This window comes from Telopea speciosissima, chromosome 3, assembly GCF_018873765.1.
Source record: "Telopea speciosissima isolate NSW1024214 ecotype Mountain lineage chromosome 3, Tspe_v1, whole genome shotgun sequence".
In the NCBI taxonomy this organism is placed as follows: domain Eukaryota; kingdom Viridiplantae; phylum Streptophyta; class Magnoliopsida; order Proteales; family Proteaceae; genus Telopea; species Telopea speciosissima.
Window position 1 is genome coordinate 62,145,314 of NC_057918.1, and position 124,291 is coordinate 62,269,604.

General features: G+C 40.9%; 4 protein-coding genes and 1 pseudogene across 6 annotated transcripts; 3 read left to right on the forward strand and 2 right to left on the reverse strand.

Annotated features, from left to right (window-relative positions):
• Positions 1-7,582: 7,582 nt before the first annotated feature.
• Positions 7,583-8,197, reverse strand: LOC122655386. Its single transcript, XM_043849584.1, has one exon. It carries the CDS (start codon positions 8,195-8,197, stop codon positions 7,583-7,585), a length of 615 nt encoding a protein of 204 aa, XP_043705519.1.
• A 27,589-nt stretch (positions 8,198-35,786) lies between these two features.
• LOC122656765 lies at positions 35,787-71,993 on the forward strand. Of its 2 annotated transcripts, XM_043851410.1 has the most exons (10): positions 35,787-36,078; positions 36,196-36,258; positions 36,365-36,420; positions 46,624-46,717; positions 67,729-67,789; positions 68,193-68,274; positions 69,239-69,294; positions 71,296-71,359; positions 71,528-71,632; positions 71,747-71,993. In XM_043851410.1, the coding sequence occupies exons 1-9, from the start codon at positions 35,932-35,934 to the stop codon at positions 71,589-71,591; spliced, it is 687 nt and encodes a 228-aa protein (XP_043707345.1). In that variant the 5' UTR covers positions 35,787-35,931; the 3' UTR covers positions 71,592-71,632; positions 71,747-71,993. The 2 variants fall into 2 exon arrangements, with proteins under 2 accessions (XP_043707345.1, XP_043707344.1); XM_043851409.1 differs by having other exon boundaries at positions 35,788-36,078; positions 71,528-71,993.
• A 3,652-nt stretch (positions 71,994-75,645) lies between these two features.
• On the forward strand, positions 75,646-84,819 carry LOC122655387 (tRNA (guanine(26)-N(2))-dimethyltransferase; the record flags this gene model as incomplete). The annotated part of the gene is made up of 6 exons (XM_043849585.1): positions 75,646-76,250; positions 82,852-83,052; positions 83,135-83,234; positions 83,617-83,847; positions 83,988-84,050; positions 84,442-84,819. Coding segments are annotated over 6 exons (1,305 nt in total), but the record flags the coding sequence as incomplete, so codon positions are not given.
• Positions 84,820-92,264: 7,445 nt separating this feature from the next.
• Positions 92,265-93,832, forward strand: LOC122655388 (annotated as a pseudogene).
• Positions 93,833-93,935: 103 nt separating this feature from the next.
• On the reverse strand, positions 93,936-110,869 carry LOC122656510 (UDP-xylose transporter 3-like). Of its 2 annotated transcripts, XM_043851064.1 has the most exons (8): positions 110,754-110,869; positions 110,498-110,653; positions 109,001-109,185; positions 108,636-108,703; positions 102,505-102,637; positions 98,687-98,848; positions 98,322-98,594; positions 93,936-94,390 (listed from the first exon to the last, which is right to left on the reverse strand). In XM_043851064.1, exons 2-8 carry the CDS (start codon positions 110,616-110,618, stop codon positions 94,274-94,276), a joined length of 1,059 nt encoding a protein of 352 aa, XP_043706999.1. In that variant the 5' UTR covers positions 110,619-110,653; positions 110,754-110,869; the 3' UTR covers positions 93,936-94,273. The 2 variants fall into 2 exon arrangements, with proteins under 2 accessions (XP_043706999.1, XP_043706998.1); XM_043851063.1 differs by lacking the exon at positions 110,754-110,869 and having other exon boundaries at positions 110,498-110,725.
• Between the last annotated feature and the right edge of the window lie 13,422 nt (positions 110,870-124,291).

A 124,291-nucleotide genomic window follows, 5' to 3' on the forward strand; every position in this document is an offset into this window, starting at 1 on the left:
TGAAGAGAAAAGCAGACAACCACTTAACCTGTTCCCACCATTGATTGTACCAAATAAAGGTCAAACTGATGATATCAAAGTAATGAAGAGATAAAAAGACTGTCTCCTACATGTAGAGCTGCCAATATAAAGATTAGAATTCCCTACCCATTACTTGTAACAATCAGGGTTTTCAGTCAAGCACCAGAAAATTCCAATAGCTTCTTTGGATAATTCTGGGATGCCTGCAAAGCAGTTTCTTATCCTAATCCTCACATTCAGATGTATGATCTAACCTCGTTACCGTCTAAATAAGAGGGCCACAGAAGAATATGAAAGAAAAAGTTAATATAAAACAACAAAGTTTCATGTTCCCACTTACTTTCACCTGCTGCTTGGACTGCAAAGTTCAATCTTTGCTGTGAAACTTGCTTCATTGCTTTACTTCCAAAGGTACCAGAAAGTGCAAGTTCTTTCAGAGTGGGATATATTGCCTCAAACCTTTTGGTGGCCTACATAAAAAATTACATTGAAAAGCCTACCTAGGGCCCTGAATATATAATAGTGAGCATCATATTGGATATTTTAAGACATCTCCAAGGATACTGCCCTAATAATACCCACCTTGATTCGAGCTGATGGAACAGGGAAGTAATTCGCATCAACTCTTCAAGAGCTAAAGGTGGCACCAAACGCTCCCCCTTCTGGCAACACCATTCAGTAACAGAGGCCAAGCTTTTGGCGAAGAAAAAATTCTGCAGCCAAAACACACAATAAAATTACAAATCTAACAACAGAAAAATTACATATGGAAAGGATAGAAAGTTATTCAAACTTCCAACGTGTCCCAGCCTCTCCACTAACTGCAAATCAAGTCCCTAGACTGCGGATTACAACTTGATTTGCCAGTGAACATAGGCAAGAGGTTATGCACCCATGAATACATTCCTACAATCAGGTTTCCTTGGGAGGCCTTGCTTATTTGTAAGACATATCCAGATAGTTTAATAAGTGGTAAAACCCACTAATTGCAAATGCCCCTAATATTGAACCAAGACAACGCAAGCCATTATACATCACTGATTTCTAGGTATATTCTCAAACCCTCTGCAACTAGTAGCTATAAAAGGGGAAAGAAAATAGTGGTCAATTGCTTCACTATAACAACAAAAAATACAATATAAAAATAAACCCAAAACATAAGACAGATAAGAGATTATAATAAAAAAATATAGGAAGAAAACATTACATAGAGGTGATGAGTTCATCGAATTAAGTTGTCGAAGGAAAATTTTCCACACAAACACACAGAGATACAGAGGTGGTACCATCGGGAGAAAGGTTGCAGCGGCAGAGAGGACGGCCGAAAGCAATGAGAGAATAAATCGCAGCAGCAGAGAGGTGTGTCGAGAGCAGTGAAAAAGGAGATCGCAGCAGTAAAGAGCTCGCAGCTGTATTCTCAGTCCGGGAGTAGTGAGAGAGAAGATTGAAAGAGATTTGAGAGAAGAGACTTGAAAGAGGGATTTATACGCGCGGGCAAGGAGCGGGAAGTCAAATAGGGTTTGGAATTTTATCGTGCGAAACCTTAATATTTGCAGCGGCGTTTATTCATAATCGGCGTTGTATTGAGACCTATAATGACATTTCATAACAAATGCCGTCAATAGAAACATTATATCCATAAATATAATAAGACGCAAATAAATAAATGTCATTAAATAGTTATCTACAACAGCGCTTATAGGAAAAATGCCCCAAAATAGATATGTTTAATGGCCGGTCTTCATATATGACGGCGTTTGTAAACAAAACATCGTGGAAGCTTTACATATGACGGCGTTTCTATAAAAATGCCGTGAAATCTCCATACATGACGACGTTTCAAAATAGCATCGCGCTATCTCTACTTAAAGTGTCGTTGTTGCACCAATTTCTTGTAGTGAAATACCTATAAAAGAGTAGTGATACTTTTACCCTTTGAGTGATGGTGCTCAGTGATATGAATGAGAATGATGCACCTTGAGTCTCATAGATGATTCTCCTTGATGGTATGCGTTGGAGAGAGTGGAGAGTTAAGAGCTTGGTAAGATCTCTTTTAAGAAGCTTGAATTGAATCACTTAGCTCAATGACAAATTTTCACTTTTGTACTTTCACAAATGTACTGTGCACTTTTTCTAAAAAAGATGTATTTTATTTCTTGTTTGGATGTGTTTTATAAAGCCAAAAGTTGGAGTTTGTTTGTTCTCCAATGAATATAAAACAATCATATTTTTAGACTGTCGATCGACCTATAAAGGTTGTCGGTCGACCATAAAAAACTAGCCGTTGAAAAATTAGCCGTTAAGACCAAGTTTGGGGCTGTCGGTCGACCTATGGATCGACCTACAAGTGTCGGTCGACCTATAATTCTGTCGGTTGCAACCGACATGCTACTAAAAATAGGTGTGTGTTTTTTATATTCTGTAGGTCGACCGACAGACAGTTGTCCTATTTTTTGACTGTCTGTCAAGGGGATTTTTGGTCCAGCTTGCTTGGGACTTCATAGGTTCTTGTCCAACACTTTAATGGCCATGTTTCTTGAGTCTAGGGCATGGGAATGAGTTCCTCCTAGGGTCTCTAACATGTGAATGCAATGTGTGTGCAATGTGGTATGCACATGTAAAGAAATGTGTTCTAATGCACTTGAATCTTCTTGGAGAGTCTTTGTCTTGTGAATTCTTGGCTTCCTTTAAAAGATGTTCTTCAATCTTCAAATTTCTTCTTTTCCTTAACTCTTCTGTTGTGAGCTCCGTTGATCAAGTCTTTCCTGGGTGCTTGATGCTTCCAACGTCTGACTATGAAGCTTGCTTAAAGATTAGAGTATTAGTATTAATCTTAATGTTTGTTATCATCAAAATCAGTTTATGGAGGAATGTATTTTTCAACAAACCTAACATCCAAGCACGAATTTGGGAGTGCACACACCCCTCTACAACTATAAATACATCCTCTCTCATATTTAGGAGGGTCCCCTACTCAATTGGTCTTTGGTCCTTGCTTAGTCCTTAATCCCTTGCTCAATATCCTTTGCCTCTTAAGTTCACTATTCAGTCTTTAGACTTTAAGCTTCAGGTTCATAGCTTAGAGTCATCATACTTGGTGATTTCGGTGCTTGACAATGAAGTGATGTCTGAAGAGAGATAAGAAAAGCCATTACTATTGGCGATACTGTCTCTACGTACCAATTTCCTAAGTCACAAAAGGGAAGCCTCCACTACTTACTACTTCTTCTAGTTTGAACTATTCCCAACTAGGTAAATCTCATTTTCTCTGTTTATTTTTGCCAAATTTACTGCTTGCTTTCTTACATTTGCTTTACATCTCTTAGGGGCGTGTGATCCCATCTATTTAGTTGGTGATTACACACACTCTTGTTGTTTTTTATGATTGCATGTCCATTTTTATTCATAATCCCCACTCCCTAGAGTCTAAGACTCCCCCTGCTTATATACATTTAATGAATCCTTTGTGTTTGTATGTCTTACATCTTTCTTTTCTTCTCATGCACTCTCTTTTTTCAATTTAGGTCTTGCATACTTGACATCATAATGTTTTGATCAATTTCTCATACATGTTCATTCGTTTATGCTTGATACGTCATGATTATGTTTTTGAACTTCTCCATGCTCCTATGTATAGGTTTTCTTCATACAAACATGAAACCCAGGTTTTGGTCTTTCTATTGTATTCTCATCACCCCTTGTATTTTATCACGTATTTCCCATAGTTTCTCAACATCTAGCGTTTCCTTGTCATTGTCACCATTTGTATGCTTCACACGTCGTTGTTATTATTTTCTTTTTTTTCGTGTAAACTAATAGCAACCATGCAGTCAAGCTTCTAGATATGTTTCCTTACCTTTTCTTGTATTTTAGACTTCACCTTTTCTTGTACTTTATTTTTCACTCAAAAGCATGTTATAACACTGCCTGACCAAGTAATAAAAAGACCGGCAAGTCCAGGTGTGGGTACCGCGGTCTGACCCCCTGCATTAAGTACTAAGAAAGGAAACGCAAGCATGCTATTTTATGAGTTATAAAGTATTATGTACACTAAATGAAATAGTTTAATAGTCTATATTATGCCAAAATAAAGGGAAAAAGTAGAATGTATACATGAATGTAAAACCGAGGAAAATATGAGAAATGCAGGATATTGAATGTCCCTCGGCTTATGTGAAGACAAAGACTGACTTAGTATTCGTTTGACAGAGTAACGGCTGCAAAGGTTAGGTTGGATCCTCAGTCACTAGGTTCACCAAAAGTTGTATCTGGGCCTTCAGCTCTTCCATGTCTGTACGATTGTTCTCGATATCTCCCATTTATGATTCAGGGGAATTTGAAATGCAAACTAGCCACCTCTTGATCCTAGTCCAACTAGTTGAAGAATTGTTATCCTGTCGTCCCAGAGTAATGGCTCCTAGTTAAGATAGGGCCACAATTAGAGCAAAAGGGAATTTGGGAAGAACCTAAGCCTATGGCAAACCTCGTACCTCGTCACCCTAAAGGAAATGTGATATGCAACATGATGCACAAACAATTTCAAAACAAGCACGTCAATCTGAAACATGGGTTAGTAAGTGGGGGTGCTAAGTTGATCAAGTTCTAAATTGGCTCATACATCTAGGGTCGTATTTTTGCAAAGTGGGCCCAAGATGAGATTACGTATAATCAGGTCGGTTAAGAACAAGGTCAACAAAATGCCGGTTCGATTCTCAAATGAAATTACAGTCAGTATGTCATTTTATAAGCGTTGCGCTCTAAATCCCTACATGATGCATGTTGGTTTAAGGATAATAGGAGATAAAAAGGGTTCCCTTAGTAAGGTGCTCCTATATACCTCTCACCACTCCTACTTGTAAGATAATCAAACGGTACGACGGTGCAAGTGTCACACCCCAAAACCATCCCCTGGAGGATCCGATGGTTGACCCGAATACCCGAAGTATCCGAAGACCTCCAGGATCCAGATGCAGTATTTACACGTCACAAGCATAACACCATATGAAGATAGAGACTGTTTCATTATTTAGAGTGCGCAGAAATGAAATATTTACATGTTATACACACATTGTCTACCTTCCTATTTTTCCCCCAAACTGTCTGAATTTACAGTGATCAAACCATCAGGCCAGTAACTAACATCTAGAAATATGTACAGTGGGCTAAGTCCACCAAAACCTATATAAACATCAGAAAGAAATAAAAAGAGTAGTCTTCGTTATCAATCCCTAATCTCCAGGGGCACCCTGATCGTCTGGTTGATAGGGGTCACACCCCTCTCGGTCCAGACCAGCATACACACCATTATCATTATCCTCTGCCTCGAAATAATCCTCCCCGCCACCATCACATCCACCTGCAAGATCATCTAAAAGAAAATATTCCACAGAGGTGAGCTCAACTGAGCCCAGCAAGTAAAGGATAGACCACACACAAGCACATTCACACACAAAGCAAAATCCTACATGCATGGATTCAATTTTAATTTTTATTCCACCTAGCAAACAATGCCTAAGTCTCTAAGTCTGTGCTACACCAACAACTCAGGAAACATTCTCGGTTCCTTCACACTTTCCTGAGACGTAACCTCAATTGTTGCAAGGAGCCCACACAGGTCGTCAATATTAACATACCTCCCCACGGGTAGACTTCAATAATCATAGCCTGGGCCCCATCTTGACGTATCATCACACTCCTCAGTGATAGGGGCTATGATCACCCAACAACTGAACCCCTGCTGGTAAGGATTGTAACACAAAGGAATGACATTCCTAGTCATATGCAATCTAAATGGCATTGTACAAGGTATACAACGCTCCCGCATCCCATACTACGACACACCATACCTCTCGTTTCCAAGCCAACTACGGCATCTATTCTATCATAAATATTCACATTATAAATCATTCCACATCACATCATATAAAATTCATAAGTCATATTTAATAAATTTAATAAAATACCTCAAGCAAAAACAGAATTTAAATATGTGTAAGTTTCCTAGCAAATAAATCTAATAATGAGTTAAACATTCCTAAATGAAATCAAAGTCTACCCCCACTTACCTTGTTTTACTTGTGTTTACAAAGCCAGATTGGTTCTCGAGTTGGTTGCCGATAGGTTTGAAGACCGAGAAGCTATATCCTATGATTGATCAACCATACATATGTGTTAGGAGGTGTCCAAGAGATACTGGAATCCTAGGGTAGGTTAGGGTCCGATTAGAATAGGTTTAAAATCAAATTTAGGTTTAACAGTAGTTACAAAAATTTAAAGGAAAAATAGGGGGGTTTGTATGGAAATTTTGGATCATTTAGAGGCAGAATTGGGCAATGTTTTCTTATAATAAAATGGAGCCCTTTGAGTTTAGTTTCTAACAAAATTAGAATCAAAGTAAATGAATTTCGGATGATGGAGTTATACCATTTTTTCTAAACGGGGATCAATGTGTCAAAATAGAAACCAGAACATGTCCCCCGACTTAAAGTGAAATTTTAGCCCATTTAGAGACAGAGTTGGACGAATCATATTTCTATACAAATGAAAGACTTATGAGTTTATTTTTCAAATACCCTTGACATCTGTCATCCAACAACTTCCTTGCTTGGAGGGCCGAAATAGTTATCTTTCTAACTTTCTTTGGTTGCTCACTCTTATAAATAAACTCATCGCCGCTCTGAAGTTTGAATAAAATCTGCTTCTCTGCACACATGACATTGGCTCCATAAGCGGATAACCAATCCATACCTAGGATTACATCGAAATCCTTTATGTCGATTAATCAAATGAGCGATCAAGCTTCACCCACAGATTTCCACCAGACAGGGTTTGTAAACCTCTTTCAAGCTTACAACACTCCTAGTTAGAGTGCTAACTACCAATTTGTGTCCTAAGTTCTTCGGGGGGTACGCTCATCTTATTAGCAAAATTTTTAGATATGAAGGAATGTGACGCACCGGAATCAAACAATACATATGTAGTTGAAGATGCTATAGTTAAAGTACCTAGGGTTTCAAATAAAAGATAATGATGCAATCAAAGTTTACAAGTTATAATGTGTTTACTGTATTCTATTTGATAGATTTCGACTGTGTACCTGTCATCACATCGGGGTTTTCCTCAGCCTCCTCGTTGGTCAGGGCGTATACCTTCCCTTGAGTTTTATTGCCCTAGGGCAGAAAGTGTCGGTTAGTAGGCTGAATCTATGAAGGTGCACCTACTCTTTGGCGAGGACAATCCCTGGACACGTGTCCGATTTGATTGCATTCATAACATCGGATCGGACCATAGGGTCGCGGAATAGATGAGGAATTTATAGGCTGAGAGGATGCCTGGCTAGCTTGACTGGTAGTCGGACGACAAGGTTGTGCAGTTGTCATCGCATGAGTGGATTGACTGATCGTAGGTCGAGCAGCTTATGAAGTTTGTCCCGACTTAGGCTTACGGTATTGCATTGGAGTAGGGTTGTACACAGGTCCTTTGAATGACTTATTGGGCCAACCAAAATTTTGAAAAGTACTATGCCTCTTTCCCAATGTTTGTGACGTTGTCGTCTTTTTCTTCAACCGATCTTCCATAACTTCGCCTTTTGAACCATCTGAGCATAAGACTGTATATCTAGAATGGCCAACATGTCACTAATCTCGGGCTTAAGCCCCTTCTCAAACTTCTTTGATTTCCAAGCATCATTCCTCAAGTACTCAGGAGCAAAGTGAAATAAGTCCTTGAACTGTTGTTGATAGTCCAAGACTAATCTTGATCCTTGGGTGAGAGCTACATACTCCGCTTCCTTCTCATCCCTGAAGCTTTCTGGAAAGAAGTTTCTGAAGAAGGCTTCCTTAAACTGTTCCCAAGTGGGATTGGGATGAGTCACTTCCAGATTAGGCTTGGTTGATTTCCACCAAGCCGCGGCCTCGTCTTGTAGTTGAAAACCAGCACAGATCAGCTTTTGAGCATCCGTGCATTCCAATACCTCAAAAGTTCTTTCCATGGCGCATATCCATCGCTTGGGTTGTAGTGGGTTTGAGCTGATATTAGAGAACAAGGATGGTTGAAGCTTCTTGAATCTTTCCATCACTTTCGAGGTGGAGTTGTCTCGAGCATTTAGAGGCATAGGAGGAGGAAAATTTAGAACATAGTTGGGTTGCGGTGCTCCCCTTTGTTTCATAGCCGCCATTGATTATTCATGTTGGTCATCAGTTCATGTTGTTGTTATTGAATCTGTAATAGATGAGCCATGATGGTCATCGTGTCACCATTTGTCGCATCAAGAGGGGGTACGAAAGTAGGAGTAGGAGCAGGAACTGGAACTGGAATAGGAGGAACAATTTGAGGATTAGTCAGAGGAATAATTGGAGGATCCTTGGTTGCCAACGCTTGAGGGGCATCTGATACATTGGCAGGGGAGGCAGCAGTCCCATTGTTCCTCAGCTACGAATCCTTGGAGGATATTTCTGTTTCCTCTTGTTCCAGCCATGAGTGCCTTCAGATAGGATTGAGATATATATATAAATACTAGTACATCATGGATGTTCTATCTTTCAATCATGGTTTTCATCATATATGTTTGACCAATTTATCATGGGAATAATTATCATCAGATATAGAATCATTATTTGAAATATTACGTAAGGAGAAACTAACTCAACATATCAAAGAACTTCACTTATATAATATAAGATACCTGTTGTTTCTAAATGGCTAAACGTTGAAGTTCCGGTTCAAGATTGTCTGGCTATGTATATGGATGTGCATAAAGAAGGGACATCTCTCTCTCGACGGGGAAGAAGCTGCAATGGCACCTCACGAACTTCTTACTGGGGTAGCACCTATAGGCGCAAGTGTTTGGATGCAAGTGTTTTGTTCATATTCCTGCGCAGTTAAGAGAGAAATTATCCCCCAGGGCAACCACTTGTGTCTTTCTTGGAAATGCTCAGTTCGGGTATTTATGCTATGACGTGAAATCTAAGAGACTCGATGTATCCTTGAATGTTCTCTTTAATGAGATCGCCTCATATTTTCCTTAACCTAATTAATCAGCCCCGATGGAGAATGGTGATGGAGATGTATTGCGGCCTTCTCCTGTTCATCAACTCTAACCTCATTCTTCTGCAATTGATGTTACGGATCAGCCTCACTCTTCAGGCCAGCAGCTTTGCTCAACATCTTCTGCCGATTGTCTTATTCAGCTGACCTCAGAGGATTCCAGTCACCCGGCATGCTAGGCTGCCTTGCATCAATATGGATCAAATAATCCATTGGGTGTACATTCAGAGATGGATAAAATTGCTTCTTACCCTTATTTTTATGTAAAGGATCTATTAGGCCGGGTAGCTTTTGCTATCTTTTATTCCATTTGGATTTTTTATCCTCCTAATGTTTTGGGGCATCCCGACAATTATATACCTGCTAATCCGATGCCCACCCCGCCTCATATTGTGCCGGAATGGTATTTCCTACCGATCCATGCCATTCTTCGTAGTATACCTGACAAATCGGGAGGTGTAGCCGCAATAGCACCAATTTTTATATGTCTGTTGGCTTTACCTTTTTTTAAGAGTATATATGTGCGTAGTTCAAGTTTTTGCCCGATTCACCAAGGAATATTTTGGTTGCTTTTGGCGGATCGCTTATTACTAGGTTGGATCGGATGTCAACCTATGGAGGCACCTTTTGCTACTATTGGACAAATTCCTTCTTTCATTTTCTTCTTGTTCTTTGCCATAATGCCCATTCTCGGACAAGTTGGAAGAAGAATCCCTAATTCTTACACGGATGAGACTGAGCACACCTGATCAGTGAAAAATTCTGACACCAATCATTTACGAGTGAGTATTACAGCCAAAATTGACAAGCGGATGAGTTTTCTAGTTGGCTATGTTGATATTCGTACTTGACTTACAAGCTCGTGTAGTACTCGCCCCTATTTCTCCTAGGCTCGAGGAATTATTATTTGCCACTGTTCATTAATCATCTGAGAGTAACTGACTTGTTTTCTTGTTCTACTGACTTCATATAATTCTTCGTATTCTTCTAATGTTCTCCTTGCAACTTCAATAGTAATGTTAAGCCCAAATATCTCTCTCCTAAGCTGGCTTAGGTATCTCATGGAACTAAAAAGCCAGTTGTTTGAGTCTCTTCTTGGCAAAGTAAATTTCTTGATCAATATAATGTATGTCACTCCTCACTTCCTCGGCTTGAATAAGGTAGTATCCCCTGCCTACAACCCAACAAACATCAGCTCGTTCAATCCTTTCTAATTCCTCTTTAGCCTTAACTTTAATACCTTCAAGCCTTGCTATCCTTCTTCTCAATCTAGTAAACCAAATCATGTTGTTAGTAGATGTTTAAGCTCGGGTGGCATGTCCATTCCTGTTACAGGAGAGTCGGGTCTTAGTCAACTAAAGTAATTTCAAAGTAAGAATTTAAATCATGTAGTTCCAATCTGTTATTGCACATTTAATAATAAATTTTTTAATTATTTTTTTTTATTCCAAAAAAGAAATCTGACATAAAAGCTTATGCTTTGAATTTAATATATATATGTTATCGGCTTTTACACCAAACTAGTCTCCTATGGTGGTCTTCTATCCCCATTGTATTTATTTTATTTTAAATTCTTAATTTCTTGGCTGTAGACCTTATCCCTATTACTTCCATTGCTTGTGACTGTAGATAGAGCATCTAGCTTTGATACCAAGCTTTGTCACACCCCGAAACCATCCCCTAGGAGGATCTGATGGTTAACCCGAATACCCAAAGTATTCGAAGACCTCCAGGATCCAGATGCAGTATTTACACGTCACAAGCACAACACCATATCAAGATAGAGATTCTTTCATTGTTTAGAGTGCGCAGAAAGGAAATATTTAGAAGTTATACACCCATTGTCTACCTTCCTGTTTTTCCCCCAAACTACCTGAATTTACAGTGATCAAACCATCAGGCCAGTAACTAACATCTAGAAAGATGTACAGTGGATTAAGTCCACCAAAACCTATATAAACATCGGAAAGAAACAAAAAGTGTAGTCTTCATTATCAGTCCCTATTCTCTAGGGACACCCTGATCATATGGTTGATAGGGGTCACACCCCTCTCGGTCCAGACCAACAGACACACCATTAGTATCATTATCCTCCGCCTCGAAATATTCCTCCCCCGCCACCATCACTTCCACTTGCAAGATCATCTAAAAGAAATATTCCACAGGGGTGAGCTCCATTGAATCCAACAAGTAAAGGATAGACCACACACAAGCACATTCACACACAAAGCAAAATCCTACATGCATGGATTCAATTTTATTCTTTATTCCACCTAGCAAACAATGCTTAATTCTCTAAGTCTGTGCTACGCTAACAACTAGGAAAACATTCTCGGTTCCTTCACACGTCTCCGAGACATAACCTCAATTGTTGTAGGGAGCCCACACCAGTCATTAGTATTAACATACCTCCCCGTGGGTAGACTCCGATAATCATAGCCTGGGCCCCATCCTGGCGTACCGTCACACTCCTCAGTGACAGGGGCTATGATCACTCAATACTCGAACCCCTACTGGTAAGGGTTGTAGCACCAAGGAATGACATTGTTAGCCATATGCAATCTAAATGGCATAGTATGAGGTGTATAGTGCTTTCGCATCCTATACTACGACACACCATACCTCTCGTTTTCAAGCCAGCTATGACATCTATTCTATCATAAATATTCACATTATAAGTCATTCCACATCACATCATATAAAATTCACAAGTCATATTTAATAAATTCAATAAAATACTTCAAGCAAAAACAGAATTTACACATGTGTAAGTTTCCTAGCAAATAAATCTAATAATAAATTAAACATTCCTAAATGAAATGAAAGTCTACCCCCAATTACCTTGTTATGCTTGTATTTGCAAAGCCGGATTGGTTCTCGAGTCGGTTGCCGATAGGTTTGAAGACCGAGAAGTTATGTCCTATGATTAATCAACCATACATATGTGTTAGGAGGTGTCCAAGAGATACTGGAGTCCTAGGGTAGGTTAGGGTCCGGTTAGAATAGGTTTAGAATCAAATTTAGATTTAATAGTAGATACAGAAATTTAAAGGAAAAATGGGGGGGGGTTTGTATGGAAATTTTGGATCATTTAGAGGCAGAATTGGACAATGTTTTCTTCTCGTAAAATGGAGCTTTGTGAGTCTAGTTTCTAACAAAATTAGAATCAAAGTCAATGAAGTTCGGATGATGGAGTTATACCATTTTTTCTAAATAGGGATCAATCTGTCAAAATAGAAAACAAAACATGTCCCCCAACTTGAAGTGAAATTTTAGCCCATTTAGAGACAGAATTGGACGAATTATATTTATATACAAATGAAAGACTTATAAGTCTATTTTCAAACAAAATTGGAATCACTCAGTTTAGAATTGAAATGAGGGAGATATGGTCTCTGCCAGCTGCCCATAAATTCACGAAAAAATAAATTTTAAGATGAGATTTTGGGTTGTATGCCATGGCTTTTTGGTTCCAATCTCACATACACAGATATACAAAGTAGAACTGAGTTTTGGTTGTTCAAAATAAAGCATTCCAGATGGTAGTTAGTGAAATCCATCCCCAATTACGGTTAGGATTTGATCACAGAGATTAGATTGAACATACATGGTAAGGATTCGGTTTAATTAGGTTTTATATATGCAAGCATGATAGATGATCATCCATATAGTTTAAAATCAGAATTGAAGTTAATTCATAGCTTAGGAAGGATGCTTAAGAAGAATTTCACTAATTCTAAAGTTTACTTGGAGTTTGAAAGTAATAGGATGAGTTTTAGAATCTTGAATTTACTGGGCAATTGAAGGCAAGGGAGATATAGAATGGATTCAGTAAGGAATTGCTATGGAACTTGTGATTAAGGTAGAGGGTGAAGTAGAGATGAGGTTATTATCTCAAAACAGCAATTTGGAATTCCAAGAACTCTTCCCCTTCCCTTCTTCTTCTTCTTCTTACTTGGCTCTTGGTTAAGCTATTCAATAATATGGTAATGACTCAATCAATTGAGTCCAACCTAGTTAGGAGAAACCTGGTCAAATCCCATGAAAGGACAGCTCCTCCTTGCATGGGCAAAGTGGCTTTGTCCACCAAGCCACCTCCTCCTTCCATTGCCACCTCCTACTTCACTATCCACTTAACAAATAATGCAATATTACACATATGCTATATAAATCATATATATATTTATTATATTATATAACTTATATTAAAATTAAGATTATAATATATCTTAATTTATAGTAATATTAATATAATATAACCCGTTTGAATAACATATAATAATGTATTAAACAAAATCCTTAAAAATTCATGCCTGCCTTGCATTGGATGCAAGGCCGGAACCAAGCCTGGGTGTGAATCCGTGCTTGGTTCCGATGAACCCCACTGTTCAGCCCACATCGGACTCAAGGTCGGATGCAGACTCTGCTTGCATCCGATGCTGCATTCATGGTCTTTTTCCCATGCAATCCTAAGGGCTCCTCTTGGGGATCTTCCCTACCTTTTCCAACACACTTATAAAAGTATTAAATCAAAATATGGTTAGGTTTGGGTCGCTTACCGTCTTTGGTATACTTATTCGTGAATCTCGCAACTGCACAGGGGAGGTATCCGTCGTTTTGTTGGCATGTGACACATTGCTGTAAAGATTCCATCTTCATGATCAATTCGTTCAAACACTCAACTGACATTCCATAACGTACTCAACGCTACGACTTCGGGTTCCGGATCTACATTAGGATTCAGGTTAGGGTTCAGGTCGAAAATAAGCCAAACTATAACAACAAACCTCTTCAATATACCAAAAGGTATAGTGCTAAGAGTTGTGGTTTCACTAAAGGTAAACCGCGTGTCTACACATCATGCTTAGGGTTACACCACGAGGTGTAAGAAATGGGGTTAAACCATGCGTCGTTGACATGACCAATAGTGTGTGATAGTGTATACAATACATGACGCAAGTTAGTGTATAGAACCAAAAGCATAAAATAAAAAAAAATGTTAAAATAGTAAAACATATATGTCAAGCACATCAAAAGTCTGACCTATTTTATACAAGTAAAAGCCAATCCCCAGTGGAGTCGCCACTGTGAGAACAATGACATTGCGGGGGATCACCATGTGTCTTCCATCTCATCCCTCCTTGGGGGGGTGAAAAGGGACAAAGGTGAATTGATGTATGTAGGAATCGCCACTGGAGGGTCTAAGACCCCGAATTGTAAATGTATCATTCTCATGGATATGCCCTTCTAGGGACAAATGGTCTGTTAGTCTGAGTATAGGTCAAGTTACAGTCCGGGAAAGGTATTAGGCACCCTATCCGCCTAAACTTGCTGGTCTCTTGATTGCTTGGCAGGGTAGGGTTACAACATACTTTTGTGAAAAGAAATAAAGTATGAAAATAAAGAGTAATGTACGAATGAAGATGAGGTGACATACCTGGAGGTTTGGCTGCAAAACAAATATTAGTATACAGGGAAGTAAAATTAAAGCCCACGACATGTTAAGCATGCCAATAGCAACTATCGAGAGATGGAATCATATGTGAAAAGCACGAGACATACATGACAAAGGAAAGAAATGATGAAAACACTAAAGACTAAGTCTTAGATTTTATGCATATCATAAAGAAGGATTGAGATAGAAAACGTAAAGACTAAACATATTCAACATGATGACAATCGTATGATGATGAAAATAAGGATGCATGAGAGGAGTATGCAAAATATATGAAGACATATAATCTCATGATATGAGTTAAAATGAGGGGAGTCTTAAACTACATGGGATTGGGATCATACGTTAATGCATGAATGCAAATAGAATACAACATTGAAAAAAAAAGTGCGGTGTGATCTCCATCTAGAGACATGAGATCACACTCCACCGGAGATGCAAAATGGAATAAAGGGATACAAAGTTGATAGAACTCGATTAAAGACAAAAAAGAGAGATACCTACCTAGTTAGAAGAAGATCGAAGATTGAAGAAGTGGAGGTTTCCTTTTTGTGACTCAAGGGATTTGTATGTGGAGCAAGTATCACCGCTTATGATGGCTTCTCTTATCTCCGTGTAAGTAACACTTCATCATCAAACAACGAGATCGCCGGGTAAGTGACTCTTAGGTTATGATCTTGAAGTCTCAAGTGATGATTACTCAAGAGGCAATGGAGGCAAGGGACTAAGGACCAAGTGGAGGACTAAAGACTAAAGGCTCAAGACCAAGAGTAATCAAGTAGAAAGCTGAACTAGGCACCAATTCGGGAGCAAAAAATTCAAGGACCCTCCTCAACGTGAGAGGGGTTGTATTTATAGATGTAGAGGAGTGTGTGCACTCCCAAATTTGTGCTTGGATGAAAGATATGATCCGGATCGTCGAAAGCAGGTGTCTTTGCATCGACGGTGGGTATTTGGTCAAGGTTATGGCCAATGGGGTGTAGGCAAGTGTTTAGTTGTCGGAAAGTTTCTTGGGGCCTGAGGAAGCCAATATATGCATCCAAGTTGCCAAAATTTGGCTTGATCATGAAAGGATTCAAAATTGGAGCTAAATATGACAAGTTTGGGCTTCTCGGATTTGCACAGCATCGATAGTGAACTGGGGTTGAGTCGACATCGAGGAGGGGTAAGGTTGACATCGAGTGACTATTGCTGAACGATCTTCGACATTGAGGGGGTATTTTTAGGTATTAGTGCGAATGTTCTGAATGTCGAGGTTGTCACACCCCTATCCCGATGTAAGATATTTTACCACATAAGGGTATGACTGGGACAATCACACATCATCCCAACACCTACCAGGATCGTAGATACAGTGTCCCGAATCATAGTCCACCCTGTTATCACATTATGACGATAGAAAGAAACGTACCAGAAGGAATAAATCGTTCCAATCACAGAGTTAGCGGAAGCGAAATCAAATTCAAATATGTGAAATTATAGAGCATCGGTTCTCTAATGATAACACATAATACAATACAAATGTTCATAATCATTCAATCTCTCCTAATAAATAAACATATAGTTTATACATGATTGTGGGAAGGATACAAAAGTAAATAATAAATAATTGCCCCAAGGGCCTCACTCTTAGGTGTATATCTACATCCAAGTTGATGAGCACATTTATGTGTGAAATCTTAGGGCATAAAACATACATTTTACCACATTGGACAGAGTTACTTTGGTGCTTTCTTGTGTTTTTCAGGTTTTAGGCTATTATGGACTATCAGGAGCTGCATGTCCTAAGTTACATGTAAAGTTGTCATTTTTTCTTCCATGGCTGTAAAAGGACTAAATTTGGAGCAAGTTGGACGTGACGGAACGCAAGTACGCATTCGTCTAGCCTACCGTACAATTGATTATTCTTTTCAGCCCAAGAAAGGATAATGGGTCAGAAAGGAGTTGTAGTGCAAGCCCATAGTCAGTCTACCACTGCCCTAGGCTATTTTTGACATTATAGAAGATATTTCTAAGAAATGGTGGAGATCTACTACAAGTACAGGGCCGTTTTGGCAATTTTGCATTCTTAAAGAGAGAGAGGACTGCTACAAGCACATCCAGATTTTACTATCTAAACTCTCAATCTCATTCTCCATCTCCTCTATCTCTCTCTATGTTCTTCTTCTTCTCCCTTTATTTCTTTTATTTTAATTTTATATGGTTGTGGTTTGTGGATTCATTTTTATTCCCTTATTTCTTTTTATGTGGTTAGTATGTGTGGCTGCATTTTTATTCCTTTCAATTCGCTTTAGTTTGATAGGTTAGATGCTCATGTGTTAGGACGCCGATTTAATCCCTTAATTTTGTTAGATGCTTATGAGTTAGGATGGATTGATTTTCGTTAGTTTAATTAGTTTAATTTAACACTTTAATTTGGTTCACTTTGCATTATTTTTAAGTTAGTTAAATAGAGTGGCATATATCTCCTCGTGTTTGACCCGTAGCTACGATTAACCCGTAAGCTTGCGGTTTTAATTTAACTCAAACACAAGTCACAATCACCGGCTCCACTTGATTCGCATCCAACGGTGCTCGTCAAGAGGTTATTTGCATATAAACTAAAAAGTAGTTGTACAACGGGGTTAGCTACACTAGCTAGTAAGGGAGCAAAGGGGAATGCGCATACATCACACAATCAATTATCAAGCAGAATGATGCATGCTAATGTTAGATTCATTTTCCACCTAGCACACAATTCTATCGATCAAGTATATGCTACTGTGATAACTCAGGAGACACTGAGGGTCACGTATCCTATCGCCCCAGTGAAATCTCAATTATCACAAGGGGACCTACGCCAGTAGAAGCCATCATGATCACCCAATGGCAGACCCCGATAGCCATCACTACCCCTGTCCTGGCCTCTCCCACCTCCACAGACCATAGGTGCTCAGACCATCCAACACATGAACCCCTGTTGGCAAGGGTCGGAGCATAAGGGAGCAGGCATCCTAGCCGCAGATATACTATATGCAAGTCCTATCATCCCGAGAGGTATTCCGGGTGCATCAATGCCCCATTCCATCTAGTACTCGGGTACCAGCACAGCACGACACATACAGATCAGGATGACATATAGCAGTTTTCATGATTTAAATAAATTTGGGTTCCGGTACCGACACACCCAGCTCCGTAGCCCGATACAGTGGTGAGCATACTATCACATTCATAACAGTTCACATATGAGAAAATCAATACAATGCGTACCATACTTATAAATATATAATATCATACTTAATAGTGCTAATTATATAATAAGCAAGCCCAACAAAGTCACCCAGAACCCACTCAGCTAACATGGGTGTAGCCCGACGTGATTAGCATGAATCTCTCTGGGCATCGGGTGTCATTCGGCGTGGTTCACATGAATCTCACCGGTGCACCAGCCTAAACATACAAAAGAAATCATTAAAATAGGTATAGGAGGGTCCCATGCTAGGCCTCCAAAGTTAAAATCAAGTTTCAGCCAAAACAGCACGAGCGAACTCACAGACGGTTTCAGTAGAGGTGAATCCGTCCCTGACTCTGTTCATGCCAAAAGGTAAAGATAGAGTGAGCGGACCCACAAGTGGAACCTCTTATTTGGATCCGGTGGTGCATCCGTTTTGACACCTGGGGCACAACTAAAAGGGAGCGGATCAACGGGCAAATGTGCTTCTTGGGTTCGCCCCTGCATCCTTTCAATTTCTGAGACAAACTCGAGAGCAATAGGCCCCGGGCGGAGGCAAACAGAGTGAATCTGTGCCTTCGTCCGCTCAGGCCATCACACAAGGTTTACACTGGGCGGATTGACGGGCGGTACCACGATAGATGGATCCGGTCGTTCGTCCGCCAGTAGTCCAGTCTGAGATTTTAAAGGGCTTTTGCCCTAGCTTGAAGCTTGGAGCTCCTCAGCACCTCAGGGTCATAGGAGAGGTGTCTAAGCCTTCCTAGGGTTATTAGAACTTAAGCTTAACCTCATGGATCCAAGATCCTACAAGGTTGGGTCTCAATTTGGTCTAAGGGATGGGTTTCAAAGTCCAAAACCAAAGCTTTACAGCAATGACTGCAATAGCAGCTCATGGGGCTCAAATCAGATCTAGGTCAGCTCCTTTAGAGCTCCAACTAGGAACCGAACTCCACCTTGAGTCCTAAATGGAACTCTAGGTCAGCCCAAGCTCAAGAAATAAACCAAAATACAAAAAGAGAAATAGAGAGAGAGAGGTGTCAAGCTTGGAGTCTTACCTTGGTGAGGAGCTCCAATGGAGGAGCAAGATCCAAGGCTAGGTGAGCCCCTTGCTCTCCTCCCTTCCTTTCCATCTCTTCTCCTTCACCTTCTTCTTCTCCCTTCGTCCGGACAGTGAGAGGAGGAGATCTGGGGCAGCCAACCATTTTGGCATTGCTCCCATCTTCTTCCTTTCCCCTCTCATTCCTCTTCCACCTCTACTTCTTCCCTTTTCCTTTCTCCTCCTCCTTCTCTTGTCTCTTCTCCTCCACGATTTTTGGGAGGGAGAGAGATAAGAGAATAAAGGGGATTCTCTTATCTTTAAGGGGTTAGAAGGGTCCTTAGGGTGTGTTTGGTTAGGGGTCTTAGAATGTAGTTTGGTCCTTAGGCTTAAAATGGGTTTTGGGTTAGGCATTAGGTCATGTTTGGTCCAAGTCATGGCCCTTGGGTTCATTTACTTAATTGGGGCCTGTTTGGGGTGTAACTTAAGTCCATAGGACTCAATTGTCCACTAGAGTCTATTTGGTTTGGGTTAGGGTGTATAAAACTCATTATTTACTTGAGTTTGGCCTTGTGGGACCCACTTTCATGGCCCACCTAACCAACCAATGATGAGGGTAAAGGTCCATATGGTCCCAAGGTCTAATTAGGGTGTCCGGGACACTGGGATGTGGGTTCCTCAGGAAAATAATCCAAAAAGGCAGATGACCTGCACGGGCGGATCCTCAAGTGGATTCAGTAAGAGTGAGTTCGTTCATAACTCCGGTGCTACTATCAAGGCCCAAACTTCAAGGAAAGTGGCGGGGCTTTGATCCACACCTCCAAAACGTCGAGGGGGTTCTTATTATAGTATTTTTAGTTCAAGATTATCAGTGTTGACCATGGCCATAAGGCATTACCCACTGGGTAAGGTCTGGATTGCCCCGGGGTATAAGGGGATATTTGGGGTGCGGGTGTAGCAGAGGTAGGTTAGACAATAGGAATACTCTGATCGATAATGAGCAGGGATGGCTCGATGTCGACTCGAGGTCTTTGAGTGTTGACTTGGACTTTGGTGTCGACAGGGAGGATTTGGGCTACTTGGGCCAAGTTATGTGCTGGGCCAAGCTGGTTCTAAGGGGTCTGGGTCAGGGTTAGCCTTTCTAGGGGATCTTGGAGGGTTTTGAAGCTCTAATTTTGGTAGGGGTGTCAAAAAAATCCGATCGGCCCAAACCCGCCCTGAGCCCGGCCCGGACCTGACTCTGATTTTTCAGCTCGAAGGGCAGGTTTGGGTTTAGAAATAGCCTGACCCTGGCAGGGCTGGGTCGGGATCGATATCGGGTTTAGGCCTTGGGTTGACCCGACCCTGTATTGTTTATAAGTATATATATACTTCTATATATATAATATATATATATTTATATTATAATTTTTCTTTATCCTAACACTCATAAATGGAAAATAACAAAAAAAATACTCAAAACCCTAAACTCGATTCTCATTTCACTCACCCCCTCTCTCTTTACCTTTGTACGCCATTGTGCCGTTTGGCTTTGCTGTAAATCTTCTCCAAACCCCATCTCTTCCCCTTCATGGCTTCATGTGGCTTTTGCTGCAAATCTTCTCCAAACCCAAATGAAAATGAGAATAGAACCCTAAACTACCTAAACCATCTCTCTTTCACTTCTCTTTCCCTTCGGCCTTCTGCCTTCCCATTCAGCGATTTTTGCAAATTATCCTCACATTGAAAAACAATAGGAAAGAATCGTTGAACCTGAAGGAGTTTTGAGGTCTGAACTCATTGAACATCTGCAGCTTTGAAGGCGATTCTTGAAGGTAAGTTGTAACAAAATCCCTTGCGGTATCTGTCTCCTTTCCTATCTATTCTTATACCTGCTATGATCTGTTTAGCTGAAATTCATTTAATTTTTTAATCTCTTTAATGTGCTTTTTTTATTTTTGGTTCTTTTGATTTTGAGCTCAATGGATGAGCCTTTTCATTTGTCTCCTTCATTCTTGGATGAAATGATGGTGGAGGTGTTTTTGGTTTGTCAGAGTTTGAGGCAGATGTCGTAGATCCAGTGGTTTTGAGGTCTTAAATTCGCTTTCCTTCTAAATTTCTGTCTGTATTTATTATTTTCAGCTGGAAGTTGTATTTAAATAATTCTTTCGTATGATGAATTGTTGTTGATTTGGATTTTTAGGTTTGATAAATGAGTATTATTATGGGATTTAATGTAGATCTGGACTGATCCAAGGTTGTTGAGCTGGTTTATGGTATTGAATCTTTTGATTTTTTCTTAAAAACTTATGCTGTGATCCACAATGTATATGAACTATTTATTTTAGGGCAGGGTCAATCAGGGCCAACCTGACCTTGCCCGACCCTATCAAGGTCAATCAGGGCCGGGTCGGGTTAGGGAAAACCCTGGCAGGGTCGGGCCGAGTTGAGGGTTTCTTAGGCCCTGTCAGGGTTGGATTGGGTTAGGGTTTAGGTTAAGGCCCCTAGGGTTGGGTTAGGGTTTAGGGCAGGCTTGGCCCAACCCGACCCATTGACACCCCTAAATTTTGGGCTCCGACAAGGGGAATTGACGATCGGTAAACGGAATTGGGCAGTGCACACTGACGCTACATCCATAGATACAACAGTTCTACGCCTTGGAGGATGCTCATCATCATTACGGAAATCTTCGGGGGAAAAGACAAAATGAGGTTTTATACCAGTTCGACAACTAGTTGGACTAGGATCAGGAGAAGACTAGTCCGAATTTTGAGTCCACCTGAATCAGAGATGAGTGACGCGGAGAACAATCTCACATATATGGAGGATTTGAGAGATCAAATGCAGCTTTTGGTCAGTTTAGTGACTAAGTTAATACCAAATTCTACTGCGTTGGCTGCACCATAACTTATTAAAGATCAGAGTCGCCCATGTCTGCGTGGAGACTCATCATATGACCCTAATCTGTTCTTAGAGGAAGATATCATTACTTCCAGACCGCAACCATCTATTGAGTCAACTAGAACATGCCATGAAGAACGTCAAGGGGGTTGAGGACCAAATGATCGATTATGAGGGATTATGTTTTTACCCCGAAGCACGACTTTTGCTTCTGCGGATATTTTGAGATCCTTATAGCCCCTACAACTCCTTCAGGAGAACACTATCTACACAGACTTGCCACCTTCACCACTGATGAATTGAAATTTGATATATCCAATGACACTTACTCTGGCTGTAGTGCTATACTACCAAATACTGCTGACAACAACTGTAACAACGATAGCCCTATGATGGAGAATCTAACGTTAGGACGCAACTACCATACAAATGCATCGTCATTGATGAAGCTAGTCTATCTTACACTTGGGCTACACATCCTTCCCTCGTCGAGAATGGCAGATCTTAATTTGAACTAGAAGTCCTCCATAGATCCTCCGTCGCTCTCTCAAGATCTCCATATCACCTGATCAACACTTGTCATGGAGGCACAACGCTTACCAGGCCATGCCGAGCTATAATGCCAGCGATCTCAATTCCAATAGCTGAAGTATTATTAGCGTTGCCTAAGAATAAAATTTTTTATCTTATCTGTAAAGTGGGAAAATAATTTAAGAAAAATCACAATTGGAAGGAGGGAAGTGGTAGGGATGAAGTATCAATTCAGATTATATTAGATTACATCAGATCACATTAGATTAGGGGATTCCATGGTTGTACAGTGTTAGGAGGCTGCGACAAAGGACATGATGCTTCATGACTTCAAGTTGAAGGGAAGGTACGAGTTATTTTTTGGGGGAATCAGAGGTACAACTTTACTTCTGACGGGAGAGTTTGAGTAAGAATAGTATAACTTCAAGAGAGTGATAGAAATATTTTTTTGGGGGGAAATTATCAATGCCACCTCCTGAGCTATGCCATTATTTTAAAGCACCCACACTAAGTACACAAATATCAACTAGACCCCAAATTCTAACGACGTACCTCCTACCGTTAGCCAAAGGCTGTTAAGTAGTGGTGTTAGAAAGTTAATTTTTGAAAAAGATAATTTTGCCCTCTTCTCCTTCTTCTCCTTCTTCTCCATCTTCCTTCAATAGTGTCATCCTTAGACACAGGCTCTTCTCTACTGGGATTCAAAACCCCCTTTCCCTTGGAACCTTACCTGACTGGTCGCTTGAAACTGCACTTGCTCGTCTTGCTCTCTCTTTGCCTCACCAATTTCACTTTTACCCCCTGCTCCTCAATCTCAATAACTCAAAAACTAATGTCTAAGCTGCGGATTGCTTGTTACTGCCCGCAATTCGAGGTTATAGATGTCAAATTTGAGGAAATTAACAATTGCAACGATCAAGCTTGTCTTACCAGTCCCACGTGGACTGTACAAAAGGTACCATCTCTTCTAAGCTCTGCCTACTCTGCTATAGTAATCCCTTCTTTTCACAAACTTGATCAAATCGCCTTCGCCCTCCCTGCAACACCACTCTCTTCCTTCATTTCCAAGTTCCAATTTCAAGTGCCAAGCCTTTTGCATTCTATTATTCCATTTCATTTTCAGGGTTAAAGCGTTATCCGCTGGGGTGGATTAAGGGTTCAGGGAAAGCATCATATGCTGGATTTTGGCTTGATAATTATGAGGTATGGGTCTATCTCAAACTCTCGCTTTCTTTCTCTTTCTATGATTGTTGCGTCAAGAAATCATCGAGCGATCCTGCGAGTGCCGTCACCTGCAAGTGGACCAAGGGGTCAACAGAGAGAACCGGTGTGGTTTTGGCCTAGGGCTCTCCGATGCCAAAGTTAGATCTCCTGGCGCAAATAGATGAATAGTGATTATTCAATATGAGTTATGATCCCCTTGATGGGGTTGTGTACCTTGCCTTTTATAGTAGTGTATGGCGGTGTGGAGAGTCCCAGTTTGATGGCGATTGTGCCATTGAGTGGATAGAGGCCCTGGGTAACGGGACAACTAGTCTGTAGCGATACGATCGGGTCTTAGGTGAGTAGCCCCCACCTCACGTCTGTGCCCACGATCTTTGTGCCTGGGTGCAAAGCCGCGCTCGGGTGTGGCCACTCCTTGGTGAGGCCGTGCCTGGGTGCATGCCGAGCCTGGGTGTGGCCGTGTGGGTGGGGCCGTGCCTAGGTGAGGCCGCGTCCGAGTGGTGGCCGCGCCTGGGTGAGGCCGCGCCTAGGTGAGGTCGCGCCTGGGTGTGGTCGCGCCTGGGTGCTGGGACCCCGGTTTGTTCCCCTTGGTTCTGGAGCGGGTCACCTTGTGACACATGGCGGCCACTGATTGGCCCGGTGAATATTGGATGTATCATTTGCCCCCCACTCTCTTGGGTTAGGATGTCCAAGAGAGTAGATGCCTTTACATAGTGAGGGGTCCGCTGCGAATAGACTTTCCTTGCGGGGCTTGCCTGTAAATCTAGTAATGAGGTAGGAGAGGTTGGGGGTTCAAACCTTTCCTCTTGCACTTTTTCATCTTTTGTTTTTTGTAGACATATGTCCCTCTCCTTCCCTTTCTCTTCTTTCACTTCTCATTCCTCTCTCTTGCTTTTGTCTCCCATTTTACTCTTCTTTAACTTTTCCTTTGCATTCCACCTTTTGCCTTTTGTCCTCTTTTTGGGGCCCACCATGTGTTTATCTTTGTGCTCACTTGATGTCTTGTTTGCTGGGAGGGCTTGAGTGGTGCTTGGCTTGAGTGCTTTGCCTCTGGTGGTCTCTCTCACTTGATCGTGCTAGTGGTGTGGCCTCGTCATCGTGTGCCTGCCTCCCCGTGAGATCGCCTTCCCCCTAAGGTAAGTTCTATCCCTTTTCTTTCTTTTCCTTTTTTTTTTTTTTTTTTTTTAATAGGGCGGCGCCTAGGTGAGGCCGCGCTCGGGTGGCCGAGCCTAGGGTGGCAGCTCATGTGGGTGTGGCGCGCCCGGGTGGCCGCGCTGGGTGTGGCCACGCCGGTGGCCGCTCTTGAGGTGGCCGCGCCTTATGGGTGTGGCCACGCTGCGCGCGCGGGGCGCGAGGCCGGGTCACCGCTCTTGTGGGGTATGAGGCCGCTGGTTGCCCCGCCGGTGACCCGCCTGTGGGTGTGAGGCCGCGCCTATGGTGGCCGTGGCGTGGGTGTGATGGATCCTCACGCTTCTTCACTTTTCTTCTTCTTGTATGTGATGGATCTCGCTGTTTATATTTTGCGGGTGGCCTTCATTTCATTTTTTCTTGCTAGCTTCTAGGAGATCGCTTTCTCGAGTAAGTAGTTCATTCCTCTCTTGTCCTTCATGTCGTTCCCGTGTGACCTTGGCCCCGCTTCGATCGGGGTTGGATCTTGAGAGGAGCGTTCCCGGATCGCCTTCTTCTGTGGAGCTTCTCACGGGGATTACTAACCACGTGAAATATTGGAGGGATTGGTTCTTTTTTTGCCACGGTCCCCCGATGCCCACTATGGACTGTTAGGGAAGTTATTGACCTCAAGAGGGTCAATCAGGGGCTTGAGCTGAGTGATTTTAAAGGTGACTCCCTCAAGCTGTGCCTGGGTTGCAATCCGTTCCACGTCCAGGAGTTAGACTCGGAGGCCTTCCTGTCTCTCTGGAAGCTGAGTCCTGGTAAGAGCACTGTCTTTTGTACTTGATTGACATGTTGGTATTTGAATGTATATGTGATCTGATTGGTTGGGTGGTCTATGTAGTGGATACGCGTCCGAACTTTAGTTTGCTCCGTGGTAATCTGCGGAGGAAGGCCGCTTCTCAAGGTGGTCCATCTGCTGGAGTGACCGATGTTGGTGGTGCTTCTGCGCCTGTGGTTGTTGGAGCGAAGCGGAAGGGTGGTTCAGGACATGCCCACGTGACGAGCTCTGGTGTGCGTGTCCTCCTTCCTCGTACTTCTCCTGATGATGATGGAGTTCCGGGCTCTGTGCCTTTGCCTCCCTCTGTCGCTCCTTTCGGGTCTTCTCTATTGCCCCTCTCCAAGGGGAAAGGTGTAAGTTCCTCTGGTGGTACTGCCACTGATCTTCCCACGTTGGATGAGTCCCTGGTGATCACCTTGGGCGTGTCGGCGGGCTCGACCTTGGTCGGAGCCGACGTGTCGCGGGAGTGGGTGGACAGGGGTAGGCTCCCTACCATGAGGGTGGCCTTGCAGAGGCTTAGCGATGCTTGTCAGGCCCAGACTCTCTACCATGATATGGCTTCGGTGAGTTATCCCTTTTTTGTCTCGTCATGTTCATTGCTCCATTTATTCTTAGATTGTTTTATCGCTTGCCATGTTGATTGTAGGTCCATCACCGTATTGCTGAGGCGGTGCTTCGATTGGAGGGTCACGCTTCTCGTGAGGTGCAGATACAGCGCACCCTGCGTGACGTGGAGAGGGAGCTCCAGGGACAGATTGATGCCCGTGAGAGGGCCGAGGCCGACGCGCAGAGGGCATCGGGGGAGCTCGCGGTGGCGTCCGGGAAGCTCCTGGAGGTGTCTGAGGAGCTGCGTGTGACCTCTGCTAGTGCGGCCGAGAGCTCGGTTAGGTTTCTTGCCTTAGAGGAGGAGCTTCATTCGTTGAGGGGAAGGCATGAGGCGGAGCTGGCATCTGCAGGTGAGTGAGTTGTGGCTGAGTTCCAGGCGTCCTCTGCGTTCTCGATGCTGTATCAGGCACAGCTTCAGCCCGCCTATGAGGGAGGGGTCCGGGACTTAGCCGCTTATGTCCTGGAGGTGACCCCCGATTATGACTTCTCTGTCTTGGGGTTCTCTGAGTTCGCTACGGCGCTTTCGGGTGTAGCGGTGGTGGAGAGCGTTCCAGTGTCAGAGGTGGAGGCTGCCCTGCCTGAGGGGGGTGCTACTGCGCGTCTTCTTGAGGTGGACATAATGTCTCCTGCTGGGTCGAAGGTGACCCACCACTCTGTGGTCCCTTGACCCTACGACCGTACCGATCCTGTAGACGTCTCAACCTTTTTCCTTTTTTGAACTTGAGTTGTAACTATTATGACTTTTCTATGTGATTGCTTTTGCTCTTCTTTGATTGCATTGTCTCATGGTGATTGTTTGCGCGTTGATGCTCTCTGACCCTTGACAGTCATGGGATTTTGGTAGTGACGTTGCGCCTTGGTGATCATCGGACCTTGGTGGGTTAACGCCTTAGGCGTAGAGCCTCAGTGGTGGCATGACGCCTTAGGCATGAAGCCTCAGTGGTGGCATGACGCCTTAGGCATGAAGCCTCAGTGGTGGCATGTTGCCTTAGGCATAAAGCCTCAGGGGTGGCATGTTGCCTTAGGCATAAAGCCTCAGTGTTGGCATGACGCCTTAGGCATGAAGCCTCAGTGGTGGCATGACGCCTTAGGCATGAAGCCTTAGTGGTGGCATGTTGCCTTAGGCATAAAGCCTCAGGGGTGGCATGTTGCCTTAGGCATAAAGCCTTAGTGGTAGCATGATGCCTTAGGCATGAAGCCTCAGTGGTGGCATGTTGCCTTAGGCATAAAGCCTCAGTGGTGGCATGTTGCCTTAGGCATCAAGCCTCAGTGGTGGCATGTTGCCTTAGGCATACAACCTCAGTGGTGGCATGACGCCTTAGGCCTGAAGCCTCAGTGGTGACATGACGCCTTAGGCATGAAGCCTCAGTGGTGGCATGACGCCTTAGGCATGAAGCCTCAGTGGTGGCATGACGCCTTAGGCATGAAGCCTCAGTGGTGGCACGTTGCCTTAGGCATACAGCCTCAGTGGTGGCATGACGCCTTAGGCATGAAGCCTCAGTGGTGGCATGTTGCCTTAGGCATGAAGCCTCAGTGGTGGCATGACGCCGTAGGCATAAAGCCTCAGTGTTGGCATGTTGCCTTAGGCATAAAGCCTCAGTGGTGGCATGTTGCCTTAGGCATAAAGCCTCAGTGGTGGCATGTTGCCTTAGGCATAAAGCCTCAGTGTTGGCCTGTTGCCTTAGGCATAAAGCCTCAGTGGTGGCATGATGCCTTAGGCCTGAAGCCTCAGTGGTGGCATGTCGCCTTAGGCATGAAGCCTCAGTGGTGGCATGTTGCCTTAGGCATAAAGCCTCCGGGGTGGTGTGATGCCTTGATGTAGTGGCAGTGATTCGATTGAGTGGTAGAAGAAGACAAGTATTCCTGAAACATCTCTTTATTTTGAATGAAATTCAAATTAACCTTGAAACAGTGATGTCGTCTACTGCTACTGCTGCTGTTATCACTACCACTACTGCTACTCTTGATGGCTACTCTTGATGGAGCTGTTTGCTTCTACTGGTAATACTTCTTCAGATGTTCTGAGTTCCAGGTACGGTCTACCTTCTTGCCCCCTGGAGTCTTCAAGCGGTAGGTCCCTGGACGTATCGCTGGAGACTATGTAGGGTCCTTCCCGGTTGGGTGACATGACTTCCCTACCTTCGTGGTCGTGATGCACTTGCCCTCCGTAGGACTAAATCTCCCTGGTGGAATAGCCTTTCCTAGACCCTGGCATTATAGTACCTGGCAGTACATTGCTGGTAGGCGACGTTCCTTAGTAGTGCCCTCTCATGGACCTCATCTATAAAGTCTAGGTTCCCCCGTAGTCCGTCGATATAGGTACGTTCGTTGAAGTGCAGAACCCTATGGGACATGGCGCAGACCTCTACTGGCGCCAATGCTTCAGTGCCATATGCTAGGCGGAATGGGCTCTCTCCTGTGGGTGTCCGTACTGTAGTTCGGTATGCCCACAGGACGCTTGGTAGCTCTTCGACCCACTTTCCTTTGGCTCCCTCTAGCCTTTTCTTGACTCCTTCCAGTAGTGTTCTATTGGTGACCTCCACCTGACCATTGGCCTGTGGGTATGCTACCGACACAGGTCAATAGTCGATGTTGTAGCTGTGACAGAACGCTTGAAATTTGGGGTTGTTAAATTATTTGCCGTTGTCTGAGACGAGGATCCGTGGTACCCCGAACCTGTAGATGACGTCGTCGCGGACAAACTTCTCCATCTTTGTCTCTGTTATCTTGGCCAAGGGTTTAGCTTCGACCCACTTGGTGAAGTAGTCAATCGCGACGACCAGGTACTTCTTGTTTCCCGGTGCTGCGGTGAAGTTGCCTAAGATGTCTAGTCCCCACATGGCAAAAGGTATGGGGTTGAGGATTGATGTCAGCTTGGTGGCGGGTAGATGGGGTACTGGGGCGAACAACTGACATTGCTCACACTTCTTGGCATATTGGATGGCCTCCTCTTGCATTCGTGGCCAGTATAATCCCTGGCGGAGGATTTTGTAGGCTAGGGCTCGTCCCCCCATGTGGCTTCCACATATCCCCTCATGGACTTCGGCTAGGGCGTACTCTGCCCCCTTGGGTCCTAGGCACCGGAGTAGTGGTGCTGTTGCCCCCCCGCTTGTACAGTACCCCGTCTAGGACGGTGTACTTTGCAGCTCTCATCCTGATCTTCCTTGCCTCGGCCTTATCTTCTGGTAAGACATCGTTCTGGAGGTAGTTGAGTAGAGGGTCCATCCAGCTAGGTCCTTCCTCGATTTCGTTAACTTGCTCTTCCTTATACGTTGGCTCATGCAGGATCTCAACATAGACTGTGCTAGCCAAATTTTGGAGTTTCTCATTGGCTAGCCTGGATAGGGCGTCGGCGGCGGCATTCTCATCCCTAGGAACTCGAACCATCTCGAACTTCACGAAACCCTCGATCAATGCTTGAGCACGTGCTAGGTATGATGCCATCCTATCATCTTTCGCCTCATACTCTCCATTCACCTGATTCGCCACGAGCTGGGAGTCGCTCCAGGTGGATAGGTGTGTGACTTGGATGGCTCTGGCCACCCGGAGTCCAGCTAGTAATGCCTCGTATTCTGCTTCATTATTGGATGCTTGGAAGGTGAATCGGAGAGCATATTGGATACGAAATCCCTCGGGGCTGGTTAATATGAGACCAGCGCCGCTTCCCGCCGCATTAGTCGACCCGTCCACGAACATGTCCCACAATCCATGATCCTTCTCTTCGGGCTCCCCTATTTTTTATTCCATCTCAGACAGGGTACACTCTGCAATGAAATCTGCAAGAGCCTGGCCTTTGATGGCTGTCCTTGGTTGGAACTCGATGTCATGCTCACTTAACTCCACCGCCCATGCTATCAATCGCCTGGAGACGTCCGGCGTGCGATCTTCTTCGTGGGGTAGGTCCGTGAGGACTATGATGGTATGGGCTTGGAAGTATGGTCATAGCTTCCTGGCGCAATTACCAATGCATAGGCTACCTTCTCGATCCTAGTGTACTTGGTCTCTGCATCGATCAGAATATGGCTGACGTAGTAGATGGGCCTCTGGACTTTGTCTTCTTCCTTCAAGAAGATCGCACGACCGTGACGGGGTGGCGGCGTGTAGAGTGCAACTCTTCGTTAGGTTCTGGTCGCCCAAGCAGTGGTGGGCTCTCTAGGTACTCCTTCAATTCTCCGAACGCCTTCTGGCACTCTTCCATCCATGTGAAATCTTTAGGGCTTCGGAGGTTCTTCAACGTTTTAAAGAATGGTAAGCACTTATCACCTGATCGTGACACGAACCTGAAAAGGGCGGCGACCCTTCCATTTAACCTCTGCACTTCCCTGACCGTCCAAGGAGGTACCATCTCTTGGATGGCCTTGATCTTGGATGGGTTGGCTTCTATTCCACGGACTGAGACCATGAACCCCAGGAATTTTCCAAACGTTACACTGAAGGCGCACTTTGCAGGGTTTAGCTTCATCTGGTTCCTCCTCAGTACTGTGAATGCTTCCTCTAGGTCGGTCAGGTGTTGGTTGGCGTGGATGCTTTTCACGAGCATGTCATCCACATATACCTCCATGTTGCGCCCGATCTGCTCCTCGAACATCTTGTTGACCATCCTCTGATAGGTGGCCCCTGCATTCTTTAACCCGAATGGCATGACGTTGTAGCAGTAGTTCTCTTTGTTCGTCCAAAATGCTGTGTAAGACTCATCATCCTCATACATGAGGATCTGGTTGTATCCGGAGTAGGCATCCATGAAACTCAGCATCTCATGGCCGGTTGTGGCATCGATCAGTAGGTCGATCATAGGCAGTGGGTACTCATCTTTTGGGCATGCCTTGTTCAGGTCGGTGTAGTCGACATACATCCTCCACTTCCCACTTGGCTTTGGTACTATGACCACGTTGGCGAGCCAGGTTGGAAACTTCTCCTTTCTGATGAACCCTGGTCGGCTTAACTTCTCGACCTCCTCCCTGATTGCTGCTTGTCGGTCGAGGGTGAAGTTACGCCGCTTCTGTTGAACGGGCTTCTTGGTTGGGTCGACATGTAGTCGGTGTTCCGCTATAGAATGTGGTATTCCCAGCATGTCGGAGGTCGACCATGCGAAGACATCCATGTTCGCTTGGAGGAGGTGTCCAAGCCCTTCTTTCTGTTCCTTGCTTAGCAGCGAGCCGACCTGAACGACCTTGGAGGGGTCATCCCGGCTAAGGGGCCATGGGATGAGGTCTTCCACTAGCCTTCCCTTCTCTCTGTCAGTTCATCTCTCTGGTCACTGACCATGCTCTCTAGGCAGAGTGCCATTCCACGGGTGTTACCATTGTTCTTTTTCATGAAGGTGGCGTAGCACTCCCTTACTTTCTTCTGATCTCCTCGGACTTCGCCTACCCCATTCTCGGTGGGGAACTTCATCTTCAGGTGAAGTGGTGATATGACTCCTCTAAGGGCTGTCAGTGATGGTCGCCCTAAGAGGCCGTTGAAGGATACCACGGACTTGACTACCATGAAATTCACCATGATGGTTACTTGTTGAGGGTGTACCCCGAAGGTGACGGGTAGCTCTATGGTACCTCTGATGGAGGCGGTGGCACCTGAGAATCCATGGAGATAAGTGGGCTCTGGTTTGAGCTGGTCGTCCCCGAACCCGAACTGTCGATAGGCGTCCAAGGAGAGTACGTCAACAGACGCCCCTGTGTCTATCAGTACCCTGTGTACAGGTCGGTTGGCTACCTCCACCTGTACTACCAGGGCATCTTCATGCGGGAAGTTTAGTCCTTCTAGGTCTTCATCCAAGAAGGAGATCACCGCTTCGGTCCTGGCTATCTTGCTTGGCTTCTCTACCACTCCCACGAACCTGGTATGAGGTTTAGCTTTTCTGGTGGACTCTTGCCCCGGTCCTCCAAGTATGGTGAGGATAGGAGGTCCCTCAGTGCCACTAGGTTCTGTTGCATCTCTCCGCTCTTCTGGGCGGTCTCTCTCTCGATCTGTTCTTCTTTCTTCTCGTCTCGGTTCTACTCTATCTCCGTCGGACATCTATCTCCTTGGCCTGAGCGGTTGTCACGTCTCCCCTTCACATACTTGTTCAAGCTTCCTGCTCTTACCAGTTGTTCTATCTCTCTCTTCAATTGATAGCACTCCTCTGTGTCGTGCCCATTCTCTGTGTGGAAGAGACAATATTTGTTAGGGTTTCTCTTCTCTGGTCCTGCTAGCATGGGTCGTGGCTAATGGAGTAGGTCACGGTCCTGGATCTGCATGAGTATTTGGGACCTGGTGGTGTTCAGTGGTGTGAACTCAGGGGTGCTTGCCCTCTCACTTCTCTCTGGGTGGCGGTCTGTCCTCCTAGATGGGCGGTCGCTCTTCTCTTATCGACGCTCTGTCCTCGACCTCTTACCCTCTTTGCGGTCATCAGGTGCTGACCTCTTGTTGTCCTGTGGCTTGGCCTCGATTATTTTCATTCTAGCTTGTAGTACCTCGGCCATATTTGCAAACTCGTTGCACCGCTCCAGGAGCTCTTTCATAGTCCTGGTCTCATGACGTGCCAGGTCCTTTATCAAGTCCAGGTCCCTAATACCTCCTGCTAGGGCTGCATGCTGTGTCTGGTCATCCAAGTCTCGAACCTCCAGGGACTCCTTGGTGAACCTGGTAACGTATTCCCTGAGAGATTCCCCAGGGTTCTGTACCACGTTCAGTAGATTGACGGTGGTCTTCTTCTGCTTGACGCTACTTTGAAAACGGGTGACGAACTGTTCGCATAGCTCTGCGAACGAGCATATAGATCTTGATCGTAGCCTGGAGAACCATGATGTGGCTGCTCCCTTGAGGGATGCAGGGAATGCCCGACAGGAGACCACGTTCGACCCACCATACAGCGTCATCATGCCATTAAAGTAGTTGATGTGGTCATTAGGGTCAGTGGTACCACTGTAGAGTTCAAAGGTGGGTAGTCGAAACCTGGAAGGTAGTGTGGCTGACATGATCTCTGCCGAGAATGGGTGTTGTCCAGGTATGGAATGTGTCTCGCCTTTGGTCTGCTTCTTCAACTCTTCCAGCTTCTCATCCAGGTCGCGGAGTCTTTGATCGAGCTCCTCGTCCCGTGTCTGTCCCTCACACCTGGCCGGACGTTCGCTGCGACCCCATTCACGCTCTCTCCTGGATGTCCCCTCCCGCCTTGAGTGTTGGCGGGATGGTGAATGGTCACATCATGATGAACCCTGTCGTGAAGGTGAGGGGCATTCTTCTCTGTAGGTCCGGCTTCGTCGTGGTATGTGACCTTCTTCAAGTTGTCCGTCGAACACAGAACTCCGGACCGATCCCTGCGGGCTAGACACCCTCGCCCTGGGTGTTGGCGTCCTCCCCCGTTCTGACCGTGGTGAGAGGTCTCTTGTTCTCCTGGGATGCTGGGAAGGCTCCCCCCGCTGCGGAGTGGGGGTTGCCCGTTGCGCAAGTCTCTCTGATCTCACGCCCCTGCGAGATGATCTCCTAGGGTTCGGCTCTTATCGAGGTACGGACTCCACCCTTACTGATGGTGAAGTCCTTCGATGGTGAGACGTCGCACGCTGCGTCAAGTATTCTCAAAAGAGTCGTTGTTCATCGAGGATCTGTCATTGCAGGTCGTTGATCTGACCCACAGTGGCTGGAGCATTGGGGTCAGGTATCACCTCCACCACCACATCATCTGCCTCGTTATTGTTGGGCTCGTCGACCACAAACTGGTCATTAAGGGGGATCTCTTCCTCCAGAGGGACATGGTCCTGGTCGTTGGCTCTGCGGCGAGAGCACTCTGGGGGTGGTGATCCATTCGTTGCTCCGTTGTTGGTGGTGGTAGTCTTCCTTCGTGTCATTGAATGAATATGGAAGCGAGCTAGTAGCTATAATGGCTAGCGTCGTTCCCACAGACGGTGCCAATCTGTTGCTTCAAGAAATCGTCGAGCGGTCCTGCGAGTGCCGTCACCTGCAAGTGGACCAAGGGGTCAACAGAGAGAACCGGTGTGGTTCCGGCCTAGGGCTCTCCAATGCCAAAGTTAGATCTCCTGGCGCAAACAGATGAATAATGATTATTTAATATGAGTTATGATCCCCTTGATAGGGTTGTGTACCTTGCCTTTTATAGCAGTGTATGGCAGTGTGGAGAGTCCCAGTTTGATGGCAATTGTGCCGTTGAGTGGATAGAGGCCCTGGGTAACGGGGCTCTATCCTGATTGACCATCTCCCCGCGGGAGGGAGTGTCCTAGTGGTATCAAGATCCTTGGTGGATAGATATCTGCGTGTGGTGATAACGTCATTGGTGCTTGAATCCGTCTGGGTGACGTGACTTCTAAGTGGTGGCCTAGAGTCCTGGTGGCGACATGAGTCTGTAGCGATACGATTGGGTCCTAGGTGAGTAGCCCCCACCTCACGTCTATGCCCACGATGTTGTGCCTGGGTGTGGCCGCGCCTTGGTGAGGCAGCGCCTGAGTGGTGGCCGCGCCTGGATGTGGCCGCGTGGGTGGGGCCGCGCCTAGGTGAGGCCGCGTCCTAGTGGTGGCCGCGCCTGGGTGAGGCCACGCCTAGGTGAGGCCGCGCCTGGGTGCTAGTCGCACCCGGGTGCTGGGACCCCGGTTCGTTCCCCTTGGTTCTGGAGCGGGTCGCCCTGTGACACATGGCGGCCGCTGATTGGCCCGGTGAATATTGGATGTATCAATGATGAATGGCATGACATATCTCTCTCTTCCTTTCTTTTTCTATTATCTGAGTTCAACGATTGGGTAGTTTTTTTTATCTGTAATGTTCGTTGAATTGATCCTAATGATATGAAATCTCTGAGCTTTGAGATAGTTGATTCATTTGGGGAAAATGTTTTTTGTTTTTTTTAAATGCTCTGATGCAATGAATTGGAAAATGGTATGCTCCTTGTTCAGCTTTGGAGTTGTAGTACTTGATCAGCCAGTGGAGAAGACCCATTGATAAAGAGACCACACTAATTTGGTGGAATGGATTTGGAGTTTGCAGAGAAAAAGGAGGCTGCTGAGTGACCAGGTTCACTAGTCAGCCGCAGGTTGGTGGTCAAGCTATTGCCGTTGCAGGATCAAACAACCTTGACATTGGAAGGTTCAGAGTGAATGGTGGTGGGTCTGGCGACCACCTCTCGCCTCAGGCTCCCCCATCTCGCCATGGTTAGAGAAGAAAGAGGTCGGGTGCCCTAATCCCTTCTTGTGGGTTGGGTTTTTTTTTTTATGTTTTAGTGTAGAGGGTAATTTAGTAAATTGCATTTCATAGGTTAACCCGTTAGAATCTAGGGTCTGGTTGATATTTGTGTAGCTCAGGAGGTGCCGCCGATAAATTTTTTTTTTTACAAGAATGGACGCAACCTTACTTCCTCTTCGCAGCAGCATAGGTAAACTGTTTCCAAAATATGTACCCACAACCAAAGCGTGACTTAACCGTTGAGGACATGCCATGGGTGGGTATATCATGTATGGTTGCAAAATATGAAGCAATCTCCTTTCGGACTTTAGTTCGTCTCAGGGAGCCCAGCACTCCCAGGGTGCTGCCAGCCGTTGAGCTAGGCCGCACACTTTCCTAGGCATGCGTCGAAATGTGTGCGGCACAACTCAGCCACTGGATGCCCCCTGGCAGCACACTGGGTGCACGCCTCCCTGGAGAGTGGAGATGATCCTTATCCGCATCGCCATTCCCTATTCTACTTCACCGTGCGTGGTATGTACGTCCGCTCTCCGCTATGACAAGTCTACATCACAAATGGTAGGCAAATCTTAAGAGGTTTGGGAACACTTATGAACAGTCTAGATTTGCCACGTTATTTTTCATACCGTCTAAACGTGATATAACTTCGGAACGGAAGAAACCCGCTAGAAAACTCCGACGTTTTGACGCGCGCGTAATGATTGGCGCGTTCTCATCGGAACCCTAAATCCTCGTATTTCACTTTACCTCCGTAGCTCAGAAGCTTTTCTTCTGCCAGAGAGTAGTTCGTCGGAGAAGCATTAGCAATGATGAGGAGTTGCAAGGTTTACTCCACCACAAGAACAGATATATTATTATTTTTGTTTTTGTTTTTGTTTCAGTTCGCATCGATTGCTCATTCTTATAGGCCTGGAGATATCGTTCCCATGAGCAAGATGGGTCAATACCATTCGGTATGAACGAAGAAAGTGTAATTCATTTTTCATCATTTCTCTGTCGTCATAGTTGTCGTGTTAGGATTTCTCGCACATTTATCTTACGAATTGTTTTCTTTCTTTTACCAATTTCAGTCCAGGAGTCCTTGGCATGATGTGATCGGTCGCCATTGCCCAATCTTCTCTGTGAATCGCGAGGTATAATCCTTTAACTTATTATTCAAACCTAATAGGATAATTATTTTATCTTTTTTTTTTCCCCATTTTCCGTTAAATAATTTTCCGGTCCTTCTGGTAATTACAGGTATTGATGCCCATAGCGAAGCCTACAGGTTACACTGGTGCTGATCCCTATAAACTGTAAGAAGAGCTTCTAGTCCGTATAATTCTCCACTTGCTAGTTGCTACTTAATAACTTTTGGAATTAAGGTGCTAAACATTGGCTTTTCTAGATAAGCGCATACTACAAGATTGCTTTTTCTCTTGGTTGAATGATAACTGCATAACTTTATTAGTGAAGAAGGACCATGATCGGGCTCTACAAAGTATTGAATATGCTTTTGTGCAACGGGGAATAATAAGATCAGTTCTTTCTGATTTCACAGATTCTCTAGTTTTGAAATTGCATACGAACTGAAGCTCATGAAATTATCATCAATAAGAAAGTGATAATTTATAATTACATTTAAAGAAGAGATAAATAACTATAACTCCTTTAAGCAGGATGCTCTCATCAACTTATTCAGATTTTCAATGTATCATAAACTATAAGAGTTATGTACTTTATAGAAGTGCAGATTTGGATATGGGCACAGTTTGTCTTTTCTTCTCTCAGGTCCCTGGGGAGGGTGTGTGGGGAGTTTTAGTTTGGTCTTAGGTCACTGACATGCTGTTTTGAAGTAGGCTTCAAATGATAATTTGGTTGAATTGACTGGAACCTCGGTTGGTTATTTCATACATGCAACGGCTCCATCAAAGGTGTGTGGCCTGTTAAACATTACTGGGTTTCCAGTTAACCAACAGAACAAAGGCATTTGATTCTGAAAATCAAATTCGTCTGAGTCCTGCAGGATTTGAGAGGGGGAAGATGGAAGAGGAACACACCAATAATTGAGACCATAAACCACAAAATTCTGGATCCTATAGGTTATAGGAGAGAGTAGACTTCCAGGTTCTTAGAATGAATTCAATTAACATAATTGGATTATCTATTTTGTTGAATTAGTACCCTCACTAGGATTTTAAATTATGTTATTTGGTAGGAAGTGGGTTTCCTGGTGTCTAGAGAATATTCACTGGATAACAGTCACAAGGTTGAATATGGTTAAGGCATGTCTGTCACTTTACTATCATGTTCTCCTACTTGGTGGTAATCTTAGATCAGAGGTGTTGCAACGTCTGTTTATTCCGGATGCTGTAAGAGGCTGGCAACATGGAAGATGTTTGTGTTATCTAAGGAAAGAATACCTATCCGCACTTGTTCAATATTAAGAAATCTCCCAATACAGTCTTTTATGATAGCAAGAATTGTAGTAAAAACGTTGAACAAATTCCCAAAAAAATTGTAGGGAGAATGTTTTCTGTATTGGAGAAAGGTTTGGGTTTTCTTGTGGGAAGATGGATAAGAAGATTGATGCTTCCCTGGGAAAATGGCAACCTCTGTGCTCTACAGACCATAATCTTTTCCATTTGACCATTTGTACCAGAGTTGCAATAACAGGATTGATGGGATCGCAACTTTCACAAATAAACCTATTTTTTCCCCTCTTGTCATTCATATTTTCCCTTGTTTATTCCTGCAGATATGTTTGAGTCCTGATTAATTTCTTTTGAAAGTGTCTACCTTTTGATGTTGTCTTCATGCTTAAGAAATAAGAAGTTGAACTTCTAATGTCAGTGGTCTCCTGGGTTATCAATTCTAGGGAGCTGTAGTTGATCCTTATTTATTATAAAGGGTGCATGTTGAGTAATCTATAAAGGAGAGGGCCGAGAGGCCAAGAGGAATTTGTGAACATAACGAAGTACTTGTCTATCCTGTTGTAGAAAATTTGCCTATCAGCCTTCTATTCGTTGTGCCTAGATTAGAACTTATGTACGAGGTTTCATGTTGTTACTCTCTAAGAAACCTGTGCTCATATGGTTATTGGAGTAATAAATGTGAGTATGAGTGATACGTCAATAACTGTTTTGTTCCGGAGCTTCTTTACCCTGTGATTTTCTGGGTGTTATGGCTGTTTGGTTGGCCATTACGAGAAACTGCAGGCAATCGGAATCTTCATTTAAAATTATGTCTCAGTTGATAATTTAATTGTGCAGAAGGCTGGATTGTAATCCTTGATCCAAATATGTGATTGACTGTGGAAACGAAAGCAACAAGTCCTTTTAAATCAGTGTGGTCTCTGTAGAGAGGAACCTATTAAGAAGAAGTTGAGAATGTAGTATTCAACAATTACCTAATTAGGATCTGTAAGCAGCCCCATAATTGCATGTTCATGGAAAACAGGTATGGCGCTTTAGAAGGTTATGAATATATACAAGGTTCTGGAATATCCATAACAATCAAGTAGCAAACCATGTACAATCTTGGGGAATCTGTCAACATCATAAACAATGAAATAACAACATGGTTCATATATATTTCAAAAGAAGCCATTGACCAAGTGATATAACTAGATGAGGTGATAGTTGGCAATAGGTGCATTCCTACTAAGAAAACCATTGATGACTTTAAATCTGAAACAGATCTTAAAAAATATAGTCCTCTTTCATTTATTTGTTATCCTACCTTGCCATCTTGCTGAGACCTCCGTTCTTGTTCTATGGTTGCCTCGGTTGACGGTTCATACCAAACTGCTATTAATAGGAGTTGTTGTTTGGTCCATGAATCCCCAGCATGAACCATTCAACAGTGTAATGCATGCTTCTAAGTAGTACTGAGAATTAAAACCTAAAACTTATTCAAACATCTTTCTACTTGTATTAGATGCATCCCCGATTCCTCAACCTGCCTTTGCTAACCACTGTGTATTTTCAGTCTTCCCCTTTTAGGCCTATGGAAACCTTTAGTATTATAACAATTTGGAAGAAGCTTTATAAATTGAAATCTAATCAATAAACCCTTTTTGATAGCTCCTTCCTTGATTTCTACTCTACTTTGATGAATTCTCCACATTGTTGACAATTGCCTGAAAAACCTGTACATGCCTGGAATTTAGGGGCCAAATCGTATGCATTTAGCCACAATCTTTTAATAACCTTGAACCAGTCTGCCAAGCAATGTATTCCAGATGTCTAGCTTCATCTCATGGCATCTTAATCTTCATATGTGCTGTCTAAAGGATGCTCCCACAAATGCCGATGTTCTGTAGAAGAGTTGCAAATCCCCTTGCTACCTTGAGATTTTGGTGTTCATGTAATTTTAGTTTTTCTATGTACTCACTGCAAGATCTTTCTCCAATGGTTCTTTACCTCCAATTGTCCCATTGCCTTGCCTTAAAGTAGTTATTCCTATTTCATCTATTTTCACCATCTGCTTTTCACCAATATAAATTAAAGAGGCCTGCACCCTACCAGGTCATTGAGCTTTATTTGCCTCATCCATGACCTTTAACTCACTCCCTGGCTCTCTGTTCATCTGACAGATTTCTCCATGAATTTCACCTATGACTAAACCCTGTTGCCTGCTTTCTTCCTCCAATCATCTCCTTAGTGGCTATAGGCTATCCTGTTTCTCAAACCTTCAGGTATAATGTTGCATGGAGTTGGTTTGGCTGCCCAGAACCAATAGGAATCTCCTAATAGCACCTGGTTGCCAAGATCTGGATGGAACGACCCTACTACTCTCACTGAAGCCTTTAAGTGCTGATTAGGTGACCTCTGTCTTGCTGGACCCTGTCTCGATCATATCAATGCTTTTCACCTACTATTATTCCCTTTAGATTCTTAACATGTGAGAAATAAGAAATTTTCTCTACTTATATGTTATATGTGGGAAATGGGTAGGCTTATCTATCCATGTAGTGACCCATTTCCTTAATAATGGAACTACCTAAGATTTTATTTTTTCATGTTAAACTTCTAGCACAATAGCACTTGAAACCTTTTGGTTGATGGGCACATGGTACTAAAACTCGGAACTCGACCCCAACTCGACCCTAGGAAAAACCGAGTTGTCTCGAGATATCTCAAGATCTCGGTCCAGTTGGTGCATTTTTTTTTTTTCAACTCGAAACCTTGTTTCGGTGGGTTTTAGACCTAGTTTGGGTCTGAAACTTGGTACTCAGCCTATTTTAGGCCATTTAAACACAATGGCACTATCAGATTTTGCAAAAACAAAGTCTAAATGGGTGTTTCACTTTGGTCCCTATGTTGGTAGGCGACGAAGTACTAAAATACCCTACTCTACACATAATTTAGTAATAGAAAGCAATCAAAACATTCAATTAATGTAAAACCATAGTACTATATCTCGCGATATATCGGTATTTCGGGCCTACCGAGATATCCGAAATATCCGAGATATCATGAATATGTCCGAAATATTGCATTTTTTACGCAATATTTCGGGGTCCATCTCGGGGGTATTTGGCCATATCTAGGCACGAAACTTCATGGACAGCCTTATTTAAGCTTAATAAACACATTTAAACCATAAAATTGTAAAAATGTGAATTCAAATTGGTGTTTTGGGCTTGCACTTGATTGACATACGTGCTCCGACCCTAATGTATAAATAGTTAAATACACATAGATTAATGAAATCACAACTTAAGTTACAAATTACAAGTGCTAAAGCGCTAATAGTAGTTCTTGTGCCTCCCTGGATCAATCCACTCATGCCTCGCTGGAGTCGACGTCCATTGCTCTGTTTGAAGGACATATGTGGACCACGGTATAGAATCGGAGAAGAAATGAGTGTAGTCATCCACTGAAGTGTCACGTAAATGGAATCATCAACATCTTGTCAGGTAACCTATCCTAGGATATAAACTAGGGTTACCAATCGATCCGTGAAGAAGATGATCCATTGCGTGATATGATGTTGGCCTGGCGCAAGAGGCGGATGGCATTGGCCGCATGTATGGGCACGGTGAGGTTGGTAGCTAGGTCCGCTAGGGTATGCAAAGATGTTATCTACAAAGATGATCCAAAGATGTCCCCGGGATGGGACTGGATCGTAGTAGTCATAGTACCCTACCCCACTAAATTGCCCATATGATGATGATCCATATCCGTATCCACCGTAAGGTTGTGATGCACCATAATCCGATGCCAATGGAGTGGCATGTGCGTCAAAAGATGGGGCACGCCAATGTCCAATCGGTCCTCCCTCCCAATCACCCATACTCAAACCACCAACAGAGCTAGATAGGTTATCAATGTCCATGTGATCAAGCAGTTAATCAGGCGTTTGTCGACCCTACTTCCTGTTGTATGTATGGGTGGGGCCTCTCGAGGGTGGGGTAGCAAGGGGACACGTGCTCCGTGGTCCGTATCTGGTGGCATGATCAAACTGTGTCTTTCCAAGAACTGGAGTGGCTCTACAAAGTGTCATCCGTGGGCCTCCTCCCATTTACCACATAACGCTTCGCCCCATGCCGCCAAATTCTTCACCAAACATCACCACCACCAACATCACCACCACAAAGATTACCACCTCACCAGATCACCATCACCACCACCAAACATCACCACATCATCACCATCATCACCATCATCATCATTCGATGTGACTTCTGTAATTCGGTACTTCATCATCAAGAACATCGGCCAAAGGGGCAATGAATGGTACAAGCAGGCTTCCCCCCCCCCCCCCCCCCCCCCCCCCCCCCCCCCCCCCCCCCCCCCCCCCCCCCCCCCCCCCCCCCCCCCCCCCCCCCCCCCCCCCCCCCCCCCCCCCCCCCCCCCCCCCTCGCCCCCAGTCACTTGAAAGATGTCGCCTAGATCAATGGTGCCCCTCTGTCCTCATGTCCCGTGCGTATGTGTTGCGATTTCAGCCTCAAGTTGTAGTGCACATACACCGTACGGATAAACGTTGAGACCCTAATCTATTGCGCCTCTTGGAGTGGATGAGCGCAAAGGTACTCCGGTTCCTCTCACAACCAGGATGCGAGAACATGTTTGGAAGGACTTTAATTGCTATTCTTCTTAAGTTTTCAGCCGATTCCCATACAACACCCACCATTTAGTCGCATTACAAGTTTACAACAAAAAAGACATGTGCCAAATGTTGTTTCAACTTTCAACTTTCAAATTTCAATACATATGTAATTTAAAACTTAAAAGAATTACCAACATCACCACGTGCTGCCTTGTATCGCAGCCTCGGTTCCAAAACTTCCCAATGCATCCCTAAATACCTTGATCTACACCCATGTGGAAAATTAGTAAGTACTTCTTCACTACTTATTTGAAAGCATCAATAAGTTGAGTTTCCAAATGAACTCACTTCGTTGTTGCAAATTGCTTGTAGCGCACCATCCGGCTCCAACTTCTTCACTACTTGTTTCACAAAGATCAATAAGTTGAGTTTTCAACCCAAGCCTATTGTTATATTGATACTTAGGGTTGAAGTAGTATCTTGAAATATGACATATAGAATAGAGGTATTGTCAAATGCATAGGTAATTAGTAAATAATAATACTATGAATTAGTAAACATAAAACAAATTTACTCAGACCTTATGCAGTGGATGCATAAGTTGATTCTCCCAATGAGCATTTATGATATCTAAGAAGTGTTTGCTCTGCGAGGAGCCACACTATAGCACTATCTTTCATCAAGTCTATTGCAACATATAGGATTGGCATGGTTGGGCCCTTGAGCGAGTCGGCAACATGTAGAACTTTAACTACGGCTCTAAAACTTTCACCACTTTGCTTAGTTTGGTCCAAGAAGTCCTCGATGACATCGTTGTTTGTGCTTCCCTCCCATTTGCAGTCTTGGAACCCTTCCATTCAAACCACTCTCGAAGCAAACATGCTTCTCGCCGGCCTTCTTTGTCTCAATGCTTTTGAGAGCAATGTAGTTGGTGGCAAATCTTGTGATGCGAGCCTAACCAAGTCACCCCACATTTTTCCCTCAATAGATTGAGTGCATAGGAGTGGTTGTATACAAAGTTGGTTACTTGTCTTGCACTTTCAACCACGTCTTCACCAACTTTAACTTTCCCATATCTTTTAGCATTAAGTCAATGCAATGGGATGCACAAGGAGTCCGAAAGAGCCGGTACTTACTATTGTTCATCATCTTCTCACCGCCTTGAAGTTACTTCCATTGTCAATTACAACTGACAACATTCTCAATACCCACATCTTTTTCCATTACTTCCTTTAACAATCAGTAAATATATTTTGCATCCTTTATCTCTTTGGATGCATCCACAGATTGAGGAACACTGTCCTCCCATCACAATAAACCATGAAATTGATGATGGACTTTCTTGAGGCCCGTCCATTCATCCGCCATTATAGTCACCCCATATGTCTCCCACATATTCCTCATCTCACTAATGTACTTATCAATCTCACTCTTTTGTTGAGGTAGATAAACATTCATTACCTCATATGGGGTAGGGCCCTTCAATCTGGGCCACCGCAATGGTATCTATCATGGTATCATAATGGGGCCTCAGTGCGATGTTCTTTGGGATGGTATGGTATAGCATCCACTTAACTATTGATTCTTTAACCAATCCCTTCATCCCCTTCCATGCTCCTTTGATCAGGTTGATCGCTTCCTTTTTCTTATGCAATTTAGGATCGAGATGTTGATGGTGGTACTGGTACTAGTAGAGGTGTTGGGGTTGCCCTCACACTTTGTGATCTTTTAAAAGGATTCAAAGTTCTAGGACCTCCAGCTGCCGACTCCTCCACTACCCCTACTCTTTGTCTCTGCGATCATCTTGAAAACTTACTCTACTCCTTGAAACATCGCTTAAAATCCCTAGCCTCCTCTCTGCTGTTTGTATGTCATCATGTTACGCAATGTCATCATCATCATCATCATCATCATCATCATCATCATCATCATCATCATCATCATCATTGTATCGTCTTCCTCCTCCCATCGAACTCCTCACTGTATCCTCAAGTTGTTCTCTTATCCTTTGCTTATCGCCTTCCTCTTCTTTCTTTCCCTCAAACTATCACCAATCTCCCTGGCTACTTCGTAGGGACCATATGACAACCTACAACATCTTTAGATCCTCCGGTCGAGATGTTGTTTAAGTCTATTGGACCCACCTCCCATAAATTGCATGTGACAATAGTTACATATAGATTTTCTCTTATCCCTATCAATGGGAGTACCATGTAACCATGCAATGTCACCCCTATCTTTGGCTGGCTGGTCTCTCTTGTTCCCTCTGTTCTCTTTGTTCCCTCCGCCCCTTTGTTGACTACTTTCCCCACCTTTTGCTTGCCTTTCGCACATTGTCTATCACGATCCGCCATAATGATACTTGTTTCATGCAATGTAAGTAACACAAATAATTAAAAAACTTAATGTAGATGCACTTCAATTGACACTTTTAGATTACTAATACACTTGTATAGTTATTTAATATTTTCCCTAACCCTTATGTTTTTCACATAATTAAAACCAATTTTTATATATAATGTTAATATAAGTATTGACCTAACACAACAAAACCAAAAATTAGTAAACATAATATACATGTAATGCATCTCAAAACATATAGAAATAACTTTCATATTTTTCATTATTTTTTAAACTTAAAACTCATATTTTTCCTTATTTATTTCTGTTTTTTTAATTTTTTATATATTTTTCTTAATTTTCGAAAATTAAAAGAATTATTTAAAGCAGAAAAATAAATACCGACACGTGAAGCCGTAGATCGGCCATTGGTGTCTAACATATATTTAATTCATTACCATCTAAGTCATATTACCCCTAATTATTTCCTATTTTAGTTGTAGGAAAATGAATTTTTAAAACCAGAAAAAAATAAAAAAATACATATGGGAAAAAATTTACACCGTGAGGTCGAGATCGGCCTCCGTGTCTAACATATATTAATATCATCAACATCCAACAACATTTGTACAAAGTTTTTAAAAAAAAAATAGTTTTAGAGAAATAGAATTTACCTTAAATAATGAAAATAGGCTTGGATGATGAGCTTAGATGACCCTCCGAGCGTCTTTCCAGTGACAAGGAGCTTCAACAATGCTTGGATGAGGCTTGTAAGGGAGGAAGAAAAGCAAAAAATGAGGAAGAAGAGAGAAAATTTGATTTTCAGCAGTTCTCGTCGAAATATCGACCAAGAGCTGCGAAATATGGAATTATAAGGCCCTTAGTGTGACACTATTTGTCACTTTTACAATATCTCGCGATATATCGTGAGATCCACGATATATCGTCCATATATCACGATATATCGGCGAGATATTGTATTTTTATGTTTCGGAAGTGTTTCGTATCTCGGACATGTCGAGATTCACGAAATATGGCGATATATTGCCGATATTTTGCGAGATTTTATACCATGTGTAAAACAACTTAATTAAGCATTAGAAATGTTAAAGTGATGCATCAAACTGTTTAACAATGTTACAACTATCATCACATAAAATTTGATTGAATCACGCATTCAGTCCCCACTAGTGGCACATAGTCTTCCCATGTCATAGTGTTGCTGTACTGTTGCACATAGTTTTCCACAACAATCATATAAGAGTTGTCATCAGCATATGCCAAGTCCCCTTTGAAAAATGCTTCAAATTTGAGATGAATCCTTCAATTTTGTAGCTGAATCCTTCAATTGTGTAGCTGAATCAACTCTCAAGCAGGTTGTATGTTGAAATCCGGAGGTAAAATGAGCTCACAGCCTTCACAGGGGAAGAAAAGAGGTTCTGGACAGAACTCGATCGAGATATCTCTAGTTCTGTCGAGTTACGATACTTTTAAAGGATAAGATGGGTCGAGATCTGGGTCAACCCGAGATCTCGACCGAGATATTGCACTTTTAGAACTTGTATTAAGTGTCGTCTCCACCCCTTGGGAAACTGAAATCTCGTGAGATCTCACGAGTTCTCGATCTATTGTTGGGCAAAGTCCTTTAACAATGTTGTTTCATGCTGTTTTCATCTGCGTTGAGGTGGCAGCTGATGGTAAGGAGAATTGTTTTGGAAATATATGTCCATTCTATCCGCAAGCATTGGCAACATTTTCTAATCATACGCCCGTTTTGCTGGACCCCATCTTGAATGACCTTTGTCATGTAGATTCACATGTTTGGGATTGGGAAATGTTATTAGGAACTGGTTTTCCTAAGGCACTCATAGGAATATTTTTATATGTATTTAATAATTTTTGGGTTCAGTTAAATAAAATACTTAACCAAAATTCAGTGGAGACTGTATTTTCCTTGTGCTTTCTCAATTTAATGTTGATTTTCCTGTTAATTGAATCTATTCCTATTGTTCCACACTTTTTCCTCCTGAACTTTCTGATTGTATATTACAAGTCCATGGTCATATGCATAACTTGTTTTTAACGCAGAGCCCAAAAATTTATCAAAAGGGATGTCTATGCAGATCATTTCAAGTCGGGAGGGAGAAGTTCCTTATTCCATGGCTTTTTATAATTAATCGGAAGAGCGCAGAGGTCCCAATGATTGATGTCCATCTGGTAACGTTGCATGTGATAAAACATGTTTTTTATTTTATTTTTTAAAATCATTATAAAGAATATTCAAGCTTGAAAAGAAATCAATGAGAAGGTGAAATGTAAAGTCTGCAAGAACCGATCCATGACTCAGCCAAACCAAAAACATCCAAGATTCTGCAAGAACTAATCTAGACCTAATAACACTCATGCGCTTTAGCCACAGACTGGAAATCTGTAAGCTTCAACTGGTGGTCCTGTTAGGGGCCTATTGAAATTCCTTTTGGTTGCAGAACTTCTTAGTGATGAGGTACCATCGTGGAGGTCCAAATGCCCCATTAGATCAGTAATCAAGAGGAGACCTGATCTTTATGTCCCTCTACAGAGGAGGCCCTGCAGCCTTGTCTGTGAGAGCATAATGGACCCATGGGTCTCTATTCAAAGCGGAGGGGCAAACTGAGGAGGTTTTAAGCAGAAGAGTGTTTTTAGTTATAAACCTCTAGCTGGGATTACTTATAAGACTTAGCAGTTGAGGGGCAAGTTGTAATTTTGAATTTCTTTAAAAGTTGCTCTAGTCATCTGGTTACAGGAGAATCAAGTTACTGAATGGCGATAGTCTACTTTGGTAGGAAGCTTCTTTATTTATTTTTTCACTTGATGAATAAAGAGTATTGAGAAAGAGGAAGTATATAGATGACAGCAACCCCCACAGAAAAACAGGCCATATGTATGCAGGGTATTAAGATCCCAAACTTGGCCTGCCGTGTGGTCCCAATTTCAAAAAGGATGTCAGGAAAATAGGACAGAAATGAGATTGGTGAGAGATAATGAGAAACCTAAATAAAATGAACTGAGTTCTCTTGACACTAACAGTAGCTGAAAAGGTTTTACTCTGCACAGAGAACTAATTATATTGTTACAGAATTCAAGAAAGATAAGAAATCTAATTGGATGTCCTAATTTGAATTGAAGATAGAATAAATAGATTGATTCAAAAAGGATAAAAAGATCAGAAGAATGGAGTTTAAATCTGAGAGTAAGTATTAAAATGAAGTAAATACCTAATTTGTTGATGAAGGAAAGGGACTGCTCCTGCTGTTAATATTAAAACACACAAAAAAGAAAGGGGACCTGTCTCACAGAACTAGGGAAAAGAAGGAAGAAACAGATCTGATTGGAGAACAAGAGCAGAGAAACGGATCTGTAAGTTGGATTCCAGATTAGATCCGTGTTGGAACTTAGAAGAAATAAAGAGAAGATAGTTGATACGATCCCGGGGTCAAAATATCCTGTTGGGTTTGCTATGGGACCACTCAGATGCCAAATACCCAAGTTACAAGGAAGGAGTGACAAATCTGTAATTTGTCACAAGTTTTCAAAAGGGGAATGGCAAACTTGTAATACACCAGAATTTGAAAGGGCTATTGGGTAACTCAATAGGAAAGGATACAAGTGGGGATTATATATATTAATTGGGGATAGACTTGGAGGTAAAATAAAATAAAGGATAGACTAGAAATAAAGAAGGGGAGAGGTAATATGGAAACTAAGAATTTATCAAGGGTTCAAGAGCAACAACGACAACCCCTCAACAGGAACAACCAGCGGCAAGTCAGTTTCGTTTCAAGCCGTGTAACTCCCTCATTACAAACCCAATCTGGTAGAAATTGTGGGATAGGGTTTGTAATCCATTATCCTCTTGATTCCCACTGGCATCAGGCCAGAACAGCAGGTAATAACTTCAGGGAAATTTCTGCAACCAAACCTTGTGGTAGTTGCAGGTTCATATGTAGATCGGAGAATGTATCTCACAACAGCAGAGGATTTTGGAGGCAATAATCCAGGGATGGGATTGCCCAGGGGAGAACAACCGATGCCCCAAATCTCAGTTTGAACAAACAGGAATCAAGAGATATCGATTCCACTCTTGCTGTTCCTATAACACACACCAGAACAGAGTCTCTCTAGTAAAGGGAAATAACAGGAAGAACATGAGAGGACAACAAGAAGAAATATATGGGAATGAAGAACACAACGTAGGAAAGTGGAAGAAAGTTAGAACCTCACTAGAGAAGGAAGGGTGAGAGGGTAGCACACAACTTCACCACCATGAGGAACCAAGCACTCAAAATTTTATTCCATTCTAAAATTGATTTCATTAGTTACATTGCTTGCATATAAAGAAAAAATATAGAAGACTCCTATTCTCAATCTAAAACTATAATGTAATCAAACTTTAAGACTAAAAATAGAGTTTCAAGCTAGTATGGACTCTCATTCCTACGTAGCTGACACCAATAAAGAAATAATTAAATAAACTTCAAATTACAAAATGCCCCATTTAATTGAAAATACCTGGGACAGCCCTATTGAACCATAAAACCAGGTTTGGACCTGGTACACCTTGCCCCGGTTTCCAGACTGACTCAAGATGGTCTGACCATGAATGTGCACCTGCATCAATAGTGAAACCTGGAAAGAAAGAGAGAAATCTAATAACCAATGGAGGATTCGCTTGGTTTTTTTTTGGGGGTAGGGGGTAAGGGATTGATGCAGTTACATTAGGCATTAATCCCGTATGGAGGCCTATGTCCAAGCTTTGGAGGCTGATGTAGATCACAAGTCCATATGTACCTGCAAGAACAAGCCCCAAAACCAGCCCAGCAAGGTTGTATACGACTGCTGTGAGAGGCAGCCTGGTCTGATGATGTGGCAAGTTTTTGTTGGTTCGATGGAGCATCACCTAAGGCAGCCCCAGTCCAGAGAGAAGCATGAAGAAGATAAGAGACCAAGACAGAAATTTAAAAAAAAAAGGAAGTTACAGTTCACATGAACAGTCTTGAGTTATTGTTCAGGTGATTTGGGGGCTGATATGGACAGCTGGTATGAAGATTAGCTGCTGGATGTTGGTGGAATATTCTATTAGAAGCTGCTATTAACTTAGTTTCTAATTTTGTAATAGTTTCTTAGTTATTAAGTCTAGGTATCTAGTAGTTTCTAATTTTGTTTTTCTTTCTTTTTAGTAGTTACTATGGTTACTAGTTTTTAATTTATTCCTTGCATGTTGGCTGAACTATGAAGCCTAGTTTCTATTTTCATTAGGTTTCTATTTTTAGAAGTTACTATTTCTTAAGTTTATCATTTTGTAAGCTGACCTATTCCATGAAATAGGCAGCCCCTCTTGTAATAGAATCAGATTTTGGAGAATAGAATTTGTGGTCAAGCTTGCCATCGGTTATGTGAGAAATTCCATGTTTCAATAGCTGAGCTAGAATAGCTGTGGGTGAGAGACCCAGGCTGAGAAAGCCATTCCCCTACCCCTTCTTCTTCTATCTTTTTCTCCTCCCTTCCCTACTCGATCAACACTGCTGTGCTATTTTCTGTGACTGCAACTAATGACTGTGAGAGTATACTTTGAAGACCTGAATCAAGCCTCTGTCAAGTTCTTATTAGCTGCTGCTGCTATACAACTTGAGGAGGCTCTAGAACACCTGCAGATCGAAGTTTTATTGCAGCAACTTCAAGATCTCTGATCTCCTGATCCATCCGTCAGTTGTTGATGATATTTGGAGGCTGAAGTACCCTCAATTAACTTTTCCTTCGATGGTAAATTGAGTCCAATCCAATGGTCAGGTTTGATTATATCTGTGAGTTTCCAAATCTGAACTTAACCTTCTAATTCTGAGATCTGTTGATATCTCAGCATCTTGCCATCACTTGTGACTGAGATTTTGAAGGTTCATTCAACCCAATAAGACCTACCTACGATTGGTTCCCCAGCTCCATCTGAGTTTCTGAGTTACTAAAGCTGCTGCTGGTTATTTTCTGGTTAATCTCAGTCTTATTTTGTCTGCTTCTGTTGCTGTTATCTATGCTGTAGCCAACTGATATGGTTATATAACGATCCTACTGTAGAGTGGTTCTTACTTGAACCCCCTTCTACATTAGAGGCTCATAAGATGTTGGTAACAGTCCAATGGGCTGAAATTGACCTTTGGGATTTGGGTAGTTATATTATAGATCATTTTTTTTGGGTTTCATTGTAATGGCCCTAATTTATAAGCCCATAAAGTGGGGATAAAGTTTGTACACGGGACGCGTAGTTAAGTTTTTGAGTTAATTTACAATACTTAATCGTTAGATAGAGACTTAGAGTTTTGTTTTGAGTTTGTTTCCTTTATTGAGTGTGTTAGAGTGATTAGGAGTCCTTTTATGAGTCAATTTAGGAATTTTAGGTCTTTATATATGTAATGTACCCTCATCAATTAGAGATGATTTGAATGAAGAAAATGAGTTTTCCTTAAGAGTTTTGGTTCTGTTGGGCAGTGCCATACCTGATTTCTTCTCCTCTCTCTTTTTCCTCTAAGCAAATCGATCTCAGCTCTTTTCCCTCTCCTTCCACCAGTCTGATTTATTCCCTTAACAACACTATTGCTTCCTTCATCTCAGATCTGATCATAGATTTGATCATTGGGCTTGCTTGAACCTGAGATTTCCATAATCCGGATTTTTAGATTGCATTAATTGGTATCAGGGCCAAACCTGGCCATGGATACCTATGTTTTCAAGACTAGATTTTTTTTGCCCAAAAGAAAAATTGCTATTTTACTCATAAATGACGGGCAAAATGACAATTGCATATCACGCATAGTTCAAAAACTCGCCAAATTTCGCTAATTCCGACATGTCCGAGATGAAGCAGGAGGCAAAACCAAAGCCGGAATTTTGCTCATTTTGGTCACAAAAATGCACTGTTTTGTCAAAATTTCGGTCATTTTGACCAGTTCGGCCATTTGCCCCCAGAAATGGCCAAGCGAAACTCATGGAAAAAAAATACACTACAACAACAACAACAACTCAGCCTTATCTCACTAAATGGGGTCGACTACATGGATCCTTGCCCTCCAATCAGCTCTACACAGAAAAATACACTGTTCTGGCGAAATTTCACTGGCCTACCGAAAACGAGATTTTGAACTATGATCTCATGGTCTGTGGTGGAGATTTTATCAAAGACCAAAGAAATGATCATTGAATCTGAAGATGATGATGTAGATAAGCATTATCACAAGAATTACAGCGGTAGGCTTAAGAGGAGCCAGGCCTATGGTTCTTCACTTCTTCAACTGGACCTTTTGGTTCTGGCCAGACCAAGCCCATGCTCTGGGTGTTACTGGTTCACTAAAAACCAGAATCGTGGGAGTGGTTAAGTAGTTTTCTGAGTATTTAGTAGTTACTACTTAGCAATTATTTGTATTTTTTATTTTATTCAGTTTCTTATTGTTTGAGGCAACCACTAACATGCGTGGGCCTGAATGTCATTCTCGATAATGTGAAGTTAGGCTTTATTCTGAAAACTAGTTTTCAGAAGTAACTTTTGTGCACCAAACTATCCAAAACAGAAGCATCAAAGAGGGGACAATCTTGGCCTAGCTAGAAATAACTTTATGATCCAGCATGATGTCTCCCCTCTCCCTTTAAGTGCTGGCCTCCATGACTCACCTCCCCCCTTCCATCACTGCCTCCTCCTTTCTAGGTTCCTCCTCCCTAGAATGGTCCTGCGTGGAATGTGCTCTTCAGCTAGGCTCCACCCTCCTAGGAAGGACAGTCTCTCCATTTTGTTGCCCCTACTGTTGTTGGAAACTCCAAAATAGCTCTTTGCCCGCCTAAACTGCTCGATGATGAGGCGAGCCTCTGGCATAATGCCTGGTCGGACACTTCATCGGCAACTCTCCTCCATCTCACATTGTTAAGCTATCCCTTATTAAACAATGGAGAATCCATGGTAACGTTGAGATTTACTAGATGGACAATGGGTACTTTATCTTCAAGTTCTTCGATGAACACGAAAACTCCGTGCTCTTGAGGGGGTTCCATGGCAAGCAGACAAAGCCTATCTTCCTCCGGCAACGGAACAAGCAGCTTCTTCTGCACTGGGTGGAGCTGAACAAAATTCCCCTGTGGGTCTCCCTCCCTGGTCTTCCTCTACACTTCTGGTGTACTGAAGGTGTCGGTAGAGTCGGCTCAGTTCTATGCCCCCCTTTCTATTCAGATGCAAGAACCATGTGGAAAGACCATCTCGTATTACGTCAAGGTTTCCGCTGATGATTTTCTTCCTTTGTCCATCACTGTGAATGAAGGTAAAGGCTTTTCTTTCAAGCAACATGTGGCTTACGAATGGTCCCCACGACACTATCATCTCTGCAAAAATTGAGACATGATACTGCCTTGTGTACTCCTAAACCAACAGAGGACTCTGCTCAGGAAGATCACCTAGATTCCATTATCGGTTCCGCCCCTGCTTCCTCGAACCTCCATTGCACAACCCAACTACCTCTTCCTATTCATCACCACAACACCAATCTTCCTTCTAGGTTTCGTTCCCCCAGCCGAGGTAGACCCAGAAACTGTGATGTAGATTGAAATGTGAAGAAAAAGAGGCTAAAACACTGTTCATGTGAACAGTGTCACAGCCCCTTATTTCGCCTTGGTGAGAATATTATTAGAAGATTCTGAGGGGCCCAAGATCAGAATGCATGGTGCTTTATGCGTGGGGATTTAGAAGTTTGTTTAGTTTCTAATTTAAGATTTAGAAAGTAGACTTAAATTTATATTTTTAATTAGACTTAGTTTCTATTTTGAGCCTTGCAGTTTAGAGTTTCTATTTTAGTTTAATTACTTGTAACCCAAGTCTCAATCTTATAAGGGACTTTTTTAATTGAAGTTTCTTTTTTGGAGCTCAATCCTTGGGCCATTATATATTGTAACCTGCCCATAGAGGCACCCCACGATTTTATGAATTAATGAAGTTGCTTGGATTGCTTTGTGCAAGTTTTGATTATCCTGTTGTGAGGATGAAGGGCAGGGAGCCTGGCTGGTGAGAGCCGAAACCCCTAGGGCTGAGAGAGCCTGGCTGTGAGAGCCGAATCCCATTATCCCCCTTCTTCTCTTTTCTCCTCTTCTATTGCAATCGATCCTTTGTGCTGCTGTTTCTCTGTTGATCAATACAAGTGCTGTGAAGAATCGTTCGAAGGCTGCAATTAATTCCCAAACACTCCAAGTCTGCTGTTGCTGTTGCTGCTGCTGCCACCGATTGAAGATTGCTGCTATTCTTGCAAGTTGAATTACTGCTGCAACTTCAGAGTTCCATAATTTCACCATCCACCACCAGAACCTGCTGAGTTTTGGAGCACAGAATCATACCATCTAACCACTCCACTCGATCCCAATTCCAGCGCCTGCTGTTGGCTGGATTGTTCTGCAGGCCATCATCTTCTAATTCTGAGTCCTACCTTCTATTTTCAAGACCAACTCAGATCTCCATTTCTGACCATCGGAACTGAACCAAACTTGCAGCAAAGCTTCATCTCATCAAGGCTGATACTCGATCCACTTCGGAGCCCAATCCAGGTACTGGTTTGCACAATATTCCATAACCTTCTAATTTTGCGTTTTCGTATCTCAGTTTTTAGCCATCAGAATTGGCTGAAATTTGGAGTGTAGCATCCCTTCACCTCCATCTTCACTCGACCTAAGTTTGACACTGTTCTACAGGTTGGTTTGATCTCTACCTCCAAGTTACTAATTCTGGTTTTAATGCTATGCTGATGTTCTGCTGCAACCTGTCATCGTCTCATCGATCCTACTGTAGAGTGGTTCTTAGCTGAACCCTTTCTACATTAAACTGTCACCGTAGAAACCACCACCCAAGGGGGAGGCCGACTTCTGGTTCTCCGTGAGGGCACTCAGTGCAACACCATTAGCAGGGACCTTTGGTTAATAGCATCACTGGGACCGCTGGTTCTAACCGCTTCTCATGCTTGCAAACTAATGAAAATGTTCCTAGCGCTACTCTCGAGAGCCTATCAACCCCTGCCTGCTGCAACTTGGATCCGATTTGCCCCACAAGTAGTCGAACTCCTTTCCAAACTCATGCGCTTGCTCGGTAAGTCCTCCCCTTGACATTCACCAACCCATAGACCACCTTTCTCTTTAAGCATTGCAGCTCCCTTCTTTGTCCACCACTACCATCACTTTTCCCTCTGGCCCTCTTGTTCCCGAACCCTCTATTAACCCCTTCATCCCTATTCTTTCCACGCCTCTATCCCTCCATGTGAGTCCCAACACCACTACAACCCTGCCTCCAGAGAATTCTGTCCGTGTGGACTCCACTTCCTCTTTGCATCACTCATCCTTGGGCCCTAACTCTCAGCCTCTTGTCCTCGGGTCTTCTGGTCCACATTGTGGCTCCTCTGGGCCACATGGGCCTTGGCCTCTTAACGCTTCATCTTTACCCCTTGGGCCCACTTGTCCTTTCGCCTCTCCCATCCTCCCTTACTACCTTGGATTGGGTTCACCCCCAAACCAGCCCATCTCCTCTACCCCTCTTTCGGGTCTCGCCTCTCTTCCCTTTGACCCAACATCTGACCCATTGCAAAACTCTCCTCCCTTGCCCGAGTTGTCTCAGCTTCCTCTACAATCTAAGACTCCTCCCACTGCCCTTCTAGCTGGTCTGCGCCATCTCCCATCTACCATCTGCCCTACCCAACTCCCAACCCCTTCCCCTACAGCCCGTCCTTAACTGCGCCGCCACTGAAGTGCTTCATTGACTCGCAAAGCTCTCCCCAGCCATCCATCTATGGGGCTTTTGCCGCACCCTCCCAATATTTCCTCATGAATTAGGGTCTCTTGTGGAACACTGGAACACTAGGGGGCTCAACTCCCCTTCCAAGCATTCTGAAGTCCAGTCTCGTATTAAACTCCTTCATTCTATCTTTTGTTGCTTGATAGAAACTAGAGTAAAAGAATCAAATGCTTCCTGCATTGCCTTCTTCCTTGCCCCTCGTTGGTCCTTATCTCCAACTATACCCGCCATTCAAATGGCTGTATTTGGGTTCTTTGGGATCCCTCTAAAATTCATGTTTCCCTCCTATCCTCTTCCCAATTCCTACATCACAATATCTCAGACAGTCTTGGTCATTCCAACTTCTTATTTGCTGCCTTGTATGGTTCTAAGTTCTAACTGCCCAATATAGAGAATCTCTCTTTGGAGTGATCTTTGCCATATTTCTACCTGAGCTGGCCCCCTTCCATAGGCCTTAGGAGGAGACTTTAATGTTGTTTGATATGGCCATGAAAAACAAGGGGGGGGGGGGGACGTTTGGATGTGGCCTCAGTTGAAGCTTTCAATGATTGTACAAAGGAGATTGGTGTTAATGATCCATATTGGTCGGGTCCTAAGTTTACTTGGCACAACATAAGAAGTGGCGATTCTCGAATTGCTTGCAAGCTGGACCAAGTTCTAGTTAATGAAGCTTGGCTCTCTTCTTTCCCCTCCTCCCATGCCACCTTTGAGACTCCAGGTATTTCTGTCCATTGTTCCACCTCTCTGCTTGTTCAACCTTACATTTCCTTTGGCCCAAAACCATTCAAATACTTTGACATGCGGTCCAGCCACCCAGATTTTCTTCCCATTGTCAAAGAAGCTTGGGATAAGTCAGTCCAAGCTTTCTCCTTGGGAATGTCAAATGTGCTCTTAAGTTGTGGAACTCTAGTTCGTTTAGCAGCATCTCCACTCAGGTTTCTGACTGTAGGGACAAGGTAACTGATGGCTAGGTGAAGCTTCAATCTGATATTCATAATGCTCTTTTGGTGGAAGAAGAGAAATCAATCTCTATGGATCTCTCCTCCTTGCTGGCTGAATAGGAAATTTTCCTAAGGCAAAAATCCAGAATCAAATGGTTGGAGGCTTGGAAACTCTAACTCAGCTTACTTCCACAGGTCTTTGAAGTCCAGAACAAATATCAACTCCATCCCAATGTTAGTGGCTTCAGATGGCTCTTCTTTTTTTAGTGTTGAGGATATTAAAGCAGAGGCCGTCAACTATTTTAAGGTGATGTTCAGGTCCTCCTTGGCTTCTTCTGGTCTTATTCCAGAGAATCTGCTCAACAAATTCATCCTCAGCCACCTCATCAGTTCTCTCCAAGCTATCCCCATTGAGGATGAAATTCTAGTGGCTGTCCATTCTCACAAGGCAAATAAAGATCCTGGTCCTGTTGGTTTCAGTATGGTTTCTTCTCCTCCTCCTGGGATATAATCAAAGAAGATCTAATCAAGGCAATCAAGAGTTTCTTCTACAATCTGAGCCAGATCAAGGGCATCAACCATACCTTCCTCAGCCTCATTCCCAAGAAAGAAGGGGCTTCTGCTATGACTTACTTCAGGCCAATCTCCCTCTGCAATCTCCTGTACAAGTTCATTGCCAATAGGCTTAAGTTGGTGGTGGATATGTTAGTAAGTTATAACCAGTCGGCTTTCACTCCTGTTAGGAGCATATCTGACAACATTCTCCTATGCAACTAGATTGTTAGAGGATTTGACAAAAAATCTCACCCCCTGCTGTCCTCATGAAGATTGACATCCATAAATACTTTGATAACTGAGATGGGATTTCATTTCTAAGGTCATGCTTAAGATGGGATTTCCTCGTACCTTTGTTAATTGGATACACTCCTACATCTCCACTCCAGTCTTCGTAGTGTTAGTTAATGAATGTCCGGCAGGCTACTTTGCCTCATCAGTGGGAGTTCGTCATGGATGCCCTCTTTCTCCATACATCTTCTCCCTAGCTATTGAAGTACTCTCTAGGAGTGTTCAATGGTGTACTAATCAACAGCGTATCTCCCCTATCCCTAAGTGCAAGAATATCAAGCTTTCCCACCTTACCTTTGTAGATGATCTCATGATATTTTCCAAAGCAAGCATCACTTCCATTGAGACCATTATGTCTTGTCTACAACACTTTGAAGATAAATCGGACCTTCACATCAGTCCTAACAAATCTCTCTTGTTTTTGGCTGGGGTCTTAGAATCTGTCAAGGCAACCTTGATTGAGAAGTCAGGTTTCTCCATTGGCCTCCTTCCGGTCAAGTATCAAGGCTTGCCTTTGATTCTTGCTAGATTGTCCGCCCACCATTGCACCCCAATGCTTGATCTTATTTGTAAGAGGCTTCAACTTTGGAATGGTAAGCTTCTATCGTACGTTGGCTGATTGGAGCTCATCAGATCAGTTCTTCAGTCTTTTTACATTTATTGGTCCAGTACCTTTGGTTTGCCTCAATCAACTATCAAAGAGATGGAATTCCTTATGTCTGCCTTCCTCTGGAAAGGAATTGGTTCTTCAAGATTTCTTCATCCTGCCAGTTGGGCTACAATTTTCCTCTCAAAGGCGGAGGGAGGTCTTGGTTTGAGAAGAATCAAAGAAGTCAACTCAGCCGGTATCATCAAATTGATCTGGAAGCTTGTGTCCAAGCAGAAAAGCATTTGGGTGGATTGGATTTACTCGTAATGTAGAAGGGGTTCAACTAAGAACCACTCTACAGTAGGATCGTTAATAGTTGCAGCAGATCATCAACAATAGAAGCAAATCAGAATTAGACGAATAACACTAAATTAGAAGGTTAAGCGCTGCAGGCCAAACCGGCCCTGGATTGAGTGGAGGTCTTGTTGAGAGGAAGCTCTGCAGCAAATTTGATGTGATTCTGGTGGACCGAAGTGGAGATATGAGATGGGAATGAAAATAGAAGGTGAAGGCTGTGGAACAATCCAGCCAATAGAATGGCCTGCAACAAGGATCGAATGGGGTGTATGGTGGTGTGGTTCTATGCTCCAAAGCCCAGCAGATTTCGATGGAGAAATGTGAAGATGTGCAGCCTTGAAGTTTCAGCAGGAACTGGGGGCAGAACTGAATCCGCAAGGTGTGAATAACCTCCTTATGTTGATCAGCAACAGCAGCAGCACTTCAATTGATGGTAGGTTGACCCAAGTCTTCAAAGGGTATCTTCACAATAGTTTATTGCAGTTACAGTCTTACAGAAACAGCAAAACAGTGTATATCGAACAGGGAAGGGAGGAGAAGAGAAGATAGAAGAAGAAGGGGGAGGGGATGGGCTTTCTCAGCCCTGGGGCTCTCACCCACAGCTATGCCAGCTGTTGAACAGGGGTTTTACTCCCATAATCGAGTGCAAGAATGCCTCAAAACTTCATTCATTAATTCTTTGTCAATCAATTGCAATAGCTGCCTTTATATAGGCTGAGGCTAGGCTACAGAAAATAGAAAGTAAAACTTAGCAACTATTTGAAAAATAGAAACTAATGAAAATAGTAACTAATGGAAATAGAAACTGAATGAAATTAGAAACTACTAAAGGCTTTATAACTCATCCTTCTAAACATGCAAAGATAAACAAATTAGAAACTACCTAATATAAACTGAAAATAGGAACTAAACTATGGCAGCATTAGGATAGAATCTTTCTCCACTTGATGGGCCCACAAGATCTTCTAAAAATCAATCCCAAACAAGGCAAATTTTGGCTTTGACACACTTCACGTGAACAATGATGTGAACAGTGTTTTAGTCTTCAACTTGGGTCTTCTAGAAGGATTTCCATCAGGGCAATATGGGCTGTTACACTGTTCACATGAACAGTACCAAGTGAACAGTAATCCCTGACTGAAGCAGAAACGGTCTGATGAGCATGACGGTGAGATGGAGCAGCTTCGTCGAGCAAATAGAGACCACCATGAGCCCTGCTTGAGCCAATCATTTCCCCCATTACCAGATCTTGAAAAAAACAATAAGATGGGAAATAAGTCACTTTACAGTTAAGATCGGTAGTGAGGGGCTTGCATGATAACATTTCTGTTTCTCTATTTCTCTGTTTGTTAACACTGGTTCATTTTTTGGTTCCTGGGAATGAACCGAGACAAAAAAAGTTATTGAGAGAGAGAAAAAAAGTAGCTCCAATTTAAAGCTTCTCTGTCCCAGAAATAAAAGGAAGAAGTAAAGGGGGGAGTTGCTATTTAACGAGCACATGGTTAATTTGATGAGCAATGCAGTAATTTCATGTTCAAAATAAAACACCACCTCCAATGCAACTTCAACCATCACCACCACCACCACCACTGCCACCACCTCCACCTCCTCCTCCTCCTCCTCCTCAACCACCACCACCACCACCACCACCTCCATCACCACCTCCATCACCACCTCCACCATCACCACCGCCACCACCAGCACCGCCACAACCACCACCTCCACCTCCACAATTTTTTTTGGGTATTCAATGGCAATTTTGAAATTTAATAGAAGTTCTAGAAACAGAAATGATTGTGCATAACAAACGTGTTTCTGTTTCTTTTTTGGCCCAGAAATAGAAATTATTATGCGTTACCAAACGCGTTTTTTGGCCAAAAAATTTGGCCCAGTAACAGAAATACAAAATGTCATTTCTGGAATAGAAAGATGGTCCAGAAACAGAAGTGTTATAATGCAGGCCCGAAGCGACTACTGGAAATAAGATTGGTAGTAAAATTAGGAAATGTAATACCGAATTTAATGGTAAGGTAGGAGTACATATGATGGAACCCTTCCCAGAGACTGGGGAAGGAGAGCCATCAGCAATGCGAACCTTGTTTTTACCAGAACAAGGGGAATATTTAAAGAAAAGATTGGGATTACTGGTCATGTGATCAGAGGCCTCAGAGTCAATAATCCATGGACGGGAGACCGTGGATGCACAATGACCAGCAAAATAAATACCTGGAGATGCAGAATCTGAAGGTACCAAAGTGGAGGAAGAGGCGGAAGCATTATTTGCAGGGGCAGAAGAATCCAATTTGGTTTCCAAATGTCGGAGAAGCTTAGTAAGCTCATCTTGAGAAGTGGCAGGGGCAGCACCAGGTGGAGGATCAACTACAAAAGTCTCAGTGTGGTTGGCAGAAGGTTTTCCATGACCACGTCCTTTGTTAGAAGGGGCAGTGGGACGCCCATGAAGCTTCCAACAAAATTCCTTAGTTTGCCTCTCCTTCCCACAATAATCACATCGGATGGGTTCTCGATCAGTAGCAGAACGATCATTGGGACGGGAAGCCCCGCCTTTAGGTTGCAGGGGAGACCTCGAAAGAAGCGCCGATCGGTCATGGGAAGGGGACGGCAACGTGGCAGCCTTACGGCTGTCCTTGAGTTGGATCAGAGAATAAGCCTGTTCCAAAGTAGGGAAGGGATACTAGCTAAGTACCTGAGCACGGACATGATCATACTCAACGTTAAGTTTGGCAAGAAAATCATACACCCGAAATATTTTTCCGTTTATGAAACTTGATAACATTGGTAGGTGTAGAGGTTTAGAACATATCATAAAAATCCAGCTCCTGCCACAAACTACGCAGCTCAGAATAATACTGGGATAGGATGAGTTCCTTCTGCTTGATCTCATGAAGTTTCTTGCGTAGTTCATAGACCTGGGCATCGTTCCCAACCCGCGAATAGGTTTCTTGAGCAGCTTTCCAAATTTTTGCAGCAGTGTCCCACAAGAGATATCCCCGAGCAAGTTGGGTTGCATACTATTGAGAAGGTATGACATATCTAGGAGTTTGCAACACTCCACTTCTCTTGGTCAGCACCTTCAGTGGTGGGTTTCACCTTCGTACCAGTAAGGTAACCCTAATATCCGCGGGAGTCGCTGGCAAGACAGCAGGATCGCGACCACATCAAAATTGCTCCCGTCTAAACGAATGGAGCAAACAGGAAGGTGGGAAAGCCGTCAAGAGAACCACAAACTTGCCCATCAATTCCAAATGTAGCAGTAGAAAGATCTGAGTTGTTTGCCATTGTTCCCAAAACAAAAGTAATCACATGGGTTGCTGGAGGAGAACTAATCCATCAACCAACACCAAGAAATCCACAAGAAAAGGTGGAACAGTCCTTCAATGCATTGGGTTTCGAATCTCTAGGTTGATTCAGCTCTGATATCATGATGGCTTTGGAATTGTGACTTGTGTCTATGAGACACAGCCCACCTTTAGTTATAATAATAAGATATGAGAGTACAAAGACAATAAAGCCTCTAGGGCAGCACAAGATAAACTCTATGGGAACCCTATGGACAATTTACCCTTGAACTCCATATTACAACAGAAACCAATTTAAAACTCATATTTCAAGGACTGATTGAAAAAGAAAGCAAACTTCATTTTTGTGATGATGCTTCTACCTCACAATGATGTAGAAATTTTGAGCACAAGCTAAACTGCCAACGGCAGATAATTTGGATGAGTAGACTATTATTTTAATGGATTGTGGAAAAAACCCTTGTGTTCATCATCATCATCATCATCACTATTGTGGTGATTATAGCAGTAGCGATTATAAGGACATGAATAAGAATTGTTATGGACAATGGGGAAAATAATATATATGGTTCCATGTAGATAGCTAATAATAAAAAGTATCAATGATTCTTATAATCATTTTAGTATTGAGTGGAAAGCCCTTAAGACATGTAAATTACAGCAAAAAAATAAGAGGGAGAAGAAGAAGAAGAAGAGAAAACGAGAGAGGAAGAGAAACACGATTGTATTGCCTTTTGCAAGAAGGAATTAAATCTCATTCCCTCAGAATTTCACTAATATAAACATTACAGAAGGGTATAACAATAAATACCCATAGACTTAAGTAAATAAAACATACCCAAACTGCCCCTTTCCTTTCTCCTCTCGGTATTAGCTTTCTAGCGCTAATATCGAGAGTCCCACTCTCGATAACACTCCCCCTCAAGATGGAGCATAGATGTTTATCATGCCTAGCTTGTTACAAATATAATTTACTCTTGCACTCCCCCAAAGACTTAGTAAATACATCTGCAAGTTGCTCTCCTGTATGAACATGACAAGGAGAAATCAGCCCTTGTTGAAGCTTCTCTTGAACAAAATGACAATCAACCTCAATGTGTTTTGTTCTTTCATGAAACACTGGATTTGAAGCAATATGGACAGCAACTTGATTGTCACACCACAGTCGCATTGGAGAATCATCAATGAACCCAAGTTCAGCCAGCAATTGTTTCACCCACATCAACTCACAAGTAACATGTGCCATGGCCCTATACTCTGATTCTGCACTGGAACGAGTAAATACTGTCTGTTTCTTGCTCTTCCAGGACACCAAATTCCCTCCAACAAACACACAATAACCTCTGGTAGACCTCCTGTCAAATGGAAACCCTGCCTAATCAGCATCTGAAAAATCCTCTATCTGCCCATGGCCATGATCACTGTAGAGAAGACCACGTCCAGGAGCCTTTTTAAGATAGCGTAAAATATGCATAACAGCCTCCCAATGAGATGTCCGAGGAGCAGACAAAACTGACTCACCACACTAAAGCCTAGTCACTGTTAGGTAATTTAACTTCCCAACAAGCCTCTGGTACTTCTCAGGATCAGGAAAAATATCACCATCATCAGTAGTAAGCTTCAAATTGGGATCCATAGGAGTATCTAGAGGTTTAGAACCCAACATTCCTGTCTCTGAAAGAAGATCAAGGACATATTTTCGCTGTGAGAGCGAAATTCCTTTCTTTGACTGAGCAACTTCCACACCCAAAAAATACTTCAACTTACCCAGATCCTTGATCTGAAAATTTTCCTGCAAGTGTACCTTTAAACCTTCAATACTAGAAACATCATCTTCTATAATGACTATATCATCTACATAAACCACAAGAAATATTTTTCCCGCACTAGAGTGGCGGAAAAACACAGAATGATCACTACCACACCTTGTCAGCCCAAACTCAACACAACTTCAGTAAACCTATCGAACCAAGTCCTAGGGTACTGTTTCAGCCCATACAGAAATTTCTTCAACTTACACACCAAGCCAGACTCCCCTTGAGCAACAAACCTAGGAGGTTGCTCCATGTAAACTTCTTCATTCAAATCCCCATGCAAAAACGCATTCTTGACATCTAGCTAATACAAAGGCCAATGGTAAGTAGCAGCAAGAAAAATCAAAATGCGAACAGAAGTAAGCTTCGCTACAGGAGAAAGTGTCCAAGTAATCAACCCCATATACTTGGGCATAGCCCTTCGCAACAAGACAGGGCTTCAAACGAGTAAAGGATCCATCAGGATTCACTTTCACCACATACACCCACCAAGAACCAATAGCAAATTTACCTGAGGGTAAGGGCACAAGGTCCCAAGTCTGATTCTCTTCCAATGCCAACAATTCCTCATTCATAGTAGCCTTCCAACTAGGACTGGACAATGTTTCCGCGACAGACTTAGGAACAAGATGATTTGCAACAGTTTGTAAACAAGAATGAAAGGTGGAAGACAAACCAATATAGGAAACAAAGTTAGAAATGGGGTGTTGAGTACAAGCCCGAACACCCTTACAATGAGCAATAGGAATATCAAGATCAGAAGGAGGTTCCAAAAGAGAAGGAGTATTACCTATCTCGGGATCTGCCGGCGAAGAAGTAAATGTGGTAGAACTCGCAGGAGCAGGGGTCCAAGTACAAACTTTCCATTGGTGACGTTGAAACACAATAGATGGAGGTGTCGGTGATGAGGCATCCTGCGGAATAGGGTGAACAATAGATTGAACAATGGAAACGTGAAGATCATCATCCAAGTTAAATACAGTAAAAGATGAACTATCATAGGGAGTAGACTCAAAGAAAGAAACATCAGCAGTAACAAAATATTTCGGCAACTCAAAAGAATAACAATGATAAACATTTTGAGTGCGAGAATAGCCAACAAACATACACTTGAGCGCCTTAGGATCCAACTTGGAGACACTTGGATGATGATCACGAATAAAACAAACACTGCCAAATACTCGTGGTTGTAAAACAAATAATGGCATAGAAGGAAATAACAAAGAAAAGGGAATACCACCACGTAAAATAGAAGAAGGCATACGATTAATTAGATAACAGGAGGTCAAAACAACATCTGCCCAAAAAAATTTAGGTACTTTCATCTCAAATAATAGAGAGCGAGTAACTTCCATTAAATGTCTATTCTTCCTCTCAGCTACACCATTTTGTTGTGGGGTGTCAGCGCAAGAGGATTGATGAATAATGCCACGTTGAACCATAAATTCAGAAAAGGGGGCAGAAAAATATTCCTTAGTGTTATCACTACGAAGAATACGCAAAGGAGTCTGAAATTGATTATTGACTTCATTCACAAAAGCACAAAATATTGAGAATAATTCAGAACGACATTTCATTAAATAAAGCCAGGTAACCCTGGAATAGTCATCAACAAGGTTACAAAGTAATGATAACCCAAAGTAGACACGACAAGACATGGACCCCATACAACTAAATGAACTAAAGAAAAAGGTTGGTCAGACTGTTTATTGACTCTAGGAGGATAACTCACATGATGAAGTTTCCCAAACTAACATGACTCGCAATTCAAACTGGAAAGAGACCGAAACCGACTATCCAAAAGCTTCAAACTCTCCAACGAAGGATGACCTAAGGAATCTGGTGGGGTGACGCCACACCGGTACACGCCATAGATGAAGTGTCCTCAAGTATGTAAAGCCCCCTGACTCACGGCCTCTACCAATCATCTGCTTCGTCTGAAGATCCTGAAATACACAAGAATCCAGGAAAAAGGTTACAGAACAGTTATGAGATTTGGTAAACCGATTAACAGAGAAAAGGTTGAATGGGAAATCAGGCAAGTAAAGAATAGAAGATAAAGACAAAGAAGGTGTAACATGTGCAGTACCAGTACCAGTTACGTTAGCTAAGGAACCGTTAGCTAAAGTAACACTAGACGAAGATTTTTGGAAGGAAGAAAGAATACCTGAAACACCAGTCATGTGATCCGATGCCCTTGAATCAATGATCCGGGGACGAGGAGTAGCGGTCGAAATACAGGCAGTAGCATTACCTGTCTGAACAAAGGTGGCAGTTGGAGGCTGGGCTGACTGAGAAATCTGAAATTGTGTAAAACGGGCATGTTCTTCATTAGACATCTTCACGGTCTTACCCTCAGGCTGTGGAGATGCAGAAACTGTACACTCAGTAGAGGTAGCTGAATTGGCAAACTGTTGTTGAGGTGGTTTGCCATGAAGTTTCCAACAAAAGCGTTGGATATGTCCCGGACGACCACAATGATGACAAGTCCTCACTTGCCCCGAACCATCAAGAACACTTTGAGTACCCAAGGTAGGTGGTTTACTAAAACCAGCCCCACCACCACGACCACGACCAGCACCACTATTACCAGTACCAGCCCCACCACTGTGCCCACGGTTCTGGAGAAAAGAAGCCAAGGCAGAATTATCAACAGTAGTAGTAGTCTCACGGGAGACATGTAGAACCCTGGAAAAAGTCTCAGACAATGTGGCTACCTTGTCACCACCAAGAATTTGGGAACGGACGGAGTCGAACTCCTTCCCAAGTCCTCCCAAGAATCCCATAACAGCAAGCTGCTCCCGCTGACTTTGCATTTCTTCCACATTAGAAGTAATGGGAAGAAGTGAATTAAGCTCCTCATACATCCTTTTAAAATCAGCAAAGTACTGGGTCAAAGGATGACCCTTTTGATCAACCCTGTAGAACTCCTGGGACGACTCATAAATGCGGGAAAGATTGTTTTGTCTAGAGTACAAAACATTAAGAAGGTACCCCCACAACTCCTTAACAGTATCACTGTATGTCACTAAATCGACAATCTGATGTTCCATAGAATTCAGCATCTGTCTCAAGATTCTAGCATCAACAGTATCCCATAAGGGGTCATCATCGGGTTAAATAAGTTATTCTGCTGATCATGTCCCATTAAAACCAACTTAACAATTTTCTTCCATTGTTGAAAGTTGGTGATCCCCTCCAATTTATTTTCAGTAATACGATTGGAGGAGGAAGAGAAAATCTCAGTCATCACATTCTTCGAAGTTTCACCCATAATTCACAGCCAAAAGATGGAGTGAGATTGCACAAAAGAAGAGGTGAAAAACTCTGCCAGAGAACTTTGACAAGAAAATCGAGTTTAACCAAATCTGAACCAAACTCTACAGAAACAATAAATTTCTGCCCTTCATTAACTCCCAAAAAATCCAGCAAGCTTCAAATATTGCAACAATCTCAAGAAGTGGTTCCAAAAACCAGACCAAAAAATCGATGAATCTCCAGGGAGAAGAAAATTCGATCTCAAAAGAGGAATCAAAACAGAAAAATAATTACTGCTGTACCTTCTAAAAAATCCAGTAAGCTTCCAAAAAAAAAATCCAGCAAACACAAATATAGATTCCAAAACCTCCACAAAAAATTCGATTATTCTCCTTGGAAAAATCGATCTCAAGACCCTGACAGGGTGCTGCCGATAGATGCTCCAATTCCAGCGCAATCTTCACTCCATAAACCACCAAAAACCAAAAAAGAGAGACCTAGTTCTTATTTCAGATCATGAACTAGTCTCTAAACAGTCCGGAAATGCAGCATAGGGTGCTGCACCCCTTCAAACAAAAAAAATAAGAAGCCGCAAGACCTCTAATCTGAAATCACCACCTCAATGTCGATAGATGCCTTGATAGAAAAGAAGATAATAGTCGTAGAGAGCTGTAGCAATGCCTAATGCTCTGATACCATGTAAATTACAGCAGAAAAATAAGAGGGAGAAGAAGAAGAAGAAGAGAAAACGACAGAGGAAGAGAAACTCGATCGTAAATACCCAGACTTGAAAGAAGGAATTAAATCTCTTCCCTCAGAATTTCACTAATATAAACATTACAAAAGGGTATAACAGTAAATAGCCATAGACTTAAGTAAATAAAACATACCCGAACTGCCCTGTTCCTTTCTCCTCTTGGTATTAGCTTTCTAGCGCTAATACCGAGTGTCCCACTCTCGATAACAAGACACATGCAAACATACAGGTCCAGAAAGTCTAAATGGGCTCTGGATATTTGATACATAACAATGGTACAAGAGAATTAATGAGACTATGGACCACCAGAGTCCAATCCAGGAGAAAGTATCTCTTTACATTCTTTGGTAGAGAGAGCTTTTTCAGGTTTTTGCCGTGATGACTGCCCAAGAAGTTTCTTGTGATACAAGGAAGTCAACCTCTATAAAACTTAAGATGTACCTAATATTTGGGAAAAGAGAACATATAATTTAACTGATTGGAGCTTAATATGGAGGTTGTATGTCATGCAGAGGTACTCAGGAGGCGATATACTTGGCGTCACGGCTAAAGTTGTGGACATGCCTCATCATTGTATGTGAAAGTGGAACTCCATTCTCCTTGCTGTGTCTATGCTTTCTTGTATATCTATTATGTTGCATATATTCCCCCCCCCCCTCCCCTCAAATCTGGCTTAATGGCATCAACTTTATTAAGTTGGAGATTCAAGATATTGTCATGAGCATGATTCAGATTGCATGATTTTAAAATTGTTAATGTCTAAGCTTTGGACTAAATGGTAATATTTGGTCAGTTAAAGTTTCCGTCCGCCCTCCCCCCCCCTTTTTTTTTTGGTAATCCATTTCAGCTTTCTGTTTTCTATCAGTTGGATCTTGGATCATATTAGTGATTAACAGTCCTATCTATACTAGCAGTTGGATTGATACAGAGGAGTGAACTACAGTATTTTAACTCACTCCTTTGTTGTTCTAAGCAGATGTTGAAATTCATCCACAGATACGTAAGCAGTTCTGGGATCTGCAAACTTGGCCAAAACATGTGCTTCTCAGATATACATGGTTAGTTTCATTATCTCATTTTTGGTAGTTTCAGGACTTAAATGAGATGACTACCTGTTTATGGAGTCTTGTGACTTATTCTTGACCAAATCAAAATCTTAGTATTGGTTCTCTTACTTCAACCCCTAAGATTGCTATCATTAAATAAAACACTATTTTTCTTCTCTTATGCTTAAACATCCTCTGCAGTTAGAAAGTTTCCAAGGTCAATATTCTAGGTATTCTTTGTTGGATTTGCTCTCCAAATATTGGCTAGCCTCTAGATCAGCCATGGACCTGAAGTTGTACTATTAATTTCCTTAACTGCCTTGTGGACCATGAATTGCATGAGACATGGCAAAAAATGAAGGTTGTGGTATTGGTTTTTGGTCTTGAAAATTTTAGTACTGTGTTACAATTTATTTTTAGGCAATGTTCATTCAAAACATAACCCTAAAATTTGGTTGGTTCTAGTGGCTAGAATTGCATTAGGTATTCTTATATGGGTATCAAGGAGGCCAAACTATTAACTTTTCTTAGTATTATGTTTTGTTTTTTCTCATAAAAAAAGGAGACCAAACTATTGGATTATAGTTGGTATTTTCTATTTTACGGATAATTTTGAGGGTGGGCCTCGGCGAGTTGGGAAACAGCCTCTCTGTGAAGCAGGGGTAAGGTTGCATACATTATGACTCTCCCAAGACCCCACAGTGGTGGGAGCCTCGTGAACTGGGTACGCCCTTTACTAATCAGGGCATATAATAAAACCAGAGTGTACTAGGATGAAATATTAATTATGAGAATCTTTGTCTGCATCTGTTTGTGTCTTTTGGATTTGGATGGTTATGAACTTACATTTTTTTAAGCATTTTACTGTGACAGTTATTCAAAAAATAAGCTGTAAGCAGAGTGTATGAAAACTCACTGTTTGTTCACTCTACATTTTCGAAGACAATGATGGGAATTAATGTGATAATTGTTACAGGGAGGAGCAGTCAGAGATAGATGTCACTGCTGGCTTTTATGTTTTGTTTGGATCAGGTAGAGAAAATTCATATGCCTTTCTTTGCTATAGTGAAATCTAATATGTTTGATGTATCTATACATATATACATCAAATGTATTCTGTTCTGTTGCTGTAGGCTTTGAAGCCTGCTGTGACAGTTATGTGTGGCAAACACTGTCTCTGAGTCAATCTGATGGTGCTCGCCTTTCACTGATTAGCCAGTTGTTTAGTATCCTTGTGCACATCTGTCCCATTTCCCATCCCTCTGGCAGGTGTAGTTTATTTTTCTCCAATGAGGGATAGTCCCTTATTTTTTTTTGGTAATTTACTTATTTTCTTTAAACTTCAGAAAAATACATGAGGATGATGAGAAATCACTCTTTGCGCCATGTGGTAAATGGCTATTTTGCTTGGTATTACATTGGCAGAGAGTGATCTGTTGACATTTTACTGTTGGCAGAGAGTGATCAGTTATCGATGATCACCTTTCTGATGTTTCTTTGAGAAACACCAAAATGTTCTTTTGGTTATTTTTGTGGCCAACTATTACTGGAATTTTCATACTGACCAAGGTTTTTTTTTAGTAGAAAATATTACTGGATTTTTCGACCAAGATTACTTTTAACTGAAGCAAACTGTCTAGCATTGTTATGTAGGAAGAGTTGGAGTTGTCTACATAATAATACCAACCACGACAGTAGATACTTGTCCCACTTCCTGATTGGGTTATTTGTGAAATACTCTCTCTCTCTCTCTCTCTCTCTCTCTGCACACAGGCACACAGATACCCCTCCTAAAAGGCTGACCCTGAAGTCACATATAAAAGATCTCTAATTTTTGAGAGACTAAAGAGCTCTAGGTGTGACTGAAATTTCTAATCTTTTGAAGGGGAGTCCTTCATTTGAATTATTTTGAGATACCAAGCTTGCTTGCATTTGGAATTTTTTTAAAGAGAAAAAAGGTAGAATGTTAACCAATTTCTTCTTCAATTCGAGTTTTCATCAAGGATTTGTTACTGTTTCCATGGGGAAGCAACTTACAGGGATTTGTTATTGTTTGATTGAAATGTTTTTTTTGTTATCTGGGCCACAGAGAATTCTCTTAGGCCCCATTTGTTTGCCGGATAAAAAGGGGTGTGAAACTTGTGAGGGTGGGTTGGGTTGACAAGGAAAGGAAAGGAAATAATGGAATATGCATTTTGTAGTGGGGTGGGATTTAGTGGGAGAGAGAGGAAATGGACATGGGGTGGGATTCCATGGGAAAGAAAGGAAATAGGAAGAGAAGAGAGATAGACTCAAAATTAACTTTTCCATGAATAGTGCCAAAGTCCTACCAATTTTGGTAGGACAATTGGTAAGACTTTGAAAGTGAATGGGATGGGAAAAAGAGGGATGCCACCTCACTAGACAAGAATAAATGCATTTAATGATCTGGAAGTTTCCCACCCCATGTATCCAAACAGTTTTTTTATCTGCTCCATTTCCTGCTCGCTCCATTTCCCCAAGTTCCTCTAATAGAGGGGGGTGTCCAGGCAGTGTGTTCGGGCAGGGGTACGGTGGTCATTTCCACCGCCTCTATTAGAGGAACTTGGGAAAATGGACCTGCCCAGGAAATGGAGCGGATAAAGGTCCATCCAAACACACACATCCTTGGTATTATTTTGTGGGGAAATAGTACACTTTTCCCACCCCTTTTTGCCTATCCCACTTTTATCCGGCAAACAAACGGGCCCTTAAGCTTTCATGAGCACTTTTGAATATGATTGATAGTGTAGGATATAACGGAGACACCTTTAGTGATCAAGATGCTTATGGAAGGAGAGAAATAATTAAATTTTCAATTTGCTGGCTGAAATAATTTTTTGTTACTATTGATATGGTCAGTGTCTCGTCTTTTTGTCCCCTTTCGTTGGATGTCAATTTATGTCAACAGCTAAAGTTCAGTTTTTATGGTCTTCTATGAACCATGGCTGATGAGTGACATACTCACCAGCTTTGTGTGTATGGTGACTCCTAAGCATTTACCATTTTAAACAGGTCTCGTGTTGTCTTTTATCCTCGCGATTTACGTTTTACAGTCCTCTCAAGACAAATTGGCCAGGTTAGTTTCTCATTCTCTGCTTGTTGACATTTTATGTTTCTTAAGATGTATCCATATGTATGTAAATTGGAACAAGGAAAAGGACTAGACAGAAGATACAGGTGCATTGAATGTGATTCTGTGGATTGGTATTCGTATTACAACCTCGAGTAATTTACCATTTTTCAGGTTTGTGAGGGAGACTGTTGCTGAAAGCAGCATGCCTGGTGGAGGTGTGGCAAAGGTCGAGTGACAAAACTCTACTCTCCCAAGCTATCAAATACCCATCGTCAGGTTAGAAGTTCCTGTGATAAAAAGCAAGTCACCGGAGATCTAATTTTGAGCTGTACAAGGATGAAGTGGATGTGTGATCTTCTGGTGATTTTCCATTGTTGAATATTGCTGTAGGACTCAGATTCTGAAAGATAATCAACTCCAATTACCAAAAGAAAAGGAATGTACTATTTTATCAATGAGGGAAAAGTTTACCAGTTCGGTCACCTTGAATCACCTAGCAAATGTCTGTCAATCGAGAGAAACATTTGGTAATTTCACCTATATTTTGATGGCTATGATTTCTGTAATATTGAAGTTTCAGTTTCTAGAAACGAATTGAAATAGTGAGTGAACAGAAATGAAAATTTTACAACATGGATCACAATCCATTTTAGCAGATTAGCTTTTACAAATAAAAATTTAGAAGTGCATCTTTCGTAGTGAATGCTAATATTTTGAGGAACCGAATTGGTTTCAATTCTAAAGGTAAATTTTCTTATGGGGAAGAGCTTTCTGTTCGGAAATGAGAGTGTGCACGGAAGCATTGACAAAGCGAGGTTTCTACCTTTTATGGGGTGGGGCAGTCATTTCACTCCATTCTGTGTTTGGGTGCTGGGACCATGTTCTAGACGGTCCTACTCAAGGCCAAATCTACCTGTCTGTTAATCAAATGAGATGGTTAATCAAATGAGATGGAGAAGGGGGAAACGCAGGGGTGGGGGAGGAGGTTTCTATTAAAATTATTATCTGCTGGGAAAAATGGGGTGGGTGATTTTTTTACTTTTTGGTCCAACAGGTCCAAAGGGTATCTCTAGACAAAGTTCTAAAAATTCAAGATTAAGGAGAAGGTATATGCCAACACATGGACAGCTTTAAAAATGCAGAGGAAGGTGCATTATTTGTTGAATTACATGCCTGGATATGTGGTCTATCCCAAACTTTTCTTAGTCATCCAACAGTTAGAATTGTCATAGCATCCTTTCATGTGGTACATTTTAATGATATTCAATATTACTCACCTATGAAAACTTTAAAAAGAAAACCAAGGAAAGTGGTTGGGCTTTTGTTTTAGGCCTGATTTGGTATGATTTCTATTTCAATTTCAGGGAGTGATTTCTATTTTTGAAATTGTTTGGTTTGATTTTTGCATCTTATTTCAGTGAAATAGAAATCAAGTGAAATAGAAATTCTGGAATAGAAATCAAGGAGCTGTTTCAGAATTTCTATTTCATTTGATTTAGCATTCTTGCTCTTGAATGATCACATGGTTAATTTTAAGGGCAAAGTAGTAATTTCATGTTAAAAATAAAACACCACCCTTCTTCTCCTAATGGTCTCACCATCACCACCCCACTCCCACCATTGCCATCACCACCAACACCACTACCACCACTATTACCCTGTTACCATCACCACCACTACCCCGCTACCACCACCACCACCACTATCCTGCCATCACCACCAACACCACTACCACCACTATTACCCTGTTACCATCACCACCACTACCCCGCTACCACCACCACCACCACTATCCTGCCATCACCACCAACGCCACCACTGTCGTTGCCACAACTACCGCCGCCACCACTATCGCCGCCACCACCACCATTGCCATCGCCACCACCACCATCCTTCCCAAAGAAATATAAAGAATCTATTCTTAGAATTTGAACTATCAAATGGCTTTATTTATTCTTGAAATATTTCATATTGACAAAACCAAAACAATTTCAATTTTTTGACCAAAAATCTATTTGTTGACTATTTCAAGAAATCAATCCAAAATTGAAATAGAAATCATACCAAATCAGGCCTTATCTTTTGGTAGTGAGAAGTATGTTTTTTTTTCCTTATTAGTATGGATATGTAGATTTTGCAGATGAAGTAGAAGGGAAGGTCATTGATCAGGGTGTCCGGGCAACAATAGACCAAGACATCAAGTGCTTAGACATTTGAACTAATTCCACCCAGTTGAGTTTTTTGGTTACAAAAGGAGAACTTTCATCGCTGACCTTGTCAGCTATTCCAACTTTTATATCATATTGTTTCTTATTTTTCTATTTCTAAGTCTATTCATATATATATATATATATATATATATATATATATATATATATATATATATATATATATATATGTACTAGTAAGAATGCACGTGCAAATGCAGGTGTGATCATACATGGATTCTAAGTGGAGATATTAGAGAGTGGAACTAACGAAATCAGAATTTACTCAATAATATATGCCCTTGTATACCTTTGTTATGTTGTAAACAGTTTTTTTTTGGTAGAACGTTGTAAACAGTGATAGAGAGATAGAGAGATAGTAAGAATGCACGTGCAAATGCAGGTGTGATCATACATGGATTCTAAGTGGAGAGTGGAACTAACGAAATCAGAATTTACTCAATAATATATGCACTTGTATACCTTTGTTATGTTGTAAACAGTTTTTTTTTTGGTAGAACGTTGTAAACAGTGATAGAGAGATAGAGAGATAGATATAGATAGATATAGTTCTAGTTATACTTTTTCTCCCATTTTTTTTCAATTTTGAAACCATGAATATTAATTAAAAACAAACATAAAAACAAACATTTTTAAATTTAAATAATAATAAATACTATTAATTAAACATAATTATTAATACCAAGAGTACCCAAGATTAAGAAATTATAAAAAGGAATGACCTATAGATTAAGAATAGAACATTAGAATTTTAGATAAGAATGAAAGATAAAAGTGGCAATTAAAAGATTTGCTTTAAATAATAATAAATATTAATATTAATTAAAAATAGTACTTAATATTAATATTAATTAAAAATAGTAATTAATACTAAGGGTACCTAAGATTATGAAATTATAAGAAAGAATGACATAAATATTAAGATTTGAAGAATAGAATTTTAGATAAAAATGAAAGGTGGAGTAGGTATCTGAAAGATTTGCCACAATGTACTTTTATATAATAGTATGATAGTATGACATATATATATATATATATATATATATATATATATATATATATATATATATATATATATAACTAAACGAGATGTAATTTGGCTAGCTGGCCTAGTTCATGTAATAGGTCTAGATCTTCTCAGACTATTGGCATGGTAGTTGGTAGTAGCTCCTACTTTTATAATCTTTGCTAATTAGATAATAATTTATGTTTCATAAAAAAAAACCCAATATTCCTCTTGTAGATTTTCAAAGCTTTATTTTTTCACTTCGAAAATATCAGTTAGATTGAAACTTAATAGATACTACAGTGCGTGCACTGCAATGCAACCCTAAGAACTCGATACCTGGAAGAAGCTTCATCTAATGGTGCGAACTTAATGCAAGACTGTTTTGTTTTGTGTTTTTTTTGTTTCTTTTCTTTCTTCTTGAGCTTGGCACCGTTGGATGTCGTATCTTCCACGTGTCGAGCTCTCAGGCCTGCACTGCAGTGCACCACCATATTAGGGCACGGTAGAAGATTTTTTTTCATGAATAAGAGTCCTTGGGTCTAAGTGTCTAACATGTGCACAAAATTTGGGACCTATCACACAAGTCATATTGCAGATTTTTTGCCAACTACATAATCCTATAAAACTCTAATAATATGCCTTCGATATTGATCAACATTGATACCGATGCCAAATCTATGATATGGTACAAATAAAGGGTAAAATGGTAAAAATATTATACCATATCGATCGCTTTGAGGGCAAAAAAATTTGATACTGACTAGATATGGTATCGGTTTCAGAACTGGCCGATACCCATTCCGATAGTGTGGATTGAAACCTCACCTCTAATTTTTTGCCTCACACCTCTAATTTTTGGTCGGGTCATGAAACGTACGAACCAATCCAAATCTGTCCCGCCAAAATCGTCAAAATAGCAAAACTACTTTCGTACCCCAACCTCGCACTCACTCACTAGTTTCTTTTCTCAAACGCTCTCTCCCGCCATGACATCACCATCTTTGATTGCAGCAGCCTTATCCCTTCCACCCCTCTACTCCTGCACTCACTAATCCCCACCTCAAATTAATGTCTCTAACCCTAGAAAATCCTTCATTCGCTTCTTTTCCCTGCAAAGTGCGAGCTCACAAGTTTTTGTCCCAGAAACCAATGGAGATTCCAAATCGAAGCGTCTAACAGAAAGGGGTCTCGAATTCGAACCTGGCGGGTCTTTCTTCCGCCAAGAGAGCGCAATCGGCCGCGACCTCGGAATCCTCGCAGCCTCTGTTTACAAGAAATCGAAAGGTAGTCTTCGAGTTCTTGATGCGATGTGTGGATGTGGAATTCGGTCTCTTCGATATCTTGTTCAAGCAGAAGCTGATTTTGTTTGGGCCAACGATGCAAATGAAGAATACCGTAGGACCATTTTGTCGAACTTGTCTGGAGAAGTTAGGATTTTAGAAAGGGATCGGAGGAGATGGGTGGTGACTCATTTCGATGCGAATCGGGTTATGACGGAGTGCTTTCTTCAGAGGGATTTCTTTGATCTCATTGATATTGACTCGTTTGGAAGTGATTCTTCTTTCTTCCGGTCTGCTTTCGATTGCTTGAAGATCGATGGTTTGGTTTATGTTACTTCGACGGATGGGTACTCTTCAGGTGGTCATCGGCCCTACAAGTAAATTTTTTTGTTGCTTTTGCCCTCCATTTCCCTGCTTTTGTTTTCGTATTGAATTTGCTTGTGTAGCTTAGAAAACTTCTTCTATAACATCTCCCCCACCCCCAAAAAAAATAAAAAATAAAAAAAAATCTTATATCCAAACAGGCATGTTTCTTATCAGTGGTGATGAACAATCAAAAGGTTCCATACATTTTGATTGTCTTTCTTCTGAACCGTTGGACTCAAAATTATAAATTTTATTGGATTATGTGAAGTTTACAGTAGTTTAAATGCCAGTGTTTGATAGGGAAGAAGTAATTTGTACGCCTCATATATAGGTTCTGATGAAACTCTTGGTTGGTCTGAATGCATAAAGGGTATAGGTAGCAGGCTGTCAGCCCAGTTTCCTACTGGAAAATCTTGAACATATTGGAAAAGACTTGTCCCTATCTTAAACTTCTCTAATAATGTTTGCCCCATTTCATCAGAATGGGGAAATTCTCTTATATAACTGCCTTTTATTCTCAACAACTCAGCCTTTTCCCAACTGAATGGGGTTGGCTACATGGATCCTTGCCCTCTTAAGGTCATTTAAGGTCTGCCTCTCGTTCTTTTAGTTCCTTCAATCTGAATCAAATCACTCCTTTGTATTGGAGCATCTAACAGCTTCTGTTGAACATGGTCATGTCACCTCAAATGACTTTCTCGTAGTTATTATAGCTATGAATATCACCTTTATTTTTGTAAATAGGAACCACAATGCTTCTCCTCCATTCATATGACATTTTCCTTGTGCTCATCATCTTATTAAACAGCTTGGTTATCCAAGATAAACCATAGATTCCTAAGCTCTTCCACACTTCTATTGGGACCTCATCTGGGCCTGGTGCCTTGCCTACTTTCATCCTCCTTAAAGCTTCTTTTACTTCAGACATCTTAATTTTTTCGCATATATCTACGACATGTGTCTTAATGGATAATGCAGTCTTTCAAGACAATATTATTTGAAATGTCTTCATTTAGGTTGTAGAAATAATCTTTCCATCTCTCCTTAATGTTCTCGTCCGTTATTAGTACTTTACTGCCATCACTTTTAATACATCTAACATGTTCTTGATCTCTACTCTTCTTTCCCCTCATTTTAGCTATCTTGTAGTTAACTTTTTCCCCTTTGTGCTCAGATTGTGATGCAGATTTATTTCCAAACGGGGCTTCTTTGCTTAGGAATAAGTTTAGGGTTGGGTTATATACATGTTGGACCTTTGATCCCATGGGTTTATAATATAATAGACCACTTTTATGGGCCTAAAGTATGGGTAATTAGGTTGCATACGAGATTAGTTAGTAGTTAAATAGTCATGTGATTACTTAAGTGGTCACATGACCCTTTTTGTATTTGAATTAAGTGGTCACCTAGAGAGAATCGGGTAGCTAGTTTAAGTAGTCATGTGACCACTTTAATAAGTCACATGACCTTTTTTATTCATTGTATTTGTAATAGAGTCGACTAAGAGCTTTTAGACTCTTAGGCTGATTAGGACAGCAGGCCTTTTGGCCATTAAAAATAATAAAATCGTGGGGACTCTCTTCAGACCTCACAATTTTGAAAAATTTTCTGCTCAAGACTGCTGCTGCAACTTGTCTTCTCCAAAGGAGATTGTCTTGTGTCTAATAAAGGCTGGAGGGATTAGTGTTTGATCCAATCGACACCTTGCAGTGTGAAGCCCGGGTGGTTCGTAGAAGCTCTCTTCAAGTTTTAGTTCAAGTTCTGATTTTTTTTCTTCAAGTTTTCATCTTCAAACAAGCTGCTGCCAAGGGATCTCTGCAACAACAACGAGTTTGAATCATCCCATCCCCTACAATTCTTTTTCTAATCCTCTCACAGCCCAACCCTAAGATTTCCCCTTTTTGTTTTCAATCTTCCCAAGACCTAAACACTGTGCAGACCATTCCAGCCAGCCACGAAACCCCACATTTGGATCGAATACTCTCCTGCCCCCTTGGAGAAATCGATCCAAGTTGCAGTCCATTCCTCCCAATAAAACCCTAGCAAATCTTTCTCCATTAGTTTTCCCAAAACCCTAAACATCACCCAGCCATATTTAACCATCAATTCTGTCCCATCTTTGGATCGACCTCTCCCCTCACCTATTGGGAAATTCGATCCAAACCTGGTTAATGCAAGAGTCGACCTCGAACCAGTGCAAAACCAGTGAGAGATCGATTGCAGCCAGGATCAACACGATAAGGATCTATAATGGTGTGCAACAGAAGCAAACCTTGAAGATGATTGGGAATTGAATTTGGTCTTCAAAGGTTATCTTCACAATAGTTTATTGCAGTCACAGAAACAGCACAGTAGTGTATGTTGAACAAGAAAAGAAGAAGAAATAAAGAAGAGAAGGGGGGCGGGGTTTTAGAATGGCTCTCTCAGCCTCGGTCTCTCACCCACAGCTATCCCAACTGTTGAAACAAGGAATTTCTCCCATAACCGATGGCAAGCTTGGACACAAATTCTATTCTCCAAATCTGATCCTTCCTTACAATAGGGGGCCTATTAATAGCTTAGGCCAGCTTACAAAGTAGAAGGTAGAAATTAGAAATTTCCTAAAACCAAAATAGAAGTTTGGAAAATAGCAACTAGCTGAAAATAGAAACTAACTAGAATTAGAAACTACTAAGGCTTTATATATCAGCCTTCTAAAACAAAAGGAAGGACACTAAAATAGAAACTAAATAAATTAGAAACTATTAGGCAGCAATAAAATCTGTTTTGTCTTGCTATCTTCAGTGGGGCCCACAGAAATCTCAATTATTTGTTTGGACTGACTTCTGCATTCAAGGCTAATGGACCCATAATACTGTTCACGTGAACAGTAGTTCGGATACTGTTCGTGTGAACAGTATCCTTTTTTTTTGTTTTTGGGGGAAGTAGTTCGGGCTGCTTAGGTGACGACGCTCCATCGAACCAACAAAAAATTGTCACATCATCAGACCAGGTTGCCTCTCACAGCAGTCGCATCCCACAACCTTGCCGGGCTTGTTTTGGGGCTTGTTCCTGTAGGTACATATGGACTGATGATCTACCTCACTGGTCCTCATCTGACCATCCTAACCCTAAAACATCAATTTCCCTCTTTTCAAAAACCCAAACCCTAAACCTAACATTGATACCGATTCATTCTAGCATACTTCCCACCATTAAAACTTAACGTAACCTTCACTAGAAGACTCCCCTACATCAACTTAGTATAACCCTACCATCAAACCCTAGGTTCCATTAAACCCTAACCCTAATTTGACAAAAAAATCCCTATTTTTGGCCTACTTGAATTACTGTTCATAACAGATCTTGGTTATTTGGCTCCTAGTTTGACTTTTCAAACCTAGGACTACATTAGATTGTTATAAAGATCTTCATATTTCTTCGCTCTTGTTTTCCCACAATCTTCTTAGCTTCATTCTTGGCAAATTTATACTTTTTTAGATACCCTACATCCTTAGTCCTTTGTCATGTCTTAAAACTAGCTTTCTTAGTCTTAATCTTGATGGCTGCTTGAACCTCATCATCAGTCTCCCCTAGAGGAATGATGTTTTCCTTTTGATTCTCTGAAGACATCTTTAACAACCTTCTTAATACAAGTAGTCATCTTGTTCCACATTGTTTTAGTGTCTCCCTCAAAATCCCACTTTCCTTATTTGATCACTTTATCAGTAAATGATATCAAGTTATCTCCTTTTAAGCTCCACCACCTATCCTAGGGCAAATAAACCCACCTTTCTTACGATACACGTAGTGAGGCACATATCCATGACCACTAATCTATTGTGTGTGGTTAGGCTCTCTCCTAGTGTAACCTTATAGTCCTTACATAACAATCTATTGGTCCTTCTAGTTAGGAAGAAACCTATTTGGCTGTTGTGATGCCCACTTTTGAAGGTAACTAATGCTCCTCTTTCTTTTTAAAGTAAGTGTTTACAATGGATAAATCATAAGCCACAACAAAATCTAAAACTGAGATCCCTCCTCATTTCTCTCCAAAATCATATCTTCCATGTACACCTTCATAGCTTCTACGATCTCCCAACATGTCCATTCAGATCACCTCCTATGATAATCTTTTCTCCTTGACTAAAACCTTACACTATTCCATTTATGTGTTCCCAAATGTAACTTACTATTTTCATCCAATCCTTCTTGGGTTGTGTAAGCGCTAATTATATTGACAACCTTTTTCTCCAACACAAGCTTTGTGGATATAAGCCTATCTTCAAATCTTTTAACTCCCACCACGTCATTTTTAATCATTTATCCACTACTATGCCCACTCCACTTCTATTACTTTTATCTTCTGTATACCAAGTTTGAAGTCGTCCAACTCCTTAGCTTTTTTACCCTTCTATCTGATCTCTTGAATGCAAGCTATGTTAATCCTCCTTTCCTCATAATGTTTCTCAATTCTAGACTCTTATCCGTTAAAGATCTAATGTTCTAAGATGCTAATCTAATCCTATGCTTTTATTCATTCCATCTATTTGTGGAGCCTATGTGAAATGTAAAATGTGCTATAGGACCTTCTTTTATTTGTTGATAATTAAAAAGGGGAAAAGGAAATAGTTGCTCATATTGAATGTAAATGTAACACATCTTCTGTGGCAAGATTTTTTTCTACTCGGGGGGGGGGGGTTCTTTTCTTGGAGAACATGTTTGTTCTTAGGGTAAATTACATGGCGACCCCCTGAGGTTTGCCCTAAATACAGTGTGACCCCTTGTGTTTCCAAAATATACACCCGGCACCTTTAAGTGGACTGTGTTAAGTATAAAATTTAAATGGCAATTTTGCCCTTCAAATAACCATATTTTAATTTTTTATTTTTCTTACATCAAAAGTGGGACCCACCACTATTTCTTCCTCTTCTTCAACCACCGCCCCACCACCGCTGCAACCGCCAACCACCCTACTATTGTGTCTACCATCCTCTGCCCTCCAGTAACCCCATATGAATGGGAAATTTGTGGCCATTTCTCCCTGGAGAAAGCCACCCTCTTGCACGTTTAACCCCTTTATTTTTGCTTCAGTTCTGTTTTAGTGAGTCTAGGGCACCCTGTTTCTTTGGGGTTCCATGGAATGGTGCAAGCTTGGTTATGCTTGCTCCTGCATTGTAAAGATTATCAGAGCAATCATCAAAGAGCAATAATTTCAACCAAACAGAAGCAATGGGCGATCAAAACTGTAGAACACTATTTTCCAACTCATCGCTGAGAAACCCTGACACCTAGCCAAATAGAATTAACTGTGTAAAGGAGGGGGGAGCTTGTATGTATTGTATTGATGTGCATCCACTCGAAGTCTACATTCCATCTTAGCAAGCCCAGGCAGAGGAAAAACCCCAACCACGAACAACAAGAAGAATATTCAATAAGTTGAAAGCACCAGAAATCTCCATTGAAGAACAAAAATTGCAATATCAGGAGCTGCAAAAGAGATGCCTCTCTCCACCTATATGTGGTCATGCACATGTAAGATAAACCTTGAAGCAACCTAAATTTATAACTTCTAAGCAACCCAAGGAAGCAGAACAATAATAGATAATAGAAAACGAACAAAATTCTCCACAGACCAGAAGAATACTCAATTCAGGTCGTCGGTAATGGACCTGAAGATGGCCTGAGGCAGATCGCCAGAACCCAAAACCCTGATTCGAGTAGCAGGGGAAGGGGGTGTGAAGTTTGGGCTGCCCTATGGGCAAAATGGTAAGCTCACACCCCATTAAGGGTATATTTGTCATTTTAAGGCATCAATGGCCAACACGTCAGCAACTAATGGAAATACTCTAACGGAGTGGGGCTGAGTGTAACAAGTACCCTAAACTCAGGGGGTCGGAGTGTATATTTTGGAAACACAGGTGGTCGCACTGTATTTAGGGCAAACCTCAGGGGGTCGCCGTGTAATTTGCTAATTTACCCTTGTTCGTATTGTATTCTATGCTTTGTAATTTCTCTTTCTTATCAATTGTTTGTATCTGTTACTTGTCCAAAAAAAATCATTGATGCAATAGATTTTCTATTTGGATGATTATCCTACCCTGCCCAGCCACACTACCTTAGGCTTGACAGAAATCAAATTTCTCCTTGATGTTGGCTCTGTTTCTCCCTTCAAAACCTACTTCAATCCCTATATGAGGAGACCATGTAATCCTAATTTCTACCACTCCATTTTTTTTTTGTTATTTTTTTGCCTCTTTCCCAGTTTATTTTTTGCTTACAGTCATCACAAGGTTTAGTCGTTCATATTGATTAGGAATTTAGGATCAATCACCTGATCCTACAATAAGCAGACACTAAAATGGGGAAGGGGCACAAATAACAAGCATAGAATTTGAATGTGATAGTTTGACATACTTTATTAACCAAAATACCTCACAGATTTTTCGATATAAACATTACTTATCCAAAAAAAAAAAGAAAAAGAAAGAAATAAATCACTGATTGAAGGGGAAAAAATATCTCATTGATAAGGACATGAATATTTCCCTACTGGCCTTTGAAATTTATTATTTCTGTGTACTTCCTGCTGAGGCATTCATAATTCTTTTTCTCTTTCCTTCTTCCTTCTAGTTCACTAACTTCGTATGGAGCATACATTCGCCCTATGCCGTATTCGAATGAGATTGGTTTACGAATGCTTATAGGTGGGGTACTACGAGATGCTGCGGTCTTGGGGTACCGTGTTTCACCACTTTTCTCTTACTATTCCTACCATGGACCTGTTTTCAGAGTCATGCTCCGAGTAAACCGTGGAAGACTTCCTGAAAACAGGTAGGACCTGTCATGTGTGTCTGGGTCTCTGCAGATGGTTATATTCATGGTAATGTCAAATGATGCTTTTCTATTTTGACAGGCATTATGGTTTCATCAGCTACTGCACTCGATGTGGGAATTCACAATCTTGTTCATGGGATGCACTTGGGCATCTTTCTTGTCCATGCAGTAATGGAGAGGTTTGGTTTTTGCCTGTTTTTGTTTTGTAGAAGTGAAGTCTTAAGTATAATGACTTGACGGAAAAGGGTATAAGTCTGACATACGGGGATCACATTTGGGGAATCAGAGACAAGGTGTTATAAACTTCCTGAATCTTTTATAGTGTGATCATTTATTTTCCATTTTTTGGGATTAGTCAAATTGTGGATGCTAAAATTTGTTACATGAGAAATACAATGTGTCAGTTAGCTTTCGGACATTTGTAGTGGGTGATTGTATGCTGTCATGCTATATAGCAGTATTTAACTTGTTATACAAATCTTGTTCCTCCTACAAAAATAAATTCTCTCTGAAAATTATGTGTCTACTTAGATGGTTATTTAAATTGTTACACATCTTCAGGTTTCTCCTGCTCTGGTTGTATCTGGCCCGCTTTGGACTGGACCTCTTCATAATGGTGACTATGTGACTGAAATGTTAAACTTAGCTGGGCAGTGGAAATGGACAAGTGGTAGAGGCACAAATTTTTCTACAGAAAAAAAAGGCAGAGGCACAGATTTGGAGAAGCTTTTGAAACAGATGATCGATGAAAGTGATCCCAAATTACCATTTGGATTCATCAAACTTGATGAGGTATTTATGCCGTTTCATCCTTCCCTTGTTCTATAACATATTAACATGCATATAGCTAATTTGTTGCTATTACTGTATTATGTGGTTGTTATATTATATGATTTTTTGATGTACGTACTTCCTTATCCTCAATGTTGTAGATTGGACGTCGTGCTAAAATGAACACTCCATCTCTCAGCACCTTGATGAGTGCACTGCAGAAGGTATCCCTTCCTAACCCCTTAGCAAATATAAGAACACCCTTGTGTTGTTAAAGAGCATAGCAAATCTGATACTATTATTGAAAAAATTAATTAATTGATTCAAAGGACAATAGTTTTCAGAATGTTTTCGTCTGTAGTTCTTAGCTTGACATTGTGGTAAAATTGGGTTTGAAGTTGGGCAGAGGAAAGCTAATCAATGTTTGCTGCTCTTGGCGTGCGAAATGTTCATAAACTTGGTTGCCAGATTAAATTTGCTAGTTTTGGCATATGCTGCACCTGCCCCCATTGCATTTATTTTATTCAATTTTAGTCTTTGAGCTTCACCATTTTCAGAGTCAAATTGCACAGATACAACTCGGATGATTTTATTATGGCCCTTATTTTGTTGTAGGAGGGATATGCTGTTAGCAGGTCACACATTGCCCCTAGTTCTATCAAGACTAATTGTCCCATGACAATGTGCATTCAAATAGCAAGAGAACTTCAAAATGGATGAATGGGTTTGAGTCTGCATGTCAAATATTGATTGAAGCAAAACAGTTCCAGTCTTTGCCGACTGCCTAATGCATTTGTTGCAGAACAACCACCTTGTGTAAAGCCCCCATGAAACAAAGTGCGCTGTTCTAAGAAGACTACTTTGGCTCAACAGGTTTTGAGGATTGGAGACCCGAAGCTCGAGATGGGTTGGACATCTGATCCTTCTCTTATGTCTCATTTACCAGAACACCCAACATCCCTCCATTGCCCCCCCCTCCTGAGAGAGAGAGAGAGAGAGAGAGAGAGAGAGAGAGCTACTGATTCGCAATGTCTCTAACATTTTATTGCTCCTCTGTATATTAGGAGTTCATCCGTTAACCATTCAATGCGCGGTTTTATTGGAAGTCATACGATACATGGTTGCTGCATCTTCAACTGTGGTGTGGGTGTTTAGGAAACATCAGTAATGATCAATTGTGTTAGGGGTGGCAATACCCAACCCAACATGAATACAACTTGATTGATGTAAATTTGATTCAACAAAAATGTCACAAGACATGGAAATCAATAGGTTGGATTAGGGTTGGGGTTGTGTGACATGCTTGACCCATTCGACACAGACAAGTTTCAGTTATAAATATATATTATCCATATGTAACATTGATGAAATGTACTTCACCAAAAAAAAACAGAAAAAGAATTGCTGCTTGTATAACTTGATGTTCCAATTTATGTATTTCTGTACTTTAAGCTTGAAAATTAAGTCCTTTTTTTTTGAGTTATTTTTATATCTAAAACTCAAGGCAAATTTTATGGGTTCTAACATCATTCAATGACCAAAAATTGTAATATTAACATGGTTTATGGTAGGTTGACACAAGCATAAAAGGATAATAAATGGCTTGACATATGATTGGAATACATTTTGACACTACTAAGAATTGACTCACGGTTAGTGTTGAGGCCAACTTTGACGACTCAGAATTGACATTGACATAAACTCGAAAGTTTGGGTTGAGGCAAATTTTGCGTAATAAAAATATGGGAGAAAGTTCTTTATCCGAGATTGTGGCCTATGCCAGCACTTCCATGAGTCTAGCCCTCTCCTCATTTGAAAAGACACCTTTGCCCCCTTATTTTGAGGAGGAGAGAGATAGACACATGGGAGTGCTGACGTAGGCCACACTCCCAGTCCCGGACAGAAAACTACTTCCCTAAAAATATTTTATTAACAATAACAAGGGAACAACGTCCCACAAGTGCATAGATACAATTGAAGGGTAATAAACCCAGGTGCATGAAGGTTCCAAAAAAGCAGAATGTTGAGTGATCGCTCTAGTAGAAGCTAAAAAATCCATTACAAAGTTGCCCTCATTGAAAATATGACGAATCACAACTTGTTCAAAACAAGAACAAAGAGATATGCAATCCTTGATTATATGGGCAAGTCTCCAAGGGATAGATGAATAGGAGCGATTAAGAATATTAACAATCATCAAACTATATATATATTTTTTTGGTAAAAATCAAACTATTACTCTCTATCCATAAATTGGAGAATCTTAGATAGATAGCATAAAATAGAGCTTGTTGGAGAGCTAAAGCCTTTGCAATTCCTGCAAAAGATTGTCCAATCCCCTTACTAAAACAACATAAAAAGCAACCATACTCATCTCCATATCCCTTCAATGGCAACAAGTTGTAAGGGTATTGATGTAATATCCCTTCATATGTTCTAATATAATCCTACTTGTATTAAAGCTCAGGCTGTGAGGGGTAATCTAGTAATTAATCCATCTGACCTAAACCCTAGTTTCCCTATAAATATTAGCTGGAGGCAGCAGCCTGGGTATTCCAAACTTGATACACAGGGTGTAATGTTGTAAACAACCTATTGCTTAAACCCTAAACCCTAACACAAGTCACCTGGATTTTCGATATATGCTCCATCCACATTGAATTTAACAAAGCTCTGTGGAGGGCGTTGCCATGTCACATATATAGTTTGTTGCCATTGAAGTTCCAAAGCAGAATTAGAGATAAAGTCGACAGCCAAATCATGAGAAAGTTTGATGATATATGTTGTTGGTCTATATATTTAGCAGAAGACATGACCAATATAAGCAATTGACAAATGCCACAATAGACTGGAGATCAGAGCTAGTTTGATATTGCCTTCTCGAGAAGAAAAGTTAATTGTTTGAAATAAAAGATTGCAACCCTTCTCTCATATCTCCAAAATGAGTAATCAGCTGAAAGCCACTTTGATTCCAAACTTGAGATGATAAATCACAATCTTTTAAGATATGATTATCATTTACGCCATTAAAGAGCATCGCTGACAAATTTATGGTCGGTTGAATCCCCATCTATTAATAAATCTAAAACTGTAACTCATCCATAAAAGAGTTTCCATAAGAAATGTTGTATCTTTGGAGTTGTGGGCAAATGCCAAATCTTCTACCAAATAGAGTTTGAGGGGGCATAATAATAGATAGAGTTAATCTGTAGGCTGAAGATACAGTAATTCTACCATTAGCAGTGCCAATCCATACATATCTATCTTAAATTTCTGAAATAGGAATAGAGATGGAAATAATTCTGAAAGCAATATCTAGAGGCCACCAGTGGAACACAATATCCACATTCCAAGAGTTTGTCTCTGGGATGATTAATTCAGCCATAGTAATTGATTGCGCATTTCTAGGTAATGGAAAAGGAGTTGAAATTAACTATTTGAACTCCTGGTATCCAATTATCAGACCAAGGATTAATTTTTTGATCGTTACACAACTATAAGAAGATACCTTTAAGAAGTAAATCCCTGACACTCATAATGGATTTTTAACCCCAAGAAACTCCTACGGGACATGTGGCATGAAGAAAATCTGTATTGGGAAAATATTTTGCCTTCATCTGTTTACCCCATAATGAAGTAGAAGGATTCAATAGAGACCACCCTTTCTTAGCTAGGAGGGCTTGATTGAGGGCTTGATTCATATAATGGGAAAGTTTGAGATTAAGACCTCCATTTTGTTTTGGCTGGCATATAAATAGTATTCCAACTTATTATTGGGAATAGTTTAGATTCCCCATTGGACCCGAAGAACTTCCTGCTAGAGGCATCAAGATCTTTAAGAACTGATGATGGCAGACGAAAGCAAGAGTTGTAATGGATAGATAATGCCGATAAAGTTGACTGAATTAAAACATGCTTCTCTGCCGAGCTAAGATACTTGGTCTTTTAGGTCTGTACCTTGCTAGTAACCCTCTAAAGTAGGGATTGGCAGTGTGATTTAGAAAATTTTCCACTCATATATGGAGTACCAAGATACACATCCATTTGTATTGGATAATTATCCATATATATGGAGTACCAAGATACACATCCATTTGTATATGTGGATACAATAATTATCCAATATATCAGTAAAAACATTGAGCTCCCTGGTTGTGGCATGACCAAATAAAATTAGATCATCGACGAAAGCCATGTGAGAAATAGCTTCTCCATTTCTAAAAATTTTCACCTCATGAATCCTCTTTTGATCCAAAGCAATAGTAAGATGAGAAGAGAGATTCAGCACATAGTACATACAAATAGGAAGAGAGAGGATCACCTTGCCTTAATCCTCTAGAAGGTTGAAAGTAGATCAATGGAAAGCCGTTAAGAAGAGCTGCCAATTGAGTACTCGTGACACAAAACATGATTTAATCAATCCATTTTAATTGGAAACCATAATTGGTTAATGCTTTATGAAGAAAGTTCCATTCCAATCTATCATAGCTTTATTCATGTCCCTCTTCTTTCTGTTTGATTTTGTGGAGCGGCTCATGACAAATCAGAATATTATCTTGAATATTTCTCCCTTCACAAATCCATTTTGATTAAATGAAACAACATGGTCCAAAATAGGTTAAAGGCAAGATACCAAAATACAAGATATAATTTTGAATCTGAAGTTACAAAAGCTGATCACACAATAATCTCCTATTACGGTGGGATATTCTACTTTAGGAATTAAAGCAATATATGTCTGATTCATGTGTCTAGCAAATGTATCAGATTAAAGAAATTTTGAATAGTAGAGATAATATCATTACCAATGATGGACCATACCTTTTGGCAAAATATCCCTGAGTATCTGTCTGGTTAAGGGGATTTAGTTGACAACATTTTCATCATAGTATTGAAGATTTCCTCCGCCAATAAAGGTTGCAATAGTTATCAGCTTCAGTGACTCGCCCTCTTATATGAGTAAAATAGTTATCATCAACATGACAAACTGATGTATAAATTTGCTGAAAGTTTGAAAAGATAGCTTTAGCCATAGAATCTCGATCAGTTAACACTAAACCTTCGTGATTAAGACTATGAATCTAATTACAGGCCCTTCTTCTGATAGTAGAGAGATGAACATATTTAGAGTTTCTATCTCCAAAATGAATCCATTCCTGTCTAGATTTCTAAAACCAGAGTATTTCCCGTTGATATATAACCCTCTTCAAGAGAGTTAAGTGGTATTGTTCTGAGCAAAACCGTTCGTCAATTCGAATAAGAGGTTCCACACTGTATAGAGAAGTTAAAAAGACCTTAGAGAATCCTCTTTTCTATGGATATCTCCAACCACAACCCAATTCCATCTTTTTAGCTTCCATTGGAGATTGAAATATTTTGAGTATAAGTAATGGGAAGGGGATCCTCTGATTGTAAACTCCCAAGAAGATTCTACTATTCCTGAAAGGATGGCGCTCTAGAATCCGTCAAGCTTCAAATCTGGAAGGCCTCGGAGCCTAAGGATTAGCCTCATCTGTAGATAATATCAATGCTCGATGATCAGAGGAAGCTACTAATACATTTGAATAACAGAAACATTGAGAAAGGATTTTTGCCATTCCACTGATACAAGGAAGAGATTCAATAGTGCTTCTATTCTGTTAGCTCCCCTTTGCTTGTTGTCCCATGTGAAAGGAAACTCCTAACTAGGAAAATCGATAGAGCAGACTGGTCTAGAAATTCCTTAAATGCTACTAGTTGATGAGGTTTTATGGGACAGCCTCCTCTTTTGCCTGCAATTGATAAATATGAATTCCAATCTCCTACTAGGATCCATGGAGTGGAGATAAAAGAATGAAGTTGCTTCAAAGATAACCATTGAGAAGCCCGCAATATAGGGCCACTGCTTAGATAAACAAAGGTAAATGTCCACCAGAGATTCTTATTGGGAATAAATACCTCAATTGAATGCATCATGAAGTAAGCCACAAGACATGAAGGTGAACTTCATTTCGCTATAATAGAAGTAAACCTCCTGCTCTATTCATTGCCGAGGAACAAATATAATGATCAAAAGTAGAACTTCTAGAAAAAGAATAGAAATTGGGATTATTCTTTATTTTTTGGAAAAAAAACAGAGAGGGGCGATGCTTGATAGCAAGTTGATGTATTTCCCACCCAATTGAAGGTCGGCCCAACCCTCTACAATTAAGGGCTAAATACTCCATGACAGAGAAAGATCCAACAAGGGGAGAAGCTGTAGCTACCCGAGCAATGGGTGAACTTCACCGCCTACTCTCTCATGCAGGCAAGGAGGTTATGCTAAAATCTGTTGTTTTCTCTCTGGCCAATTATGTAGACTCTCACTTCAAATTGCCAACATTATACCATAACCAACTCAAGCAGGCAACATCAAATTTCTATTAAGGAGATGATACAGATAAAAAGAAGATCCATAGGATTTCATGGCTTCGCCTCTTGTCAATCAAATGAGTGGGGGAGACTGGATTTTCGTGATCTGACCCTTCAAAATAAAGCTATTTTATCCAAAGTAGTGTGGCAGCTGTAGAAAGATCCTTTCTCCATGTGGGCTCAGTTTATGAAGGACGTCTATTTTCCTCATAGTAACTTTCTATAAGCAAAAATTGGCTCCAACCCATCTTAGGCGTGGCAAAGCATAATGGAATGGAGGCAAGTCCTTTAAGTAAGACTTTGATGGCAAATCGAGAAAGGAGATAAAGTGAGTATCTGACCTGCTAACTGGATGCCTAGTTCGCCCAACTTTAGGTTACAATATCCACCATTGGAGGATAATGCACCGACCTTGGTTTTTGCTCTAATCGATGAGAAAAATAGGTGTTGGTAAATGCATACTCTTGATCGTTTCTTCCGCCCAACCGATAAGACAGCAATTTTACAAATTAAGCTTGGCCTTTTCCCTAATGAATACCATCTGATATGAGGGGTTTCTAAGGAGAGAATCTACTCGGTCAAGAGCACATACCACATGTTGAGCAATCAATGGTTAGCTTCTGAACTTGAAAAGCCTTCAACCACATCTGCTTGTAGATGGCAGTGCATTCCTAGTACAGTTTGGAAGGCAATATGGGGTTCCGATACACTGTCAAAGATTAAAAGTTTTTTATGGCATTGTTGTATGGAGGCTTTAGCTACAACATCCGTTATACAGAGAAGGCAAACCACCAGTTGATACGCATAGCTTGTGTTGCGGTGCAGAGGAGGAGACGGCTGAATATATTTTATTTCAATGCCCTTTCACCAGATCAATATGGTATGGAAGTAATCTAACCCATAGAGTGGGGCAAAATTTACTAGTGCACCAATGGATACAAAGTTGGGAAACTTTCAACAACTTGGAGAAGAGAGTTGCTCGGGAAATTAAATCCCAAATCTCTTTCATATGTTGGTTTCTATGGATCGTACGTAATGATTTGATCTTCAAACGAAAAGCTCGATCACCTATGGAGGTTATTATTGATGCACAAAATGCTTTTTTTGAGTTTCAGTCATCCAAATCTGTAACACAACATTCCAATGCTACATCTATAGGCTGTCTTACTTTTGTATGGACTCTCCCACCAAATGGAAGTTTTAAACTAAATTGTGATGCAGCATGGAATCCTAAAAAGAAGATGAGTAGATTGGGTTTCATCTTACGTGATCACGATGGAAGATAATGGGTAGTTGTATTAGATCCAATGACGTTCAACGATGTCCTAATTGGAGAGGCCATGGCTATTCGTCAAGGAATACAGGAGGCCATTTCAGAAGGAATATTCCAACTCATGGTGGAAAGTGATAATTAGGAGGTGATACAATGTCTCCAAGATGACAGGAAGTATCAGCGACTAGAATTCGACGTATTTTGACGGATATACACCACCTGGTTAATTTTTTTACTAGTGTTTTTTTTCTTCTATATTTATAAGGATGCTAATTCAATAGCATATTCCCTTGCTAGGAGAGCCCTATCTATTACGAATAGGATAGTTTGACCCAATTTCGATCCTTGTTTGTCTGCTAACGTTGTTTCAAACCTTAGGAGTGTAATATGTTCTTCTGAATAGGTTCCATTTCTACCAAAAAAAAATTCATCCAACTGATGTTCCCAAGGATCTCCTAGTGAGCGATTGAATTGGACGCCACCCCCTGTGCATTTTTAAAGTTCAATATTGACGCCTCTTGGAGCAGTTTGGGATGCAATTTTTTGCTTGGGAGTGTGGCCTAAGCTAGCACTCCCATGTCTCTATCTCTCTCCTCAAAACTAGAGGCCGAGGTGTCTTTTCATATGGGTAGGAGAGAGACTCCTGGGAGTGTTTTTTTCCCTAAAAAAGAAGGGAGGAGAGGGGCTTGCTATATTACCCAGAAATCAAGTGGGACAAGTGCTTATTGTGAAATCTAAACTAGCAATATTCAGTTCCATTTTGATGGGTGAAGCAATGGCTATGAGAAGCGGCATGCTAGAAGCAATTTCAGACAGTTTTGAGCGGCTTATGATGGAGATGGATTGTCTAAAACTTTGCTCTTATATCACAAGAACAATCACTAAGGTTCCTCCTATCTACACATGCCAACCTGTGATGGAAGACATTATCCATTTATCCTTGTACTTGATTGTAAGTTTTAGTATATTTCTAGGGAGATTTAACACATTAGCTGATTCACTGACTAGGAAGGTGTCGTTGATGACATGTGCGACAGTTTGGCCACAATCCACTCCATTGTTGATAGAGCCTTGTAATCTAACAACTACGAGTACTCCACTAGCAATGAATAAGTTGATTTCTACCAAAAAAAGAAGTTATCAAAGAACTAGCCTTGAGCCATGACCATAGGGGGCCAAGAGGTGGACTCTTCTTAGCTAAACATTTCAAATAGCTTTATGTCTACTCTTTCTTGTCACCATACCTATATCAATTCTCTAGCTAAACAATGGATCATATCCTACTTTGGCTGGGTCAAGACCTAATTGTTACATCAATAGCTAAGGTTTTATCTGAGTTTCTCCCTTCTTGACTTGTTGGCCCAGGCTCACCTCCACCCTTTGAGTATCTTCCTAACCTTGGCTGCAATTTTCACATTGATCCTCCACCTTCTCATCAACTACTTGCTTGTGATATACTTGAATATGGGGGGTGAGTGGTGTTGACCTAGGCTTAGCTTGCCCCTCCTTGAACTAGAATCTGGGATTGTTGGTGTATCTGATTCTATCGAGAAAAGAATTAAAGCTTTGGAGTGGAGCGTCATGATTGACCTCATGTTTTCAAGGTTGACGGCCTTTACTGGCTCTAGCAGCATCTAGTGCATTGTCCATGTACTAGTGGTGATGGTATGAACTCATGCAGGTTCTGTATAACACATTAGCTGGCTCTGGGATTGTCAACTCATGTGGTTCATGAGTTGGGGGGCAAACCAGCCTGCAAGAGCTCAATTGGCAACCATAATTGGGCTTTCTGTAGCAGTGGCATGCTTTCTCTCAGCTGTGGCCTTTACAAGTACTGCTGTGAGGAATGTATGGGGAAGGATGTTCACAGATGACAAACAGATCCTTGCATTAACATCCATTGCACTTCCCGTCTTAGGATTCTGCGAGCTTGGAAATGCACCCAACACAGCAGCCTAAGGGGTCTTGACTTTGTCTGCAGACTCTGCACAGCCCAAGGTTGGGGCAATCCTAGAACTTGTGAATTTTGGTTTCAAGATAGGCTTTCTGGAGCTGTGGTTTGGGATTGTGGCAGCAGAAGCTTCATGCGTGTGTATGATGTTGTATACATTGATCAGAACTGATTGGAAGCACCAAGCACAGAGAACACATAAGCTGACAAAGGTTGCAAGGGTACATTTGGATGATTTGGAAACCAGTTTGCTTCACTGGTATGTAGAAGTACCTAAGTTTCACATACTGTGCATATGCATACAAATATATCCCACAAGTTCTCGGCTTGAAAATTTAGCTGTTGTTAATCTTCTTAAATATGAAGGGAAAAGAAAATTCAAGCCTAATTGAGCACAATTTAATCGAGACAGATGTGAATTGATCAGAGAAGTTGCAAGCACTAACTTTCATCACAGATAATATAGAAGAAAACAACATTTTGTGTGGAATGTCATTAATCATAACAAATCATATTTTTTTTCTTTCAATTTTAGGAACAATAACGCTCAACTGACAAATTAACAGGGATTGCATCCAGCTTAAGAATTGCTTGTTGGAGCACTTTGGATCATATATAAATGGTAGCCAAAACTGCTAAGGAAAATAAATTCATTTCTTTCAACTCTGCTAACTATTACAATGGTGATCCCCCATGATCTAATAAAACATCATCTCTCCCATTAGTAGATACAGTTCATCAAGGCCATCCCCTTCCTCCTGACTTCACCATTGCTGGAACAGTTGCCTGTTAAGCTCTTTCATGTTGTGTGGATTAATGAAGTATAGAAACCTTTATGCATGCAGATCTTTGTTCGAGCTCCAGACTGGGGCTGTTGGAGCAACACCATCATTCACAATCCCAGTTCCATTTTCCACACTCATTAAAGGATCAGATTCGTTTTCCTTCGCCTGGAAGCATTTGAAAATGTAAAAGAGAACTAAATCAGCATACTGACATAAAGACATTACAAATGATGCAGAATTTACCATAGTACTGCCTGAGGCAAAGAAAATGAAATCAACATTTTGTTTTTTGGGTTTTTTCCTTTTGGGGGAGGGTGATAGATAATATGGCCTATGGGAAGACAGCTAGCTCATGTTTTCTGGATGATGCCTATGAATGGATTTAGAACATGAGAGCTCTTGAATACTACTGTGGTATATAGCCTACTTGCTTGTTGCTTCAGAACAATGAAATTCGTATTCCTGTCCACATCAAGCACGTGAAACTGATACATGTAAATAATATGGGACTTGAGGAAGTGCCTAAACAACTATTATGGACATTTCTGGTATAGATCAATACATATAGCAAGTACATTTGTTAAATGAAACATAACTTTACCAACTATTATGTAATTCAAAAGGATAGTGTTCACAGATGGCACTGGGGTGAGTTAATTGGGTAACCACACACCCCACCCCTCTTGGCTGGGTTGGGTATGCTAGCTATTATCTAGATGCAGGCCTGCACGGCAGATGTGGGTTCACTAATCATAACCATGGCAGGACTGGTGGATTTCCAGTTCAGTGAGCCGTGATGGGTTGGGTATTACTACCCCTATTGAAATTTGAATAAGAGACAACATTCCCTACTTTGACTACAATAACTACGATTACTAAATACAAACTCTCTTTTTTTTGGAATTTTGAATAGGGGCACAGGGGTTTTCCTAAGCTTGCTCTTCTTAAGGGCACTAGGGACTCCCAGGGACCCACCCATGTAGAACTATTGCTTTTGATCCACTATTAAGAAAACAAAAAACGAACCATTTCCCCATTCCATATTATCAGAGGGCATGGCAAAGTTAGATGTTCTTTTAGTGAGTGGTTCAAGGTTTCCAATGTGTCAAACCCGTGGTAGGGCAGTAGGTCCAGTTATTATTGGTAATCTTCACCCTGTTGCCATTCCTAGGTGTTGCAGTAGCCCAAGCAACATCTAATTACCAAATATATCTGTTGTCTGGTTCAATTTACATCCAATTAACCATGGTTTTTTGGTTCAAGTGGATCCAACATAATGCAACGTTAAGAATAGTGTGACCACACGCTACAACTAGTGGTTTGACATTTTTGAAGTGGTCCAGAAAAGTAGGAGCAGATTTCCAAGAAATTAGAACCATTGCTTAAAAGAGAAGGAAAAGAAAGAAAAGAATGAAGAGTGATTGAAGAAGAATGGAAAGTGGCAAGCGAGAATTGTAGGGAGTAACAGTAGGAATGGAGAGAGATTTCAACTTATGAGGAGGGGAGAAGATTGAGGGAGGAAGAGATATCATGAGAGATCATTCATCCAAGTGGGCTTTTTAACTCCAATGCAAAGGCACCACATACTGACGAAACTTTCAAAAAGAATTGGAACTCTACTGCACCAATACATGCCCCAAGTTCTTCATCCTTAGGATCAGATAATAGAGTTTCATTATAGATCTTCTAATGTTGAACAGGACAGTAACAATTCAGGAAAAAAATATTGACATGAATAATTCACCTCAATTCCGCATCAATCAGAACGGTTAAGTAAAATTTGCTCCTTTTTTTTTTGGGGGGGGGGGGGGGGAAAGGGGATTCATAAAAAAAAAAAGGGAAACAAAAAATTTGGGCCAAAAAATTTGGAATTCATTACAAGACCTCAATAAAAGATTAAAAAGTGTGCCACCTCTTATCACAAATTGTTGAAATTTAAATGCTTAATATCCAAACTAATTGATTCGTGACTTATTGCCAGTCTCTTTTTGTTTTTTTTGGTTCTATACATCAAGCCTTTTTTGTTGCAATTTGCAAAGTAAACTAAACCAGAAATTTCCACATCTAGATTTATTCTTGAATCCAAATTTACCATCAGGACTGTGTATCTCTTTATACATGAAAACCAAAAAAAAAGGGGGGTGGAAGGGGAGAGAGAGATTTGGAAGCTCCAAAATAAGCAGGTTGGAGAGGCACTCCAATGAAGGAGACCAACAAGTGCACACAAATGGATTTAACTAAATCTCCTCTACCATAGCCAGCTGACCAAGCTAGCTAAAAGAGAAAGAAGATTAACCTTTGTAGAAACCTTGCAAAGGAATCTGGGAACCTAAGTGATTCAGCCACCCATCTCCTCAATGATATCTATAACAATATCATCATTCCCATAGTCTGTATAACAGATAAAGGTCTGCTGGAGTTTCATATTAACACACAAAGGTCATTAAAGATCAATTCTTGACCCACCTACCAGATGTAATCACTGAAGTTGGAAGAAACATTTATAATGCCTTCTATAAACCAAGTTGGTCCCATGACTAACCAGGAGAAAAGTCATGCCAAAATCCTAATAAATTTCTCAGTTTGAAGAGGTACAAATTTTAATATCAACCCACTACAAGAAAATAAAATCAGTTTTTACTATATTTTTATTACTAAAATAAATACCTTCCAAAATTTATCGCACAAAAGACTTTTATCACACCATTATATTATATCTATCTATTTCTTATAAAAAAGAAGAGGAAAAAAAAAACCGTCCCTCTAATAACTCTAGTACTAACTTTTTTTTTTTGGTAATTACAAGACAAAAAGAGAAGCTGGAAGAACTTTGGTGAAATATGGAAAATTCATGGAGTATAGGTGGACTTTAAGATATTCTCTAATGCCAGACCTTAATAAGAGTAGGAAAGATTGGGTTCTTTAACAAATGTAGGTCAGTAGGAGTGATGACTTTGGTATTATAATTTAAGAAATAAAGGAACAAGAGCAGGTCTGGTTGTCTGGAATGATTTTTCTTAATGTTCCATTTGTTTCTAGGAAAAAGCATGTAAGAGAATATTTTCCAGGGTAAAATCAATATAAAACAATAAGATTTTATTTTAAATTTTCCCTTGAATGTCTTTTTACCTGGAAACCAACAGGGCCTAAAGAAAACAGAAACTAATAATAAAGAAGAGGAAAAGAAGAATAAGAAAGATGAGAAAAGAAGGTTTTCATTTTATATTTTCTCTAGAGTAATCTAGTACTTAGAAGGCTTGAATCACATGACTCATGGAATCGTCACAATCCATTGAAACCCACAAGACAACATGGAATCACACAATCCACAAAAATTGCAGCAGAAAATTTACCAGCAGAGAAGAATCATCTCATTTCTTAGAACAAACACTTAGAGAGAAAGAACAAAACAACTTTATACCAAGGAGAAAGCTTCCTTTGTACATTAGCATGCAATCTAGGTCTCAACTGCCAAACATAATCAGGAGAAGTTCTCTCAGCGTAGGTAGGAATCTACTTAGATCAAACTAAATTAACTTCTATCCAATTAGGACTTGACATGACTGAAGATGTAAATATCTCTTTCCCCACTCTATTCCTCCTGTGAACAATTAGGATTCCTTTTCCTTCTTCTTTCTTTTTTTTTTTTTTTTTATAAATAACAAAATTACTAAAGATTACAATATTCCCTCTCAAGCTGTGGCATGACCCACATATTCAAGAAAGAATCTAGGACAAATCTCTCTTACAATTTCCACACCCTAGAGAATGCCTTTCTTGGGCTTCTGTAGCAACCACTAGGCCCCACTTGACCCTTCGGAAAAAAATTAATGGGATGGTAGGAGTAAGAGTTCTTGAGATCTACAGCTGAGGCCTATTTGCTCCAACTACATTAGTTAGAACACAGGGTTATTGGATGAAAGTGGCTACTGAGATATCATATGTTTTACATAATGTTTAGAAATGATGCCAACAAAAATGCACCAGCCATGAGTACCATATGGTGAAAATCTACCCAGAGTCAATTGACATCCCATCAAGCCACAATTTAGGGACATAAGAGAAATATAAGATAGAAGTAAAGAAAAGGTAATACCTGTGACAACTGGGCAGATGCTTCAATAGCTTTTTGCTGACTCTCAACATTGCAGAAGTACGAATACAGTATCATTCCAACAACGGCAATCAGGATTCCAAATATGTTCCTCCAGCTAAATGGGTCACGAAGTAAAGCATAACCAAAAGCCAGAACGAGGCATGTTTTCAAATGTCCCAGGACCTGATAGGTAACAGGAGAAGTCTTTCCAATTACAAGAAATGTACTGAAGTTAACAGAGACAGAGATCAGGCAGGACAGAACAATGAACACCTGCAACCCAAAACATAGAAATACAGTTAGAAATTTTAAGAAAATAACTTAAGCAGCAGGAATTTTTTTTTTTAAGGTCTTCCAGAGCTCACCAACACTTGAGGTGTATACTTGAACGCAAAAACATTTTGATTAGTCAGAAGCCCATCTAGAAAAGGACCAACGATAAATAACGTCATGGCTTGATAAGGGCAAGACTGATACAAAAGTTGGGTTGAAGAAACCTTAAACCTTTTCTGGATAGTGTTGGTCATCTGAGAAGAACTAGTTAAGATCTTAAACAAGGAAAAAAAAATTATTTGTGCTAGTGTTTAACAAAGTAAAATGGTATTCCTAATTCTACATAACACAACCATAATAGCCTGTTCTTTCCGCTACAGAATGTATGAGAAATATGACATAGATACAAAGAAATCAAGACCATACAAACCATGAAAATCGATGCAAAATAAAGACAAAGTATGTTCATTCAGGATCAAACATACATTATGAAGCACAGGCTCCGGACTTAGTGAGTTCATAAGCCAAACTAAGAAATCATTCAAATGATATGGGACATTATCCACAGGCATCTTGTAAAATCACAATTAACTCATCGCTGCAGAGTAGGTATCACCTTCAATGATCAATCTGGAGGATCCAGCAGAAGGGGCCAATCTGACGCCAAATTGAATGTCTTAAACTCAGCTGCAATGGAATCACCACTTGCTGCAAAGAATAGCAAATGAATAATCCTTAGCTATCTCTGAATGCCCCTCCCACATCCCCCCCTCCCCACCCAAGTGACTCCTGGTTTCCCAAACAGCAACCATCAAAATTCAGTTTGATGCCTGGGTCTTCAAGCAGACAGTCGATGCATCCACATCATCGCATCACCATTTGTGGCTGACAAGGGATCAACAGGAAATTGCACTACTGAGATATCACTATGCCTACCACTTCTCAAATGGCTATGGTTCTGCTTCTCCCAGAACCAACAACCAGAAATCAGCCAAAGAACTCCACAAGTTTTCCTCTATCATTAGGAACAAAGTGCCAACTGCCAACCCCAAAGGAAATCTAAGATTCCATCCTAGAAACCCAACTCAGTCCAAATAATCCTGAGAGATGGAGTCAACCACAATCATCAACCAAATGCAATGAAGAATGTATCAACCACATGCCACTGCAACACTTTCGAGGCACCTTAAATGCATTCATGAATCATGAGCATAGTTGTCATGGCGTCGCCATGGCGTCCTGGCGCTGGAGAGGGTTGCATGGCGACCTACGCCATGGCGTCCCTCTTTGATTTCTTCTTCCTGTCTCTCTTTCCCTCTTCGATTTCTTCTTCCGGTCTTCGATTTCTTCTTCCCTCTTCGATTTCTTCTTTCCCTCTTCAATTTCTTTCGATTTCTTCTTCGATTTCTTCTTCCTGTCTTCTTTCCCTCTTCGATTTCTTCTTCGATTTCTGAATTTTCTTCTTAAAACTTGAGAAACAATAGAGAAAAAATAAAACATGGCTTGAGTATACATCTATTAACACATTAAAAATAGAGAAAATAAAAAATAAAACATGGTCGACATGCTCGCCATGTCGATATATCGACGTGACACCCCTCCACCGACTTGGATCGCCATGACGCCGTGACAACTATGATCATGAGTGAAGATATCTTCTTCCCTCAGGCCTAAAATTATTCTCAATAGGAAGTAGAACGAAGACGGAGCATATGGAGTGTAATTTTAGTTACACTAGGATGGATAATGCGATGGTAAAAATTGATGAGAGGGAGATCCCGCAAAGTGATTATTTTAGGTATTAGGGTTCAATCATAAACAAAGAAGGTAATATAGAGGATGATGTTTCACAGAGAATTAAAATAGGATGGACGAAGTGCAGAGGTGTGTCCAGAGTATTGTGTGATCGATCTATTCCTTTAAAGCTTAAAGGAAAATTTTATCGGGCAGTCATACGACCTGCTATGATGTATTTTCCGGAATGTTGGGCAGTTAAGAAGCGTCATATAGATAAACTAAGTGTAGCAGAGATGAAGATTTTGAGATGGATGTCTGGCAAAACTAGGAAGGATAAAGTAAGGAATGACCATATTAGAGCTGATTTGGGAGTAGTTCGACTAGCCCTGATACACAATAAGCTACGAGAAACTCGTTTGAGGTGGCATGGCCATATTCAACGGAGGCCTTGGGATGCTCCCAAAGTTCAAGAACTCAGTGCCGACACTGGTTTCGACCATCCGGAAACTGAGATTCCCCAGGTTACGACTATATCTCGGTCGAAACCTGGTACTTTCTCCAGGCTGACTCGAAACCTTGGTTTCGAGGCCCAGAAGTTGTTTTTTTTTACCTTGATTCTTGTTGGGCTGCTTATTTTTGACATAATTTGAACCCAATCCATGCATTAGTTTCACATAGAGAACACTCAAAATAATACTTGTGATTTGGACCTAAGTTTGATAGTGTATATTGTTCTTGGACATGGTAGTGAATAAGGTTTGACCGAAACATAATTCCTTCAATAAAAATCAGATTTAAGCAATCTTTCAAGAAAGCTAAGATTGCTTAAATCTAATTTATATTGAAGGAGTTATGTTCTGGTCAAACTTAATTTGCTTCTGATTTATATTGAAGATTGCTTAAATCTGATTTCTATTAAACTCAACCAAGGAAACTACTAACTTCCTACATAGCTATCTTCTACCAAATAAAATAAAATAAAGTCTTAGAATATCCTATTAGACTAAAGACCCAAATTGGACCCTGTTCATCCCCGTCTGGATACCCAAATGGGTTTGGATCGGTCCAAGGAAGCGCACCTATGTCAATTTCTTGTGTTTTCGGGTTTATTTCCTTGTATGTTCATGTTTTTGCCTAATAGGGGTGTTTTGGCAATTTTCCCATCATTTTGTTATTTCATGTATGGTAATGTTTTTGTTGTTTTAAAAAAAAGGAATGTTGAGTGATAATGTGCCATATTTGGACCCACACACAAGCCTAAAGTAACTACGGGAGACATTTTTCCAGGACACTGCTAGGACATCCGATGGGTCTACCATGGATGGAGAAATTGGAAAGAATGGCAAGCTCGTGAGAGAAATGATTGGAGGGCAAGCATCAATGTAGCCGACCCCATTTAGTTGGGATAAGGCTGTGTTGTTGTTGCTGCTGTTGTTGTAGGAAGGAGAGTGGCCTCATATAGTGAAGGAAATGTACCGCATGCACAATTTTGCTCCTTAGGTAATTTCATTTCAATGAACAAACTTCCAATCGAATTATGTTCATCATGCTGTGAATTATGCCAAAGTCTACCCAATCAACCACTGAATGTGCAAATTTACTCCTCTAGTAATTGGCTGAGCATGGATTAACATGCTTCCTACAAAAATACGGTTCATTTTAGGGCTGACTGCCAAAATCTACCCCAATCAAATGAGTATAAGCATCAGTTTTAGGATCTTCTTCAGTAACATATGCAATTCTTTCCTGACAATTGAAAAGATAAATTGGATATTCACAACTGTCCAGAAGGAACAATTTTTTAACAGGAGACATCATAGTTGGGATAAGTTAATCCAAAAATAAAAAATCAGCAGGCTTATCAGTGCCTGCTTTCATGTCAGGGTGTGGATAAACTGACAGTATATTATCCCTTGGGTTAGGCCAGTGTTACCTCCTACTACACTCTGCTACTTCCTATATAGTGGGAACAGAAACTTGCAACCACTAAAATATTATAATAATCAAGGGCAGGAGCATGCATCTAAGTTGACTCTGGATCAAACAGAATCCTGCTAGTTCTCATGAAAATATAATTGCTTTAATACAAAACATAAACAAGTATATAACAAAATATACTTAACAGAAAAATTCAAGCAAGATATTGGCAGAATGCAACTTCACTTGAGGATACAATCTGAGCAATGCAAGTTGTAGCAACTGCTAGCAGTGACAAAATAGAACCCAGAGCATTGAGCTGCAGATCAGTCACAGTTGCAACACCAACGCCCAAGAGGAGGATGGAAAGAGAGAACTGGACGTTCCTACTGTGGTACACAGAGTAGTAACCATACAAAGATATCAGAGAGAGGCAATGATCAAAAGTGATGCACAAAATTCCAGTCAGAGTTGATGCAGTAATAGAAGGGAAACCATATTACAATTTTTATGCTCCATCACTGAACACATCAAATGTCATATTTTTACATAATGGAATTTCCAGAAAATTACAGAACAAAAAATATGCAAATACCCCTCTTCATTCCCTATGTATAAGAAATGCAAGCATGGCTGTTTTTTATGTAGATCAAAACATGAAGAAGAAGAGGTAAAAACACTGTTCACGTGAACAGTGTCACAGCCCCATATTTGCCTTGGTGGTAATATTACTAGGAGATCCTGTGGGGCCCAAGACCAGATTACATGAAGGCTCTATTAGAGGAGTTAATTTTGTCTATGCATGGGAGATTTAGGAGTTCAGTTGTTTCTATTTTAGAAATATTCTCTTAGATATTTTGTGGTGGTTTATTAAGCAACCTTCGCTTAGTTTAGTTTCTAATTTCAGATTTAGAAAGTATGCTTAAGTTTCTATTTTCAGTTTGTTTCCTTTTTCTTGCAAGTTTCTAATTTTTTCGTACTTGTAAGGCAAACATAGCTGCCCATAAATATGTATGAGCTCTTAGGAGTCTCACAACAATTTGAATAGATGAATGAAGTTGCTTTGTGCAATGTTATTATCCTAGTGTGAGGATGAAGGGCGGGTGAGAGCCTGGCTGAGGGAGACGAAACCCGTCTTCCTTCTATCTTCTCTCTATCTTCAATCTGATGCAGGAGCTGTTCCATGGGCCAGGCCGAACCCGTTTGAGGACCCAAACCAAGACGAACCGGGTTCAATTGGGTCTTTGGGTTCAGTAGGATATTTAATTTATTACGGTTTTTATTAGTTGGAATTTATCTTGTAATCTTCTATTTTAAATTTAATAGATTAATTATAGATTAATTAGTGATAGACTTGCATTATGAAATTATTTCAGTTTTAGATTTAGATTAGGAGTTTTATTTTCTTTAAATATTAGCTTGTAATCAACGAAAGGCAGATTTTGATGAATAGATTTTGAGTTTTGTTTATTGTTATTGGCAAGGAACAATGGCTTAGGAAGGTTGTGCGACCTTATCTCTCCCGTCCCCTGGTCTTCTCTCTCTCTTCCTCTTCTCTCTCATTATCCTTTACTTCTAATATTCCTCCCCACCCTGTTCTAGCGATTGAATATTTACTCTTGATTTGGTGGCTGTTCTCCCTCACATCTTATTCTTTCTTCCTCCTATTTTGGACATAAGATCCGCACCCTAGGACGACCTGAACCTTAGGTTTCCTTCCCTTAGTTTCATCCCTGCTGCGAGATATCCATCTGGATCCATATCTGAACCTGCAACTCCCGCTGGTTCCTGTTTCAGAAAAGTTCTATTAGTCTTCAAGCTGTTGAGTCCATAGTTGTCACGGCGGTTAGGCGACCCAAGGCGGTGGAGAGGGTCAAAATTCAAGGCGACACCAACTAAGCGAACAAGGCGTCCAAGGCGCCCAAGTCGACCAAGGCGCCTGGACGCCTAGGCGACGCCTTGACAACTATGGTTGAATCAATTGATTTCTTGCTGGAATCCATAGGGCTGTGGGTCAGAAGCCTTATCCTGAAGGTTCGAATCTGTAGGAGATGAATCAAGTGATTTCTTCCCTTGAAATTAATTCTGGGTTTTCCACCAAGAGAGTTCCCAAGGTTGAAGGCGAAGTGCCTTTCCTTTTCTCTCGATGGATTAGGTTACTTTGGAATTGTTCACCTTTTAGTCGTCATTAACTTCTCACCCCACTTTACATAATTACCCCTTCTTTTACCTTTTATTCCCTCATGTCCCATACTTATATTTTACTTCCAAGTTTGCCTTTTTCCCATCATACGCACTATTCAACGAGTCCGGCTCAGCTCCTCGTACGAGGAGGGAGAAGTTTCTCCTTGTATGCTGGTTAGCTGTCATTTGTACACCATAAAACCGAATATTTATTCTTCCGTTTTCTTCTTTACAAATTTTTTATGCATTTATTAATTTTCCCAAAAGTTGTTTCACGATTCACGGTGTCAAGGCTTCTTCTTCTTCTTCTCCTCCTCCTCCTTCTAAAATCACCACCACCTCCTCCTCCTCCTTAGCCCGGGTGAATTTTCAATAACCATTCCAATTACAGAAAACCCTGAACTCGATTCTCCAGTACCAGAAATGGATATGGCTTTGTAGAACATCTTCAAAGAAAATTCGTCCAAATTGCCCCTTTTCCCTTCATTTTAGTTTCCTCTGTGTCCCTAAAATCCTCCTCCGCACAACAGCTCCTGAATTCGTCCTCCTCTTCATCTTTCTTTTTATTTATTTATTTATTTTTGGTGGGGGGAGGGGGGGGGGGATAAAATCAACGGACAAATCATAACTGGGATCATTATGATTTTCCAATTTCAACACCAGTTCCTAACAGAACCTAGTAGCTCTGCAAATCATAACTGGGATTATTGAGGATTTCCAATAATCAAATATGAATCTCCCAGTCGTTCCTTCTCTATCAAATCTGTCAAAAAACCCATCACAAGAAACTACCCAAACCCTTAAATTTTTTCATCAATTTTTCTAAAATCAAACAGCATGTTTAACAACCAACAAATCTTGAGGCTTCCACGAAATCGAAAAGGGATTTTGGGTGAACTTCATAAGATACAAAATCCATTCCAAACCCATAAAAGATCACTTAAATACTTCATTTCATATCTCCAGCAATTCATGCCTAACCACTAACATCGTTTGAAGAAATCTTATAGTGTTGGATTTGCGTGTACTCCAACCAATTCCAAATGGGTCCTATTTTTCATCTGATACTTCTGCTGGATTACGGAAAATCAAAACTGTTAAGGTCATACTGGGCGGTTGATGGTAATTTTGCCAATGTTGACTTCTTTTAGTGAATCCAAATGCAAGTTCAGTGCAATTTTCAACTCCAGAGATTTTAATTCTGATACAGGCAGACTAACTTTAAAGAACCAGCTGGTCGTGCTTCGGAGAGTCATGAGAGCAGCTTAGCAGAAGAAGAAGAAGATGATGATGATTGGAGGAGGAGAAAGTCGTGACTCATGAAACAACTTTCAGGAAAGTTAATAAATGAATAAAAAATTCATAAAGAAGAAACCAGAAGAATAAGCATTCGGTTTTGGGGTGTACAGATGGCAGGTAACCAGTGTACAAGGAGAAACTTCTCCCTCCTCGTACGAGGAGCTGAGCCGGACTCCTATTCAACTTTAGCTTGTTTTCTTTATTAGCTTGAGTCCCATTATTTACGATACTGCCATCCTATTATAAACTTCTGTTTATTTACAATTCTGCCATTGGTTATATAAACTTCCACATATTTACAGGATTGCCATCAAACCTTACTATTTGGCTATTGCATGTTTTAGTGGGGCCACAAGCGATCCGATTTGGGTCTTCTAAACCCCGGATCTGCATTACAATCAATTCTCCACATTCTCTGTTGCTTGAGACCACAATCGAGTGTTGCTGCTGAATCAGTGAAGGACCAGAAGATATCCCAAATCAACCCCAAGGTTTGCTGTTGCTGATCACAACCAGAGAAGGATCGAGAGTTCGAGACACCCCCCTGCAGATCAGTTTCTGTCTAGCTTCTCCAACAACTTCGAGTCATCCCTTCCCTGAAACCTGAACCGTGTGTCAGCAGGGCCTTGGAGGACTGAATCAGACCAACAATAGGCCCACTCGATCCCAGTTTCAGGCCCTCCTGTTGGCTGGATTGTTCTACAGCACTTACCTTCTAATTTGAGGCCAACCTCTATTTTCAACTCCAGTTCAGATCTCCACTTCTGACCATCATAATTGGCCCAAACTTGGAGCAAGTGTTCATACCAGCAAGGCTGATACTCAATCTACTTTGGAGCCCATTCCCAGTGCTGGTTTGCAAGATATTCCATAACCGTCTAAGTTTGAGTTATCTTCATATCTCAGCCTTTAGCCATCGGAATTGGCTGAATTTTGGAGCATAGAACCTGTTCAACATCACCACCACTCGACCTAAATTTGGTGAAGTTCTGCTGGCTGGTTTGTTTCTTATTCTCTAGGTGATGCAGAACCAAGGGTGTACTCAAGGAAGAAAAAGAAGGCTGCTGCTGCCTACCTTGGCAGCCAGCCATGATTTTGAGAAGGCTGCTGCCCAGTAGCAGGCCACGATTTTGACTGGGTTGTGTTATGTTTTATTTTTTAGTCTTGTAATAAACTAGTGAACCGGTTGGTTCAGTTGGTCTAGTTTAAGCTCCCATATTTTAGTTAAACTAAGTCTTTTATAATTTTGTCTAAGTTAGTTCACATCAGCTTTGGCTGGTAGTGTCCTGTATCTCAAGTAAGGTCTTTGGGAGTTTCCAATTTTGAATCCTTGCTAATTCTCTTTTATTCTGATCTATAAAAGCAACCCAGAGGGGCTACAATAGCCCACGATTTCTACCATTACTGCTGCTGTTATGCAAGTTCTGCTTCCTTGAAGCTTTTCCGTGGTGTTTGATCCATGGAGGACGGAGCTTGAGTCTGATCCTGCTGACTCCTTGAGGTGGGAAGCCCAGGAGGTCCCTTGTTCATGATATTCTTGATCTGCTTCAAGCTTTCAAGCCTTTTGAAGACCCTCTACTGCAACCGAGAGTTACTGCTGCCTTCCCCTTGCTGCTGCACCTGGTTTGAGCTTATTTTTTTAATACTTCCTAATTCCATTCCCCCACTCTCTCCTGTCCTATCCAGCCATTAATTTTCTTCTAAGTTTTTCAGCAAACCTTCCCCCCGCTAAGACCTCCACTCGATCCTTGTTTCGTCTCATTCTACCCAGCAGATCCTGCCCTACAAGAAATCTCCCTAAAAGCCCTAAAAACCCAACTTCTCAACCTGCTACTAAAATCGGCAAGGAGAAATCCTGATGCAGGTCTGTTTCAGTTAAACTCCTGACTTCCCTATTGTTCTAGACCTATTCCCCCACCTTACCCTTACCCTAAGCCTACCCACTAATCCTCCAATTCAACCCAACCTTAACCCCATCGAGCAGAACTTTTCCCTGATTTCAGATCCTGTATTGGGACTGGTTGACCTTCAATCCTGTCCTACATTACTAAGTTACTAATTCTGGTTTTGTTGCTATTTTGATGCTCTGCTGAAACCTATCATCAATCCTACTGTAGAGTGGTTCTTAGTTGAACCCTTTCTACATTAGTTTTCCTTTAGATAACTAGTTCAGTAGTTCTCACCTGTTCGTGCAGCATATTCTTTTATTTTTATCAGGAGCAGCATCAGAAAATCTTATATAATTTTTTGGAGTTGAATCAAATGGTTAAATACCAATAAGAGCATTCAAACTGCAAACAAGTAACTACTGCACTCATGATGGTTCTCTTCTAGAGGTCAAAAGGGCGATTAAGATTATCAGATAAAGTTAAAATGTTATCATATGAGATCGTCGATCTCCCAACTCAACCTCAGGTTCAGCCGCCTCACCTGTACGTAATAGAAGGTATATGTAAAGATACAAAAACAAATTGTAGAATTATCCTATTTTGTCTTTACAGAATAGCATTATGTGGTATGTGGTTAAATTACTTAAATGCTTATGAAAGTATTGGTCATTGGCACTTCAAATGCTAAGACGACTGTTGAAAAATAGGTACCAAAGTGCATTCTTTGCCATGTGTTGCTAGTGCACACCAGTTCACCCCCACCCCCATAGCCACAACCAAAATTCTTAAGGAACTTAAAATCTAACTATACAGAGATCAAAAACCCCTTGGTATTCATTATAAGTCATGAACTTATCCTTAATCAATCAATAGACATACACATAAAAAAAAATGGTAAATACCATTAAAACCTAGAAATTGATTTCGGAGACTCAAACCCATTCAATTTTGAAGATGCACATTAAAAAAGAAGCATATTTGTCTTAGTAAGGGCAAGATTAAGATTAAGACTGACCTAAACTTCTTCCTAAAGAAAAGAGTCTCCAAAAGAACAGTACAAGGAATAATTGCCAGCTTCGTCATCTGCAAGGAATAACACAATCAATGAATCATCTCCCACAATAGGCAGTCACAGTATAGACACAAGAAAGCATTAACACCCTGTGAAAGAAATCACTACATATATATACTTTCACAGCCTCTCAATTGTCCCCCATGCACCTAAAAAGGTTTAATAACAAGACCATGACCCTAGAGCAAGTAGTAATAACAAATTTCTTAGACAGAAACAAGCTTTCAAAGTACTCTATAGACCTATATTTGAAAATGGTCTCAAAATATATTTCATACCGCAACCCAGAAAAAGAAGAGAGATCCTACCTGGTAGAAGCCCACAGAGTTGAAACCCAGACTAAGATTCAATAGTCCAATAGAAATCCCATTAAGTATGCCAAAGCCCATAACAGCTCGTGCATCAAAAGGCTTGTGTTCAAACAGTTTCATCCATAATGCCACATGAAGGGAACAGAATGTGACCAGAAGATGCCAGCTAGTCAAAGTTGTTGCTGCTCCACCAAGATGAGAGGTAAGAATATCAAGATCTCAGTGAAGAAACTTTTAGAAAGAAAGGTAGTATTTCAAATAAACACTAAACAAAGTTAAGAAACTCTCTTAAAAAGATAAAAGTTCAACTTTTTTAGATGATAAATTTATCTTTTAACACCAATCTTTCACATCAATCTCAATAAACTAACAAGCAACACAGTAAACCAACAATTACAGCCTTAACAAGAAAATAACTAGAATAAAAATATATATAAAAAATATAACCCATTTCTCCTCTACCCAATATTTATGGAGTGTACGAACCAACTACTCCAAGAGAATGGTTCCCTACTAACAGCCCATGAGGACTGATATTGACAAAAAATGAATCAAACCTTCTTAACCTCATGTAGTACATATATCAAAGAATTAGCAACAATTTCCTTGCTACTAATGGAAAGGAACTCTGCATATAATGTTGGTATTTCATTGCTTCTATTAAAATTACACATCAACTGTGTGCTAGAAGAGCCTAATTACTGGTCAACCACTCTCTACCTCTATTTCTCAGTAACACAAGAGGTTGGAGTCCAGCCCAACTTTAGGAATAAAATGGGAAGTTAGGATGGCATCCTCATGAAGCCACAATACAGAATTTTTGCAATTTAAAAAATACTATGATAAAACTAATAGTAAAAAATATATACAGTTGGACAAATTTTTAGCTGTTTTCATCTATTTTGACAGCATTCGAGCCCGTATCTAGGCATCATGCATTGGAATGAAAACCAATTCAGAATGGCATACTATATCTGGAACAAGCCAGATAGAGCAACAACTTGTTTGTCCATCTAATTAAATGAAGTCTCTTTACATTTTCAGCTGATAAGATACCAACATTAGATGCTATAAAGATTGATAGATCTATTATCCAATGGAAAGAGAGATCAAGCCAAGCAGATAAGCTGGGTAGGGCGAGTGCAGATAGGGAATAATCTACATATGGTCGCTTCCAATTAGGTAGCTTTTCAAAGTTATTTTCTTTGTTCTACTTTTAACAATATTATACTTAGTGTTCCCTTCAGGGTTGCTATTTTCATGGTTCATTTCAACTAAATCCGAAGATGTTGCCTGTGTATTGTCTGCAATATAGACTTCAAACAGATCCAGTAAAGACATAGGAATCAGACAATTGGAGAACGCAAAGCTCATACTCAAGTTGGAAATAATCATACAAGAACGATTTCCCACAACACAACTAATGAAAATACACTAAACTGCTCCAAATATATAAGGAATAGAGTTTTACAAAAGGTCAGGTGGTTCACTCACCAAAAGTGAAACCTAGAGTACTGATAAGTGCCTTATTGCAAATCACGATCGACACCGAAGAAACCACTGACAGAGACAATGCCCCGACGGTGCCAAGTTGAAACCTCTCGCTCTCACTCATTTTCTTCTCCGTCTTGTAATCACCAACCCCTTGATCTGGATCCAACGCTCTTTTGACTCATCGGAAACAACACCTCCAATTCCAATGTAACCAAATTCCAAAAAAAAGATAAATATATTAAATTGAACTCCTCAACTCATCCTGACAACCTCAAAGAAATGGCGAATCAAGAAGCGAAAGCAGAGCAACTCCAATTAGCTCCAATCAATTCGACAGGAATTAAATGAAATTCTGCAAAAATTAAGGCATTTCAAAAATCCTAGATCTACAAGTCTGCTGTGGAAATCAGTAACAAACGAGAAGAGAATGCACTTGTAGATTGAGCTTTCTTTGAGGTTCACCTCTTCCTTTTGTCTTCATCAAGAAACAGGAAGGCAAAAGTTTTCCTTTACCGGTGAGTGGAGGGAATCTCCACAGGATTAGAATCATGTGGACAGTAAAAATATACGGGGGAGCGCAGGGGGCCATGCTTGCACGGCAGCCAATAAGAGTGTATGCTGGCATCACGGGACGAAAATTCCACTTTTCATAGGGTGGGGTGATCATTTTGTCCCCTCTGGGTTTGAGCGTAGCCTACACCCCCATAAAGAACATTTCCCCCAAAATATAATACAACCAACTTCAATTTAAATAGGTGTCATTGTGGTGCGGACTTGGAGTCCCCTCAGCACGTTTTACTCCTTTGTGAGTTTACTCGTGCGGTTTGGTTTGACAATTTCATCTCACTCTTAATTTCTCAAAACTCTGAATTCAAAGTAGCAGATTGGATTGGAGATTGGAAGAAGCTTCGACACCTTGATAAGAAGAACTAGAGACAAGTCAAGGCCTCATGTCTTTTATCGCTTGACTATTTGGAAGGCTCGCAACGATTTCATCTTTGGTACGAAAGAATGGGAGGTTGAGTAAGTCATAGTGGGAGCTCATCGAGCCTATGAGGAGTTTATCAATGGTCAAAGTCATCAGGGTGCTCTTGTATCAAGTGTTTCCCCAGTGATCTCTTCCCAAAAATGGAGTCTGATCCCCCTTCTCCCCCTTTCCACAAGCTTAACTGTGATGCCTCTTTAACTCCTGAGAAGCATAAAAGTGGCCTGGGAATTGTTATCCGTGACTATGCTAGCAAACCTAGTCTTGCAAAATCAGAGGTTATTAGGTTCGATTTTGTGCTTGTGGGAGAAGCGCTTGCTATCCGACATGGTCTCCTTGAGGCCATTTCTGAAGGCATCGAGGACATTTTGGTGAAATCTAATTGTCTAGAGGTGATATCTCTCCTTTAGCACACTACTCGCTAGCACCATTCTCTATAGACTTGGTGGTTGTTGATATCACCTACCTATCCTCCTTTTTTCGCAATTGTACTTTTTAGTTGTTCCTAGGCAAGTTAATGCTATTGCAAACTCCTTAGCCAGGAAGGCCTTGTCTATTATGTGTACGGCAATCTGGCCACTTTCCACTTTGTGGCTGATGGAGTCATGTACTTCACCAACTACGTGTCCTTCACGTACTGCAGAATAGAACTTCTTTTACCAAAAAGAAAATTCAAAAGGTGTCATTTTTAGGGGCATATTTAGAGTACATACGATAATATTTATCCTCATTGGAAAAAATTGTATGTAATAATCAAAGGATAGAAAAGTAAAGTTACATTAATTGGTCTCAATCTAAAAAAAAAAAAAAAACATGTAAGGTTACAAATTATTTGACACTTTAAGGGGTGTCAAGAAGAAAATCCCATACATAAACGAATTAAAGTGTTGTAAAAAATGCATCCCAAGTATAAATATAAAGGGGAAATGTTTTTATTCGGGAATGTGGCTTACGACAACCACGCTCCAATTGTCTCTCTCTTTCTTCTCCCCATATGAAATAACATCTCTACACACCTCTTTGGGGGAGGAGAGAAATAGACCCAAGGGGCTGGCGTAGGCCACGCTCCCGGATAGAAAACTCCTCCCCTACTGTAAATTACCCAAATACAATCATACAACTTCCTTAAATATGGATAAAAATCTCCAAAATATGAATACCGATCTATGGAACTCTAATGGCAGTAAGCCATTGGTGGGGGAGAAAAAATAGATGTTGGTAAGCCATTATTGCAAGAGAACAAATCTCTCTCTCTCTCTCTCTCTCTCTCTCTCTCTATAGATAGATAGATAGATAGATATTATATGGATAACCCAATATTGTAGGAGAAGACATGATTGTTGGGAAGAAACACATCTAAGAGTTGCTTGAGACCGGAGAAGAATCTAGTGCCTGGAATAGAGATTTTGTGCCAAGAAGCTCAAAAGGGGAAGAAATAGGAGTGTGTAGGGGAATGGTGATTATGCCATTATGCTACTATCTTTACACTGGCTCCCTTTCAGGGGGAAAGCATGTGGTGGAGAGCATTGAGGATTCGCCCCTTAGTGACGAGGACCTGATGTCCTTGTGGGGGAGGGGATCCTCAAAGAAGTCCCTTCCCTCACGCACTAGTTTAGGGACATCTAGCATGGGAAGAAGGTGACAAACACCTTTGGAGCCGTTGAGATCGACTGGTAGACTTGATGTTTCTTTTTATATCTGTTGGGCAACACCTTGTTCAACTCTAGTTGGATGAAAACCCACCTCTCTTCTCTAGTATCTGAGGGACCTATCTAAGGTTCAAAGTTTGACTGGGTGGTGGCTGGATTCATCCACATGTTGAGGAACCTAAACACCATCTCCATGAAGCACACCCAGTGCATTGTTGGCACGTGGTTTGTACCAGAGGTACGCATCCTTGCTTTTTATTTCCTCTTTTTGTTTTTAAATCCTTGATATTTTCATTGTATTCTAACTTATCTAACTTGTGTCTTGCAGTGCTGGTATTATGACCACCTAGGGGTGCGTGCCCCTACTCTGAAGGATGGGTTAAGACATTCCTCCTTGGGACTGGCTAGCAGGTGGTCCATTAGTAACACTTGTCCCAAGCCTTAGGGACCCATTCTAGCAGATATACGGGATATGTTGAACCACTTAGTCCTCAAGGGGTAATTGAATCCCATACTTTACTTTTACTTTATTTTTTCTTCTCTCTTCTTTTTTCTTTGAATTTACTAACTTGTGCATTCCATGGTTTGCAAGTGAACTGGCAGCCGGGCTGGCCTCCGTGTGGGTCTAGCTAGTAGACTAGATAATGCACGGCGATTAGTCAAGCTTCGCATCCTCTTTTTAGGCCCCACTGGTTATGCCTGGTACCTTGGGGAGAGGACTGTTTGAGTTAAAATAATACCGCAAGCGTACGGGTCAATCGTAGCTACGGGTCGAACACGAGGAGATATACGCCACTTTATTTAACTAACTTAAAAGTAATGCAAAGTGAACCAAATTAAAGTGTTAAATTAAACTAATTAAATTAATGAAAATTAATGCATCCTAATTCATAAGCATCTAACAAAATTAAGGGATTAAATTGGCGTCCTAACACATGAGCATCTAACCTATCAGACTAACGCAAATTGAAAGGAATAAAAAAATAGCCACACATAATAACCACATAAAAATGAATAAGGGAATAAAAGTGCATCCACAAACCACAATCATATAAAAAAAATAAAAGAAATAGAGGGAGAAGAAGAAGAAGATAGAGAGAGATAGAGGAAAGGGAGAATGAGATTAAGGGTTTAGAGAATGAGATACCTGATGCTTGAATACTTGAATAAACTCACCATAGCTTCCTCTTCTAAATCTCCATGCCTTGTCATCAACATAGAACTTAGATTAGGAAGCTTTAAACTACAACTATTACAACCATTAAACTAGACTTATGAAATCAAAATTAAGAACTTGAAATCAAAACTAAGAACTTAAGCCAAAACTAGGAAAAGATGAGAAAATTTCACTAAGTGAATGAAGTAAAATTACACTAAAAAACTGAATTAAAATTGAACTAAAAACTGAACTAAAAAACTAACTAACTTCTTACAACCCAAAGGGCAGGGGTATTTATAGGGAAGAGAAGAGAAGGGAGAAGAGGGAAGTGTAGGAGAAATATTCCCTAAGAAAAGAGAATATTCTCTTCTCCTTCTCTTTTACAACCTTGAATCCTAAGAAAAAAGAAAAATAGAAAGAAGAAGAGAAGATTGTTTACTGTAGACCTTCTATTTCTGAAAAGTAAACTCCCAATTCTAACAAGCTTCCTTTTCTTTGTAGATATCTTCTCCAAGAATAAAATCAAAGCATCTTTGATTTTTCAACTTTCCATAGGTGAGAATATCTTTCAAAATAAGTCTATCCCAAGTAGAATTCCGAAGTGCCCTTGAGAAGTTGGAGGAGAGAGAGAGTAAGGGTGATGACTAGGATTCCTTCAAGAATAAATAAAATACCCATTCTGTCCTTCAGAAAACGTGGAGCATGGGGTGCTTATATAGGTCTCACCATTGTGTTCCTCGCAAAAATCACACAAAATAGACCCAAATTTCATCCAATTCGGAGTTGGGGGCCCAAGATATCTCAAGTTGAAGTTGGACTGCCAGAGCCTTCCAAATGGAATCTTTCGGTACAGTAAAGTAACTTCTGATAATTTCATTAAGACCCTAAAATCCGAAATTCCGTTTCACTTTGTCCCCATCCGACTGTCAATAATTATAAATAAACCCCTGCAGACCATTTTCACGCGCCGTTACTTTAAACGCCATAACTTTTTCGTTTCAACTCGGAATCATGTGCCGTTTGAACCGCTACTAAGCTGACTCGATGGGATACACATCCAAGCCATTAACACCTTTAAACAGCTTAAAAACATTTCCTTAGCATCATCTCCTCCATTTTCACAAGAAATCACCTACAACCTGAAAAGCACAAGAAAGCACCGAGTAACTCTGTCCAATGTGATAAAATGTATGCTTTATGCCCTAAAATTTCACACATAAATGTGCTCATCAAGGACATACATGCAATGACTTGGAGTAGAGAGGTCATGCATTCCCTCTATGCCTCTCCGTATCTCAAGGGTCTTAATGCCCAGTCCTTCATCGAGCCCAACTCATGGGATCGATAACCCAGATTTATATTGAAAGGAGCTAGTCTATATAAGTCTGACTGTTGTCGGCCGTCGGGTAATTCCTTCCCTTCTCCTTTGTTGTTTTATATCTTTCTTTATTTTTCCTTTTTGAAAATTTGACTGAATTTTTTGTATAACAGACACGTGTCAGAGCTCCTACTAATGATGAAATCATCACCGCCTCTAGGGGACCTCTGATCCTACCTTGTCGGCCACTCCCACTGCTGCTGCCACCTCCTCCATACCTATAGCTAGAACTTCGTGCACTCAAAGGGTTCCCTCGATGAATGCCTCAATTTGGGTACTAGGATGGTCTTATGTAAGACTGGGTAGGGAGGAGTCCTTTCTCGACTCGAAGTCCATGGTCGTCGGATTTTCCTTTGGTCATGATTATGTGAGTTTTTTTCTTTTTTTTTTGTTCTTGTGCAAATCTTATATGAACCTTTAGAACTAATACACGTCCTCTTTTGTAGAATCTTGGTCATGAGTACGACAACCTATTGAGGATGGTGGTGAGCCTCAAGGTGCTCTTGTTTGAGGCTAAAGAGAATTCTAGAAAGAGTTGGTAGTGTAGCTTACAAGCTAGCATTACCACTAACATTAGCTGGTATCTACAATGTATTCCCATGTATCTGCCTTGAGGAGATATGTGTCGGATCCATCCCATGTACTTGGTTATAAACCTCTCCAACTCAAGTATGATCTGAACTATGAAGTGATACTGATTCGAATCCTAGACCACAAGTAGCATGTTTTGAGGAATCGGTCGATTTCTTATGTAAAAATTGTCACGCCTCCAACCCGATGAAAGATATTATACTACAAAAGAGGGTGACTGGGACAACACGTGTCATCCCAATACCTACCAGGATCATAGATACAGTGTCCCGAGCCATAGTCTACCCTGTCATCAATTGTGATAATAGAAAGGAACGTTCCAAATGGAATAAATCGTTCCAATTACAGAGTTAGCGGAAGCGAAATTTAATTAAATCATGTGAAATGATAGAGCATCGGTTCTCTAATGATAACACATAGTACAATTTAAATGTTTGTAACCATTCAATCTCTTCTTATAACTAAACATATAGTTTATACATGATTGTGGATGAATACAAAAATTAAATAATAAATAATCGCCACTAGGGCACCATTCTTGGGTGTACATCTACATCCAAGTCACAGTCACCGGCTCCACTTAATTCGCATCCAACGGTGCTCGTCAAGTGAATTATTTGCATATCAACTAAAAAGGGGTTGCGCAACGGGGGTTAGCTACACTAGCTAGTGAGGGAGCAAAGGGGAATGCACATACATACACACAAGCAATTTCAAGCAGAATGATGCATGTTAATGTTAGATTCATTTTCCACCTAACACACAATTCTATAAGTCAAGTATATGCTACTGTGATAACTCGGGAGACACTGAGGGTCACTTAACTTATCGCCCCAGTGAAACCTCAATTATCACACCAGAGCCTACGCTGGTAGAAACCATCCGGTCATCCAGTGGCAGATCCCGATAGCCATCACTACCCCTGACCTGGCCTCTCCCACCTCCACAGGCAACAGGTGGTTAGACTATCCAACACATAAACCCCTGTTGGCAAGGGTCATAGCTTAAGGGAGCAAGCATCCTAGCCACAGATATACTATATGCAAGTCCTATCGTCCCGAGAGGTATTTCGGGTACATCAACGTCTCATTCCATCTAGTACCCGGGTACCAGCACCGCATGGCACATACAGATCAGGATGGCATATAACAGTTTTTATAATTAAATAAATTGGGGTTCCAGTACTGGCACACCCGGCACCGTCACCCGATACAATGGTGAGAATAATATCACATTCATAACAGTTCACATTTGAGGTAAATAATGCAATGCGCACAATGCTTATGTTTATATAATAGCATGATCAAGTTTGCTTAATATATATATTCAAGCCCAACAAAGTCACCCAAAACCCACTTATCGAACTTGGGTGTCACCCGGCGTGGTTGACATGAATCTCACTGGTGCACCAGCTATCCATCGAGTTGGGTAACCTAAAAATACAAAAGAATCATTAAAAGATGTATAAAGGGGTCCACTCCCCCCAAATAAAAAAAAAAAAAAAAAAAAAAAAAAAAAAAAAAACACAAAACAAAAAAAAAAAAAAAAACACCCCCCCCCCCCCCCCAAAAAAAAAAAAAAAAAAAAAAAAAAAAAACCACCAAAAAAACACCCACCCCCCCCAAAACAACCAAACCCCCAACCCAAAAAACAACCAACCAACCACCCCCCCCCCCCAACCCCCCCCACCCCCAAAAAAAAAAAAAAAAAAACCCAAAAAAAAAAAAAAAAAAACAAAAACCCAAACCCCCGCCCCGCCCCCCAACCCAAAAAAAACAAACAAAAAAAAAACAAAAAAAAAAAAAAAACCAACCAACAAACCCAAAAAAACCCCCACCCCCCAGGAAAAACCAAAACCCCCCAAAACCGCAAAAGACCAAAAGCAAAAAAAGAAAGAAAAAGGCCCACCAAAAAAAAAAAAAACCCCCCCCACCAAAAAAAAAAAAAAAAAGGCCGAAAAAGCAAAAAAAAAAAGGAAAAAAAAAAAAAAAAAAAAAAAAAAAAAAAAAAAAAAAAAAAAGAAGAAAAGCCCCACCCAACCACCCCCAAAACAACCACCACCCCCCAAAAAACACCCCCCCCCCCCCCCCCCCCCCCCCCCCCCCCCCCCCCCCCCCCCCCCCCCCCCCCCCCCCCCCCCCCCCCCCCCCCCCCCCCCCCCCCCCCCCCCCCCCCCCCCCCCCCCCCCCCCCCCCCCCCCCCCCCCCCCCCCCCCCCCCCCCCCCCCCCCCCCCCCCCCCCCCCCCCCCCCCCCCCCCCCCCCCCCCCCCCCCCCCCCCCCCCCCCCCCCCCCCCCCCCCCCCCCCCCCCCCCCCCCCTTGCACCATGGTTATTAGTTGAGAGAGTTACTTCTCCATGGTATTTTAGCTTGTTGTGAGAAGGTCTATGTATTTTTCAAGCTCACTCAGTCTGGCCTCCTCACCCATGTTCTAAAATTCAGGGGGTTGGTGGTATGGTTCAAGGAGAGGTGGCTCATTGAGATTCAATGGAGGGTTGGGCATTGGAGGACCAAACTGACCATGATATTGGAAATTGGGTGGTCCAGCTTGGTTATTCCATTGATAACACGAGAAATAGGGATGATCACTCCACCCGTGATTGTAAGTGCCAAAAGAATTATATTGAAATTGAGGACTCACATTCTCATCACCATTGCTACCCCCATAAAGATTAGGGCATCCTTCCATAACATGGATAGTCTTGGGATGTGACCAATCAAAATTTTCCGAAAGCCCATAGTTGGGTTGGGGAGCAAAATTGTACTGGGGTGGTGCAAAATTGTTCCTTATCTCACTACTTTTGGCTTCCCTAACCTATTTAAACATTTTCTCCAAAATCATGGTTGCCTTAGCATAGGTCCATCTTTCCCCCAAAGTCTTATATGGAAATGTATCTCCCATTATTCTAAATTAACCACCTATCCCAAATTGAGGTCTCCCATAAAAAAAAATTTAAAGAAAAATAAAAGACTAGAAAAAAAAAATACTAAAAACAAGAGGAAGCCCAAGGTAGATAGTGCATCTATCCTAGAAATCGAAACAATGGTTCCAAAGTCGTATGGTTGCCATATAGGTTGACAGCAAGGGAACCCATATAGTCTTCACGAGCCACCTACGGGTGACTCCAAATGGATTCTGGTGTAGGGTGGAGGACTACTATACGTTTATGTTTCCAACGCTCTCACTATGTCGCTTTCCTGTTATCAAGAGTGGTCACCTCCAAAGATAAGTCACATGCCAATCCAAACCACCCAACGAATCAAGGGGCACCAAGATTGGCTGGGTTTGGGCATATGAAGGACTTTAGATTGGGCGCACACTATTTGAAACAGAAGAGAAACAAGAAGAGGTTTTCAAAAACCTTTTTTTTTTCTTTTTTTTTTTTAAAGATAAGAGGAGAAAGAGAAGAAACTAAAGCATTTCGAATTACTTAAAAATCAGAAAAATAAAGTGATCAATAATCTCCCCGGCAACGGCGCCAAAAACTTGTTTGAGTTAAAAATTAAAACCGCAAGCGTATGGGTCAATCGTAGCTACGGGTCGAACATGAGGAGATATACGCCACTCTATTTAACTAACTTAAAAGTAATGCAAAATGAACCAAATTAAAGTATTAAATTAAACTAATTAAACTAACAAAAATCAATGCATCCTAACTCATAAGCATCTAACAAAATTAAGGGATTAAATCAGCGTCCTAACACATGAGCATCTAACCTATCAAACTAAAGCGAATTGAAAGGAATAAAAATGCAGCCACACATACTAACCACATAAAAAGAAATAAGGGAATAAAAATGCATCCATAAACCACAACCATATAAAATTAAAATAAAAGAAATAGAGGGGGAAGAAGAAGAAGATAGAGAGAGATAGAGGAGATGGAGAATGAGATTGAGAGTTTAGATAGTAAAACATGGATGTGCTTGCATGAATGTAAATGAAAAGCTTGAATACTTGCATAAACTTACCATGGCCTCCTCTTGTAAATCTTCAAGTCTTGTCATCAACTTAAGAACTTAGACTAGAAGGCTTAAAACCTAAACTAGAATTAAGAAATTACAACCCAATTGAAGACTTAAATTGAAATTAAAGTATAAACTAAACCTATTATAACCATTAACTAAAAATTATAAAAGTAAACTAGAACTTAGAAAAGCCAAAAATCACAAATTAGAAGGAGAAGAAGAGAAGAAATTTCACTAAGTGAATGAGCTAAAAATTACACTAAAAACTGAATTAAAATTGAACTAGAAACTAACTAAAAAACTAACTTCTTACAACCCAAAGGGCAAGGGGTATTTATAGGGGGAAGAGAGGGGAAGATAGAAGAGGGAAGTGTAGGAGAAATATTCCCTAAGAAAAGAGAATATTCTCTTCTCATTCCTATTTTACAATGTCTTGAATCCTAAGAAAAAAAGAAAAAAATAGAAAGAAGAAGAAGAAGATTGCTTACATAGACCTTCTATTTATAGAAAAGTAAACTTCCAATCTAATAAGTGCTTCCTTTTCTTTGTAGATATCTTCTCAAGCAATAAAATCAAAGCATCTTTGATTTTTCAACCTTCCTTAGATGAGAAAATATAAATCTATCCCAAGTAGAATTTCGAAGTGCCCTTGAGAAGTTAGAGGAGAGAGAGAGTAAGGGTGATGACTAGGATTCCTTCAAGAATAAATAAAATATCCATTCTGTCTTTCAGAAAACGTGGAGCATGGGGTGCTTATATAGGCCTCACCATTGTGTTCCTTGCAAAAAATCACCCAAAATAGACCCAAATTTCGTCCAATTTGGAGTTCGGGAGCCCAAGATATCTCAAGTTGAAGTTGGATTGTCTAGAGCCCTCCAAATGGAATCTTTCGGGTACAGGAAATATAACTTCTGGCTATTGCGTTAAGGCTCCTAGAATCCAAACTTTCGCTTCACTTTGTCCCCGGCTGACTGTCAATAATTACAAATAAACCCCTATAGACCATTTTCGTGCTTCATTACGGAAACGGCCGTAACTTCTTTGTTTCAACTCGGAATCAAGTGCCGTTTGAACCGTTGCGAAGCTGACTCGATGGGCTACGTATCCAACCCATTAACACCTCTAAACAACTTAAAAGCATTTTTTTAGTATCATCTCCTTCATTTTCACAAGAATTCACCTAAACCCTGAAAAGCACAAGAAAACACCGAGTAACGCTGTCCAATGTGGTAAAATGTATAAGTTATGCCCTAAGATTTCACACATAAATGTGCTCATCAAGAGACAAGGAAGAAGAAGAAGGAGAAGTAGGAAGAGGAATGAGAGGGGAAGGATGAGCACATTTATGTGTGAAATCTTAGGGCATAAAGCATATATTTTACCACATTGGACAGAGTTACTCGGTGCTTTCTTGTGCTTTTCAGGGTTTAGGTGAATTCTTATGAAATGGAGGAGGTGATGCTAAGAAAATGTTTTTAAGTTGTTTAGAGGTGTAAATGGCTTGAATGCGTAGCCCATCGAGTCAGCTTCGCAACAGTTCAAACGGCACTTGATTCCGAGTTAAAACGAAGAAGTTACGGTCGTTTCCGTAACAAAGCACAAAAATGGTCTACAGGAGTTTATTTATAATTATTGACAGTCGGCTGGAGACAAAGTGAGGCGAAAATTCGGATTCCAGGGGCCTTAACGCAATAACTAGAAGTTATATTTCCTGTACCCGAAAGATTCCATTTGGAGGGCTCTGGACAGTCCAACTTCAACTTGAGATATCTTGGGCTCCCGAACTCCAAATTGGACGAAATTTGGGTCTATTTTGGGTGATTTTTTGCAAAGAACACATGGTGAGGCCTATATAAGCACCCCATGCTCCACGTTTTCTGAAAGATAGAATGGGTATTTTATTTATTCTTGAAGGAATCATAGTCATCACCCTTACTCTCTCTCTCCTCCAACTTCGCAAGGGCACTTCTGGAATTCTACTTGGGATAGATTTATTTTGAAAGATATTCTCTCACTTATGGAAAGTTGAAAAATCAAAGATGCTTTGATTTTATTGCTTGGAGAAGATATCTACAAAGAAAATGAAGCACTTGTTAGAATTAGAAGTTTACTTTTCTAAAAATAGAAGGTCTATGTAAACAATCTTCTCATCTTCTTCTTTCTATTTTTTTTCTTTTTTTTTCTTAGGATTCAAGGCATTGTAAAAGAGGAAGGAGAAGAGAATATTCTCTTTTCTTAGGGAATATTTCTCCTACATTTCCCTCTTCTCTTTTCTCCTCTCTTCCCCTCTTTTCCCCTTATAAATACCCCTTGCCCTTTGGGTTGTAAGAAGTTAGTTTTTTAGTTCAGTTTTTAGTTAGTTTCTAATTCAATTTTAATTCAATTTTTAGTGTAATTTTTGGCTCATTCACTTAGTGAAATTTTCTCTTCTTTTCCTATTTTTGGCTTTAGTTCTTAGTTTGATTTCATAAGATTAGTTCTTTCAAATTCTTAATTTTGCTTTCATAAGATTAGTAAATGGTTGTAATAGGTTAGTTTATGCTTTAATATCTTCAATATGGTTGTAATAGTTTCAGTTTTAAGTTTCCTAGTCTAAGCTCCTATGTTGATGACAAGACTTGGAGATTTAGAAGAGGAGGCCATGGTAAGTTCATGCATTTATTCATTCAAGCTTCTTCAATTAATCCGGTTCAAGCACATCTAGGTTTGCATTTTCTAAACTCTCAATTGCATTCTCCTTCTCCTCTATCTCATTCTTCTCCCTCTATTTCTTTTATTTTTCTTATGTGGTTATTTTGTTTATGTAGATATGGATGTGTGGCTGCATTTTTTATTACTTCCAACTTGCGTTAGTATAGGATTTTATTTTTAATTACTCCCAATTTGCGTTAGTTTGATAGGTTAGATGTTCATGTGTTAGGACGCCAACTTAATCCCGTAGATGCGTAATTTGTTAGATGCTTGTGAGTTAGGATCCGTTAGTTTAATCATCATTAATTTAGTGCTTAAATTAATTTGGTTCACTTTGCATTACTTTTAAGTTAGTTAAATAGAGTGACGTATATCTCCTCGTGTTCGACCCGTAGCTACGATTGACCCGTATGCTTGCGGTTTTATTTTAACTCAAAAAAGTTTTTGGCGCCGTTGCCGGGGAGATTATTGACCACTTTATTTTTTTGATTTTTAAGTAATTCGAAGTGCTTTAGTTTCTTCTCTTTCTCCTCTTTCTTTATTAAAAAAAAAAAAAAAAAGTTTTTGAAAACCTCTTCTTGTTTATCTTCTGTTTCAAATAGTGTGCGCCCAATCTAAAGTCCTTCATATGCCCAAACCCAGCCAATCTTGGTGCCCCTTGATTCATTGGGTGGTTTGGATTGGCATGTGACTTATCTTTGGAGGTGATCACTCTTGATAACGGGAAAGCGACATAGTGAGAGCGTTGGAAACATAAACGTATAGTAGTCCTCCACCCTACATCAGAATCCATTTGGAGTCGCCCGTAGGTGGCTCGTGAAGACTATACGGGTTCCCTTGCTGTCAACCTATATGGCAACCTTACAGCTTTGGAACCATTGTTTCGATTTCTGAGGGATAGATGCACTATCTACCTTGGGCTTCCTCTTGTTTTTAGTATTTTTTTTTTCTAGTCTTTTATTTTTCTTTAAACTTTTTTTTTATGGGAGACCTCAATTTGGGATAGGTGGTTAATTTAGAATAATGGGAGATACACTTCCATATAAGACTTTGGGGGAAAGATGGACCTATTCTAAGGCAACCATGATTTTGGAGAAAATGTTTAAATAGGTTAGGGAAGCCAAAAGTAGTGAGATAGAGAACAATTTTGCACCACCCCAGTACAATTTTGCTCCCCAACCCAACTATGGGCTTTCGGGAAATTTTGATTGGTCACTTCCCCAGACAATCCATGTTATGGAAGGATGCCCTAATCTTTATGGGGGTAGCTATGGTGATGAGAATGTGAGTCCTCAATTTCAATACAATTCTTTTGACTCATACAATCAAGGGTGGAGTGATCATCCCGATTTCTTGTGAGATCAATAGAATAAC

Excerpts from the sequence above, each read along its gene's own strand:
- LOC122656765 (XM_043851410.1), top strand. The coding sequence starts at position 35,932 with ATGATGAGGAGTTGCAAGGTTTACTCCACCACAAGAACAGATATATTA. Across the intron at positions 46,718-67,728 it reads CAATGATTGATGTCCATCTG|AGGTACTCAGGAGGCGATAT; the intron begins GTAACGTTGCAT and ends TATGTCATGCAG. Across the intron at positions 69,295-71,295 it reads TTATGTTTTGTTTGGATCAG|GTCTCGTGTTGTCTTTTATC; the intron begins GTAGAGAAAATT and ends CATTTTAAACAG.
- LOC122655386 (XM_043849584.1), bottom strand. The coding sequence starts at position 8,197 with ATGGCGGCTATGAAACAAAGGGGAGCACCGCAACCCAACTATGTTCTA.
- LOC122656510 (XM_043851064.1), bottom strand. The coding sequence starts at position 110,618 with ATGAGTGAGAGCGAGAGGTTTCAACTTGGCACCGTCGGGGCATTGTCT. Across the intron at positions 98,595-98,686 it reads AGTATACACCTCAAGTGTTG|GTGTTCATTGTTCTGTCCTG; the intron begins GTGAGCTCTGGA and ends TTTGGGTTGCAG. Across the intron at positions 94,391-98,321 it reads CATCTGCCCAGTTGTCACAG|GCGAAGGAAAACGAATCTGA; the intron begins GTATTACCTTTT and ends AAATGCTTCCAG.